The sequence below is a fragment of the Aplidium turbinatum genome, chromosome 2 (assembly GCF_918807975.1).
Source record: "Aplidium turbinatum chromosome 2, kaAplTurb1.1, whole genome shotgun sequence".
Classification (NCBI taxonomy): domain Eukaryota; kingdom Metazoa; phylum Chordata; class Ascidiacea; order Aplousobranchia; family Polyclinidae; genus Aplidium; species Aplidium turbinatum.
The window spans coordinates 48,270,854-48,415,032 of record NC_137473.1 but is presented as its reverse complement, the minus strand read 5'-3'; the positions used below and the strand labels follow the sequence as shown (position 1 = coordinate 48,415,032).

The following is a 144,179-nucleotide window of genomic DNA, read 5'->3' as shown; positions in this document are numbered from 1 at the left end:
AAAAAGTCCTTCCATGAGAAACACCCCTTCGATGACCACTGTGCGTGAACAAGCTGACCCACATTTCATCACCAGCCAATTACTTCAAAGTGTTATATGATGAAGCTATTGTGGAGCAGTCCTATTTGTATTTGGTCCAGTTAGACCCTTCCAAACGTCTCGGAAAAACAGCTAAGAAGTTTGCATATATATTTACAAAAAAAGGGGATTATGCAAAATGTCTAGCTGGACAAGCTGCCTATACTTTTGTTAGAAGTGGGAAGAACACTTTTGCATAGACAAAACGAAACACTGTTTTGGAATTCCACAAAAAATGAACAATTTTGTGCTGTTTGAGTGAAAATAAACTAGTTGCTTGTTACTGTTTATTGTGTGCTTTTGTTGCTAGAGCGCCTGACGTTACAGATCTGCTACGTTTTAAAATTCTGTAGGTAGTGCGAATGTGCCTGACGTAACAGATTTGCTACGTTTGAAAAAAATTTAAAGTACTCGAAAAAAAAAATTTTTAAAATACAACATGTTTTGACTGGACTAAAATATTTTCAAAAAATAGAAAAAAATTTTTTTTTTTCACTAAACGATAAATCTGTCCATATAGGGTTAACACTAACAGTTACTTTTGTCCCACTAAAATGTCTTTCCTAGCTAAGTCACTGTGTGGTGGACGCTTTAATTGCAACAAAGCGCTTAAGTTTTATGCGTTTCGCTGCTTTTATTCAATCTTAAACTTACGTCTGCATTTTGGAACTTCTTTGGACCATTGTGGAATTCCTCCGGGAAGGGCCGGCATACATTCCATCTCAGAATTTTCAAATGGAATGAGCATATATCCCACATTACACGAGAAAGTACATTGAGTGCCAACTTTGTTATCTATTTTGCTTTCACAGCTTTCAAGAAAGTCAGTTTCGTTATATTCCAAGTCGTTGCAAATATTCACTAAATAAATACACATTTTAATAAATAATATCACATTTTAACAACATTTTGTAGACTAAAAGACAATTTGAAGTGCAAAGCTTTAACAATACTTTTTTTTTGCAAACATTAGCACAGCAGCCTACATTAAACTAAAGAGTAGCCTAGATTTGTCACAAAATTTATTATAATTTTAGGTACAATGCCATCAATGAAAAGGTCTAATAAAAAAACTAACTTATATTTGCTTGTCCGGAGAGGCATATTCACATTTATTTCTTGAGCTTTAAGAGTAGCCTATTTGTCAAATTAAGATTTTCCTCCGGATATAACTTTAAATTGACCCATTGATGCACGATTGTGACAAGTGACACATAGTATAATCTGATCATAGCACTTTTACTGATCGCTGGTCAATCAACATAAATAGATAGTATATGTACCATTAGCAACCAATTTGGCAACTGGTTTGTTACCAAGGTTGACTCCATGTACAGAGTATTTGGATTGTGACATTGCGATCGATATGTTTAGTTTGCAACTAAAACTGTCGACAGACCCGACATTGTTTCAGGAACCGAAGTATGAAAGATCTTACAATAAAATTGCCTATCACTGAGAATATTCTCTAAGTGAAATAGCAAAACTATTCATTTATTCTGTTCCCTGCTATTCGGTTGCCAATTAATACAGCGCAGATGACCTGTTACAAAGCTTTCATTTAATAATTTTGATGGTTCTATAGGCTTGTCTTGTGAGAAGTCTACAACCTACTGTTTAAATTGTCATCGTGTGAGCTTGAGATTTATCAAAAGTACCTTAGGGCTTAGATCTACAGAACAGTTCATCTAAGTTTACACTGCAAATATATAGAGCCATTATATACTGTAATATCATTCGTCGTTATTTTACGAAGGGTGTTCATTTTGGACTGCTATACACCATCGATTTTTTTGTAATTATAAGCTACTCAGTACTCATCTCTCAGAAAAACCTCAGTTTCTATCAGAAAAACATCTAAAATTAAGCAAAGACTATAGGAAAACATCTTTTCCCACCCGCTCGACCATGCAGGAGTGATATACCACCCTAAATTAGCGTTTCTCCATCTATGGACCGTTGTGGAAATGCAGAAAATAATTAATCGATTCATATTACATAGGCATGCAGGCAAGCCTTCATGATCTGAATGCACACTATTTATTAGATAACTGATGATAATATTACGTTATTTACCTATTGTTATTTATTTACCAAAAAAGATGTTTTTTTCACATCGTTTCAACGTTTGGCTCAGCTGAAATGACGTCATAAAAGTTAACTTGTGCCGGCTCTAACTTCTCGGACCTAAGGAATTTGTCTTGTTTTTTATTTTTGAGCCTATTTTTTACACAATGTAAATAGCCATTATCATGCTTCAAAGCAGACGTTTTGCCAACATAATTGTTAACGCACTTTTTAAAAAATTCTCTTTTATTTGAAAGTTATTGTAATTTCACAATTTGCAGTAACATTGTGGCTATAAATTTTTGTCGTTTTATTAAAACTCTTTTATATGAGCTATTGTAGTAACAGACTTAAGTTTTCATTGGTTTTGTAACCTATTAGCATAAATCGGGAAATATTTGATATTTTAATATCTTTCCATACTCAACTTAACAAACTCAAAGCAATTGATGTTACAAGATAATTCTACTGCGAAGGGTTCTGTACCTTATTTGAGCATAATACTGTTTTTGTTATGTCTTCTATTTGCTTTACCGAGAACCGTAGTTAAGGTCAATGACTCACAAACAATGAGGCATTTATATGTTTAGCCAGTAGCCTACGAGACTGACATTAAATTTGTGAAAACGGATTATTGGACATATTTTTGCGGTCGAAATTCACCCCAGGCAAATTTGTAATAACACGTAAAATTAACCTTGTATGCCAATGTGCTTCTGTAAGATTTATGAAACTGTTTGCTTTAAAACGGACATGGTATTTTTGGATAAGTTTGCGCTTATTTTAATTGCTACGAGTTAACAATAATTTACTTCGTATTTTCAGGAGTTTACATGGAATATGCTGAAGTCTAAAAATACCGAGTTGATAATTGCCTATTCATCGTGCTTTTATATCTCTACCAAAACTAACTTCACCCAGTTGCAAGGAATGACAAATCAAAGTTAGTTTATCCGTTGTGAAAATCATTCCTAACACTTTTGAAATCAATACACTTTTGTAGCAAGAGCGTTTAAACTTCACTGCAACCAATAAGAGTTCAAGCCAATAAAGCGACTATTGATAGGAATAGCTATCACACAATATATTATTTTTGTCTGCTCGATTGGAGTCCCTAAATTCAATAAAATAATATAGCCTTCATCTCTAGATGCACTCTTTAATTTGTTAAATCTTTTTCAAGCTTTTAAACATAAATTGCATCTAAATAACATTATACTTTACCTTCACATATTGGGGGGACACCACTCCACTGCGGTTTTTCAAATCCAGAGATAAAGATACAGACCAAATGCTTAAATTCAATCATGAATGAAGGAATGGCAGTTCCATTTATACAGTCATAAGTGCAATTAGATCCAAGATTATTGCCGTCCGTACAGCTGACTGTTTGATTTTTTCTGGGATTTGCAACACTTGAGCACTTTGGCACTGAAAATAATATTTCAAAATTTTGTAAATAATAGATTTGTTTTTGCAAAAATCTTAATAAAAAATCTTCAACTTTTTTTGTTGTTATATCACTTTTAAAGTTGCATTTCACTGTGATTTAACAAATGTTGCTAAATAGAAGAATGTGCAGTGATTTCCTTGCACACATAGAAATGTACGGTTTTAAGTTTTCATCTATCATGGTTAATATTACTGTAGGCTGCAGAATCTTACAAAACTAGCTCAGCTACTCACGATCACGAAGTTGGCCTGGAGCTTCTATTGAAGGCATTTCCACCCATCTCATTAACCCTTTTTTGTTTATTGCACATTTCCGCCGGAAATGCGGAAACCTTTTCGGATAGTCGGAGCGAAATGTACAAATCGATCCCAGTTTGTTATCGTCACTGCATTCCATCTTTCCGAACCCTCGGACGTGTATTATTCTTTTGCATTTGCTTTCTAAAATGTCCCAAATACAAGAAAACAAACTTTAAAATGTTCCTTGAATTTTTTTTTACGAAGTATAGAAATAGGAGCAGCAGGCTAAAGCTTTAACACAGGTATCACTTGTGATACGTATGTGGGACTGTGGGTATGTATGTGGGTATGTGTATGTATATGTGGGTACGTCCAACACGATATGTTGTCTTGTTCTTGATTGATGCGGTAAGAAAATAAAATTTTACGCTATTTGCATTGACAATAGGCTATGACCTACTTTTTTGCTAAAAATTAAAATAACACAAAAGTAAAAAGGTTGATCGAGAATCATTCCTACTTCTGTTTCCAGGAATTCTTTTGCTGTGTGTTGAAGGCAATGCTGTTTCGAAATTATTCCAACAGTTGTTGACGTTTGTGTTACATCGATTTGTGTGACAGCAGCAGTAACAGGTAGCGCTTTCTTCACCAGGAGAGCATGTTCCTCGGTTCTACAAAAGAACGTGATTAATTAGGGAGCGCCCTTTCTTAATAATGACAATACAGTATCTACACTATAAAGTGCATCATAATACCTAAAACGAGTAGACTATAAGTCATCATCATCATCATTTTCAGCCTGTGGTAGCCCACTACAGAGCCAAAGCATTCAACTTTTTTTGCCAATCCAGTCGAGTAAGCACAAAAAATAAAGTAGAAGCACAAATAAGGCAGCAGCACAAATAATAAAGTAGACCTTTGCCGTCATAAGGTACGTAGTTGTGTTCTGTGTATTTCCATGTAACCCGGTCAGCATACGCTGCTCTCAAACCATAAGACAACGTCTGCACTGTTTCGTAATTTTACTGTTAGCAATCGTTGCATCAAGAAATCGCTATTTTCCATAAATATTTGAACGATAAGTTTTCTAACAGCGTCTGTTTTGACAGGATACGTTGAACTTTAAACTTTAGGTCAATTTAAGTTTTGTCTGTAGTGTTTTAGTGGAAAGATTTTGAATTCAATAAATATTCTCAATTTATGCCATTGACTTCAAGCACTTTTCAGATTGTCACATACTATAGGTTACTTCCAGTGGTTAAAGATTTGAATTTAGTAGAAGGGAAGCCCAGAGCGCCAAGCTTCTAAAATTACATCGCAATTCTTTTTGAAGCATTGACATGAAAGAACTCACTAATAGAGATGCAAACCTGAAGAAAGTTGTTCACACAAGCTCTCCTTTGCTTGCACTTTGTGGTCATTTTCATCCCTGTTTGCCAGCTTTTGTGAAAACGGATTTCTGTTTCGCAAGATCTCTGCACAAGTTATGTTTTGTTCATAGAAAATTTTATGATCACAACAAAACCGACCTTAGCCTTTTACTTGATATATAAATTCAACCATAAACAGATAAAACCAAGCAACCACACGGCATTTAACATAATATATTAAACTGAACATAAATTATAAACTACGAACGTTTTCGGCCATACACATGTTAGCCCTTTTCAAGTAACGAAGTAGTTTATAGTTTATGTTCAGTTTAATATATTATGTTAAATGCCGTGTGGTTGCTTGGTTTTATCTGTTTATGGTTGAAGAAAGTCGCCTCTTTATCAATATTGTAATATAAATTCAAATCTTTTCATACTTACAATTCACTTAAAAGATTTTGTCACGGGCTATGGCAATACGACTTAGAAATACAAAATATTAGAAAATAAAAGCTAAATGAACCACGTTCTCCACCCTCCATACAATGTGGTGTTTGCCCACGTCTATTCCACCTCAGACTGAGCCTCAAAAGACACATCCAACATCACCTCCCAACTGGATAACAAAACCGATGATCGGACCGAGGATCGATAATCCATCTGGAGCCGGGATGCCGAATTAATATTTCAATTCATAGCCTACAACCTGAACAAAGTACACAGCAATCTTATCTGGTTATTTCACAATGTAGATATTAACGACCTGTTTTAGCCTGATGCTGCGAGTGTGCTGTGGTAATAGCAAATTGCACTAGCTTTCTGAACACAGTTTCCTAGTCACGTGCTATGACGACCTTGATTAGATTGAATTGACATGATTCGTCATAGCACTTGACTAGGGAACTGTGTTCCGAAAGCTGGTGCAATTCGCTATTACCATAACGAACTCGCAGCATCAGGCAAGAACAGGTCGTTAAAATCTACATTGTGAAATATGCAACGATCATGCTGCTAAAAGCGAAACTCAATCAATTGCATTACCTGGTTATACATACACCGCGTCACGCGACCGTATTTAATGCAGTCGTCTTTAGATGGCATGTTGTCACATTCGTAGCACAATACCCCTAAACAAATGACTGTTTTGTATTTAGTGATTAATTCACTTGATGTTATGACGACTTCTGAAAAACCCTCAGCAGAAGCGACAAAACAATTCCAATTTAACTTGCGCAATCTTGTTAATGATATCGCCTGCGCTAGAGAAATTATCATCAACTTGTTGACATTATCAAGAAAATGAAATATCTTCTAACAAGTAACTGTTGACATTATTATCTTTTTCAGCGATTGAGCTGAAATCTTTTGGAACAGATTTATGCACGTACAGATACAATGAAGCTTTAATAAGCTACTTACTTACCTTGAACTTTATAGATATGAATGCAAATGAGCATGACTGAAGAAATTAGTGCAGAATACATATCGTATTAGCATTTTACGTGTAATACAACAAGTCAAATAACAACTCGTTTTCAACACCTACATAAATTTGCTTTCAAGAAGATTCTATAAAACACTAAAACATTTCATAGACGGTAGCAATTGCAATCAGTATGATATGACCGCAATGCGACCTTATAGGCCTTCTGATTGCTGAAATTAAAAACGACTGAAATATTAACAAAATTTAACTTTTTTAAACTTCACTCCTGGTAACGTTTAAGGTACATTCTTCATTCAATTTATAAGTTTCTTATTGTTAACGTAATATTTTCTCATTCCTGGTAACGTTTAAGGTACATTCTTCATTCAATTTATAAGTTTCTTATTGTTAACGTAATATTTTCATCAATTGTAGTACTATATAAGTTAAAACTAGTAGCCTATATATACATTGCATACGTGATGTAGGATATTAGACTTGGTCAAGATTATACTTGTCTAATTCTCAAATAGGCCTAGGCTAGCAAATTAACCGCTTCTATAGGAGATGGCTACTTGGTAGCTTATTAGCGGGTACGGTTAGTGGTTAGTAGTTGCTTAGAGTTAAAAATATTTTTATGTGGCCTGGCAATGGTGGACCAAGTCTATTTAATTGTAATGCTGTTACACTTTTGAATATGCCGTTTTCCTTTCCCCATTTATTCAGCTTTCCGCTGAGCTTGTTTTGTGTCGTTGTCCTGAATTGAATCTTGTGATGTTCTTTTATCACAAACCCTGACTTGTCAATCATAGCCATTCAGTCTCCTCTGTTTACCAAAGTCTTCAAGTTTTCAATCCTGTCAAAGTCTCAGTTTCGACTGCTCATATGTTGGTATATTTTGTAAGAAGTGCCCCCACAATAGCCTGTCGAGTGGAGTGTTTCTTGCTTTTGTACGTCAAGATTCGTTGTAAACGTGGATGGCGCAGTTTAAATGTAATATCAAACGCCTCAAATTAATTAAATCGAATAGTTTTGTTTTTGAGATGGTTAACCAAAATCTTCTTGGAAGGACTAACGAAGAATTATAGTACTTTTCAACCTACTGTACAACCATTAATGAAATTATCAGATTCTGTGTAATAATGAACACTCCCAGAACAAAAATCTCTAGAAATACAGTTAGCAACAGCAAATAGACAATAGCTTGGCAAAAAGGTTATGGTTTAACCAGACAAAATTTGCATATCCGACTATGCAAAATGAATTTGACATAGAAATAAAGATTACCTAAATTTGACGCTGGGCTATAAACGCGATGTTAGCCTATTGTGATGAGCTAAATCAATACAAAAATGTGATCGGTAAAGTTAGATTCATGCCATAGTCGTAAATATCTTTGTTTGAATGATGTAAAAGAGTTGAGACATCTTTCAGACGGTTAAATGCAAATCCACGCCACGGTGTGTAAACAAAGGTTTTGTGTAGAATCAAGTAAAAATTGTTGAATTTTTACTTTAAAACTAAAAGTAACTTGTGAAAAGTAGAACTTGGTGATGAACTTTACTGACAAAAAAATAGTGCAAGTTGAATTTAAAATTAAACGTTTACCGCGTAATATTAAAGCTCTTCTAACCATTCGAGAATAAATCTTCTTAACGTTAATCATCCACGTCGCCGTTGTTTGGAAGGATTGACCGTGATTGAATTAAGCTTCGGGCTTAAGAGCTGACAGTTCACCGGTCAAATTGTGATAAATGGGCGATAAAGTTTTACCAAAGTATTGCAACAACCATTGGTAGTTAGCGCGATCGGTATGTTGTACTAGTCAAAGATAGCTTACATTTTCTTAAATAGTATAATTTTGATATTTATTACACAACAGTGACGTCATTATTGTGCATAAGTATCAAAACTATATTTAAAACAAAATTTAAGCTATCTTTGACTAATACAGCATTCCGATCACGCTGCATACCAATGGTTTTAGTTTTACCTATGGTATACCAAACAGTGACGTCATTCTTAGCATTAATGAAAGCCTCAAAAGAAAACTACAACGACCTGCTCGTCAGTAGCGGCGCCACGGGGGGGACTGGGGTGGACATGTCCACCCCACTTCTATTTATGGTCAATTTTGTAATTCGTCGAGATCCGATGAGAAAACTTGGGGGGTGTATGCAGGGGGTTAGGGGGGCCTAGTGACTGCGTCATAAATTAATTTCAACTTCTTACTTATGAATTACTGTTGCAGCATTGACATACGAAGAAATAAAGAATCTTCATGGTTATCGCTCTATTGTATTGATTGACTGTAGTCTAATTTTACCATTTTGAGGTGATGGCTTTTATCACAGCTGAGACACAAGCTTTGTAAGACCTAATAGTCAAAGGTTTTGATGGGGCCACCAACATGTCAGGCAAGGATGAAGGTGCACAGCAACACCTAATTGCAGCGGGTGCCAAACCGTCGGTATATTTTCATTGTTTTGCACACCGACTAAATCTTGCGCTTGGGCACAGTGTTGAAAACGTAGCGACAGTCAAAACAGTTGGTAACATCTACAACTTTATGGACTGTTCTCCCAAGATACATTTTTTTGTATAAAGAGCATTTTAAAAAGGATGGAATCACGTCTGGAAAAATTCCATTGCGCTCGTTATCTGATAGGCTACTAGATGGTCTCATTGGTCTGCACGTTCAGATGATCTGGATGTTGTTATTAATGTAGCCTATATTCAGCACTGCTGTCAATGTTCCAACAAATGTCAAACGAATGTAATGGTGTATCTACTGGATGTTTGTTCCGCATCAAGCAAACTGAATTTGTTACTGCTAGTCTAATTCTTCATAAATGCTTTTCGTTAAGTAAACAGGCTTCAGATTATTTAAAAAGTGAAGAAATGGATTTCACCACTGGGGTTGCTGAATCAACGACTTGACAAGAGCATTTGACTCACTGCGTTCAGAGGAAGATTTTACCAAATTGGTTTCCAACACACCGTTGTTTGCGGATAGAAATCAAATTACCAGTGAAACCACTACGCCGGCTAAGCGATGCCGCTACCCACCAAGCCATTTCTGAGATGGTCAGATATTATTGATAGGTTACAACAGTCTTCCGTGGAGTGAATCTGAATCCATTACAGAATAGTTAAGACGAGATTTTTCTTTATCCTTTGACAGAACGCTGAATGAACTTAAAAAGCGTTAGGCTATTCGGATCAAACATGTGAATTAATGTCAAATGCAGCTGCATTTTATTACACGCACATGTCTCCATCAAATTTGCCTTAAGTTGAATATTTAGTCAAATTCTATAATTTCCATGAAAATCAGGTTGGGCAGCAATAGGATCTTCTTTTTTGGGGTCAGCTAATTGTCACAACTGGAAACTAGAAATTGAAAAGCACCAAAGTGGACCGTGTGATTGTGTCTGCCTTCACTTTTGAAATTGTTTGGACAAAACGATCTTAAATCATTTGTACAGCGATTTGTTTCAAATTATTGCTACTGTTGCTACTTTGCCCATGACTGTGGCATCTTGTGAACGTATCCACAGCAAAATAAGACAATAAACTATTATCTGCGACCTGCCATCATTGCAAAGACTTGAACATCTGGTGCAGATCAGCAGAAGCGAGACATTGCCGACAACACTGGTCCTCAAAAATGGTGAAAGCTTTTCAACTGACCTGCGAGCGCAAAATAAAACTTTAGTGCAGTGATTCTTAACCAGTAATGTACGCGCATACAAAAAATATTGACGCCGTCAGCGTTAACGCAAACGTTTGAAAAACCATGCGCCGTATGCGTCAACGTAACTTGTAAAAAAAGTTGGCGGCGTCAGCGCATACATTAACGTAAACTAATTTTGTTTGCTAAGTGCCAAACATTCACACGGTATAAACCACTCGAAACAAAGAAGTTTTATTTTGAATTTCCACGAAGAAACGCAAGCATCTGAAAGTGTTCATCAGACATTTTGCTGTGTTTTGGTTCCAATATGTCTTTGCCCATTGAAAACGTTCTTTCAACTGCAGCGCTGGAAGGTATTGGCGTGTTGTAGCGAAAAAAAAACATTAAAAAGTAGCCTATGCGTTGACGCTATGCGCTAAAAAACCGCGAAAACTTTACGGCGTAGCCTCAAGCACAAACTATCCAAAAAAATGTGGCCGCGAGCGTTAGCGTAAACAAAAAGTCTACGCCGCATACTTGCGGTGTAGAATTTGCGGCGTATACGTAGGCTACATCTCTGTTCTTAACCTATGGCAATGGGTATTATTAGGTACCGGTAATAGCCAGGTTTTTTAAAATTCTGTTTAAGGGGCCACCCAATAAATTTTTATGAGGCCGCCTATCATTGCAGCAGCTCCATGACATAAAATAACGACAAGCTTGCTAACACAAAGATCGTAGTTGGCAATTCTATGGACCGCAGAGGAAATGTATGGGAGCGTTTGGCCCCATTCTATTCTTTTGTTCATATTACCTCGAAATATTTTTGTCCACCCCACTCATTTTTGGCTGGCGCCGCCCCTGCTGCTCGTCCAGAAAATAAGCATTTTTTACGTACAATCGATGCTTAAAATTACAGTTTGGATAAATAATGATAGGGAAAGCAAAATTTCTATTTAGCCAACAACTTCGTTTTCTCTAACTTTCTTCTAAATAACTAAGTGACTGCAGTTCAGATTGATATTGTTTACAGAAAACAGCAAAAACACTGGAAAAAACATCTACTTTTAAAAACAACAAAAGTGGAAAAGAAAGTTGTAAACATTTCTTTACTATTCTTTTTTGTTGTTGAACCAACAAAGCATTTTGATTATCACTGGTCAACAGCAAATTTTAATCGAGCTCGTGATTGATTGATTCTAGAAGCATTTTGTGCGCTGATTTCAAAAATGTCTTTATTTTTTTCCTAGCACATCAGGTTTTCTAGATATTCCAATTTTAAAATTTTGAAGACATGCCACATTTACAGGCAAGTAAAGCAGTTTTTTTATTCGCAAATTAAGTGTGACGTCATAATAAAACAATGATAAGCCGTACAAGTGATGAGCTGGAGCCGTACAATTTTGTAGAAGTTGTACAAGAAGGCAGGCCACAGTTATTTTCCCAGGAGCGTCTCAATGATTTGATTAGAGACCTTGGCCTTTCAAAGCAAATGTCAGAAATCCTTGCATCAAGATTAAAAGAGCGAAATCTGGTTGAGGAAGGTGTTGCAGTGAGCCATTACAGAAAACGAAACAAAGACCTCGCTGCTTTGTTTAAAGTTGATGGCCCCCTGTGCTTTTGTCATGATATTGAAGAACTTTTTCACAAATTGGAAGAAGTTCACAATCCTCATGAGTGGCGATATTTCATCGATTCTTCGAAAAGAAGCCTGAAAGCTGTTCTTTTACATAACGGAAATGAAAAGCCATCCATTCCCACAACACACTCGGTGCACCTAAAGGAATCTTATGAAAACATCGAAATTCTTCTCAATGCTATTACAGGGATTATGAGTGGAGTATTTGTGGAGATCTGAAAATGATTGGAATCTTAATGGGGATGCAAAGGGGATTTACAAAGTACTGTTGTTTCTTGTGTCTGTGGGATAGTCGCGCTACTACTGAGCACTACCAGAAAAAGGATTGGCCAACAAAAAGCTCCTACAATCCTGGAAGAGAAAGTGTCCAAAATGTCCCGCTAGTTAATCCTGACAAAATTCTTTTGCCGCCGTTACATATCAAACTCGGCTTGATGAAGAATTTTGTGAAAGCAATGGGCAAATCAAATTCAAACGGTTTTCTGTACCTCTGTAAGAAATTTCCAAAACTAAGTCATGCAAAGCTTAAAGAAGGAATATTTGTTGGTCCACAGATTCGAGAAGTTATAAAAGATACTGACTTTGAAAAATCACTCACTTCATCAAAATGTCGAGCATGGCAATCCTTTAAATGGTTATGCTCTAACTCTTTGGGAAATTTCAAGGCTGCTTCCTTCAGAAAAGGTGTTGAAAGGTTGCTCTCAACTTACAATGACATGGGCTGCCGCATGTCCTCAAGATTTATTTTCTTCATTCCCACCTGGACTTTTCCCTGAGAACCTTGGTGCAGTGAGTGATGAACAAGGTGAAAGGTTTCCCCAAGATATCCAAAGCATGGAAGCACGCTATCAAGGGTTCTGGAACGAAAGGATGATTACTGCTGGATGCTGCATCGCGATGATCCAACATGTACAGTTGTACACCTAAACGAAAATCATATGCCCAGCGATTTTAATGCAGCAATGTCTAAGTGTCATTGCAACATTCTAAACACTATCTTTGGTATCATGCTGAGCTTTTTTTTGTGTTTTTGTTTGTTGGTTATTTGATGTATGCAAGGTGTTGTAGCTGATCTTGTGTAGCTTGTTTGAAGCGCACATTCAGCGTCAACCATGACTGTTTGAAATATAATACAGGGAGCTTAAAAACCTGACACTTCAGTATTGTGCTAGCTCAAGTATTTAGTACCTCAGACAAGGTTTAAGAGGCATTTTTTGCACTCTAGTGTCTATGCAACTAAATAGTGTTGAATCTGTGAAAGCAATGCACAAATCTGAAACACTCTGCTCTCTGAAGCTAATCTAAATTTGAAAATTGTAGCGACAAAATCGGTATTTGAACGCAATATTGACGTTTCTGGTCAAAATTTTTCAGATCAATAACTTTAAAACCTGATGTGCTAGAGCAAAACTAGCGCCAGATTTGAAATCAGCAGCAAATTGTGGTCTAAGAAAAGTTACTCCCATTCTCGATTAAAAAATTTTTTCAAATTTTGTTAACCTGTGTTATCTTCATCCAGTCTTTCAACTTCACAAAAATCAGTTTAAATCGTTAATAACTATAATCCTGAATTGAATGTGGTAAGCTGAATCAATGACTTAGTTAGAAAAGTGATGAAGTAGATGCTGACGCCTCTTAATGCTCTATTCGGTTTCTCGATATTATTTAAAATAAAGAGTTACAGAAGGATCCTTCATTCAGGTTGCAACCGAAAGATTGAACATAACAAGAAAATACAATCAGCCAGGTTCGAAAACATGTATAATTTAATGATATTGCTTTCACCACCGTAAAGAAGGATTTTTCAGTTCTTATAGTTGAAGCTGCCGTGCCAAATCCTTTATCAATAAATTAGACTATATCTGATCATGGCGTCTAAACAGATTCTATCCGCAGCTGGGAGTTTTCATTTTTAATGCTTCACTCTTCGTTTGAACACGTTTCTTACAAATTTAAGAAGACAGCGATGTACTATTTTCCAATTCATCCTCACATGGTTTAAAAGTAAAAACGGTTTTGAAAATACAACTTCAATATTTGCAGAGCCTCAAGTAATTACAATCCGAACAAGCAGGGGGAAACATTTAGTTAGCTGAGGTAGGACGAAACTGCGTGCAATCGAAATTTTTAGAATTATTCTTAGCAATCAACTGCTGACTTTACTTTGGCTACTTTACTATTGGAACAGAATCGTTGAAACAATGTTGATTGGCTTTGTAATAACAACCTCATCTTTTTAAAGTAAATGCCATTGCAAATTAAACCTGAATAATGTCGTATCACTACATTTGTCTTTTTTTCTGTAAGCTACCTTTTCTTACGGACTGCTACTAATATTCTTACGCTTTTTGAGTGGCGTTAACCACCACTGTAACAAGATTACAACTCCGATGACCTTGCTGGCTTGTGACCTAAGTTGACTTGACGGTCTACAATCACTACAATTTCTGCAAAACGAATTTAACCTTTTCCGTCGTTATCCATGGCTAGCATAGATACAATACAACTTCTGTTTTTTTGTCGGGAGAAAACAGATTCAAAATTTCATAGTTCAAAGCAGAACTGAAATTAAAGTTGCTTGATCTTAGGCTGCTACTTGTATTAAAATATAAAGCAGGCTCATAACAAAGCTACGCAGCGTGTAAATGGCAATTAAAAGGGCATTGAGTTCATTCTAATGTTTTTTCAAAAACCTACTTTTTTGTTGTATTTTCAAGTTGGGTTTTGGTGATTTTGAAAGTCGGATAAATACAGTCACGAAGAATATGTGAACGGCTAAACCCTTTAACCCGACAATCAGTGACGTACGCTAGATTTTCTCAAGAAGAGGGAGACATTCGAAATTCTTTTTGAATTAAAACAAAAACAAATTAAAAAAATGCTCGTTTGCTAGTAGGCTACAACAACCAGTAAGTCATATTGTATAGGATTAGCCCATAGCCGTACGAGCCAGGGGGGCAGTGGGGGCAGCCGCCCCCCTTGTTGTTTCAATACGTTGCGAATTCGGGCAAAATCTTGCAAACATAAGGGCAAAAATTGCTATATGAAAAACTACAAAATTGCATGAATTAAGAAAAACTATAAACTAATATCTTTTACCCATCAAATTAAGTAGGCTACAGCCTCTTATTTGCACAAGAAATGTGCCAGAAAATTTTCATTTGGCACACCTATATTGTATTGCATGGTGATCAAACTGAAGTACGAAATGCATTTAACCAACTGCATCATGCCAATTTGGGCAGCCACCAAAATATGTCTCTAATACTTTTCTGAAACTGCCCAAATCAAAACACAAAATTTGCTGTAAGTTATAGCTAATTTTATTAATTTTCACAAATGCATTGTGTTGATTTGGGCAGCTGAAAACATGAAATTATCTGATGAAACTGATTAGTCTGTTTATGCAACTGCCCAAATTAGCGTGAGGCAGTTTCCACAAAATGAACAAATTCATTAATATTTCCCATTTACATAAATGTATCGTTTAGATTTGGGCAACAAAAAAATATGAAATTATCTGATCATAGTCTATTTATAAAACTGCCCCAATTGGCATGATGCAGTTGCCTCGGCATCAAAGTTGATAATCATCTTGATTTGGGCAACTACAAAATATGAATTTATATAAATCTGATGAATACTTTTATAAAACAATTCGGGTGGAGAGGTTACAGTACTTTTTCAACCACAAACGAACATAGCTAAACAACACCACAACATTTAACAAAAAAATGTTATACCTGTTAAATGTAATGTTAATATTGTGGTATTGCTTAGCTTTGTTTGGTTACTTTTATAAAACTACCCAAATTAAAATGATGCAGTTGCGCCCCAAAATAAAATAAAAAATATTTAGTTTGTTTATGCAACTGTGTCATATTAATTTCATCAACATTTAAAATGCTACTGCTGAAATATATAATCTCAAACCAATCATAATATATTCATTTATTTCAAAGCTTTTTAAACTCAAAACCTGCCATGCAAGCTGGCAAAATATTTGCTTTGCAAGATCTTGTGTGAAACATGGCAGCTCCAGTTTTTTTCACTTGACTTCTGTTCTGTGGTGACAGATCCAGTTGTTTGCATTAACATGACCTGCTTTTTCTGGTTGCAAAAAAATGTTGGCAAGCTGCATGCATAGAAAGTGTTTCTTGTGATGATGTAGAAAGCATATTATTATAGTTTTTAGCTCAAGCATTCAACAGTTACTGCTGAACGACGGCATGCATTGGTTATGTGCACCGTACTATAGTTTACTGCAGATGTATAGCCCTTGGTTCTGATGTCAGCAGTTAGCAAGCGCCTGCAATACTGCAGAAATTTGACTATGAGAGCAATGCCAGATGTGTATTGTGTATGCCTATCTTAATTTTGATATTACCTCATTGGCATAGATATTATACAATGAAGAATTAATTAAAGCACTTGAATGCATACTCAATGAGGTGTTTTAACATATATAAGTTATTTTTAAGACAAGCAATGGATTCTAGAAAAAGATCGTACAGATAATGCTTTTTATACAGAATATTTAAGTGGGGTTGTTTTTTTATTTGTGGTGTGTAAAACAATATTTGTTACTCCTACCTACCATGCCAAAGTGCAAAAGCATACAGCAATGCACAAGCAAGGTATCGTCAAAGAAGAATTCAGCTGTTCTATCTTGATTACATTCGTAAGAAATTCTAGCTAGCTGGTGATCTTTTACGTTAGTTTTTCGCTGTTATGATGCACCGCATACATTAGCCTATATTTGGGAAATTTCTATAAAAGCGTGCAGATTTGGGCAAATTTACGTTCTGCCCCTCCAAAATGGTTTGGTCTCGTACGGCTATGGATTAGCCTACCATACTCAGCTTACATCGACAATAATTTTTTAGTTTGCAGCTACTAATTTAGATAGATTTTGTTTTAAAAACAAAAAAATGTGATATTACCCTCTTGACGTTGCATATAATGGTGTACGCAGACGACGTAGTTAACTTACTCTTACTCATACTCTGCTCTCCCAAACGAGCAACCCCGTCGACTGAAATCAAGACACCCATTCGTGCCGGCCGCTCAACTTCTTATCAACGAAGCTGATGTACAAGACATCTCTGCGGCTGCTTGGGTGGACCATAAATGGAGTTCTGAATGGAAGTCAACCGCCACCAGACTCTATTCGTTTATCCCCGACGCCGACACACGCCCCATCGGTCTAACACTACCAAGACAGGCATGGGTGCGCTTCAACCGTCTCCGTACGGGCGTCGGGCTTTTTCGCTCAACCATGCACCAATGGAGAATGGCCTTTTCCTCCTCCTGTGAATGTGGTGCCGAGGAACAGACCGCAGACCACATCATCAATGACTGCTCCACCTTCAAACCACCTAACGGAGTGGAAGGTCTGCGTGTCATGGATGATGAAACCAAAGACTGGCTGCTCTCTAGTAGCCTTCCAGTGTAGTACGGGAACACCGTGAATCTGGAGTGGTAAAAGGATAGACCCTCGGCCCCAGACGCTCACACGACGACGACGAACCCAATAAACCACGCGTATTGAAGGTACGTTCACAGTGGCGTACGCAGGATTTTCGTACTGGGAGAGAGATGCTTCGATATAACTTGACATTTTTTTTTATCAAGAGTAGTCTTATGCTAGGCTACTTATAGTCTGACCCAGTGGCGTAGCCAAGGGGGAGGGGGTTGGGGGTTACAACCCCCCCCTTTGGCACGCGTGTGACGTCACGGTATTGAGAATGAAGCTTTCAGTGTCTTTATGCTTGAGAATGATGCTTTCAGTCTAAAAAAAAATTGCCTAATTTCAAACAAAACTGCATTAAAAGAGCGAGTTTTGCCAATACCAAACATTCAAACATCTCAGCCAGGAATTAGCAACAAGAAAACATAGAGACTTAACTTTATTTCCGAAAAATGCCGACGAAAACATGATCTTATCCTTTTGCTATGCCACCGGACAGCACCATTTTACAGGAATATTCATACCCACATTTTTGTTGAAAATGCTCTCAGAATGCACCAAATTTAAAGTAATTTTTCAAAATTTTCTAGGGGAGGCCACCCACACCTCCCGCCGCTGGGTCGTCAAAACCCCCCCTTTTAAAATTCCTGGCTACGCTACTGGTCTGACCAAAGTTTAAGGTAGCCGAGGCTATCTGTTGGGGAAATATAAAATCTCACGGTCTTTACGTATGTCACTGTACTTTTGGATTTAATTACTAGATATGTGAATATAAAAAGCATAATATTAGGCTTAAACGAATAAGTAAAAACTGTAATAGTTTGATTAACAGGCAATGTCTTTAGGTTAAAGCATAAATCGAATCGAATGCAATTTATTACGGTACCGTACCATAAACAAAAATTATTGTACTCTGAATATAATAGTAAGGAAAAAGAAGGCCTACCCGACAAAGCCGTGAGAGCAGCATCACGCCCTCACTCCCTCCGAAATTCATTAATGGGCCTCTACTTTTCAGTAAAAGGGCCTAAACTGTTTTTCAAATCATAGGTTGTGTTTCATCAGCGACACAAAAGTGTGGCCTGACTATGGTGTTCCGGAGACCAAACACTGGTCAAGTTCATCCGATATGTCCGTTCGACGATCGGCCGGGAAGCGAAACACTCCGGACCCACTGTCGTACACTGCAGGTAGTTAGCTTATGGTGAACGTCCGTTGCGCATCATAGCAGATGCGAGCTTTGAGGAGTTAGATGCTGAACTCGTAAATTTCGCCAATGTTCCTGATAGCGTTTATTTGTTTCATTTGTGGTTGTGTTTCATTTATCTTTATAAAAGCGAAGGAATTGAACAGCCGTCTTTTCAAGGATCTGTGCAAGAAGATGGTAGAAAGACACGAAGCATTACTGTACCACACAGATCGCCTTACCGATTACTGTACCACAAGTACGATGGCTGTCTCATGGCAAAGTGATAACCCGTTTCAAAGTGATAACCCAAAGTGATAACCGTTTTCAAATCAAACCTGGTTAACCCAGCTAATATTGATTAATATTATTCCTGCATTATTAGATCACAATGATGATCGCTCCATCATCGCCATCTCAAAGATTCTGCGGGAAGGTAACGACTTGGAAGTGACCGTTACAGCAGTCATTTTGATGGAGGAGAGGATGACATCCATGCATTGATGACATTGTGAATTCGAAGCAAAAATATCAGACTGACTCAACAATCTGTTGAGAATCCATCTTCGACTATATACATAACAATGCAAAGGGCTATGAAGTTCAATTAAAATTTTAAAGAATAACTTACCAATGAAAAAGGCCGTCTCTAAAACATGTAATTGCATCACTCTTGAAATACAAAAACTAAAAACGAGGAAAAGAATGACGCAGTGTTTCTATTATTGCCGGATTATTTCTACTATTTTTGCTTGTGAGCTCTATCTAGCAAAAGTAGTTCAAATTACATGGACGCAACTTCATGGAAGAATATTCAAATGTGGCAAAGACATTTCAGTAAGGCGATGCGACACACAAAACCTTTTTTCAAATGATATTGATAGGTTGATTTAACCTGTATAAGCTTACCATTTTTTAAATCTCTGTTATGTTGGCATGTATTGTTTTAGCTGGGATGGTCAGAAATATAAACAAACCGAACGAAAAGTAACCTACTGTATTAATCCCAAAATGCAGAAACTAATATAAATTCAAAACGCAATGAATGTATCACAGTTATACTTTCCCCATCTTCGATACTAAAATTGAATGATTTGATTAGAAGCATTTAACCAACCCCAATAACATGTAGGCTTCAGTTTTAATCAGAGTGTGTTTATTTGCAGTCGACATAATCGAGAAGGCGACGTCGTCAACACAGAGAGGAAAAAATGAGTGACGTCTGTTTTACATCGTTTCTTACTCAGAACATTTGTGCAGAAACATGTCACCTTTTACACTACAACTACGTGTGTTATATGCTAGTCACTCTAGTTCAAAGAAAAGAGTAGACACTAGCTTTATTTATTTTTTATTGCAGTATTTTCGTATGGGTGCGTTCATGCCAATAATAGGCTAAGCAATTAAGCATCGCAGGCTCGTACACAGAAACGTATATCTCTAGGATTGTATTTTCGGAAAATAAATAAGAGTTTGTTTTATTTCTTATTTATCAGAAGAAAATTCTAATTTCAAGAAAAGTTTTTTGGCATCATCAGCCTATGCCTGGTTAATGGTTATGCACAGTAAGCTGCAAGCTTACAAGTGAATAGTTTGATAATGTTCGACGTTATTTTCTTCTAATCGTAATGCAGTTCATGGCCTACAAGCTCCAATGGTAAAATGTGATTTGCATCTATGTAAGCTATATACTATGGGGCCATTCTGTTGATGTTCGGGAGATTCATACTTTTTAAAGGAATTTAGTTTTGCAGCTTTTCCTGCCTGGACACAGTGGGGTGGCTTGAGGTGGGTGCTGGAGGGATAAGGTATATTTTCTCCAATGTATTATTGGGGGACGGGTTATTGATTGTTTTGAAAATTCGTAGTTTCGATAAAACACCATACTTAATGGCTTACGGCTCACACTTATCATCAGAGGCGGTGAAAAGTGTCATTGTCTCCGGGGGATGACACTCTAGCTACGCCCCTGGCTAAAGGGAGTCAAGCGTGGAGAGTAGGACATAACAGCGATTGATACAACACAATCATCATCAATATGTTCCTTCCTCGTATTGAGGGTTAGATACAATACGATATATAACACTTTTTATTATTACTGTGTGATGACGTTCTGGTTAAGTATCCTTGCTACATTTTTATACCCAATTTTACGACATTTTTTATTCAAGCGAACGCCTTTTGTTGCGCTACAATTCTGTAAGTTCATTTCAGCTTTTTTTTTTTTTTTCTGACCATAACGAAAAACAATATATGCCAAACATAGCAGAGGTCTAGAAAACTGTAGAAGCGACAAAACGCGAACGTTATAACGTGCTTAGAGATGTAAGTCGTTTTTTTGTGCTCGTTATTTTTTTTTAAAACGAGTTTTTTTGAACAAAAAAAAAACGAAAAAATAAACCATCAATTTTTTGCACCAACGATCTGTTTAGAATTCCAATGTTGGAACAAAATTTGTACTTTTACTTCTCAGGAATATTTGTTCTGAAATAATCAAGACATCAATAAGTTACTAAGGTAAAACTTTGTCACTAAACTTTTAATCTTCTTTTGACTTCACCAATGATCCAAAAGGATGCGTATAGTGTGGTAAAATAATCAAAAAACGCATAGCGTATCTTACTAAAAGTGGCAAATTAAAAATTATTTTAAGTTAAAATTGAAAGAACTTAAATTTGTCAAGTTAGTGTGATAATGTCTACTTTTTTTATCGATAAGTCTATCTGTATCAGTCGACTAGAATTGTAAATTCACCTGTTACACTTTAAAGAACATCATAATACTGATCATAATAGGCTATATGCAATGAACGAAATGACAGCCAAAAGAAATAAACAAACTAAAAAAAATAAGAAAACCAACAAAAGAGGTTGACTGTTAACATGGTCAACACTGGGACCGAACATTGCTCATCCTCATTATCGGTAGCACTTGAAATTGGGTGCTTCATTGGTACCATTTGCTGAGCATGCAACTACACTTCACGAACAATTGGAAATAGTATAAAAAAAAAAATAAGTAAAACGGAAACAACAAAAAAAACGTAAAAAAAGGCTAAAAAAACGACGAGTAAAAAAACGTTTTTGACCATCCCAAAGGTGCTTGACACCAAAACAGTACAATCAGTTTAAAACATGGCACGTTTGCAACTCCTGCAAAGAGGTAGGCTATTTAACATGGAACGTGTCACATGCTTGGAAATATCAAGCCAGCTCTTACAAAACTTTGTATGCCAACAATCAAACTCTTTTGAAAAATTACTGGAAGTCATGTTTGTTTGTAAGTAGATTCAACGTCTACAAACTGTCTTGATTTCCCTTCTTGCTGACCTTGAATTAATGAAAAATGGTTGAATACGGCGAGCTAATGGATGATGGCAACACCCAAGTTGGCAAAATTGGTTCTTATTGCATTGATTTAACGCTATGAAATAATGAATCAATAAAAAACGCTTTTACTAGGACAACTCGTCTATTCAAATAGCCCACGCAGTAAACAACGCAAATGGTGTGAATGTTTCAAGAAACACACAGGATTGAATTGTCGTAATTTAGGCTACTGTAACCGGAAAATTACAAACTTTTGCTTCATCATCATTACAGATTTTTTACAGCTAATTTAGAATTTAGATAGGCTACGTCGTACATACGTAACCAAATGGTGCATATACGATAAAAAATGTTCAAGGAAAAGACACGTTATCGTACAGTAAAGCAATAGGCCTAAACTTCTATGGTTTGTATATTGCACCAAACATTTTATAGCTTTTCTTTTGGCTTGTCTGGCAACATAATAAGAAATAGAGGAAAGTACGATTGTTGCTTACTGTATCTAAATTGTTCTGAATTAATGAAATTTAATACATTTTATTTACCTTTAATTTAATATTAGTTAAAAAAGCGCGAAACCCCTAGAAATTTTAAACGATGCACTAGTGACGAGAGCGTGGAAGCGCACAGTTTGGGAACTACTGCTTAGGGGACGGGAAGGTAATTTGATACATTTTTAACAGTTTTGCCTGTTAACTGAAAATTACATGACACATCTATTGATTTTAGTCTGAAATGAAAGTCTGACTCCTTACACACTATTTAAAAACATTTTCACGTTTCTATTTTAGTTAGGCTATATTTTTTTAAATTGAAGTGTTAAAAACGTCACTCAAATATCAATATCATATCAATTTACCTTCCGTGGAAGGTAATTTGATACAGTAAACTAATACAGACATCCCTTTTGACAGCAAAACAATAAATAAGAATTTAATCTGTGTTGGCGTGCTTGGGTGCAAAGACGACTGTTGGGGCCCATGTGTGCGGCAAAGCTTCTGCTGCAGGATGAACATGGGAAGGATGATTGGCAGGAGTTCTTATTCAAGATTCGGGCCTTACGCAGTTCTCGTTTTTGTTTTACTGCAGATAGCGTGTTGGACTACGAAAGCCTATATAATAGCTGTTAAAAAAGAACAACTTATTTAAATCAACTAGATCAATGACAACATTTATTACAGTCACAGAATGTGTCAATTTATACCTTCTGCTCATTATATCAATTTACCTTATTCCAAAAAATATATAAAATTCTGATTTTTGTATGCTTGGATGCATATTGCAAAAAAAACGTAACATGCTCTTGAAGCCTGACCAACAAAGTGTTAAATGAGTTTGATTGCATCTTTCTGGAACTTTTCTTTAATTTTCCAGACGAAAATAATCATGAGCTAAAAACTTTACAAAAACACTAGGAAAAGGCACCTTTCCAATTTTAAAATGCACGAGTTAACTTCATGGTGTCATTTTTGTAGGCATGGAATTCACAAACCATCCACTTGATGGCATTTTCGACTGTTATTTTTGTACATTTCTGAAAGAGAGGTGTATCAAATTACCTTCCGTGTCAAATTACCTTCTCTTCTCCTAGTGATTAAAGAAAAGTGTCGAAAGCAAGGTCTTTTAATTACTGTAAATACCAAATGTGCTATTATCTAAAACCTTGGCAAGAAAAAGGGAAGGCCTTCGGCTTCGCTCAGCAGCGGGCTGAAAATAATGACGATGATTGGAAGATGATTGAGCCTTGATAAGGCAATATGGACACATGAGTTCAGATTTTTTTATTTCTGACTATCACAAAAAAAGCAATATAATATGCTAAAGATAAAAAGGTCTAGAAAAAAGTAGAAGTGACAAAACGCGAAAGTTAAAATTTAAATTTTGGTAAAATTGGTACGCTCGCTACACCTTACAGAAGAAGTCGAAACACTTCACAAAAAGAACCTCTTTTGATCATTGGTGTTTCTGTGGTTGATGTTATTTAAACACTAACGGATTTCTTTGGCAGCATACAGTACTTTTTCCTCCCTAGCTGCATTGGCTACGTCACAAGTTATGCGGAAATACGTTTGTACAAAATTGTATTTCTTTCACAGGACTTCCTATTTAATTAGTGTTTACTTTGTCATGTTACAGTAAGTTATGTTGTGGAACATTATATAAGTAGTCATCTTTTTTCGTTTCAAAGAAATCTTTTGTTAACTTCTAAACATAACATAACTGCTAAACTCATGCAGTGCAATTATCACTCAAGCTAGAGAGATTTATAGAAGCACAGCTGGTAAGCACCCTGTAACGGTTGTATAGGTAACCACACCAAGCTAAATTAATTTAATGCATGCATAACTCTTGAGTATGCACGAAAACGTTGAAGACGGGTAAAATCACGCCATTTGTATCAGACAAAACTCATCGAATAAATCAGTTCTTTTTAACATTGATTCAACGTCTGCAGACGTTAAAAAGGCTGGCTGGGAACTGGTTCTCTGAGTGAAATCAAAGCAACTCAAAAATCATTTCACATCAAATGATCAAAAAGTCTGCAATGGAACGAACCGTTACAGAAATATTTTCGAACAAGTTGACTATTTGTGATGGTGTCATCAGTTGTATCAAGAATAACAGTTTTACACAGATATAACTTTTCTGTTTAGTGGTTGTAAGCTACTTGATATCTATTGTGTTTTTATACATTTACCAAAAATACCATTTCATTATAACTTACTTAAAGTTTTCGAGTGATATTGACACGCGATGAATGCCACACGAAAGTTGTTTCTACTGCTTGGCGTGTGTATACTGGTTCCTTCTGTTTTGTCAGGAAGATGGAGCAGTTCAGGTAAGTAAACTAGGTTAGACAACGAAGCCGAGATTGAATCGTAAAGCCCGCTTAGATTAAATATACAATCATATCGGTGTTCACTCCAATAAAAACTAAATCTACGTGGGTACAACAAATATTTATTCAATTGATTCATTTGATTTAACTTTTAAACTAACTTTAATATTTGAGATTTACAAAGATTTTGTTAAGCCTATACTTCAACAAACAAGTAAGATTTTTTCACACGTGATAGGCCATGTTCGACTTTGAATGACATTGTAGCCTACTCTATTTTGATATTTTTAGGAAAGCGTGGCGGTCGTCGTGGAGGTAATAACCAACTTTGTGAGTGGTGTTTTAGCGATACAAAGTGCTTTCGTGGAGCCGAGACCGAAAATGTGACCGAAACGTGCACCAACTGCATCTCTAACCAATGCAAAAGTCAGTATTTTCTATTGCGTATATATTTACATTTAATTTTGTTAAAATCAAAACCAGTTCAACAAACTTCCTCATTTCTGTGTTTCAACTTGCGCTCCATACATTTATAAATAAGCATATACATTATTCAGTTTCTAAACCTAAGGCTGTAAAAAAAAATAGAGGCAAATCAAGAAAAATAATTTAGTATGTTGTCCAGTCTTCAAGTCATACAATATGCCAAGAAACCAATTTTTATTCTTAAATTGTTATTTTCTTTAGTTGTGACTTGTGACTAACGATCACAACATATGAATCTTATTTATCAAGCCTACAAAATCTGCATAAAACAAACATTTGTTGTCGTATACAAGCTATGCCTTGTTGTTGAAAACTCAAACTTAGTGGACGACGGGTAGACAAAGAAGCCTTCGTGTCTCAAGTGTCTTGATTGAGACAAGAGGATCTCATTGGTAACGATCTGAAATTATGCTCTCAATTGTCCTTCATGTCACTAAACTTCTTGCTTAAGCCACAGCAGCTTCATGCTCTTGACGGATGTGGAATTAGTGTCCTTTACTTGCCTCGACCGCTGTATCAAGCAATCGGCTGCAAACATCATTTGTTTAAATTTATAAAGATATTTCAATTAGGGATGGAAACTATATTTTTTTATTCAGAGAATTGAATCGTAGTTATAATTAGTAGTTTTGTTTTTTGCTTTCATAAAGCTATACAGTGTTTTTCTATTCGTGGGCTGTTCATAGCCTACATGACAAACAAATGATGCAAGCCGGATGCCACTTTAATGATTGTGATGTTTAGTAAACAATTCATTTTCTTGTTAAACTCAAGTAGGGAGATCGATGACCAGTGGGACGCTTTACCAGTGGGACATTACCGTTTTCCTGTATCATGGTGAATGTAAATGACTTAAATTTTGTCGTGGAAGCGAGATACTGGTCGATGTCGTTCGACGTAGTTTGATGGCGAAAATTTATGTAGTTCAAGCATAACAGCAAAAAGAGATTATTTCACTTGGTAAAGTAAACAGGAGTGGTCGGATTTGTTTCGTGTTTTTGATTTAACAACGACTTAGTAGAAAGTAGTTTTTAAGTTGGGTGAATCCTTATTGCTTGCACTTCCATCCAAAAAACTGCAAAGATAATTTTTTTTAAGTTTTAGACTAACAGAGGCAAAAATATTTCAAAATGGAATTCAGGCACCAGTGAGACATGTGTTCAAGCACCTTTGAGACAGTATAAACGTATACAAATACCACAAATATAATAATACAGTATGATGCTGTTGACAAATCTTTTCTTTCAAAAAAGTCATCAAGCATTTAAACAACTCCTTATTGTATTCTATTTTGTTTTCAATAGTGTTTGTTTTGTAAGTTTGAGAGTTTTGTTGAGGCCATCCAATAAAACTATTTATTTCAACGATCAACATTCGTTTGATGTACATATATTGATTTCCGTTTGATGATGTATTCGTTTGATGATTCGTTTGTATTCGTTTTGATCATTCGTTTGATGTAAATTGTAAAGTGTCGCAACAATACATTACAACACACAAACGCAAGCAGGAAAGCAATGTAAAATTTGATTTTTATTTGCAACTAGTTTCTTGTTGCACTAAATGCATTTTTAAACTGTCCCACTGCTCCCTTAAGTTAGGTACCAATGGGACATTTTAGTGCGGCATTTAAAACTTAAAAATTAACATCAAAATATCAAAATTTTTTAAATGTTTTGAAGATATGAGCAAAAGGTGAAACTTTATGAAAAATGTGGTTTGGTACACATTGTTTGTATATTATTTGAGTTATTAAAGAAAAAGCTATTTTTGTCTCACTGGTCCCTGATCTCCCCTACTTTTCTTCTTGTTTAATAACTTCTTGTTTACAGATTTTACAGATAATGGAAACTGGTGGGCTGCTGATGATACAGATAAGTGGCTGGATTGCTTTTCTGATGCTTGGCAGAGCACTGAATGCAGCAATGCTGGGTGCCCTGCATGGCAATACGACAGTCGCCTGAACGAATGCAAAACGTGCATCAAGAATTGCAAAAGTTTGTATACAATATTACTCATTGGTGGTGTTTTGCACATGTAGGCTATTGTCCATCATTGCTGTAGCATTTTTGTCCAAGGTTTAGTGTTAGGTTCTTCAGAGCAGTTGTTCGAAACCAAGCCTTTTTTGATTAATTTCTTTCAAAGAATCATGAAGTCCAGAAACCATTAAACGTCTGATAATGAACATGAGTGCATGGAAATCTTGGAAACCTGTCAAAGTCAACTATTTGTTCTGGAAAGGACAATTTGTTTCTCAACGCAGCACTAGTACCATGGAAACGAATGATCTTTTGTGTGAAGTGTAGGCTAGCTCTACATTAAGTCGTTTCACAGAGAATTTAATGTAAACTTTTACTCCAGAAAAAATAGTTTCAAGCGAAGGAATAATGAAGCTCGTAATGGCGCTCAAAAGGCAAAGAAAGAAACTTTATGACGAAATAGTTTGTTTCAAAAATATACTTATTGAAATATGTAACCCATTTTTAAAATGGTGATAAATCAATGTTTTCTGAGTGGTCTATAACATGCAACGTGCAATTTCTAGGAGTTGGAAGATCTGCTGCACAGAAAACTTGTAGCCCTAGTCTCTACAAGGATGTATGCAGCACTTGTCATGGGGAAACAGGTTGTTTCAATGCAACTGAACTTGCTGCAATAGTCAGCAAGTTTTGCTTTGACTTTGTTGGCATTTCCTGCGCTGAACAAGGTAAATTATTTTACTTACACAAGCACTACACTACTCTACTTTTGGTCTATTCTAACTGTAGGCTACTATAGTATTGTGCTCGGCTTTAGGCGTAAACCAGAGTATTGAACTTGGACTGCGAAATTTAGAGTTTTTATTCTTCTATTTAGAAAACTGAGCAGAACTGCCGCATCCATTTTTTTGTTTTGTTGATTAATTGATTCATAAAAAATGATGCGTTTCTTTTCAGGCTTTGATAACACATGCGTCCTGGATGCAATTCAAGAACCTTGCTCAAAATGCGATCTTTCTTCTGATGCAATTGACAGACTGAACAACTGTGGCTCGTGTTTGGATGGTTGTAGCGGTAAGTTTGAATGCATTCTGGTCGTAATGAATTTTTTACCTGTTGTTAAATATCGTAAAATTTGTATGTAAACTATTCCAGCAAACTTCTTTGAACTTTTGCTCCAATGAAGAAGTTGAAAGGAAGAAGAATAAAAATCGGGAAACAAAAGACCTACTTAAAAGTTTGAAATTAACAAATAAAAGTTTACAGAAATGATAGTTTAATAATAACCTGCAGGTAATGGGCAGTTATAGGCTATAGGCCTAATTAAACTTTTAAATATACGTCATTTATCTTTACATTGTAGAAGAACATACCTGCAGACAGCAATGCCAGAGCGGTTACCCAACTACCCTGAGCTGCCAATACTGCAACACGTTTTGCGGTAAGTCTGGTGTGCCTAGAATGAGTTGCATATCGAATATAATTATTTAAACAAATGAACAAAAGTGGTTTGCCCAGAACAAGGAACAGGGGAGCCACGGTATCTGAACTTCTCGGAATCGGGGTTTCAATTAGTTTCACCAGGTCCGCAAAGATCCAATAGTAGCTTTATTGTGTATCTTTTAAAACAGTAATTTTATTTTCTAAAAGAAAAAAATTGAACTACCCTCTGTTCTCAAAGACAGCTAAATAAGCCACATAACTTTTGGAATTTAGCTCAAGTTTTAAGAACGTGGTGCTTGAAAGAAGAAATGATTTTTTAAAACTTAATTTGTCTAGAAGAACTTATTTTGATTATTACACTTAATGATTTTGTTAGTTTACTTCTTCACATTGCAATGTAAATAAAGGTCAATCTGCAACCTGCAAAGTTGAGAAGGGGTGCACCGACATTTGCGAAACCTGCAGTACTTGCCAAGACAATTGTGATACCTCAGCGGGTAAGTCTTGTGAGAAAAGTGAAAGCCTCCACAATGCGGAAGAGACTTTGGCTAAGCGTCAGACTATGAAATAGAAGCAGGGATGAAGATAAACAATTAGGCTACATAAAGTTGTTAAACTTCATGTAATGCCAATTTGACAGCCTTATTTTCTTTCGATTTTTTTATCACGATCAAAACTTTTGAATTTCATAGGATTATAGACTATACAATGGCCTACGCCTTAGACCCAGGGGCGCCGCAACGGTTTTTGACTGGAGGGGGGGACAGGATTATGCAAAACAGTTTTGTTGCTGAAAGGCATTTTTTTTTTAAGTATTGAAATATAGCAATAATGCTCATCCATTAGCTCATCATCGAGTAATGATACAAGCGTCCGGTATATAAAGAACAATGGCACGGAAGGGCATCATGCTATGTTATATGACGTAGGCTAACCTACTGTGATACAGAATTTTGTGCCGTGAATATTATTTTGATCCAGAAATGAAAGATTATAATTAGGCTGAAAGCGAGTAGATGAAATTGTTATATCGCATTGCAAAATGTGCAGTAGGTTACATGACTTTAAAAGTGCACCATTGCCTCCCCTGCCCCCCATCCACAGAAAAATTGAGGGCAGGGGGGAATCTGCCCCCCCCCCCCGGTTCCGGCGCCCCTGCCTAGGCCTATAAAGAACATATTTTTTCAAATAGTTTTTGTCACTTTTGAGTTCTGACATAACCATGAAAAAACAAATCAATAGCTTTTTTTCCATAAAAGTCTGTTTTAGGTTAGTTTTTCCCACTTTTGATTTCTGGCATAACCATGTATTTATATAAAGCCCTTTGCAAACGGGAACAATACTCGATCATATTTGAAAGTTGAGCTTTTTATGAGTCGTGGCTACTGTCATTATTTTCAATCTGCAGTCCTACGGACCTCATAAGAGACCATGATAAGATTTAAGGTCATTGTGAACGCAATTAGCCCACTTCAGAAAAAAGTACTAAAATTTAACTACAAAAAGTTAAAGACTTTCGATTGGCAAAGGCCATGGCAATTTTGTAACAATTATTTCACTCAAAGCCACTTTTAAAAGTTTAATTATGATAAAGTTTCTCCAAGCTTGATAAATGTTGGAAAAAAACAATAAAAGGGAAAATGTTTATTTTCTATTCTTTCTTCAGTATTTCCATAGGCCACTTTGCATCTCTGTGTGATAGAAAGGTGCTGAGTACGATTCGAAAAATTGGTCACATTAAAAGTACAATAGTATTTCCAGTATTAATAAATGACCTTTTGGCTGTTTATCCAGTGAACATCCAGCCTTAAAATACTTTACTTTGCTGAAATAAAGTATCCATTAATCGTCTGTATAGTAGACTGCACAGTTAGCCAGACCATCCTCGGACAACCGATATATATGTTGTGGAGCTTATTATTTTCAAAAGATTTTGGCTTCCCCGACAACAACTGTGACTGCATCGAAAACCCGCGTCTACCACAATTCCGTCTGTATTTCTTGATGCAAAAATCTTTTTGGCAACAAACGGCACGTCGTGGAGGCAATCGAGGACGTTGGGGTAACCAAGGAAGTGGGGGCAACCAAGGACGCGGAAGACAAGGGAAATAACAGCTAACAGGACCACAACAACGATATAGGCCTAGTCAGTGATTCTTAACATTGCGCCCAGGCTGATCACAATTAAAATATAAACGCATTTAGGTTACATTAGAAATAGGCTGTCGGGTAGCAAAAGATTGAAACTACAAGTCTTTTAACAGAGGGCATTTTTGTTTTGTTTGTACATTTCGTCTACGTCGTGTTCACAATATTTCGGCAATTAACGGCTGTGGTAGAAAGTTGAAAGCTGTTTGGGAATTTTGGGCCAGGTCAGTAGCCTACTGCACTAATCATATGGTGTCGACTACCACTATTTAGAGTTGGTTAGCATAATGTGTTAGGCTACTGGTGCCTTTCAGAAACTTTAATGAATCATTAGCCTGAAGTCGATTGACTGTGTGAAATTTGAAAAAATTAAGTTTCACAAGGTAAAACTAAAAAAACAACAATTTAAAAAAAAAATCAAAGCCTTTCTTTGTGAAAACCTTGACTACACAAAAATTTGGCATTCAGCCGGAGCACCGCAGTTAAAAATCACTGATTAAAAGATTTTACTATGACAAAAATCGAAACGTGTGCTTTTGGAAGTAGACTCACATGTGCGTGGTGTTTGAATTATTTTGTAACAGCACAAATGTATAAAAATCAGTAACAATACTGGATTCAACATTTCTTCCTCTGACATAAAAGCAATCGACGAAGCATATCAAGCGTTTTCAGCTTCCATGAATTCCTCATGGTCACTTTTATTGTAGTTTATAGGCTGCTACTACAGTACATTTCCGGATAACGGTCCCGATGAACCAAAAAATATCCAGTTTATTTCTTCGTGCGGTCCTACTTATTTGTTTTTTGTCAGAATGAAATGATGTTAAATTTTGTGTTGTTTATTACTTTTTATATCTTTGTGATAGGCTACAACAAAGCGACGTCTCTACCAAAGCTTTGTTTTACACTTTAGCTCTTGTGTTTCTTTTTATTTATTTATTTCTATAGCACAAAGGCAGTGAGCCTAAATGTTAGAAGATAGGTGCAGTTGTATAGCAGTGTGCATTCTATACCAAGATGTGCCCTCGTTAGCATATCATTGGGCTTTGAGACTCATGTGGTAGCTCAATGTAAAAGCTCACTGCACATGCAACGGCACCAAGTCTAACTTGATGACAGCACAACGGTTAGCTGAAATGGCTTCAATGAGCTTGAATTGTGGCATATCTTTTTTAACTTGAATTTATTATAAACAAAAAAACGAATCAGATAAAAATAGATTTCATTAAACTTAGAGTACTAAAATGTGGTAGGCTAATTGTCTTTCTTGGTAGTGTTTCTTTCGTAAGCTTCTAGCCTTTTTTCAGTTGTTTGATTGGCTTAGTTATGCAATCTTCCCCATATGAATTGCTTTGGCTTATGCATGGACTTCTAAATAGTAGAACCTGGACTGGACACGCAGTGGACAACATGAGGCCAAACAGTTGGTACAACAGTTGGCCAACAGCCAAGTAACTAACCCTGTTGGCCCACTGTTGGCCAACTGTTGTACCAACTGTTTGGCCTCATGTTGTCCACTGCGTGTCCAGTCCAGGTTCTACTATTTAGAAGTCCATGGCTTATGCATATACCGTACTTACCGATTAATTAATTCAAGTAACCAATTGTGGTTGTTTAAAGTTTTTTCTTGCAATCAAAAGTGCTTGCTAATTCAAACAAACAAAAAAAGAGGAATAGGAAATACCTAAGCTATAGGTCCAGCAAGTGAATTTTGCTGTTGCAAAATTAATTTTCCAATTTACAGACAGCAGTCTTCTGTAACACCCCTTTAGTTGGAAAAATGTTGGACCAGCGGTCTTATTATTTCCGTTTATTTGCTCTTTCGCCAATGTTAGCATACCGAAATGTCAAGAGCATACTGTATTGTGGCACTTACTTTGAACATCAACTTGACTGTTAGCTAAATGATGTAGGCCTAGCTAAGTAGCCTATTAAATGAAAGCATTTTTCGGTGCTCTGCAGGTGGTCTCTTAGCCTACATCACTGTCGTTGCCTACCTCACGGCAGTAGCCAATTGTTGGTGATTATTTGTGGGTTGGCTATAAGATGCAGTTAGCCAGGCCACGTTCATAAAATTGTACATTAGAAGCAGTGCTGTGTCAAGGGGGGGGCCAAGGGGGGCCCGGCCCCCGGGCCCACCATCTCAAGGGGCCCACAAGTAATAGACTTTTGCGCGTCAGTGTCATGTTTTTTAGCTGCTAAAGTTTACTGCGTGTACTTCCATTGAGAAGATAATTTAGGTCCGATACCAATGAGATGCCGGGCCTGGGCCCTTGTACCAAAATATCTCAAAAATCACCATATTATCTTGAATCAAAGTTAAAATAGGCTGCGACAACATTAGTAAAATCATTTGTATTTGAAACAAAACAGGTTGGTTGCAATTGAATACTTGAAATCAAGAAGGGCCCAATTCCCACAAAGGTGTGTTTAAAATAAATGTGTTGTAGTTATTTTGTGATGGAATTTCAGGGGCCCACAGGTAATAGACTTTTGCGTTTCAGTAACAATGTGTTTTTTAGTTGTTAAAGTTTACTGCGTGTAGTCTACTTGTCCATTAAGAAGATAATTTAGGCCCGGTACCAATGAGATGCTGGGCCCTTATACCAAAACATCTCTAAAAACACCACATTATTTTAAAGAAAAGTTAAAATATGACAACATTAGTAAAATTACCGTATTTTACGGACCATAAGGCGCACCGGACTATAAGGCGCACTGTCAATAAATTGCTTTGATTAGTTTTTTGTTCATACATAAGGCGCACCGGACTATAAGGCGCACCGGACCATAAGGCGCACCGGACCATATATAATAGTATATCGGTACTGGTTTTGAGTGTAGGCAATAAAGCACTACCGCACTTGATCCATACATAAGGCGCATCGGACCATAAGGCGCACGATCAATTTATGAGGAAAAAAAAGAATTTAAAGTGCGCCTTATGGTCCGTAAAATACGGTACCTGTATTTGAAATAAAACAGGTTGGTTGCAATTGAATACTTGAAGTCAAGACGGGCCCAATTCCCACAAAGGTGTGTTTAAGATAAATGTGTTTTAATTATTTTGGTTGTTTATTTTTTCGTATTTTGTGGTAGAACTTTGGAATTGGCAACTGTTGAACTGAAACCACTTTATACACTGGTAGGATCACCATACTTTGTAAGCTACTGTTAAACCACAAAGTAGACAGCTCATTTTAAATTGATTGTCATAAATGGGAAAATTATGTAAGACATTTGCATAACTTTATTGCAATGCCTTGTCTAAATTTTGCAAAAGCATAGATTGAAACCTTTTTTTAGCATACCGGGTAAGGTGAAAGCTTTCATGTTTTGTAGGTTAGCTTCTCTTTAGCATAAACTTTAAGAGTGAGGTACGATTGATTTTGAAGTCTGCCAATAACTAAACAAGACACATTAAATACTTTTTGTAATACTGGACTAGCTGAAAGTTTGGTTGGTCTATTGATATCCCTTCTAACAATAAAGTATTTTTCTACATTTACTGTATATATAACTTGCAAGGTAAAAGTCTTTTTTGAAGTGTCATAAGCTGCATTAAGGCTGTTGCACTTTTAGCTTAACGTTTTGGTTTTACAGGGTGTTTTGTTTTCTTAAGCTTAACTTCAAAGTGAATGTTACTGGTTTACAACTGGTAGTCTAGTTCTAGAATGGTGTAACATTGCTATGTACCAAGATTTCATTCAGCATTTCATAAAGAAGATGTCTTGTTTGAATTAGCGACATTCTTGCTTTGAACATTTCAGATTTATAAACAAAACTCTCAAAGAGGAATTCTTTGAAATGGCTGACCATGGAGGTTTGTCAGAACCAAGCAAACTTTGCTTTGCCATTATTGCCATTAAAGTACAGTCGTTTACTATGATTACCAATGGTGCAGACGTGCTGCAAAAGTTTTGCAGATGTTCCAACAAGGGAATGTTTTTCTCAAAGCTCTTTGCATAGTTTTTTTTTCAAAAGTTATGTTGAGCCAAATGTTAAACCTTGAATGTACCAGAAACCATGAAGCATTTAATGCGATCTTTACCCATGTCTTTAATTGCTGTGGTAAGAACCAGATAGTGACCAGCAGGCCACAAGCTGAAGAACAACCACCAAAAGTAAGGCAAACAATTCGAAAACTGACCTCAAAGGTCAGCAAGTAATAAGCGGACAGCGGACATTGAGTAGTGTAATAATCAATTCACCTGCCTTTAGATGTAGGCCATAAAAATGTTTGTCTTATTTGTAGCCTATTCCATTTCTGCAGTCATATTTTGTTTACTGCTAAAAAATTGTAAACAGTAAACAAAATAGCATTTCTCATAGATTAATTAGCATTTCATTTTTAGCATTTACAATCCCGTAATTATAAATATCCCTGACTTTACAGAGGTAGCTATCGGCAAGTGTAACCAGCATACATTTAGATACCAGTATAATAAGTATTTTATGACAGTTGCCAGGATTTTGTTTGTGATTTCAAATCGTTGCTGCTTTATATTTCATTTCCTTCATTCCAAGCAAAGATGAAGGTATAACTTGATAGACCTGTGTTTGCTATAAATTATATTTCTGCTGTGTTCTGTACACTGCTGGGTTGATGGTTGTTTATGAAGTTATAAAAGTTTAACTAGGTATATAGTAGTTATTGTGCAGTAAGCATTACAACATTTCATTAAGCACCAGTAACCTATGAAGGCTTTCTGAGTACCTACTGCAAAGTTGTCAGTGAGTAACGAAGCTGTTAGACCTTACCTAGAAACCTCTTAACTAGTGTTGCACTGTAAATATTGCTCCGTTTTGTTAAAGTTCATAGTAATTTTCTTATGTATGCTGTGATTCCTGTGAAGTAGTTGCAACATGTGATAAAGTTATTAAACTTCATCTACATAAGTCAGCATTCATGCCCATGCACCATTCCAATAACAGCTGTTTTTAGCATGACCAATGGTGTTTGCATATGAAAAAAATAATTACGTGTAGTAAAGTTAATTCAACAGTTAGATTACAGCAACTGCTGCTCATAATAATTGTGCTTCTTAAATTCAACAACCACAATGTTCCAAAAATAAAGCAAATAAAAAAAAAAAATGTTTTAGTGAAATATAGCATGATTAACAGCAGGTTTCTAATAATAGTGTATCTTGTGTGAGTAGGCCTAGTTAATAAACCATTTACGCCATTCTGTGCTGTTATAAATTACCACCGTTCTGTTGTGAATTGAAAGTATATCACTAGATTGGTAACTACTGTTTTTATCATACTAAAGTTCCTGATTATGCACATTTGAGTTTTGAGTACACTTGAGTTTTCATGTTAGCATTTTGAATGGGTACTTGGGTAGCTTTTTGAAAGTATTGTAATGGTGAGTGGTTTAATCAATCAATAACTGGTTTATGTTTTTTCACAAAATATTACACCAAATGCACTGGTATATTACATAAAAGTGAGAGAGGAAGGAAGCGAAAGACCTTATGAGGTCACCAAGTCAGCCTCCACCCCAGTGATCCTATAAGGCAAAACATAATTACCACTTGGTGAAAGTGTTAAGATGTTGTTTGTTAAAGCATTTGTGAATTCACTTTATTTTTTGCACTTCTAAACTGTTTTGCTATGTTATGGCTATACATTTAAAAATAATAGGTTAGTGAAATTTCAGATGCCAATTGTAATTTTTGGAAAAAATTGCTTTCAAATGTAACTAACCAATTTAAAATTCTCATAATTTTGTCAATTCTTGTCCGATACCGGTATAAAAAATTGTATGAACTCAATGTGATAAGCATGTCAAATTTTTATGCTAACTTCTACTGTGTGATATATAGTGATATAAGATCTGGGTTGAATGACCCCTACGCTTCATGACCATTGCCAGTATGTTTAGAAATCGTTAACACTTTTGGCTTTCATTGCAAGCAAAGGTGTAGCTATGACTTGATGGACCTGCGTTTGCTCTTATTTACATTTGTATTGTTTTCTCAACTGGTGAGAAAGTCTAGTGAAGTGAACCACCTTTCCATATCAGTGCAGTTAACATACACACTATATTATCATAAGTCTGCTTGCCGATAAGGGGCCCAAAATTATTTTGGCCCCGGGGCCCACCAAGGGCTTAACACAGCACTGATTAGAAGTACAGGTAGTGCAAAACAATTTAGTAGACTTAAACTGGTGACATTCTTTGAATTGACAGTTCTTAAGCATTTTTTGTTTTGATAGCCTACGTCTAATTTACATACGTGTTACTGTTTGAGCATAAATATAACAAAATAAAAGTTTTCTTTCGAAAGTGTGGTCATTGGTCATAGCTAAATTTTGATGAAGTGAGGTTAGCAGTGATGTACGCGCATACAAAAAATATTGACGTCGTTAGCGTAAACGCAAACGTTCGAAAATCCATATGCCGTATGCGTCAACGTAACTTGTAAAAAAACTTGGCGGCGTCAGCGCATACTTTAGCGTAAACTCATTTTGTTGCTAGGTTTACTTCAGATAAGCTTTGTTTCTCTTTGCTACTTGTCGATTTGTTGTCATCAGTCGAATCCAGGGCTCACCACGTGGAGGTTGACAACTTGAGCCCCAAACAACCTTATGACCTTACGACCCTCCAAGTGAAATCATCGGTATTCGACAACTGGACCCAACTACCGTATCATGGCTGCACGATGAGGCATTGCCAATCTAAGCTACTACAAGTCAAACGAGAGAAGAAGAAGTTTGCTAGGTGCCAAACATTCACACGGTATAAACCACTCGAAACAAACAAGTTTTATTTTGAATTTCCACGAAGAAACACAAGCATCTGAAAGTGTTCATCTGACTTTTCGCTGCGTTTTGGTTTCAATATGTCTTTGCCCATTGAAAATACGCCGCAAGTCTACGGCGTAGAATTTGCGGCGTATACGTACATCTCTGGAGGTTAGAAATGCATTAAAAACAAGTTATAAAAAAATTTAAAAAAAGTAAAATCGTCTACTCTACTCTACGTCTACACTCTACAGCGTAAAGAAGTCCTTGAATTTTGCATGTGGTACAACCAGAAGTGGGCATCCACTACAGTAGGCTACTTTAAAAGTAACGCGCTACTCGGGCTAACATAGCGCGCTCTACCAGCTATTCAGACTAAAGTAACGCGCACTACTCGCTACCTCTCCTTGGGCTGAAAGTAGCGCGCGCTACCGCTACTTTTGTCAACTTAAACTGACACAGGAAGCACTTTCTGAAGTCAAAATTACCGCTACCTTAATTCCTTTACACTGCCATTTCAACGTTGTTATGGAAAACGCGTTGGAGGTGAAATTTAGCATACGGTAGGCCTACTCAATTCAATTTATTTTTCATTGTTGGAGCCAACATGTAAAAAACGATAAAGTAAACACACGAATTTGGCACCAACAAAAGAAAAAGATGACAGAACCGAAACGTTTAAAATATGCTTTGATAAAACACTGTTAAGAAAACACTATCTTAAAAATGCACTGCCACCAAGCCTACACAAGAAAGAGAAAAAAGAAAGCTTTTACTTCGTCGGTTGTAAAAATATGCCTTAGCCTATAGGCCTACAATCAACACTTGCAAGTGTAACAAAAAGAGCAAATTAAATTTTACAACAAACAAAACAAATTCAAAATGTGGCAAGTTTCCTGAACAAAAGTTTCGATCTGGTGGACAAAAACCGATTCCACAACATAAATTATTATCAGTCATAACTTTTATTGAAATACTGTTGTGAGTGTTAGCTTAGCCTTAGCCAAATGTTTTGAAGTTTAGAGTTAGACTGTAGAAAAAAAAATATTAATTTGTTTTCAAGTTTCTATGGCTATCAAATCAAATTTCTAAGGGATTGAATCTGGACTGTTTACTGTAGGCTACCATAGCCTAGTGTTAAAACTCTGTTTTTGTGAGATGGTAGGCTACTCACAGCCACAGGATGGGACACGATCGAGAAGCCACTTGTCATCCATTCCAATAGCTCAGTTGTCCGTTTTGTCGTCCGCCCCGATAGCTCAGTTGGTTAGTGCGTGACTTCTGGAACGAAGAAACTTCAAAATCAAGCGGCGCTGGTTCGACTCTCCGGGTGTGCGCTTGAGCAAGGCATTTCAAGGACTGCTCTCCATTCAACGGCACTTAATGGATGGAATAATTCTCCGGCAACAAGACTTCAACAATCGAAAACTTCACTCTGTCAATCTCGGTGACCGGGCCTGCGTCAGTGATTCAAGAGCCTTTTTACAAGTATGCGAAACTGCCAGGATTAAGCTCTTCACGAAGCTTTCCCAGTCCGAGGAAAAAGATTTAATTAATCAATCAATCAATCATATGACTGAAAGTACCGTAATTATTTATCACCACTGTCATGTAAGCCCAACTGAGTTTGCACTGTGAATGTGACGCGCTATATAAATGTTATTATTATTATTATCTTTTAAAAACATGAGCATTTTAAAATGCGAGTTGCTGAGTCCTGGTCACTTTGGCTTCAGCATGTCTTTTCCAGCCGAGCAAAATCCCTCCACCGCAACACTGCAAGGAATGGGGTGTTGTATAAATAAAGAGACGTTATAAATCGGTAGTAGGAAAGCTCAAGAACTTGCTTTTGTAGGAAGAAATGACCTCCACGATTTACTTTTTTCCGTAGGTTACCGACGTTTCATGCAATAGCACCAATAGGCTACACCAAAAAAATTCATCCTCGCAAGAGTCGTGACTGGTGTTTGGTGTCACTTTTGTCGGTATCAAACGTGGCTTGATGCTTCCGCATTCCGCAATAGTCGAATGGTTTCCGCTTTGCCTTTTTTACGCATTGTTTCCATAAAAAATCTCCAAAAGCGAGACATTTTTTTCACCTTGAATCGGAAAGTAGCGAGTAGTGGGAGTGCAACTGAAAGAAATGTAGCGCCTTTCCGCTACCGCTACGTTGAAAAAAGTAGCGCCGCTACAGCAGGCGCTACTCTAACAAAAATGTAGCGGCGCTACCGCTGCTGAAAAAGTAGCGGCGTTACAAAAGTAGTGCGCTACTGCAGTGCCGGTCAGAGTATTTCGGGCTCTGTGCGGAATATGCTTTGCGGGCCCCAATGACAATAATCCAATTCAGTAGGGTAGCTAGGTATTGTGAAAGGGGAGGGGGGTGGTTTGACGGTCAGCGGGCGAAGCTTGACGCAGTGATCGCCGAAAGCGACACCCAGCGGTGGAGGTCTGGGGGGCCACCCCCAGAAAATTTTGCAACATTACTTTGAATTTGGGGCATTCTGAGAGCATGTTCAACAAAAATTTGGTTATGCATGTTACTGTAAAATGGTGCTGTCCGGTAGCATAGCAAAAAGACAAGATCATGTTTTTTTTGGCATTTTTCGAAAATAAAGTTATGTATCTATGTTGAGTCTGGATGCAACCTACTTCGTACCCTGAAAAATTCGTACCCCAATTTCGTGCCCTGAAATCGGAGTAACAAAATCAAGTTCCGACCTATTTCGTCCCTTAAAAAGATCGAGAAAAAATTTGAAATGTTTGCGGCAACTCCGATCAACGACTTCGGCTCTGTTGCTTTTTTTCTCGATATTTTCAGGGTACGAAATGTTCAGGGAACGAAATAGGTTGCACCCGTTGAGTCTCATGTTTTCTTGTTGCTAATTCCTTTGTTGAATTCACTTGTTAAATTTTTCATCAGAAATGACAAAATTACTGCATTTTCTGAGTAAATTGCGGCCCCCTTAATTTGCGGGCCCTGTGCGATCACATGGTTTGCACACTCCAAAGACCGGCACTGTCTACTGTTCACCTCTGGGTTCTACAAAGTAAACTCTCCATCACACTTTTTTGAGTTTTTTCAGGTATAATTTTCTTTACCTTCAAATGGTTAAAGTTCGCAGTAATCGGTAGACCTAACTCCGCCGAAGGCAGCTTTATTGGCCACCACATGACCCTACTGCATATGTCGCTCAAGGAGAAACAAAACGATCAATTGAAGAAACTGCTGTGACTTTCAACATTGTACAATGAAAAAAGCAACTTCCCGACCAATCAGCTGCTTCCTGTCTGTTGTTGAATATATATATATATGTTTGTACCGTATACTATTTTTCGCAACAGACAAAATAAAAGGTTTCTCTCTCTCTCTCTCTCTCAATAAAAAAATAGTAATATTAAAATATCCGCATTGCCTAAGTGGCGCTAGGCAGCAAAACCATGCCTGATTGTTGCTACGAATCACACGCCAAGCGAGCTGATATTGAAAGCGAAGCTGCAGTACGCGTTTAGTTTTTAGCGCTTGGCGTACAGAAGAATTAAAGCGCAGTGCAAGACAGTATCTCACGATAAAAACATTTCATTGTTTTTAAAAGTGTTAGATCAACCTATACATATATTTTTAGGCTCAAAAGTAAGGGAGATAGCCTCCTGGTAGGCCTACCATAGATAGCTTATGCTGAGCATTTCATAAAGGCCTAATATTTATATTGTAGTCTTGGAACTGGTTCCAGGTTGAAATCAGGATTATAAATAATCAAAATACTAATCACTACAAGTCTTGCTTATATGGTAGACTGTCTTGGCATCAAGTTCCCTTTACGCTAAGGAAATGATTCTGACAATCTCAGCAAAAAAGAAGGAAGACTTATGATATAGAAGCATTGCAATATGTGGCCTATTGTTACAGTAGTCCCCGCTTATTAAGCCCACTTCGGGACAGGACAGTTTTGGGCTTATTAAGCGGGTGGGAAATTTCTATTACTCCTATACACTATGGTCGACTGAACTCTCACAAAAAGTTATCTTGCTTATCAAGTTATCTTGCTATCAAGTTATTAAGTTAGTTATCAATATCTTGCTATGAGCTAAACGCACCAAGACGTGTTCCCCTTACGACCATCAGCACTCTTGATAACGCACCATGGCCGATCTTCATAGCAACTGTCCATACAAATCTTCAATATATCAGCTAAAGTTATGTAGGCTAATAAAGTTATAGCCTATATATGTTTATTTGTTTTGTAACATTTTTTATTTTTTTATTTTCCCTTTATATCTTAAATTTTTCTGAAGGTGTTGGGACCGTGCCAAATTTTTTTCAACTCAATAACTTACTTCGATCACAAGCACGTTTTAACGTTCGCGTTTTGTCGCTTCTACCTTTTTCTTGACCTTTGCTATGTTGACGTGTATTGTTTTGATATGATGGTCAGAAATAAAAAAACAACTGAACTGAACTGAAGTTGCTGAATCTGTTAACATCTGCTCACAACGGTCAATTTTTTCCTGCTATATGCCATTCATTTTTGCAAAGCATTTTTTGTGAGTTGTGTCAGCAACGAGCCATGTTTCGAGCAACTCAAAGATCATAAAATATTGAAAACTGAGTTGGCAGCGTAATAAAGCATGAAATTGTCAAAATAAAGACAAAAATTAGTAGGCTAAATTGTGATGCCTTTTTACACTATTTCCAGCAAATGTAATAGAAAACTGGGCTTATTAAGTGGAATTTTGCACTTAATAAGCGGGTTTTTTTACTATAGAAATAAATAAGACTACGAGAACTTCTGGACCGCACCAAATTGGTCTTAATAAGCGGATAAGCTTATTAATCCAGGGTTTAATAAGCAGATGCTACTGCATTATTTATTTGCATCAGACAAGAATGTTCATATTCAAATCACAAAAAAAAGGAAGTACAAAAATAAAGGGCATGGCTACACTAATTTACAAACACCTGCAGCTCAAAAGTATTTGAAATGAATTTACATTATGCAAACATTTTTGTTGTATAACATTGATGTTTCATATAGACTTAGCTTGGCTGTACAGTAAAATTGAATTCACAGTAGACTACTCTAGCAGAGCAATCAGTCGTTTAGGAAAAGGGATCCTTTAAGGCAGGGATAATAATAATAATAATAATGTATTCTGGTCCAGTACACATGGTATTACAGAGAAAAACATTAACATAGCTCGCAGATAACAATTGATAAGAAAACATAAATAAATAAAAATAAGAAAATTTTGAAGAGAAAACAAAAATCACAAGGAACAAAAAAGATAAGACACAATCATAAATAGTTTTCGACACGTCGCTTAAATGTCGCAATAGACATACTATTGACTACAGCATATGGTAAATTATTCCAAGTATCGACTACTCTATTGGCAAAGGAAAATTTACGGCAGTTCAGTTGAGCAAACTGTTTATGCAATTTAAAATTATGGCCTCTGGTTGAATTAGAGTTAAAAAGGAAATATTTGGAACATGGTGATACCGAAACATTGTGTACTAATTTAAAAACTTCTGTCAAATCAAAAATTAATCTCCATTTTTCCAACGAGAGAAGGTCTAGTTCAAACAGTCTTTGTTCATAGGTTAGGTTTTTCAGTCCATGAATGCATTTTGTTGCTCGTTGTTGCACCCTCTCTAGCAAATCAATGTCCCGAACAGAATGGGGATTCCAAGCCGCCACTGCAAATTCCAAGTGGGGCCTGATCAACTGTTTATATAATCTTAAAAAGACATGCTTGTCCCTGCTGACCAGTGTTCGTTTTAAAACACCCAGGACCATCTCCGCCTTTTTAACTGCATACGAGACATGGGTGGATGTTTTAAGATCAGTCGTTATCATAACACCCAAGTCTTTTTCACTCTTTTTAGGGGCAATTGGCCTGTCACCTAGAACATACTGATGCTCTAAGTTGCCATGACCAAAGTGCAGAGTGGAGCACTTGTCAACATTAAACTGTAGTTGCCAGGATTCAGACCAGTCCATTAACAATTTCAAGTCCGTTTGTAGCAGGGATGAGGCAAGATCGGGATCATCCCTGCTCAATTCTGTGTAGATTTTCATGTCATCCGCGTATTTCAACAAGGTGCTGTGGCTAATGTAGTCATCAGCGTCATTGACATAGGCAATAAACAGCAGAGGCCCAAGGCAACTTCCCTGAGGCACACCGGATATCATGGGTTTCGGATCACTTTTCTCTCCATCCACCACAACGACTTCACTCCTACCAGAAAGGAAGGAACGTATCCACGAATAAACATTGCCTTTTATACCCAAAGCCGACAGTTTCCTCATTAGTCTTTCGTGTGGAACCGTGTGGATACTTTAATTTGGCCTTGTTTTCATGCATAAGATCACTTTTAGGTTGTACCATCAACTCAGTTTTGTTCAGACATAATACAATAATGAAGTAAAAGCCCTAACAATTTTTTTATTGTAAAGAAATCTGAGGTACCTAACCTAATATTCTGCTAATAAAGGTCTTTCTTTTCTGTAGGTCAAAATATGTCTTTTGTTATTGCTTGTATTCAATATATTAATGTATTCAATATTCAAATTCAAAATATATAGGTATACTGATTGATGATACCATCAGTGATGACGCGGATATTAAAAGACAAGTGTAATCTCTTTATGTCGCTGCCAATCAGCTTAGGTCCAAGTCTGGAAATTGCTTTACCGAAGTTATAAATGTAATGTACGGTACCAATCATATTGTATGCCAATGTATGGTTCTCAGCTATGGTGTAACTAGAAAACTTCTACTTTAAATCGCATACGAGCTGCTTACAACGACTCGTACAGAACTATTCACAATTTGTCGAGATGCGACAGTGCTAGAGTGTATCAGGTACAGAAAAACGTGTTAACATTTGATGCTCTATTAAGAAAAAATTGCTATGCATTTCTAGAACATTGCAAAAGATTAATTAATCCACTTTTGCGTAATGTTATGTCTTCTGATTACTATTTCAACTCTACATTTTATTTTCACTACAACAGTATTTTGTACGTTGTTTGATGTAGCCTGTTTGGTGTTGTGTTAGTCCGATATTTTGTGTGATGACTGTTAAAAATTTGAATTTTATGGACTTTGTGTCTGATTGCAAATAAATAATAATAATATTCAGTAATTTTTGCTTGTTATTTGAAGAAAATCTTTCATAATGATATGGTCAACATTAATAAAATTATCCAATGTTTTGAGTTCAAAGTATTTTTGTTTTCACACTGTTTATTAATTTAGAATCAATTTCTTAAAAATGTGCTAGCTAACATTTGCAGTTCTAATAGTGCAATGTCTACTGTTGTATTTATATATGGATGCTGCATTTACTATATATTTCTGACATATGTTGCTTTTGTGTCTGCTCAACGGACTATTGTTGAAGAACATCATTCAGTTGGTTATTTTAATGGATCATCTTTCCTTCTTAATACTTCGTCTTCATTTCCAATAAATCAAACATCGTTTTATTTCAAAACATGCAAAGAAAATGGAACTATTGTGCATCAGGTACCTAATATTGTATAAAACTTTTAGTACATATATGCCGTTTGTCTGGCTATTGCAAATTTATATATTACCAGTAGCTTATGCTTCTATAGCTGCTTGATAAATGCCTATCTTTGCAAACAAAACAACGACAAGGTCGAAAATATTGGTTCAATGCTTGTAAACGTGATAATGCACTTTACAGATAATTCTCCGTTTAGCTTCCCCTGATGGTGTAGTAATTTTCATGCTACAACACTTCAATTGCAAGTTGAAGTCCCACTCTGTCAATCTCGATAACCAGGCTTGCGCCTTGCATCAGTGGTTTAATGCATTTTTGTGTGGCCTATGTGAAACAAGAAAGATCAAACTTCCAAAGATGCTTTCTCAGTTTGTGGATGAAGATTTCCATAACCAATGACTAAAAATCTACTTTTTCACTAGTTAACTATGTGTGTGTCGTCAATTATCTTAAGATTATAGTCTTACTTTTGTTGTGGCTTATGTAACAAACATATGTCAATATTTTGATCTATTGAGTACGAGTAAGCTATAGTCAGACACTGCATATTAGTTGCAGTAGGCATATAATCTTTTTTTGATGGTTTCTATATTATGAAAGTCATTGTGTGTTCTTTCAAAACCTTGTGAAACTACTACACAGTGCAAAGTATTAAAAGCTTTAAAAGAGACAATGTCTGTTCAGGTTTTGGAAAATATGGGCCAAGTTATGTTTGGACTAAAAGAAGGGCTGTTCATTGCAAACTTTTTCTTTCCCCATGAACAGCGCAATGTTTCAATATTTTCAAGGGACCGATTGGATAATAATAGATGGGTGCATGTCAAGTTAAATGTAAGTTTTCACTTCATCAAAAAGATAAGCAGTTTTATGTAGGCTTTCTTGTCATTCATTGCAATAATAATTTAGTAGTAAAACACTTGTGATTTTTAGATGGAGGTTATATTTTTCCTTTTTTTAGTTTGAACACTTTATTGATATGTTTTATCAAAGTTTTTAAAATACAAAATATTCCAACTACAGTATTTAGAATGGGTAGTTTCGATAATATGTATAAATATTTATTTAATCGAAATCATATATGGATATTATTAGCGAATAACTTCTAGTATGAAGTAGTTTAATAATAATAATTAAGCCAACTGCCAGTGTACTTTGTGAATGATAAGAATGTGTCATAAAACTGAAAATAAAATTGGCATGGTAGTTTATAACTTTACTATAATGTAACCTATTTTGTTAGAGTTCTCCTTTCCAACTTACATTGCATGTGGATGAGGAGAGCACGATTATTGCCAACGTAAGTGCCCACCCGGAATTGGAGAATTGGAATTTGTTCAATTCATCCGATTTAATTATTGGCAGTTTGCAAGGTAAGAAGTAGGTTTCTCAACTTTTTGTGCGGTTTCAACAAAATAACTTTTATGCAATCTTCATAGTAGCCTACAAGAAATTTTTGATTGCCAAAACCGGAACTATTATATCAATATGCTTGAATTATTTAAAGTCCATGGTTAATATTTCACAATTCTTTACGAAATGCTATTCCATATATGTATTATTGCAAACATAGCTATAAAAAATAAAATGCTTTAGCCTACTTAGAAGTATGAAACCAGAAAATGGAGATACTAGTCAGGAATAGATAAAAGAAGGTTAGAAATCCTTCAAAATATTGCCTATTTTCAGAACTTTCTTCTTTTTGACATATTTTTACATTTTGAAGATGATAAAAACGGATTTGTTGGCTGTATGACGATGGAATCCAATATTTTATATGATTTAACCAACCATGATGCCAATATACAGTGGAATATATGTCCTCTTGATAACAAGACATGCGGTATAACCCACAATATTTATCTTTGCTTTGTGTATTAAACGTTGTATTGTGCTAGGCCATGGATAGGTTAATGTGTGTGTTGCAGCAAACTTCTTGAGATTGATTACAGCTCTATTGTTATTTTTAATTTAGCAACTCCATGGTTAGACTAGAATCAAACGAGAATGCACACGTTTATTAGCATGTGAAAAACATAAAATTGTAGGCTATCTATTTAACATTTTGTGGCATTTTTATATTTTTCATACTGATTTGCTAGTTTAATTAGCATAAGCGGGAAATATAACCTATTATAAATTTGACTGTGACAAGCAAATCTGCATGATAGGGCCGTAAGTTACATCTGTGTCTTCTCTTTCCATTTTGCTTCAATGGAGCCTAATATTTCTTCCGAAACATCAGGGTAGGTTAATTGTCTACAACGATTCCTCTATTTCTTTTTATCGTTAGCACCTTCAATTTTAAGTTCCTTTTTGTCAGATCTTTCTTTACGGTATTTTTTCATGTTTTCTATGGTCTTCCTTTTCTCATTTTTTCCATCACTACCTTATTCCAAACTCGCTTGGCTAGAATATGCTCGCAAAACTGTAGAATTTAATGGAAGAAAAATGTAATCAAATTAAACAACAACTAGGCTTACTGAGAAGTTTGGTTTTGCAAATGCTAAGTATTATCAAGTTGCATTGTACCTTTTCAAAGACAACGTGTGCTACAATTCAAACAAAACATGCCACCATGGAAGCTGTATTGATATAAGTCGGACCAATCAAACTGTATGCGAATGCTCTTTTGGATACTATGGAAAAGGCTGCAATTTCTTTGGTACGAACCCTTGCACTAGTTCACCCTGTCTCAATGGAGGTGCATGCGAGAGCGACAATCCATCAAACTTTACATGCTATTGCGTACCAGGTGATTAAACTATAGCACTACTGTCTTACCGGTGTGTTAGCGCTTTTGTTCTTAAAGGAGACTTTTAAGGCTATGCGAAATAAAATAGTTTATGAAAAATGGTAGACCTTGCACCGTGTTCTTCGAATAATTAGCCTACTGGTTACTCAGGTTCAGCCTACGATTGTTAAAATCAAAACTACATCGAACTTTGTTTAACTTCACCAGTCATTTATATTTAATTTCTAAATGTTTTTTTTTTCAACTTTATTAACTTTTTCCTTTTCAGGATTCGATGGAAATAGGTGCGAGCATAAAATAAACCGATGTTTGTCTCAGCCATGCTTGAATAATGGAACCTGCACGAATTTGGCGGAAGGATTATTTGAGTATGTGCAAATAAAATATAAACAGCAACCGTTATTTGTCGAATTAAGCTTTTAAGTGAGCTTGTTTAACCTTCGGATAATTTTTAAATCGATTAATCACCGTCTAGGTGCGCGTGCAATGGTACAGGTTACACGGGAAAGCTATGTAGCGAAGACATAGACGAATGTGTGGATTACTCCTGTCCTGAGCAAGCCACTTGTCTTAACAGGTTTGTGAAACTCTTGTGTTTTTGACCACAAAGTATTTTGTGTTGATGTGCATATGGTGTATTGTGAGCCGAATAGTAAAAATGCCTTCAATCACACCAAATTGACAAAATTCTCCCTTGAATTTGAAATCCGTTTCACTCTCATTTCTGCCGTAACCAGACAAAAGCTTCCAACTTTCGAACTTCGAGAAGTGAAGTCAAAGTGATAAAGTGATAACGAAAAACTTTCTTTTGGTGTTTATCATCTTTTTAAGACAGTATCGTATGTTTTTTCTTTGAATACAGACCCGGAGATTTTCAATGTGTATGTCCTGTCGGATTCCAAGGAGACTTTTGTAACATTTCCATTGATTACTGCTCGCTTCAACCGTGCCAAAATGGTGGCACTTGTCATAATCACCAAGTTGATGATTACATTTGTTTTTGCATGCTTGGTTTCACTGGTATGTTTCTGGTGTCTCAGAGCTTAACTTATTGTCTGTTGCATTTAAACTGCATAGGTTAATCTTCTTAATCAAAACGACTTTTTCATGGACCTGTGTAGAACCTGCAGGTCAATGCAGTTCGCAAAAGTTGATATGTCTTAATTTTTTTTATTCAATTATGTTCTCATCATGTTTTCGTAGCTGCGTTCAGTAACGTATGGCTTTTGTACACCAGGAAAGCACTGTGAGGAAGAAATTGACAGCTGCATTGACAATGAATGTGATCCTCGTTCTGAGGAATGCGTGAGTGAACCTGGAAGGCATTTCTGTGTCTGTAAAAAGGGATTTAGTGGTAGGTATAACCAAGTGTACCTTCTCTGTTACAATATGCAGCGTAATATAATATCTAGCTTAAGTTGTAACTTAAGTTGAAAAAATATTAAAGAACGTTAAGTTAGCGTCTTTTAGATGTTAAAGTCGTTTGAAACTACGAGTGTTTTCACAGAAAAACAATTCTTTGCTGTAAATTGTTTTACTGAAAGGTTTAAAGCCGAAATATATGCACTTCACAGTAACTCAGCAAAACAAAGCAAAAGTTTCAACTATTTTCTGATCAGAAGTGTTTTTTCATCTGGCCTCTTCTATCACACAAGCGCACTTGAAAGCGACATCTCTGTTTGGGAATGGACAGTTTTTGTCTTTTTGATTTTGAAGTGCTTCATCTGAGATTCCCTTGTCACTTATACTGATCTACTGTATATGACAAAGCATAGCTGAACCAGTTAGGAGACAACTAATGGTATTTGATGTTGACTTGACGTACTCAGTAGGCTACACAAAATGGAAGGTTGTGTCGAACTAACACATGATCGATCTATAGAGGTTGTACTGAATTGTGGCAATATATTTTGTTATGTTCAAGTGACTCAAGAAAATGAAGATCTGGACACGTTCTCCTCTAAACCATGCTTTTATTGTTCCATGAGGTCAACTTTATCATTTATGCTTTCCGGCCAATAAGAATGTTTGAATCGAAACGCATGTCTTTGATAGCTCAAATTATTCTTTTTTCTGTTGCTATTTTCCAACTCTAAAATTTATTTTTTTGATTTGATACTGAGGCCAAAAAGGTTGAGAGTAAGAAAGGCTCATCTGGTGACCAAGACTATTGGTCAATAACCAGGTCTGAAATATTTCGTTTGGAAAAGTATATCACGCAGCGGACTTTATTGCCGAGTCAATTTATTTTAGGTGCAAATTGCAAAGAAATTGACGAATGTCTGAGTCAACCTTGCTACAATAATGCGACATGTATTGATGGGATAAATAACTTCTCGTGTTCGTGCCTACCCGGCTATCAAGGTTAGTTTCTATCCTTACAACTTATAAGACAAATTGCCTGTTTTCTCAGCAATTTTTGATAGTTAAGGCTTATTAAAATCTGCAGAAGTTGAATCAATGTAAAAAAACACTGATTTGCTGACTGGGATTTAGGCTACATATTTCAAGAAAGTAGCTGGTGTAATTTGTCCGTTTAGTGGCAATGTGGAGTCATTTATTACACTAGAGGCAACATACCCATCCAACAAAATTCATATTTTTATATTGATTCAGCTTGTAGAGATTTCGAATAATTATGATATTGCTTGTCTATACTGCGCTCTGTCCATCGCAGATATGCGTTACTTTTAGCCCATTGCAAAGCAGTGTACTATCCAGGGTTGTTAAAAAGGATAGTTTGCGTTCAATGAGATCCTACCGTGCCCCCAAATCAAGACACTTCTAAGGACACACCATACCCAAAGATTCGTGGTGGTTTCCTCAAGTTTCAAGACCTCTTGGAAAGTTACGACCCTTGGGTACAGCTCACTTGTAGGAACATGGCTCATGTTGTTTATGTGGAGTTTTTCCCTATAAAAATCTGCAGTGTCAATTGAAATATTGTACAAATAATTTTGGCTTGGAGATTTGTAACAATGTATGACGCGTGCAACATGTTGCATATTTACTTTGTACGCATCATACACTCTCTTCAATAGCTTCACTGGCTAGTGGCTATTTTGTGTCAGGTTGAGGTACTTGATAATTTGGCGTTCTTAATTATTGGTGTAGTGATGCAATATGCCCATGACGATAAACCATTGCATATCTCTGGTTGATGCCTTTTGTAATCAGTGTTCACTGTTCAAGTTTATATTGAAACTTGGACTTTGTCGATTGAGAACTTCCAGTTTTGAACTTGTTTTCTTTGTGCTGCGGTTAAGTACAAAATCAAAGCTGAAAATTCATCAGATTCTAAACGTTGTTTAAGTTTTTCTAAACGTTGTTTAAGATTTGACCTTTTAGAATTCTCAAAAACAAAAGTGACGCAAAAGCAATGATGTTGAATGAAATTGTTTTCCAAGTTCATGATTAAAAATTGTCCCTAACTGTTGTCTAAGTAGATACAATTTTTTAACTTTTTCATGACCGCACGCTGTCAGCATTTTAAATAATTATGAAGTAACCAGTACTGCCACGTTTATCACAAAAAGGCACATTGCAGAATCAACCTGTGTAAAACGTGAAACTACAAGCTTGTAAAATTACAAAATGCTAAACTACACCGCTATTCCATCAAGCGACTGCTTTTTTACGACTTTAGCTAGCGCCATACTTAATTTACCTAAACTATTTCCTCTGCCATGCCAGATTTAAATCAAAGTCATTCTTTATTAAAGTCAGTGGAGCTGACCGACAAAACATCAGACATTTATTTATAAAGCTGGTGATTCCTTTCAACATCTGGTGGCAACGGTTATATGTGAATTGTTCGTAAACAGTTGTTCGTAAAGCAATTGTTCGTAAACAGTTGTTCGTAAAAGCAATTCATCGTAAAGCAATTCTTCGTAAAGCAATTCTTCGTATAGGTGAATTGTTCGTAAACAGGTGATAGGTCAATTGTTCGTGAACAATTTTTCGCAACAGCAAGGTTAGTCTTGCAATTTCCGATGAAGGTGCATAATGCAAATTTTTCTGAATAACCAAGTTAAGACGACATAAACAAATAAGCGCAATGAAAAAGTGCATTTTTTGTTATTTATTGGAATACAACAATTGTCTGTGTTTAGCAATTCTTTGCTTACACTACCAATACTACTTTATGTAACTTCGTCCAAATTGTCCACGAGCCAAGTTTAGTATGGAGTATTGTGTGCAACTCCACGCAAGTAATCACAAATTTCATCATCTTGAAAGTCTTGACGCTAGGTTCGGACGACTCTAGTTAGTCTTTCTGCACTGTCCTTGTACTTCTTTGGAGGGGGTCCTGCCTGGCCATGACATACTGTTCAATGCGAACCTCATTTAGGTTTTGCTCTCGCTTGATTGCAGATATGAACTTCCAAATATCTGGATGATTTGCAGATACCTGGAACATGAACCCTCTGTGCCATCCTTCAATGCTATTATTAGTTTTGGGAAGGCCACTGAGAACGCTATCATAGCAGTTCCATATTTGAATTGCAAACATTGGAGGACGGCGCCCTTGACGACGATCTGGGCGCCCAACTCAAGTGTCTTCAAAGTAGTCAATTACTGGCTGAGCAATATCTGGTAATACATTCCCATCGTCTTTCTCCAAATGCACTGGCACAAATGGAAGAAACAGCCACGATGAGTTGAAAGTAGGTACTCTCTGCTTACTGGATTGACCATGGCCATCTCAAAGTCAGTCATGATTGTCTCGAACAGCAACAGCAGGTAACAACTCCATGAATGTATGTCCCTCTCCTTTTGTCCCCCAGCAGGGCATACACCAGAGGCACTGAAGTGTTTTCCTTCAGTCCGTGTATTGTGTAAAGCTGTTCAAACAGTGAAGGCACTGTCTTGAAGGTGCCGTCAGCATACCAGTGCTTTGAACGGGCAAGGAGCTGCAGATTTCTTTCAGTGGCACAATTATGTGTTTAAGCACAATTAGCACATCTCTAGCATATAGGCTACCTTAATTGATTGTTCGTAAACGATTGTAAGTGTTTTTTTTTTAAAAAAGCTGTAGCCTAACTTTTATGAACATTTGTTTACGAACAATTAGTATTACGGTCAATTGCATGCCCGAAGAATTGCTTTACGAAGAATTGCTTTACGAAGAATTGCTTTTACGAACAACTGCTTACGAACAATTGTTTTACGAAAAACTGTTTACGAAGAAAACGTCAGTCACCGGTGGCAACCTAGACTATTGTCATCAGTAGAACAACAAAACGATTAAAATTACTTCTTTTTATTTTCATTTAGGCAATAAATTTGTTGCGCCACATTGTTATCTGGTGTGGATATTGCTAAAGTAAACCTAATCTTACAACTTTTTCATGACTAATTTTTTATGAAAAGCCCCTTGTCTTGATTGGCTTGTTGTGGTGGTTGTTGAGGGACTCTTTCTGCACATCAACAACAGGTTTAAACTGTGTTTGGTCATTGATTTAATTAAGGTGATGGCTGGCTAGGTTAATGGTCGATATTGATTTACCGCCAAGGGTCGTTGGTTTCAGACAGACAGTATTTTGCTTGTTAGTTTCCCAGAGAAGTCAAGTCACCATTTATCTTCATCGTGAAGATCATGTTTTCTGTCGGATGTTTTGTCAGCAAAGTACGTAAAGGGTTCATTTTTAAGCAGATTGATTTGCGCCATCTAAGCATTTTAATTTGATTTTGGTGAGATTGTGTTTCTTAAAGCAATAAAGTTTTAATTAAATATTGTTTTGGTTCATTTGCTGCTCAAGGTACACGTCACGTTGAAAATTAGGCTACATGTATGTTTACAACTCTCGTGAGAAACGCCACACAAAAAGCAGTATTGAAATTCATGCAAACCTTTCGTAAACTACTTACGAAAGCTTACAGCAAAAGTTACAGAGTTTAAAGCTAACAGGGACAAAGGCAAAGATAGGTCGTTTGGCGTTTAAGAATTTTGTAATTAAGACTTAAGTCGAATTTTGGTACAGATAACTTTAAAAAGACTTTGACTTTATAACTTGAAAACAGTTTTACAGGCTCGCTAATGTTATTACTCAGTTTTGAATTTCGACATGTTAGCTTTACCGTAAACCGCGCTATTTTTTTAGATCTGCTTTTACTCTTGATTTGCCGAACTTCTTCGTCTTGCACTTAGCCCCCTGCGAAAAGAAAGTTATTTTTGCATTCGAAGTAAACAGCTGAAGCTTGATATCGTCTAAGCTACGGCATCAAATAATAGTTGTCTCACACTGCAGTGTTTGAAATTCAGAAGTTTTATTTTAACGCTTTTGCTCATAGCTTCCTGTTCATAACAAGATATATCAAATGAAACGTGTTGTGGGCTACAACTAATAACTGCTTAGATTGTTTGTACTCCGTGTTTATTTGACTTCAGCATATTTGTTAGCTTGGCCTTCAATTTCTACACAATTGGCATTTTCAAACGCTTAATTTTCCGAAAGGCTGCTATTGAACTCAAACTAGTTAGTGGCTTATGCTGGCGAGGAAATAGTAAAAGCAAATTTTAAAAACGTTGTACAAATTTTGCATTTGCACTCTAGGACAGCTAAGCCAGAGACTGTTTGCAGTAAAAGTTGAAAACTGTTATTATTAATTCATAAGAATGTTCAAAAACGATTAAGCGATCAGACTGAGTTATTTTCAAACAGCAATGGTGTGCTAAACTTGTGGATAAGACTAGTGCGGTTTTGTAAGGCTCTTGGCATTGTCACCAAAGTGACAAAACGTCGTTTTTATGCTGCTAATAGCATAACCATGCAGCAAGCAGCCATAGTAAAACAGAAAACCCATCAAAGGAAAATGGAGGATAGTGTTCTCATGCTTGTTGTAGAAATTATTTACATGATGGTTTAGCAGTTCAAATTGCTGGTTGGATTGAAGTTTTTCAGAGTGGTGATCCATTTTTGCCGTAGAAACAGAAATAATTATTGTAACTAACAGAAATAATTAACTATTGTACTTTGTTTGTGCACAAACCAAATGCTAGTCTATATTCAGAAACTTCATTTAGTCATTTTATAACGATATTTATCGTGTTCCGTATTGAATGAACACAACGTCTAGGATAAGCATTAATCAATTTAAAAATGACAGATTTTGCTGTTTGAGAACACCCGCTTTAGTCTTCGATGTTTTTTTCACAAGTAACTGATTCTTGAAGGAATTTCAGGGTCAAGGCAATGTATCACTAACTAAACGTTTTTACAGTTGTTTCACCAACTTTAGATGGAGAAGTTCAAACTGCTAATACTTTAACTTTTTGCGTTAAAAAAAGTTTAAAGCACCTACTTGTCAGCAGGTTGCAAACGAAAATTTTCAAAATACGTGAAATTTACGTCAGTTTACGTATGACGTAGTTGTATAGCTCCGCGCAAAGAAGCTTTCAACTACAACCATGCAACCAATTGACCATGCAGTGACTGTCGATTGGTGTGTTTGATTGGTTCACATCAAAGAGCATTCTAATATCTGGTGACATTGGATTTACTTGGACATGCAATTATGCTAGTCAGCGGCTTCAGTTCAGTGCTGAAAATAAAAATCGATTCATAATGACTTCACAGTGAGTAGGATTATTTCCGGTCTGAATTGAGGTGAAAATGAGTAAATTTCTTGCGGCCAGAAAAAATTGTCTGACTTTGTTTAGCACATACTTTTTACTTGCTGTTTTAAAAAGAGATTGAATTTTTTTGATTTTTACTTAAAAAGATTTTGGCTGGCGAACTTTAGTTTCAGTTGTCATGAAATGTGGTAAGACAAGTGACCACTACAGTACAGTAGCATAGTAGCCTACAGGTACACGTAATACACAGTACGAAGGTCAGGCTATTTTGAGTCCCACAGACTCCAGCCAAGGCATTATATCACAAACTTCAAATGATATCTGGATGTTTGAATGACATAACCCAATCATCAGTGTCCTGTGTTGACAATTTGACATATTTATCAGTGGCAAAACCAAGTCACCCGGAACAGTTTTCTTGATTGATCACCCGCTGATAAAAATTCTCAACTGCCAGTTGAATTGCTGTGAGCCATATGGTTGATCTTTAGTTTCAAGCGATTTTTCCATTTTTATCAGCATGTAGAACGTTGTTTTAACGTTATTACAGTTCATTGATCTGCGCTTGAGCTTTTTATTTTGGACCAAGCAAGTGGACTGGAAGAAATAAGCAGTAAATAGTTGAAAGAGGTTGATTGACAGTTATGAGTTGTGGCGAGTCCAACTTCAGTGCAATATATCTTCGTGTCAATACCAGAGCAGTTTTTATAGTTTCTGCTTTTAGTAATTCCCCAGTGCAAGTGCATATGTTTTAATAAACCATAATCTCTACTTTTAAGCGACAAATAGCCATGATAGAAATAGAATGAGCAGTGTAGGTAAATACTTCACGACCTGTTTCATTGCAGATAGATACCACATGTTTATTTATATTCAAACCGCTTGACCAGTAGCCTATTTCAGAGACATTTTTTCACGGTAACACAAATGTTTCTGACATTTTACAGAATGAGATTGATATTACCAATGCATTTATTTGTCTCCCAATAAGGAATATGAAAGCAGTGGAAGACTAGCTAAACGCATGTCATAGAGTTTATAACGAAAAACATACATGGCTGCTGCGATGCTGAAGACTTAAATGCAGTTTAATACATAGGCGTAGCCAGGGGGGGGGGCGAACGGGGCCATGGCCCCCCCCCAAATTTTCAAAGTTTGGATTCCGAAGTTGAACCCTTTGTTGAAAATATAATATAATTTGTATAAATTTATATTGTTTTCCAAGACATCTGGCTATTAACACCCCCCAGGACTTGTTTTAGACACACAAAAAGACACCAATAAATTTTGCAAATCGTAAATCGCGCAAAGTTTACGCGATTTACGCTTCTTTTAACTAATTTGTGTAGCTGAGTTTTTTGTGTTCTCTAATTTTAGCCGCAGTTTTTGCCCGTTTGTGTGTAGATAAGAGCTACCTTTAATAAGTTAATAGCTGTTTATCTGCTAATAAGTTTCATACAAATATTACCCTGAAAGTGTTTCCAGAAAGCGTTATAATCCATTATTTAAGTGTAATTTTGCAAAAATTTTCCGGGGGAGCATGCCCCCGGACCCCCCTAGAATACGCGTGCCTTCGGCACGCTCTAACTCCCACCAGCTTTATTGCTTCCCTTGCTTAACCCACCAGGATGCGCCACTGCACATCAGGTGGCGATGTCTTAAATCAAACATTTTGTCGTCCTCTTCAATTCATCAAATATTTGGCCCCCCCAAAATTTTTTTTGGCTACGCCACTGGACTTGAATAGTTTAGTTTACTAGTTCTACGGTATTTTGAAGAATGATAAATGCTATACTACTCAGACAGTAAATGTCCTCTTTTAGGTTGATTCAACGTCATCAGACGTCCTTTTCAGATGAAAGAGCTTATTTGCTAACTAGGCAGTGATATTAGAGTCACAGTGGTTTCAGTTTTCGTCTTGGTACTGGGCAGCGCAGCAACGCTTGATCAGTGAAATGAATAGTAAATTCAATAATTGCGAAATAACTTCGCTTGGACGTATTGAATGTTATGCAGAACAACAAAAAAGCGCAAAATTTTGAAAACACAAGAAAGATGAAGTATTTTGTTCAACAACTATACACTTAATTAACCATCTGCTTGTGATTGTTCACGTCCTTCACATTTTCCCATCTATAATGGCGCGAGAACTTTCCACTGCACAAACTTTTAAACTACGGTAGCTAGAATTTTGAGGCATTCAATTACTTCTTGAAAAGCAAGCCCAGGCAGCAAATTTGCATACGTTGAATTAATGTAAAACACGGTTGATTTGCTGTCTGGGATTAACTACGAACAATAGCCAATGGGCAAAAGTGGCCATTTTTACATCTTTTAACGTTGCACCGGTTAATGAAGCAGAGACATACGAAAAATAATCCTTAGATATAATGAAGTAGATTAGAATGAAGCAGTTTTTAATGTAAATTTTTTAGCTTTAAAGCCAGCAAAAGCGATTCCTGATGGTATCGTCTAAACGTGAAAGTATTTTCTTGGGATTGCAATTTTCGCTAATGTCAAGGTAGCTATAAAATTAAGATTTTTTTGAATTAGAATTGCACGTTTTTCTACCGATGAAGTTGTTTTAAAGTGACTAACAAGTTACCTTCACGTTATCTAAAGCTGACCCAAAGCAATGAGTTTAAACTTAGTTACTCAAGTAAAAGCTATTTATTACGTCATTTTATTCTTTTTTTCACTTACGTTCTAGTACAGGGGTGGGGAACCTTTTTAGTATTGCGGGCCACATAAAATGAGAAATAACACAGGCGGGCCACTAATAATTTCGAAATTTTATTTACAGATAAAAAATGCCAATCTTTCTGGAAATTCTGCCTTCACCACCAATCTTTCTTTTCTTTCCAGAAGCCATTACACAATGTAAATTTTTGTTAATTTGAGAAGTAGGCTATTCTGTAAAACAGTTTTCACGAATGGCATAGCTGACCGATTAACAATAACTGGTCACATTGTGACGTACACATTGTTGTTACAAATGGCCTTCTATGATGGATTAACTAGTCATAGAAGGCCATTCGCAATATACCGAGAATGCAGAGCCTAATCTTTTTTGAGCCGTTGTTTCCCACCCCTGTTCTAGTAGCTTAAATTCTGAATCTTCCTTCCACAAATTTAAGCAGAGAGATTTATTATATTAGTAACTATAGCTAAGTATTATTTATTTATCAGAAAATACTGTAAGTATGACACAAGTTAGAAACAGAATGAACAGACATGATGTGAAAATTCTCTTCGACCGCTGCTCATTTGTCATCCTGGAATATTCTGGATTATGAAACTATGGAATGTTCAATGATAAGAACCAACTAAATGGCAACACAAGGGCACAAGGAAAAAATGAACAGAATTTGTTCTTTCGCCATTTGTGTGAAAACTTTTAGCTTGTTTCAGGGTTGTTCAAAACCTTTTTTTAATAAAACCAACCGCCCGGGTTTTCTTGGGCTTAAAAATGAGTTTTATCACGTAAAATTCACCAAACAAACATTTTTTGTAGGATTTGTTTCATCGGTTTAATAGTAAGTTTAGTACAGTATTATTCGTGCAATATATATTTGTGTAAAAAGTTATGCTGCTGAGCAGGCAATTGCTGGTTACTAGAAACTAGACCTGCTAAATGTAGCGAAAATTCGATGCAGTGTACTACCAAAGATAGCTGTATAACCAATCTCAAGGCTTATAGGTTAGCCGACAGTTTTCATGTACTATCTTTTGAAATAATCTTGTACTTCTAAGGCCAGCCCAACGAGACATAGATAGAGTATGGGAGAAACGGGTTGCGATCTCTGAAGTCTGCAACTAATCTTTTTGTTGTGGATGCGTTGATGCACTGTGATCGAAGTGTAATGTTTTAACGATTTTAATCTCCATGACGTAATTACGGCATTTTTGTTTACACTGATTGCACGTGCGCAGATAGCCTATCACATGAGCCACCTATATTGCTGACTGTTATCTACGTTTTGCGCTTGATTGAGCTGATGAAATCATCTTTTTAACAGATTATGCTTCACACCAGCTTAAACCAGTAGGCTAGCTAAGTTTTTTTTTTTTGTAAAGCAGAGGTCTCAAACTCAAATTGTTCTGATGACCAGAGGAATACCGCATTTCATATTGTTTCGTTGAGACCCTTGGTGTAAACTGTAAAGCAATCTCTTCCATTCAAATTGTGGTACACAGTAACCTTTCGTAACACAACCAACTAAATTGAGTGTTTCGAAACACAACCAAATAAACTGTTGTGAAGACTCAAAGTTAAAATCATGTAATTTAAATCTCTTTTCAGGCAGATAACTTTCAACTTCATCGATAGCAGCCCACAACTAGAAATTTCAATTTTTTTTACATTGATCTTACGTGACTTCAATGTAAAAAGGAGAACTTTTAGTAACTGGATTTAGAATTAAAAATTAATGATTGTTTGTTTTGAATTTTGTTTTTAATTTACAAGTACCTGTCTATCACAGATCAAAAAGGAGTGATTTATTTTTAATATGGTTCGAGATTTTTGTAAATTTCAATTAAGTTTTTGTGTGTTCCTGATACTTTTAGACGGTAAGTTCCATTGTTTTAACCTTTACTCCATAATCTGAAATTTGTATAAGTATTCTGACTCATTTTTTATTTTCACTTCATTTGACAGGCATCTGGTGCCAAACTGACATCGATGAATGTGAAGATAATCCTTGCAAGAACGGCGCGGTTTGCAATGACTTTGTAAACGGTTACCAATGTTTGTGTACCCTGGGTTGGACTGGGACAAACTGCTCGGAGGTGCGTCACAAAAATGCAGTATACGTTTTAAGTTTATACAAACGTACGTTATCATTGTGATACCAAACTATGTTTTTATGAAAAGAAAAATTGTGATCAGAAAGTGACATTTTTTGTGAGACAATATTATGGTCATAGTTTTAAACACTCCAAAGCTTATAACCAGGATATATTGAAACATCATGGTAAATTTTAACTTAGCACTGATTTAACAATGCATAATTGCCTACGTTAAAACTTCATAAAAGTCTTATCTAAAATATTTCTGGAATTGGAAAAAACAATCTTCTTCCAGTTTTACGTCCCACTTTCCGGATGTTGGAGTAGAATGGGGTCTGGCAAGGCACATCCTCTGTCTCCACCCATCACGATCTTAGGGGCTGTGATAAAGTGGAGACTTTCGAAATTGAGTTATGCGCTTTTGTAAACTTTTGGCTGCTGTGCAAACAGTTGTCCATGCTGTTTAGGAAGTAGCCATATAATTTCGAGGTTTTGCCACTTGTTCACTTTCATCAATATGTCGGTATATCGCTTATTATAATTAGTGTGTTTTCCTCAAGACACTACCAAGTTTTGCATTGCAATTTGTGTCCATCTTTTTTGTAGCATTCAGGTTATAAGCTGCATCAGTTGTGATTTATTTTCTCACAGAAATTCGATCCTTGTGAGGCGGGACCTTGCGCCAATGGCGGGTCGTGCTCCTTGCTATTACACACAAGTAAGTGCTGGGTGTAACAAAATTCATCTATTTTTGCAATTTTATTGCGTCATTTGACATCAGACTAATGCGGATTTACTTACCAAAAAGTCGAGATCATTATTGCGTCCTTTTTATTAGTGTTTTTTAGTTACATGCTGGAAGCATTTACGAACATTTAACGCCATTTATACACGCCCTACCGTAAAAATAGACTTTCAACGCCTTCATGGACGTTGGCCACCAGTCGATTTTACTACAATTTTAAAACTACGTGTTTTCACATTGAAGTAAATTTACAACACTTTTGACATTTCTGGTTTTAAGATTACCTTATAACGAAATAAATCCGTAATTCGCTTTTGTATTCTTTGTCATTTTTCGTATTGTTTGATTGATTGATTGTGGAAATCTTTATCTTCATACTGAGAAAACTTCTTTAAGAGTTTAATCCTGGCAGTTTGCATGCATGTAGACTGTAGAGGCTTTGAATGAACCACTGACACAGGCCGGTCACCGAGATTGATAGAGTGTAGTTTTCGTTGTTATCTGAAATATTCCATCTTCTGGATGCCTCAGACTACGACATACTTTTCGTTCTAGTTTCACCAGGCTATAAGTGTGATTGCGCTGTTGGCTTCAGCGGGCTTGAATGCGAAGACAACATCGATGACTGTCGTGGAGTGACATGCGCTTTCAACCAAGTTTGTGTGGACGGCATCAACACCTCTTCTTGTAACTGCCTACCTGGTTAGTTGCAATAGAGTTTTGCAATTTTATGATAGAACAATTCGTTACAGTTATAGTGCAAAGTCAAATTTATCTTACGATTTTTCATTTTATATATATTGCAGATTTAATTCCTGATGAGGACACACGTACGTGTCGAAAACGTTTGAGCCATTAGGCCTATGTAATATATTTGTTTTGTATAATTCATTATTACGCTAAGGTTACTTTGATTTGCTTGTCTATAGTTCAAAAATGCAAACTCTTTACCAAAGCTTTAGAACAATTTGTGATGAATTTTCAATGATGAATCAATTGTTTGAAAAAGTAAGTTTTCCGAGGACTGACAACATTTTTTTTTGCTTTTTGTTGTCTGTCGATGATTTAGAAACATTAATTTACTTAGCTTACAACGTACTAAAGTAGAGTGGAAAGTGATAAAAGCATCCACTTTGATTCGGTGTCGAACCAGGATCTTATGATGAAAAGCCAAGGAATTTACTTAGCAAGGAAAAGTTGACATTTTTACATCGTTTCTACGTGTTGGGATGTTGAAACGATGAGAAAAATGCAGGTTTGTTAGATGGAAATCCACTTGGTCAATTGGCAATTGAAGACCTGAGTTGAAGAACTACTAAAGTCCAAAATGTGAATTTTGAGATAAAGCAAGTTAAAGGTCTTTCAGCGTCATTTAATCTATTATTTTTATGCGAACATCAGCGTGTGTTATAGCAAAATTAAGTCGTTTTTTAAATCAAATTTTGTGCGGGGACAGACATCGACCATCGCGCAACATATTTTTGATGATAACTCAAGTTCCAACAATATGTGACTTAAAGTAGTTCTACAACTTAGATCGTAAATTTTTGTTGATCACGGAACGTTGGGAAGATTTAGAAAAGGTTTTTCAAGAATGTTCTTCTACACTTGCAGGCTATGAGCGCGATAAGAGTGGCAACTGCACAATTGACATAGACGAGTGTGAATCTTCTCCTTGCCAGCACGAAGGAACATGTCGGGATTATCTCAATAGTTTTGACTGCGAATGCGCATTTGGTGGGTTCTAACTTTTAAGTATCTTGCAAAAATTAAGGCTTCGTTTTGGTTGTATTGTATCTGCTGTCCCCTGGACAGTTATGTAGGCACACGTTATATCGACGTAAAAAGGAGTGGCTTTGCTGGCAGAGAAAGACTACAAAGCAGAAGTTGCGAAAAGTTTCAAAAACCACTAAGTCACAAATGGGAAAATTAACCCTTGCGTGGAGATATTGTTTATTAAAATGACCTTACGGACTGTTAAAAAATAGCTCAGTAAGCTTTGTCCAACTGCTTCGGTTCTATAGCCTAATACTATTCTTAGTTCAATAAGGTTTCGTTGTTTATCAAACCATTTTATTGCTTTACAGGTTACACGGGAGATTTATGTGAAAATGAAATGGATTTTTGTGAATTTGGCTATTGCCAGCATAACTCCATATGCGTTTCGTCGTTTGGGTTTGTATTTGTTGATTTATATTTTAAATTGGGCAAATTTTATTGACCTAATACTCTCCTAAAATTGTGTAGAAAGAAGCGTTCTTTCTGTCTGTCAGCACTAGGCTGATTACTCACTAGAATAGCAGGCAATTGCGATTCTCTAGGAGTCTAACCAGAGCGGTGTAGTCTCCACGCTAACCATTAAGACTATCCAGTCAACTAAATGTTTCTCGGCAGGCGATTATAGCAAAAATTGACTACGATAGGTACGTGTCTTGCCCACTAGGCTAGGCTCACCAGTATCGCTTTTAGACGCAATCAAATTTTTGACTGAAAATTTTAATATGCCTTGAGTTTTCGTATTGAAATGAACACTGAATCGAACACAAAAACATGAATTGTAAAATTTAATCAAACGAGCGTCAGGGATGATGCCATGAGTTGTGCTCAAAGTGCTTTGTGTGTTTAGTTTAGAAAAACTATCAAAGTAAAAAAAATAACAAAAAAACATTTAACCATAAAAAATCAACTTTTTATTGACCTGTTAAATAAAGAATTTGAAACCAACTTCTTGTATCCAGAACTTGTGCTAAAAGAACACCCAAAAAGTTGCCCAAGCTGACTAACAAAAAGTTGAAATCATTAATAAACAACTTGCCCTAGTTATAAGTTATTTATAGCATTATTATTGAAGAGCATGATTGTTTTAGCACAAACCTGTTCTCTTGGGTAAGTTTTCTTTTTGCTGCGGATTGTAAAATATAGCTGCACTGAAAGTAATATAGTACACGCCAGTGAAGTAAGGGATCTCTAGCTTCCACAAGCTTTCAAGACGTGTTTTTAGTACACAGTGGAGCCATGCTGTGTTGTTCAACAGACTAGTTTATAACTTTGGCAATTTACTCTCAATTCTTATTTCATAATAACAACGATTGTTTACATGGTGTCAAAAGCAATATCTTCTCAGCTGAAAAGAAGGAAAAAATGTCGAGGGTTTACTTGCGAAATATCCTTTTCCAGTGAGTTTTATGTTGTGTTTTAGGTCGTACACTTGTTATTGCGGAAGCGGCTACATCGGGGTACACTGTGAAGCTACGTTTGATTCTTGCATAAGTGACCCTTGCATCAATGGGAACTGTAGTTCGTCCGACGGAATTTACACCTGTGATTGCTTTCCTGGTTATGAAGGCGAAAACTGTGGAAAGGACATTAACGAATGCCTGTCCAATCCTTGTTTGTGAGTAATTCATTTGATTATGTTGATCGTATCGAATACAATCGTGAGTTGAAAAAAGATTTATCTTGTTTTCAAGAGAATAGTTTTTAAAACATTACTTATACTCATAGTAAGTGCTCTGCTACACCAATATTAATTTATAAAATATTGCTTTAGAAATGAAGGACAATGCAACGATCTGATTGGCCAGTTCACCTGCACGTGTGCAGATGGTTGGACAGGGGTTGTGTGTGACATCGACATTGATGAGTGCCTGAGCGAACCTTGCCAGAATGGAGCAAATTGTACAAACGAGGTGAAAATAATTTAAAGTTCAAGCAAAGTAAATTTATGTAAAACGTTTTTAGAAATGTGTTAATCTGTTCTTCACGGCTTAACATGAATATCAATAAATTAAAGTGAGTGAAACTTTGCTAACTTAGACAACCTGGATAAATTGATGTAAAGGTATGTAAAAGGCTCTGAAGAAATCTGTCTTCTATGGAAAAGGTCCACATGTCTTCTATGGAAAAGGTCTATTTCAGTATGTCAAAGAAACTAAAACTTTAAGCAGAGTTGAAAGTTTTGTAGAAGATCACTAAACTATCAAACCAGATGAGAACAAACCGATGATAAGTTTGACACTTCTAGCGCACGCGAGATGATCTTCACATGTTTTATCTGATGGGGTTAACGTTTACGTTATGAATTTTATTGCATAAGTCCTAAATAACAGTGCTTGTGTCAAATATGTTTTAGATAGCACGATACGCTTGCAATTGTTTACCTGGCTATGCTGGGAAACAATGTCAATTTGACATCAACGAATGTGAAAGTTCTCCTTGCCAACACAGAGGCTCCTGCATTAACGGTGGGTAGACATTGTAATGAATTACATTGGTGCAATTATTGCCAAACTATTTGCCTTCAGCTGCTTTACTGTTACTGTAGAATAAGCTGAATTAGCTGAAGATGCTATTACTGAAGATGCTATTACTGTAGCGAAATCGATTCGAAATCGATTCTTAATAAATTACACTAAGAGGTTAGATTGTGCAAATGCCAGCGTTTGATGAATGCAAAATAGCAGTACTGTAGCAACCAGCAACAATGTGTGCACTGAAGCAGATGTAGTAAAACGATATGTACAATTGAGTGCTCGTTGTACGTGAATAAACTGAGATAATGAAGCAGAACACATCAGCTTAGCTACACCATAGAAACTAAACAAAACATTTTGTTGAATGGCCATGTTATATCTGAAATATAAGATCTACCATGAGGGTTGTGCTGGCGAATGCAACAAATTGACAAGTTTTTGGCGAAATTTTTTTCGTTCTTTTTTATCAGTCTTTGTCCGAAATTAACTCTGGAGATTGACATGAAGATTGAATTTTTTGCTTTCGCTTGAAATCAACCCAACGCTTCACAACCAAGCGTAGATTTGACTGTGGCCTAGAATCAAATCTAAAGACTGTATATTTCCTTGTTTTGGTTGACAAGCTTTATTTGAACTTACAAAAACGATAATAAGCAAAAAGAACTAAATTTACCCTGTTTTCTAGAAATCGCTTCCTTCAAATGCATGTGTAAGGGCACCGGGTATAAAGGGCAACGATGCGAGGTTGAAATTGATGAATGCTTGGAACTTGATCCTTGCCAAAACGGTGGAGAATGCATTGACAAAGTCAACGACTATGAATGCAGGTGCCAAAACGGATACAATGGGAAACGCTGTGAAGTAAATGCTATGTTTAAGATTTGCAAATATTGTAAAATGTTATAAATGTAACAACAATTATGACCTATTGTCTATTCTATGTGTTTGAAATGTTGCCAAGTCATGACATCAACTCTTTTTTGTATCGATATAACGTTTTTGGACGTTGAATCAATACAAAAATGCACTGAGTTGCTTGATGAGCAGTTATATGACAATTTTGACGATTGATATAGAGATATTAGTAGGGAATAAGAGATGTTTAATAGGACTACAATATTTTAGCTTTCGCAGCGTAGCAGTTGAAATGACTAACAAGAATAATATTTAAAACTTGTTTCACAGAACGTGCTACTAGCCAGCAGTAGCAAGGTAACAAACACGTCATGCGTTGTTGTGTTATCATAAATTTTTGTTGTAATTACGCATGATGGTTATTCAGTGATAAAAATTGATTTTTTCCACCAGCCCACCACTTTGTTAGTTCATTTGACTTCCTCCGGTCATTCAATTTGCAATTTTGCAATGTGCATGTTCGTTTTTTTTCGTTGTGTTGCATGCTTTTTACGTTAACAGTTATTTCAATTCGACTGCGTGATATTCAGAGCTTCCTTTTATAATTTATTATATCATTGATGATGTTTTGCGTCACTGCAATGTGTGCAGCTTTTGAACTAGCGTAGAAAACTACGCATATTCACTTTAAACTTGGATTGATGTCTGCTCAGTTAACATGAAAATAATTCTGTTTGTTATTCAGTATTAGTTGTTGTTGAAGATAATAATAGCCTTTCCGTCAACTTGGAAAGTTTGTAGACTTAATTTTAATTTATTGTCACGCTTAAAAGTGATAAACGTTTCGTCACTTACATTCTGGTTTGCTTTGTATTTTTCAGTTTGCTAGTTTTATCGATTACATGGCACACATTTTCAGGTTGACGTCAATGAGTGCCTATCAGAACCATGCCTCAATAGCGCTACCTGCCTGCAACGATCAAATCAATCTCTTTACCCTCAATACTTTGATACTGAGTTTTCGTTTGAAAATGCGTCCGGTTTTGCATGCGATTGTTTACCAGGTATGGCAATTTGCTTTTATTATTCAGTAGTTCTTCGCGTTGGTGTATTTTTTAAATTTCTTCACAACAATCTCCCAAAAGCCTGTGTGGACTTTAAAGCCTTGTATAGATTTAATAGCCTAACTTTGTTAGTATTTGTCATAAATTAGGGGACATTTTGTTTTGATATTGAGATTTTTCTAATTATCTGACGTCGTTATCTAGAGAAAGGCTCCTCCTACTCTGCCACTACACCTCTTCACCATCCTTTGACATGCATTGATGACAAAATGACGATATGAAACAGGATTAATTATTTGGCTGGGTTGCCATCTTTTTTGTTTTTCATAGGTTACGAAGGAAGCCTTTGTGGCCGAGAAATTAACGAATGCAACATCTGGCAACCCTGCCATAACAACGCGACATGCGTCGATCTAATCGACAATTACAGCTGTTTTTGCACACCTGAGTATGGGGGCCGCAACTGTTCAGTAGCCCTTGTCGGGTGTGATGAAGGACATCGATGTGACAACAACGCGACCTGCAGGCCATACTTGGTGGATGAAGAGAGAGGTAGAATTTCAGTATATCCTCCGATGTATAGTAGTGTTGGGGTTTAGTGAAATGTTTTAAAACAATTACCATGAATTACAATACTTGTATCCTCTTATTCAAAGTTTTGAATTGCTCACAGCCCAGAACAATACGGATACCGCCAGTGCAGTAGAAAAATAGAATTAGCTTACTTCTTTTTTATACGTTTCCATGTCGGGCTACACAAGATGGTGCAATAAAAGTCACATCATCGCTTCCAATCCTGCGACATGTTTTACAGGAGCAAACCGTTTACATGTTCTAAAACTTATTCTACCAAACTATATTTCTTTCTTTTTTTCATCGACTTGTATTGATCAAACTAGTTTGATTTTTTATGAAAATCTTTGTTCTCGGCCTGAGAAGTCTATATGGAAACTAAATCCTGATAGATTCTTGTTAATGTGGAGGCCTTGAACCACTTATGCGAGCCTCATTCGTGACTAGCAATAATAAACCGTGTTTTTTTCAACAGAATTGCACAGTTACACTTGCGAGTGCTCGCCCGGTTTCACAGGGCAACTCTGCAGCTTTGGAACTACAGGGTTCTTCAACGGTAGTTCCCTGGCTGGCTTCTCAACAACTACCACCTTGAATAACACTGTCATTTCATTCTATTTTCGGACGACAGTCCCTGATGGTTTCCTTGCTTCTATAAGCTGGGAAGTCAATTCTAGTTTCTTAGAGGTATTCATGCTTAAAAGTTATATCACATTTATTTGATGTAAAAACGGAAAACCATGTTTCAAAGTTAAATCATAAGACTGATATAAGGTACGGATTTTCTATGTGTCATAAAACCACCTAGATTGATAGTGCTGGAATGTTTTTTTTTACAATTACTTTGATGATACAAGGGTGGTCCAATACAATTTTTGCACTCAAAAGAAGGATTAATGTTGGTACGCTTTTGTACATCTTTATTCACAAAATTAGTTTTAAACTAACGTGATACACGTTTTCCCGAAAATTTCGAATGCAATAGTTTATTTTTTTACAACAATTATCCTTCAGATTTATCTTCAAAGTGGAATCGGTCATTTAGCATTTGGAGAAGTTGCTATGTCTGATAGCACAGCATTGAACGATGGTTTGTGGCATTTTGTGCGAATAGCAATTGGTGAGAAAAATATGACTGTTGGATTTGACAGTGCTACTCAACAAGCAACACTTTCTGCCAATGCTTCAAGTACAACTGGTATGTGAATCCGTAGACATCGTTTGTTTTCTGTGATAAGATAGATGATGTGTAGAATTGTAGTTTTGTGTATTCCTGTGTAGCTGTAACTGGAGTGGTTGTGGACTTTGTTTACGTTTTTCGCGTAGTCAGCTGATCCAGACAATGTTTTGTGCTTTTGTAGGTTATCGTTCGTCCACGTTGTGCTACTACTTAATGATTTTCCGACTAACCTTCAAATCTTGACCGCGGTACTTTATACAAGTGAAACCTAAAAGAAAAAATCGTGCACCTAGAGTGGATCTCCTAATCCCATGTTTTGAATCTTTTAAAATTTAAGCCCACCCAACGCATCCCATTGAATTCGCTAGATTTGTTTTTAATTGATCTCGATTCTAGAAGACCAAGTTAATGTAAAATTTGAAAAGACCAAATTTAAGTCAGGTTTTCAAACCCAAAACTAAGACTGCAATGGTAAAAGCAGCTTTATTTTGATTTTAACCTTTACATTTTATGCAGCTTTTATTCCCCCGTACGTGAACTTAGGGTCATTCAATCAATCCACTCGGTCCGCGTACGTCGGTTGTCTGCGTGACTTCACTGTTGGAGGACGCACATTTGTTATAGGAAACGCAACTGAATTGAATAACGTTGTGGAAGGCTGTGTGAAGAATCCAGTGTGTTCACCTTACTCTTGCAGCAAAAGGGGATCGTGTATAGATTTGTGGACAAAGTATAGGTAAAAGTTTCCTTCTTTTTGAAGGAACAATGATATTTTCGTGGTTTCATTGCAATCTATTCCGCTTCGAAATGCCCAGCGATGTTTAATTTATGTTAAATTGCACTAATTTGCACCAAAGTCACTGAAAAATAATTGTTGTCCCTTTGTGAAGCTTTCTAACACTTCTTTTTATATTGAATGTTAGATGCCACTGTGACCGTCCGTATTTTGGAAATGATTGTGAGGGCGAGATTGAACCTTCTACATTTGGGTTTCAAAACTTGCAAAGTTACGCTCTATTTGAGGTAAAATTTATTTTTTGGGGAAATGCACAAAACTGCTGCACATCTATCAGTGTTTATCTAACGCACAGATTTATCTTGTTCTTCATTGCATCAACATATGTTGTTAGTGGCCATACGTATTTAACGCATAGATGTATCGCAGTCTTGGTAGCCTATATAATATCTACTGCATATATCTAAGTAACGTTTTTCATCTCAGTCGTGTCAAAGCAGAAACGTTCTAAATGAAATTTATTTACATTTTGTCAAAACAAAACGGAATTAAATTCAAAGCGTTTCGAAACACAATTGTCAGCAAGACAAAGGTATTTTACTTTCCAACAAAGTTTCGAAATGTTTTCTTGTAAATATGCCCGGCCTAAAGTAGCTGCACTTCATAGCTAAATTGCTTTCCGCGTCTTTGCCCAAGCAATATGACGTCACTGACGCAATATGACGCCCAAGCATGTGACGTCAATTTAACACCTCAGTAATCTAACTATTGGTAGCCACTTTAACAAGTCGAAATTCTGCCACTGAAATTGACTAGAATGAAACCGCCAACCAATCATAAGCTGCGGTTTAAGTGACGTAAAAAATGGCGAAAAGAAGATCATACAAAGCAAATTAAGTGATGGATTTTTTGTCAGCTGGTTGGCTTAGGGGTTAGGGTTAGGGCTAGAAAGTAGTCATTTCATTGACGCGTGTTCGATTCTCATCTCTGCTATTGCTCTTTTTCTTTAATTTCCAAATAAAGTTCAAAACAAGCATTAACTCTCTGGATGAGTGCTATAAGGGTCACAATTGGACGGTAGCCTCTTATAACACGTTCTGATTGGTTGGCGGTTGCATTGTAGTCAATTTCAGTGGCAGAATTTCGACTTGTTAAAGTGGCTACCCTAACTATTGGTTGTTTTGCCAGCTTCCTAATATTCTGGGAAATGAATTTACTTTCTCGGTGTTTGTCCTCACCCGGCAGCCGCACGGTTTGTTAATGCATGCCGGGCCTCTGCAAGCATCAGACTCTAACAATGGTTCGCGCATTAGAGTCGAGTTACTTAACGGTGAGTTTCTGGTCCGTGTGAACGAGTTTTCTGTTTCACAAGACTTGAAGCTAAACGACGGCAATTACCATCTTATCGATGTGGCTATAAAAGGAGATCGATTGAATGTTTCTCTTGACAATTTCAGGTAAATTTGGTTTATTTTGTAATACCATCCGAAGGTTAAGTCTATCTTTAAAGTATGTGATAATGATATTGTTACACGTGAGTATGTGATAATGGGTGTCTTTGAATTTGGCTTATTTTTTATTCTGTTAAATTGATTACAAAATTTCAATAATGACATCACTACACGAGGTTTGCCTGTTGCTAATCACGTAATTACACACGCACAACGTTCTCAAAAACAAACTTATATCAATCTATTGAAGCTCTCCTAACTATACCATAATCAGATGACCGACAACAAGATAATGGAAAAGCATTGTTGTTCAAACAAGAGAACAAATTTGAACGTTTTCGGCACAGCATGGAGCCATCGTCATGCAAATTAATCAACTAAATTTGAAGAAAACAAAAACAACTGCAAATAACATTCAACAGCTATGAGCGATATTTACATAAAACTATTACAAGCTGAGTAAACTAATACAAAGAAACGAATGTAACAGTTAACACTTATTATAATCTGATATGAAAGGTTTCCCCTCCAGCGAACAACTGTTCAGGCTATTTAAACCTGGACTGCTGATATTTGTTGTGTATTAAATTTTTTATAGAACGAGCAAGAATATCACTTATTGTTACCGCTTGAAAAAGGAATTTGCTCGTAATTGCCTTGTGCTTTGTCTACAGTTATCCTGAAGAAATTCTTCCTGTTCCAATTTTTTCAACGTCAAAGAACGTTTATCTTGGAGGGTTGCCAAACGAAAAACGTGAATACAATTGACTGATATGTCATACTTTTCGTATAGAGGTTTTTGCTGAGTCTTTATGTTTTTTTAATTAAAAAAAAAGCTTCAAAGCTTGTTCTGAAGGCGAAAAAGTGGTAAACAATTTAATGGCACATTTATATAACTGAGCTTAAACTTTTGAGTTTATAGTTGCTGAAAAAGTGTTCACACAAAGTGATTCTAACAAAGCTCACGCATGTCTGTAGCGATCGTGTAATAACATCTTCACTACATCTGCAAACAAAGAGAATTTTCTTATTTGCCACGTGACCTTAAGTTGTTTATACTGTCACAGGCAAGCGGCGCAGGAGACAGGCTGTTCCCGAGGTGTCTTACTACAAAGGTGTCTTTCAAGATCCTCAAGGAGGGGGTGTTAGGTTTATCCTTTTTACTGATCCGTCGTCGGGTAGGTTTATACATTTGTCAGGAACTGTGAGCTTATCAGTGCGAAAAGAAAGTAGTCTACCTCCAAATAGTGCACGTTCGAAATTTTTTTATTTAAAGTACTTTCTCTCTCTCTCTCACTCTCTTCATTTTGCTTCTGTTCAAAGAAGCCTGGTGTAATCATCAGTATCCTACATAAGCATGGTCTAGTCATCAGTGTAGTAGCCTATATCCATATCAACAACTTCAAAGGTACATGTTTAAACATTTTTAGATGTTTCTATTGGTAGGTGAAATACATCACTGTGAAACATCAATTCAACGCACCAAAGCTGTTTTACATGGCGTTGGCATCACATAGCAAGAAAATAAGTTTTGCAGCGGGTTACTGTGACATTTCAGTTATTTTGCAGATGAAATCCCTGGTATCACAGATATCGCGTCCGCAAACATACGACAAGGTGAAGTCTCTGACCCTGTTTGCGGCTTAGCAAATGACAGTGAAATATCGAATCCTTGTAAAAACAACGGGACCTGTTTTTCCTACTTTAATTATTATGAATGCAAATGCAATCTGCAGTGGAGCGGAGGAAATTGTGACATTCCTATTTTCTGCAAGTTAGTGTTGTTTTATCAATTCATAGCCTAGGTACATTATTTTAAAGTAGGAACATCTCCCCAAAATGTAACCATTGGCTTCAGTTCATCCTTTTCTGGTAGCAAATTTAAATTTCTACATATTTGACTACTCTTTTTTGCATGCCTGATACCGATGCATTGCTACGAATTGAGTCTTATCGATGTGTATGGTGTCCTGGCTTTAAAGTGACAAAACCGTGCACGCGGCCCCATGTAAGCGCCACACAGGTTTTTCAATTTCATCATCAACCGTGCAAACGTTTCACTGATTGTTTGAACATTTCAGGCAGTTGGCTTGTCCCATTGGATTATCTTGCATTGACGGACCTGGTGGATTTGAATGTGTTGGGCCAGCAACTTTCAACGAAACGGCCCCTTTTCTGAACTACACCTATGAAGATACAAACTTAACTTCAGAAACATTGAGCTTCAAAATAAGAACAAGGTGCTTGTTGTTTGTTTGTTTGTTGTATTCAGGCTTACACCCGGTGGTTGAAGAATGAAGATTTAGATTAAGTAGACGGGAAGGCAAGGAAGCCAATCTTTGTCTCCACCTTCAGGCATGCTTTTAAGTGTCCTGCCAAAGACACAGCCGCATGCTTTTGGGCGGTGCCGAACCCGTGCCCTTTCGATTACATTTCCAGGGCTCTCACCACTCGGCTATGCAGCCGACAAGGTGCTTATGACGGTGTTTTAGTTGTTACCGCTTTGACAAGTTTCTTTCTATAATAGAGTTCGGTAGAGCATACCCTTTGTTTTACCACAAACATATTGGGTGTCTTTTTATAAACTTGTAGTAGGCTAAGCTTGTGAAGAGAAAGTAGGCTATGATGAACAGTTTAATTTTTACGCTTTGCGCTGTCACGCAACCAGATATCACTTCTCAAACAATGCAGTACTCTTAGTCTTTAGGGCCTCCTTGCTTATTTTTTTCTCCTGTCAGCTGCGCCAGGGATAAGACATGCCGTACAATTGATATGTTTAAAACTTTTAACATTGTGTAAATGTGTAATCTAAACACTTATTCAATTACTTTGAAAATTAATATATGTTATAGAAATGCTTTCAAAAGATTGCCAATGGTCTAGCTAGAGCCAATCTCTGAAAATATGCTCTACTCTGTTACTACATCATGGCAATAAGGTTTTGATTGCTGCAACATCGTTTTGCTTTCATTTGTGGAAAACCGATGCCCTTGAAAAAGTGACCTTTGCATTGTTTGAATAGTTGTAAATGAATCAGTTGGTTTTATGATCTCAAATCTTGCTCTAAGTTGCCAATAGTGTTTATCGATAGTTTGATACAAAAAGCTAAATAGCGCTGTGTCATCATCTGTGACAAAATACAATATAGCATTTGGTCTAATCTAGCCATGGTACAATATAATTTCATATTCAACTCTGTCAACTACACATCTTGATACGATTTTTCTTTGTGTTCAATCTAGATCGGTTGGTGTCACTGTTTTAAGTCTTCAATCTGAAACCGGTTTGATCCAATTTCGTCTCGATTTAACCGGTAGAATCGAGTTTACGCACAATCCTACAATACCTGAAGGTGACATCCACAATCCAAAGCTTATTACCAATGGCGAATGGCACAACATCGTTTTCACTCAAGCCGGCAGGTATAGATCACTAGATCAGGTTATGACATTTGATAGTGTTTATAAACCCGAAGCAGTTTCCTTTTTTGAAAGATTTGCAATCATATTTTTGAAATATTGAACATCTTTATAGGGCGTATACGCTATATGCATAACCGAAAACGTTTGCTACTTTGTTTTTATACTGTTAAATGTTGTGTTATTGCTCAGTTATGTCTGTTTATTGAACATCTGGTTACAGACTCTTAAAATTTGCTTTACCACTGCGGTTTAGCGTTCCGGTTTAGGAAATTGGTAAAGCAGAGTTAAATCAATTAAAATTATAATTGAATGTAATAAATTACACATTTTCGTGTAATTGCAAGTAAGATTGATACTTTTGTTTCTCGGCAGCCGATTTGTAGCAAGAATTGACAGCGATAGACACGTGTTTCGCTTATTGGTTTCGCCCATGTTGTGATATAGGCCTAATTGTATTTGTGATTGTAATTTTGAAAATTTTGACCAAATTACAATTCCATTTGGTAAGTTGCAAGCACAATGTAGTGTTTATATGCGTGCCGCTTGTTAGCATTCAAGATGGACTTCTACAAACGGGACACTAGCATAGTGGGTAGAGTGCTGTTGCGGGATGCACTGGGTAGGCTACAGACACTGCAGGCATGGACGACGCTATAATAGCATCTAGATTGGAAGCCAAACTCTAGGCCTCATCTTACATGGCAAACAGGATTGCCATATTGGCGGTTTTAATGCCAAATTTTAGAAACGACGTTTTTTTAATACATTTTCAGATTGAAATAAAGCACGGTCGCAACACATTAAGCTATGGTAGTAATCATGCTGTTAACTAAATCAGCCCAGAATGCAATATTATGAAAAGCATCATTAAGATTCGGAATAAGTTGCTTTTTCAAACATGATGTTTTGTATATAGGCTACTGTGCATTGATAAAACGGAATTTTTTTAAACTATTTAGCCTCCAATGCTGAAAAACATTAAAAAACGTCAAAAATATATCAAAAGCCAAGTCAATCCGGCCTGCCAAACGCCTTAAAAAACCCTCAAATTTAAAAAAAATTGGCGTTAAAACCGCCAATATGGCAATCCTGTTTGCTGCCAAGATGAGGTCTAGCGTTTGGCTTCCAGTCCAGATGCTATTATAGCGACGTCCACGCTTCATACAATTCAACATCTTGGATGAAATCAAAATCCAAACAACAACCAAGCAACTCTTGGACATAAATATTAAAACATTTAATTCTGTAAATGTAATTTGTTATTAATTACGCGCTTGAAAGTAATTATAATAATTGCAATTTCAAAATTTCATTGCAATGTAATTATAATTGAAAATCTTGATGATGTAATTGTAATGTAATGGAACCAAAATTATGTAATTGATCTAACTCAAAATTGTGCGTTACCTTTTTGACTGGCTATCATGCTAAGAAAATTTTAAAGAGCCCACTTGCAATTTGGGGTTTAAAAAACTTCTTATTACCGAAAGTCAAAATACAGAAAAGAGAAATATGTGAACAGCTTTTCGAAATACATGGTATGTGTGACATGGGTAACACGCTTGAATGAACAGAATAATATTTAATTTTTAGAAAGGTCAACATTGCAGTGGATGACATGAAGTCCGAAAGAACCATAACGTCGCCTCAATTATTTCTATCAAGTGTCTTAAACGGGACAGGACGCTCCGTTTACGTCGGAGAACCCACTGTTGGACTATTTAAAGGTCGGATTGAAATAAAATACTACAATCTTATAAATATTCGATGGATGTTTTGTTTAAAAGCACAATAATATTAATATCACCGGAAAAGGTTTTTTTCTACAGAAACATGATAAGTCGCTTGCTGAAGAGTGATACTACAATGATATTGATGATATTGACTGCGACACCTGCAGATAACGAATTAGTGTAAAGTCAAAAATATCAATAGCATGATTAGATTGATTAGCCTACCACTATCTAAATGTAAAACATGTTTGTACTCTTATAGTTATTTTATTTCAATTAGTGCTGTTCAAACAGAGTGATAGGGTTAAAAAATAAAACCTATTTCATTTTAGTTGCTGGAAGTTCCTATTTACCACACATCTTCATAATGATATCTTTTTATTTTACTATGAATTAGACAAGTTATAAAACTAAGCATATAAATGCGTTGATTTGAAATCTGTATGATGGCAATGTTGCACAATTTGACACTTAGAGCTTATTGATGTACTAATTGTACTTGGTCTACAATACTGATGAGAGTGGCCTGGTCGGGTTCATTTTGTTGGTCACTTTTCTATTAGAAATTATATCTACCCGATTTACTATCCTCTGGATAAAAGTGAAATTTTTCAACCACTTTTTAGCCGGGTGTCGAACCAGGTTTGTATGGTCAAAGGCCCCGAGCCTTTCCATTAGGCCACTTCAACGCTAAGTGATGTCAACAATTTTGTTTTGCTGTTTGTGTCAAGAATATAAAGTACTCTAATAGCTTCAATAAATGCTTCAAAGCTTCAATACGCGATGTATCAACATCGCAATAAGCCGGCTTAGGTCGACAAAACCACGCCAAAGTCATTATAGTTATATAAATAAGAGAGGCGCCTTTCTGAACCAAACGCAAAACGTTGAAATGGTTTTATTTGGTTTCAGGTTGTATCGATGACGTTCGAATTGGGGGTTATCTTCTGCCGTTTTACAACCAATCAGAACTCACTGACCACCCACTGGCAGCCGAATTTCTTCACTTTGCGTTATCTCCAACTTCTGCTCTTCCCTTTATCGGTTGCCATAGTGACGACGTGTGTCATGAAGACTTGAATCGGTGTGAAAATAACGCCAGTTGCGTTGATGAGTTCAACTTGGCAAGCTGTTCCTGCCTACCAGGCAAGTGTGCATTAATCATCACGTCGGACGCCTGTAGTTAGGATCGCATCATTTCAAAAAATGCGTCGCTATGCAATTGCTTGTCATTGGAATCGAAAACATGCCATTTGCGTCAATACTTTTCTTTTTACAGAGATTTCTTTCAAACTTCTTGATCAAATCGTCTGTCTTGTTATAGGGTTCACAGGCGCAGTGTGCGATATCAACGTCGATGATTGTCTGAACATAACGTGTTCGAACGCAGGCCAATGCATTGATGGAATTGATAAGTTTACTTGCAATTGTACGTTGGGGTATGAAGGAAACGAGTAAGTGATCTTTATGTTATGAATTTAAAGGGTTGAAATCCGTTTCATCATTTTTAATGCCTTCAAAATCAGCTACCTCCACAGATGGGGCCGAACCTAAATTGGATGATGATCATATTGAGAATTATGCAGCTACTGAAAGTATTATCCAGCTATATAATGTCATCGATATAAAAGATGGTGTCTAACTGTCTATGCAGCAACTAAGAGTGTAGCCTAAGCTTAACGTGAATTAAATCAGTTTAGCAGTGTTGAAATTGTAGACAGTTTATTTCAATAAAAGTCTTTTGACAATCTTTTGAAAGTCAAACAGATTGTAAAGTTTTTAATTTGTTACTGATTTATCTTTTTGCATTATTTGTGCATCTGTATTGTTCTTTTTTCCAGCCAGCAACCTAACCATTTTTATATTAATTTAATGTCTGTGGACTTTAAATCAATGTAAAAAATGACTGATTTGCTGCCTGAGGTGAGTTTTGATGTTATTACCCATCATGTCACGTTCAAGCAAGGCTCCTTGCTTGTTACTTACTGACAAAGCTTCTTTGAAAACTTTATCCTGGCAGTTTCGCATACTTATAGACTACGTGAACCACTGACGCAGGCCCGGTCACCGAGATATGCGAAGTTTCCGCTTCTAAAACCATTGTTTTTGTGTCTATTATTTTGTCTACTGGGTGTTGCTGAAAAGAGAGCTGTCCTTGAAGTGCTTTGCTCACACTCTGAGAGTAAAATCATCAGTTTTGGTTGTTTCTTCTTCTTTTGTGCACAAATGTCGGCGCGTAACCAACTACTAAGTCATTGGACAGATCACTGTAGTTTCATTCTATTGTAATTATGTTTCATACCTGTGGTATTATGACATCTTGCGTATTTGTTGCAATGAGCTTTTGGTGGCAGTTTACAAACAACGTATTTCGTGTTGACGAGAATTTCAATGTTTCATTCAGATGTGAAACTCAAATTGACGAATGTCAGTCTATGCCTTGTTTGAACAACGGAACTTGTCGGGATCTGATTGGTTCTTTTGAGTGCGACTGCGGCGAGACTAATTTTACTGGCAGTCGTTGCGAACTTGATGCCAGGCAAGCTTGTGGGCGTAGTAAAAACTCAAACTCACCTTGTATTAATGGAGGTATATGCCGAAACACGACTGAAGACCTAAAGGTGAAATTTGATAGCTTTTTTCGTTGAACCATGAACAGATAAAACCTAGCAACGACAGGGTGTTTAACATATGAAACAGTAGAATTTTCGTTGAATTAGAGTAGAACACAGCACGTTTCAGGTCTTGTAATTGTTTTTCTTTACGTCATTTTGCCTCTGCGATACCGGTACTGTGGTACATAATACACATACAGGCAATCTGCTGAGTGCCAACTACAGCGTTCAATTTCCAATAAAAGGTCATTGGACACGTATTGGAGAAAACAAAACAGAAAAACCCATGGGCTTGTTGATTCGAAAGCGCTAGTCTGTTGACATAGGATAATTTTTTTTCTTACAAACTCATAATTTTTAAGATGCAGTCATATTTACCTCGTTCAGCTGGAAGATCTCCACTGATATTGATTTAAGGTGTGCAAACGTTAAATCGATGTAAAAAGAACGAACTCTGCGATCTGAGAAGTATTTTGAACTCTAATCTTATCGATACAATTTCAAACTTTGTGATACTTTGTAGGTAACGTTTGCCTGCCAATGCTTCCCACCGTATTATGGCGTCACCTGTCAAAGTCAGAAGAATTTCTGTGAAAACACGACTTGCCTAAATAATGGGATATGCTCGGTTAATTATGTGAGTTAAAAGAATTTTCGGTGGAATCTTATCACTGATCGGTTAAATCTGGCCCTGAGTCTAGTACAAGTTATTTAAAGCATGAATAAACAACAAATTATAGACTTTTATATGAGTTGATATTACTGTATCAACATACTATATTGTGTCACTGACTCACTGTCCTTTCTAATCTTTACAGGCTTAACCATTATGTTACCATGGTCTTTCCAGGAAATGATGTCTGTTGATGTAAAGTACAAAGTAACTTTTCATCAAGGCTGGATGTTTTTCTATACGCTTTTTTATTTCAGTTTCTGTATACCATGCTAGCTATATGCTCGGGTAGTCTAAGATAATACGTTTGCGTCTGCTCAAAGCATGCTGTGCAGTTGTTTTAAGTACAAGTTTCATCCAGAAAAGGTATATTAATGGAGCATACATTTTGTCTGAAAATGTGTTTGGTTTTAGACAACGCTCTCCCCTTACTGTGAATGTCCATCAGGATATTATGGCAAAATGTGTGAAAACGAGATAGTTCGTTGTGCGGATGGCACTTGCCAACACAGCGCTATCTGTCGCAATACCACCTACGGATACATGTGCAACTGTACATATGGTAAGGGATTAGTCTCTAATCCTTTTAACGGTAAAAACACGATGGTACTATAACATTAAAACGTAGAATAGTATTTTATGGTTGATTTGAGAAATTTACCTGTTCCACTATCTGAGTACCCTATTGTTATTTACGTAATGCTTTGTTCACAACTGCTCAGAGTTGAACCACTATCGCTTGACCTTGGCATGCATCACTTGTAAATTGGTTGTTCATCAATGAATTTAATGTGATAAATAAATTATTTTTACTGAAATCTCTTAATACGTCAAATCTCATAACCATAACCAATGAACTTCAACGTTATTTTCAGGTCATTTTGGAATGCATTGTGAGAATATGAATCTCTGCTTACATGAAGAAGAATCATATTGTTTTAACAATGGAACTTGTGCGGTGAATAAGGAAGCGGTGACATATGAATGTTTGTGCTCAGAAGACCACGTTGGTATGTTTTGCTGCTAAGGATTGTTTCAAATTCAGGATTTCTGCTTTCAAACTTTGTTTGGAAAACTTTACTTTGACTTTTGCGTTTCTGGCTAAAGATACAGCTGTTAGATTAAAAACATAAACTTGAAAGTATAGTGTTTGTGGGTACGCCGGATAGTTTTAACTGTTTTTACAATTTAAACTTCTACATAAAGTATTGATATTTTTACTACATCCTCGTTTTAGGGCACCGCTGTCAGTATTTGAACCCGTGTCTCAACTTCACCTGCCACAATAACGCTACTTGCCAGTCAGTGTTGCAACAACCGGACTCCATTGACGTCACATTCAGCGGGGAAGAACCCCCGGGGTCGGATAAACCTGAGGCCGTGTGCAAATGCACCCCCGAATACACGGGAATTAATTGTGAAACTGTAAGTGTTGGCATTGCATCAGCCTACAATTTGCAATCGCTAAATTCTTGAAGAAAATGCGAGGCTGTTTTTTTAATCGTGTTTTCAACCGATTGGTCATCATCATCAATTTGTGTGAACAGATTCATTGTCATTTTAAAACCTTTTCATTGCTGGGCCAAAACCTTCCAACGTGCTCGGTTATGCTTACGAATGGTCAAGATAGAGTTATATCTTTTTAAACTAATTTTAAGTGAAACTTATTTTTCAAAATGTTGAGTTCTTTCTTTTTTACCGGATGAAAAGACAGAAACAAAAGTAGAAAAGTAAACAATGCTCATGATGCTTGTCACTATTCACTGTTAACTAATTACCTGATTTATATAGCAAATCCAATTCCATACTCCAATGTGGAATATCTTGGGCCCCGTTTTGGGCGCCATTGTCTTAATTGCGTTGATATGCGTGGCTGTAGCCCTTGGTACCATGGTTAAGAGAGCAAGATCGGACAGGGGTACTTATAGTCCGCAAGGAACTGAAACGGCAGAAGACACGAAAATCGCCCCCTTACCCCCAATAGCCCCTCCTGAGCGATTGATATAATGGTTTGTCACGCATGAGTCTTGTCGGTATATTCTGTTTGTTTCCAAAATGCATTCATAGCATTTTGGCTTTAAGTTATATTTGCATGGTTGCTGTATGTTACACCAGATATGCTGCATTGTTACTAGGCTAAAAAAAAACTTGACTTCAGTTTTTGTTTTAGCGGCCGGACTTGCAAGGTGTAATTTCAATTTTTTGCATGGTCCGAGTTTGTAAGCTGGAGTCTGTTGGACAGAGAAACATGAGCTGTCGTAGTTGCGCTTTTGGTGTGCAAAATAATAATATTATCAAAGGCCCCCAATCCACACAGAAAGCAGCAAATAGCTTGAGCTTTTGTTTACTACACATTAATAAATATAACATTATAACACCCTTGGTTGCATCTATTTGGTTCTCTTGATAATTTTTTCTTGCATGTGTTTGTGGTTTGTCTGCAATAATTATGGCATGCCTGTTGATGTTTTACTACCTCGGGTCTTGATCCTATAAAATGATATTCTTTTGTTATTATCGCTCCACAAGTGCTAAACTTTTAGCTATTGTACCCTACTTTTGTAATGTAATTACGATACGGCGACATTTTTACCCACAGGCTTATCTCCCTCACTGCTTTACGTAAGAGCAAATACAATCGGACCATTGTTTGCATTCTGTAGTATGACCTGCCTTGAGATGTCTAGCAAACAAATCAGCCTCTTTGCAAATTTAAATCAATTTTAAGTTTTAACTTGACCAGCTAAACAGCTGCAGGCCTGGAACTGTTGGTATGCTGCAGCGTTTCGAACTAGTGACTTGGCATGGCTGTGTTTCTTGGTGCATGTACGACGCTGCCTATTTAAACATTCAGTATAGGAATTATAAAGGGAACTACTGTTCTTGCATGTTTCTGTGTTGTAATTAATTATTATTATTCATTGCTGATACTTTGCTGAGCAGAATAAACGCATGATTTTGAAAAGAAGGGATAACTTCGCATACGTAAGATGAAGATAGTGGTTGTGCTAAGTATTTTTGATGATATACGTTTTGTACACTTTTGCTATGTTATAGCAAGTATTGCTTTCTCTTTTATAGTCAAAAGTAAAAACGAACGAAACCACTCACTCAGTGTCGCCAATAGAAACATGCCTTATGCCTTCAAAGTGGATTGCTAAATCTGCATACTGAAAGTTGGCTATGCTTTTAATTACATATTCACATGCTTCAAAAAATGTGTTGCTCCGTTGAAAACGGCTGCAGGCCAAACTTAACAAAACCTGTCCTTTATCGTCTACAAACGTTAAATCAATGTAAAAAAAGCGGATTTTGTTAACTGGAAGTCGTGAAAATAAATTTACAAAACACAAAACGAGTTCTTTTAATTTCTTTAGAAAGTAAAAGCCAAGTTTTCTGCGTTACTTCTTGGCTCCATGTTCGGTGGAATATTCGCTTTCATTTTGCTGGTCATCGTCGCCGGATATTTCTTTGCTGTCCTGTTAGAGCAACGGTCGACATCGGGAACTTACTCACCAAGAAAGCGGGAAGCGGTCGCCTCATCTCCCGCGGCGCCTGGCTTCGTAGCCATGGAAATGTGGGCTGATGTTAAGCCACCACCTAGATGCGAGAGACTTATATGACAATGTTATATCTATGCTGTTTATTCGTTTATAGTTTTCTATCTAGTTATTCATACTTTTTGACGCTACTTCAACAAATTTTAACTTATTTTTGTGCTGTGTTACTTTTCATTTTACTATAAAAAGACCGATGCTTTTCAACCGGTCTTCGATGGGAAACTTCAAGTGTTTTACAAAAAAGTGTCGACTAATACGTGATTGTCATCGCGTTGTGGCTTTATTGCTTAACAATAACACCAAAGAAATCTGCAGCTTATATTTTGGTTTATGTGCAATAATTCTGTAAAAGTTGGCCTTTGCCCACTTCAAAGCGACAGGAAAATTGATCCAAACGCCACATTGGAAAAAAACACGTAATCTATAATATTATTCGGTTAATTGTTTTCAAAAACAAAAATCTAATTTTTTTACCTTAATTGGAGTCCGCGAGATATTTTAATTCAAAACTGTTACAGTGTTACGTGGCAAAAAAGAACATAAAAAAAGTATTGCTATGTTGTAGCCTATTATGTTTTCATTGTCGTTCACTTGGAAAACTTTGCTATTAATTTTGCAAAAATATGAAGTCATCGCAATTATTGCACAAAGTTTTAAACACCTCGTCTAAACTGTCTCTTTCGAGTTACTATAGAACGCACTGCTACTCTGACAGCTAACGCACTGGCATAGTTTTTGCATGTTTCACTGGATGCTAGCTAGCTTATAAGATTGTATTAGAAAATTGGTGGAAAAAAGTAGGAACAAACACGACCACATGTGTTTGTGAACAAGAGCAATGTAATGCTATTTATCTAAGTGTTTTTTCATCTTACCAGAAAATGAAACCTTTTACCTCAGCAGTGTTGTTCTACATTTAACACAGATCATGGCGCTAGCAAATATATTAATTAATTAGTGTAATGTTGTAAGATTGTCATGTTTTGGCAATGATAAAAACATTTTGATATTTCTATACATTGTAATCTGGCAACTCTGGTATCATTAACTTAACTTGCCAGAGATTTTCGGATTTTAGAATTAAAAATCCACTTTCAGATTTCAACTTAAACTCTAAATCCAGATTGTGATCCAATTTATCTCGTACATCTTCATGTAAACAATAATTCTACCTGACATTGTGCATTCCTGCGTCCCAATGAATAGTAGCCTAATAATTAATTTTACTTTGCGCCCACTGCTAAACACATATACAACCAACCGACGACTGGGAGCAGCGAAGGGACATAGTCATCGAGTCAGCATGTTTCTAAGTGTGTGTTGCTCCCTAGGTGCTTGTAGGTTTTTGCATTCCGGCAATGAAGCATAAGATTACTTTTGTTGCGCTTTTTATTCTGTGATTGTCTTCCGTTTGACCCTAGCTTGTGTCGCTTTAATGGTAGATCCAGGAAGAGGTAATTGGGGCGATCGTCCCCCCTTAAAATACAGAAACTTGTTTATGGTCTATTTCATTTGCAAGGTCGGATTAATGTAAACTTACACATCATTGCGCTTTTTGTTGAATCCCACCCTCACTAAAGTTACTTGCTGAATCTGCACCTGTGTCGCTTCATTTTCATATTATTATCATGTAGTTATTTTGTCAATTCGCTCTGATAATGCATTTTATCTGTTATCGCTGTTTCATTAATAAATTACAACTAAACATTTAGCTTATCTGTATCAGCTTAGCGTTTATATGCCTGATATCCGTTTAGTCATATGAAGTCATTAAATCAGCTAAAAGTTGTCAGAATGTCGCTTTGTCGTTTCTACTTTTTTCTATGCCTCCGCTATGTTTGGTATAAATTGTTTTTCGTTGTGATGGAGATAGTCAGAAATAAACACAAACTGAACTGAGAATGACATATTGCCTTGCCGTTTGCTTTATCCCCATGTCGAACCAATAAACCGCCATGCCGTACCAGTTGACAGCAAATTAAGTATTTTTCTCCAAGTGTCAAGTAATTTAGCGATGTTAACAATAATTGCCATTTCAAAGGCGGTAAACTCTGAAACACTGATTCTCAACCTTTTTGTCTTGGCGGACCCCTTTTAGTGCTCTCGAAGCGGTAGCAGACCCCCCAAAATTTTTTTTGAAATTTTAGTATAGGCCTATCGCGTCTAGTAACGAAAACAAATGTTTTATAAGTTCCGTAGCGACACACGTAGAAGTGCAAATAGACTGCTGCTGACTAATGCTTGCATCTCTAAACTGAGCCTGATGAAAACATTTATCTCTTTTATATGAATTTTTTGTAGTTAGAAAACCAAACCTTTGTGCGACGCCATTTGAAATTTCAAACGACGCACAGTTTGAGAATCACTGTAATGCACAAATAAAGCAGCAATAGTATTAAAATGTCATAATTTATCAACTATGTTGGAAATTAGGAAACTTTCACGGACCCCCTGAAAGCGCTTCGCGGACCCCCGGTTGAAAACCACTGCTCTAGATTCTAGAACAGTGGTTCTTAAGCTTTACTAACCTGGCGAACCCTTACGCTAATCTGCAAACTTTCGTTGAACCCCAAATTTTTGCTGAGTCACAAAAACAAAATCTACCACATTTAAAAGTAGGCTCATCATTACTGCATCATTGAGACTTCTGTTGTTGTTTTTCCAAGACCAATAGTGAGATTCGAAGCTTTGTCTCGGAAACAGCAATTCTCATGTCATTTTCGCATGCAAGCCGGTTTCGTTTTTTTGCTTAAACATCCACCAGAATAGAAAACGCATGCTCGCATAAATAAGTGGTTACGACTGGCATGAGAACTTCAAGGGCAACTTTTGTAATAAGAGGATAACTCCATGTGTTGGTACCATTGCACCAAAACGTGTTGAAGTTTCTTTTTTGCACGTCGCTTTCTTGAAGCACGATAATGTCATCCAAGTATGCTGCTTATATCTGCTGTTGTAGTATCATAAGCAAATGATTGATGTATCCATGCTGGATATTGCGTTTGTTAAGGAAAGTAGTTTTGACACGAATTTTCAACTTCTGCAAATGCTCAGTAAATACTGGCTTAGGCCTCTGAATTTCGCCATTAATTGCTGTATCGGAACTACTTACTACCTCGTCCAAAGGTGGAAAGTTAGCGAAGTTGTTATTTTCCAATCGCTGCCAGCACAACTGCAATTTCCTCTGAAAAGCACTCATTTGCTCTTCCGCTTCTATTACATTGTTACCACCTCCTTGCATTTGGTAATTCAGCTTATATGAAGGCACCAAAGATGTCAGCCAAATAAGCCAAAGTAGGCTAAGGATAAAACTTGCAGCACACGGCCTGCCATTCAGTAGGCCGTGTGTCAATGTTTCAGAGGACGTTCGCTCCGAACCCCTGAAACAGCTTCGTCGAACCCTAGGGGTTCGATCGAACCCTGGTTAAGAACCACTGTTCTAGAACATGCCCATAAAATCAAAAAAGAAGTTTTCCGTTTCGAAACGCACACTTTTTATCTTACAGCTAATGCTTCTCTTCCTTATTAATTGTGTAATGGTTTACCTTTTCGACACCTACACTTTGTTCTTTACAGCTCATGCTTCTCCTTCTCTTGTCAATTCTATGGTCATAGGCATACGAAGCCGAGCAACGTGATCAAGTTTAACATCTTCAAGTTTATTACATTTACATAAACATAAAACTACGCAACAAATTAAGTACCGAACGTTTTCGACATCACAAGATGTCCTCTTCAGGAATAACATTGTTATTCCTGAATTGTATATATGTTATTCCTGAAGAGGACATCTTGCGATGTCGAAAACGTTCGATACTTAATTTGTTGCGTAGTTTTATGTTTATGTAAATGTAATAAACTTGAAGATGTTAAACTTGATCACGTTGCTCGGCTTCGTATGCCTATGGTTCAACAAGACAAACTCTCTACCGAAGCTCTATGGTCATGTTCTAGAATTTATCAATTTGTGGACATCAGTATGAATTTCACTCTACTCAAAGAATTGCTTGGTGTTGCTGATTCAAAACAAGTAGTGAAATAAATAAACAAAAAATCAGCAGCTTTTTAGACCACTTTTCAAGTTATGTTAATGCGCAAAAAAGCAAAACTATTGTTCAATAAATAATTGATCTGTTTCTTTTCACATAAAACAAGTAACTTCATTTGAGCTACTCAGAAGACAAAGCTTCAGGTCTAGTCTCTAGTGATTATGCTAGTTTTGTAAAACTAGCTGTCCCGTAATAGCACCTGTTTGGTGCCGCAGTGCTTACTGCCATAAACATCGCCATGCGCACAGTGACCGGATGCCTGCGTCCCACACCATTGGACAATCTCCCCATTCTCGCTGGCATCCAACCCGCTGAGCTTCGTCGCGAAGAAGCCACTCTGTCCCTCGGTCGACGGGCACTGGAGCCTAACCACCTTCTCCACCACAAGATCTCTGCCCTCCCAAACGAGCACCCCCGTCGACTGAAATCAAAACACCCATTCGTGCCAATCGCTCAACTTCTTATCAACGAAGCTGATGTGTAAGACATCTCTGCGGCTGCTTGGGTGGACCATAAATGGAGTTCTGAATGGAAGTCAACCGCCACCAGACTCTATTTGTTCATCCCCGACGCCGACACACGCCCCATCGGTCTAACACTACCAAGACAGGCATGGGTGAGCCTCAACCGTCTCCGTACGGGCGTCGGGCTTTTCGCTCAACCATGCACCGATGGGGAATGGCCTCTTCCTCCTCCTGTGAATGTGGTGCCGAGGAACAGACCGCAGACCACATCATCAATGACTGCTCCATCTTCAAGCCACCTAACGGAGTGGAAGGTCTGCGTGTCATGGATGATGAAACCAAAGACTGGCTGCTCTCTAGCAGCCTTCCAGTGTAGTCCGGGAACATGGTGAATCTGGGGTGGTAAAAGGATAGACCCTCGGTCCCAGACGCTCACACGACGACGACGACGATTCATGGTAGAACGTAAACACGACTTTATCATTTTGAGCTTTGAGAAACTCCTCTCACAGCTCGCAATTGAAACACCAATTGTAAGATAAAGTTTCAGACACAAGCATAAATATGGTGTCGAATCAAGTAGGTGTGATTTAGCTAACCAAACCACTGTAAAACATCAAACGCTGTTGCATTACGATCAAACGCGGTTTCACTGCTTCGCACTATATCTTTAAATATCTTTTAAATATCTTCTATCCTTAAATTTTTTAAGGTGTGCTAGCTGTCTCTTTGTAAATCATTTTCTTGTTTTACTTTTTATTTATTTTTGCATTGTTTCATTTCTCGTGCTGTGTGCACTGTGCAGCCTCATTTCGCCTCCCCCTTGCAGCCTGCCGCCCCTGGCACAGAGCCAGAACCGCCAAGTGGCTGCTACGCCACTGGCAGCAAGTTGTTACTAAAGTGCCCCTTTCACTGGATGACACTTGTAAGACCTGCTTCGTACCTTTCTCAGAAACCAGATTGTCCTTTGAATGGGCAATGCTTGCAGAAGGCCGTTATGATAATGGCTCAAAGGTTCTAAATTACATTAGTTGTTGTGAACAGGGGCGCTGGAACGATTTTTGACTGGGGGGGCAAGATTACGAAAAAAGGGCACTTTTGTTTACTAAAAGGCCAATTTTTTTTTCAAGTTTTAAGATAAGACATAGCGATAATGCTAATCTATCAGCTCACTATGTATTGAGTAATGATAGCCTACAAGTGTCCGGTATACAAAGAAGGGCATCATGCTATTTTATAATGATGTAACCTACTGTCAAGCCTTAAAGCAGCCTGCGGCCATGGCCGCTAAGTAGTGCTTGAATGAACCGCCAGTGCTACCTCCTCAATCGGCCAAGTTTGGCCGCCGGTCTCTCCTAGCCAATTATTTAATTTCGCAATACAATGATCGTGGATTAACTGTCGAAAACATGCAGTATCAAAGAGTGGCGCAAAGTTAGATCAGCGCGTCATAATCGCCACTGTTGCATTGTGTGGGGAATATTTGTTATTGATGGAATATCCATCTGCGATCGCCAGCGCTGTACGTCTTGTTTGTAATTCCCGACGTTTATTTCAACAAAGTCTTAATCCGAATTGCTAATTTACATCGGCTGGCAATATTGTCGTTTTTATGTCGATTCGATGTTGTTGGACATTGAACCGTTGTTAAAAAGGAGAACAAAGTTAGTTGACATCAATGGGAAAACATTTTTTGATCATATTTTGCAAAAATTATGCTTCTTTTAGTAATGTCTTTTAGTAATGTACATCATTGAAATAGCTAAAACCTCAATTGCTAAGGCAACAGGATCAGATGTCAGTAGATTTAACAGAAAAAATATTTCGCACTTGCTAGTGCATCGTCAGTTCTGATAAAGGGCAGTTAAAGCCTACAAGTAATGTTTTAATCATTGAAATACTTATTTTATTACCTTGCCGTCATCGTCAACACATGTCGAACGTTGTTTTTCGTTGCTAAAAAGAATTCTAGGGGAGTAGCGAACTTTTATAAAATCAGCCACATTGGAGACACTCGTGCGAGTGTCGTTTGAACAGTACTGGATTACAATCCCGATAAAGCAGTTATTGCATGGTGCAGCGATTCTATTGTAGGACGTCGCCCAGGCCCAGATTTCAACAACGCTAAGTGATCATTTTAGCATTGTTGCAAGTTTAATTCTATTTACTTGTGCTATCGTTATTTTTATTTTGTATTTTGGGCTCCAAGCACGCAGATTTGGCCGCCGAGAAGGAGCTCCCGTTAGGCCACGATGGCTGTCGAAAAAAAAAACGAGTTTTAAGGCCTGTACTGTGTTGCAAAAATTTTGTGCCGTAAATATTATTTTGAGGCAAAAATGAAAGATTATAATTAGGCTAAAAGCGAATAGCAGAAATTGTTATATTGCAAAATGTGCAGTAGCTTACATGACTTTAAAAGGGCACCATTGCCCCCCCTGCCCCTCCATCTGCCGAAAATTTGAGGGCAGGGGGGGCATTCGCCCCCCCTGCCCCCCCCCCGCTTCCGGCGCCCCTGGTTGTGAAACGACTTTCAAAAAACGTTTCTCAAATCACAAAAGCCCATTTATGGATAGGTCTAAATGAAATAGCACAGAACTATCTAAGGCGGCTTGTGACCTTAAGGACAATAGTGTTGATCCTAACTTAAAATATAATGGTCCATCCACAGCTTAGCTCGGCCTTACAGTGGAGGTGGTGCAATAATTGTTGTCTCTGTCTTGCTGAAAAACTGACCAATGACCATTCTAAAGGCCGACTGTAACCACCTTTTAAATAAACGTTCTGAACCGGTGGGTAAATGTCGTCATCGCAACAAGTTTAAACCCAAATACTTCAAAATAAACTAAATTAAAAAAAAAATTATTTGATTGCTACAGGTTACCTTATCTTTATTGCATTTTGCTGCTTTGTGACGTCACAGGTGTTGGTTTCAATCTGCTTGGTTGCCATTTGGACGTCTTAATTGAGGCTTTTGTGGTAATGGATGGAGGTTTGTAACTCTGATGGGGTTTTTTTTAAGTTTAAATTAAGGTTATAACATTTAATATCTTTTCAGGTAGGCTATACTAATTTATTACTTTTGCATATTTTTCAGAACCTTCTGATGATCCCCTTTTAGGGTGAAACAGGCTGCAGAGGTTTTAGAGAGTAGCCTAATAACTATATTTGAAATATTATTAAACAATAAATACTATTAATACTACAAAAAGTGCTCAATGCCAAGCAAAAAGCCAAGCAGAGCGAAATAAATCAAATACAGTTATTAGTCTCCAAACCCTTGACAGCCTGTTTCACCTAAAAAGAGGATCATCAGAAGTTCCCTATTTAAATAGAATCAAATATTTATATTACTTTAAATTTCATTATTATTATCATAAATTTAAATATTTAAAAATATATTCAAATATTATTATAAATACACTTGGCATTATAATATTTGAATATATTTAAAACTGTTTCACACAAGCTTGCTTGTATCCCTACGTTCTCAGTTTCATAGGTAGGACAGTTTGTCCTTCACTAAATATTCTGTAACTAAGTTTATTTTGAATAAATTGAAATTTACTTGAACTAGCCAGAAACACGTTTTGATCAACTACATTGAGAGCCAACTGCAACTTAGCAATGAAGCCACTGTCATGCTTGAATGGTTTTAAAAGTTAAAAAAAAGGGAGTTCGACTATTCCATACGTCCATGTGTTCCAAACTTCCAATGCACCCCAGCCTCTCCCTATTACAGCACGGTAAGCGTATTTGTAATCTGTAGGTTGTTGCAGTGGATGAGGTTTTTTAACCAATCAGAAGGCAAGATTTAAAAAGCTGATTGCAGTGATGTGACTTACACACTACACGAGCACGTTAAAAAGTAATTAAGTAGACGTTTCACCGTCTGTGGAGTGGCCTAGCGGTTTGAGGGATAGGAAAGTACTGTATTCATTTCGATGATGTGGGTTCGATTTCCACCCCTGCAAATAACCTACTATTTTTTTCTTCTGTAGCCTAAATACTAAATAAAGTATAAAGCAAGAATCAACTCTCTGGGTGAGTGTCAGAAGGGTCACAATGACTGCCAACAGCTGGTTCATAGGGAAAATTGTCCTGCATTAAAGTGTCTACCGGTCAAAACACCCCATCTGCTGCAGCGACCTGCATATGGCAAATACGCGTGCGGCAATGTGTTTGCAGTTGCAAAATTGTATGAGCTTGCTAAGTCGTTAGATCCTTTTTTGCTGTGAAGGCAACTGGTGTGGAATCACAATAGAAAGCAGCACAAGAATAGCCTACATTCAAATTTTATTCAAGAGCACACTTCAATGTACGTCACTGCTCGTCCAGCTCGAAAAAATATTTTTCCCTTTCGCAAAGTGTGTCGGTGAGGCAGTCGTTTCAACACGTTTTGCTTTTAGGCAGTGCACTTTAAACGATAATGTTTTCTGTAAGAACTAGCACAAATGTTTGCAGTGTGTCAAATTTATAAATGTTAGGCTACTGAAAGTTCGGCTCTCAATGTTGTGAAGGCATGCGTTTTCAAGAGAGCACAAACAATTGGATAAGGTCGCAAAAGCGGCGGTGAACAGTCAAGCAGATGTGAATAAAAGATATGGACTTTTGCAAACTGTCGTATCGCCTCAGAAGGAAAGGGATATTTGGACTTGCCATTATATTATTCTGTAGTTTTGCTGTGATTCAAATCTTTCCCGTTCCTAAACGTAGGTGAGATATTCTTTAAGTTTTTGCATTGTTTCAATGTTTGTTGGCAATAAAGCTCAAAGTTTATGTGTAATCTTCTTGCAGTAGTGGTGTTGGGTAATTCTTAGGCTACAACGAATACGAATTATATTTGTTTTTTCCAAGTACGAAACGATTTAGTTGTTACGGCTTGAAACCAGTTACAAACTGGCAGCTAGCTGCAGCCTACTTTACGATTTTACAAATAGCACATCAAAAGGGAAAAAATGCAAGAAGAAACTAGGAAAAAATACAAACAAAGCATATTTTATTTCAACGCAAAAAATAATTTCAAACATATCGCGTATGAATTCATTGAAATTGAATTTTTATTGTTACAGCTGTCTTCATGAAGTAGGCTATTTCAATGTGGTGTAGTAGTTTTTAATTGTTAAAAAATAAATTGGAACATCCTTGAAACGTAGCCTATATCTAATCGTCTTTTTAACAAAGTTTAAATTTTGTTGTGTAGACTTTCTACTCGAACCGAACCATATAAACTCGTTGAAGGTGAGTTAGCGGTGTCTAAAAGAACCACGGGACCGAGAAAGGTGGACAAGGAACAAATTTTGCAATTTCAGCCAGATGCCGACGTTGTTCTCCCTACCAGTCATATAGTTCAGTTGTCAGGATTACAACGCTTACCAGACAAGTTCCTGGCAAACTTGAAAAGACCTCGTGTGCAAATGAACTACCGTTTGCAACCAGGAAGAATCGTTGGAAAATATGGACTTCTGGTAAGGATTATTCAAACAGTTCCACATTGTTTCACTGTTTATAATTCGAAAGTCTTATTAATATGCAAAGTGGCTTTCCCGGATTGCATTCATTGATCTATTTAAAATAAATTATTTTGCATTTTAGTTGGTTTCTTTATAAATTGGCCTTTTCGCTTAGATTGCTATTTACAGCAACATGAATTTGCCCTTAAATCTGTCCCAATGGTCACATTTTTCATGCAAATGCCGCATTTTAACCCAAAATATAGGCAATGTGGGGTTCCAAATTTTGCATTTGGAATGCCAGGAGGAGGAGATTCACTTCCTTGTTCTGGTACTTTTTTGCAGACTAGGTTAGCTTTTGAAAACTCACTGTAGTTTAATGGACAACATTGATAGTGTTAGTACAAGTTTAAAGTTCTACCTATCAGGTGGACCAACTGAATCTATATCCATACCTATTATATGGCTATAAATTTAGATGAAACATTAAGAGGCGAAGGTTTGTATTGTTTATTGAACTGAAAACAATGTAGAAAACACAGAATAATTCCACGATAAAGGAATATCTAAATTTAGCTGTCAATTGTTTTCCACCACCCTATCACCGCACCTTGTTCTAAATGAATAGAAAGTTGTTTAAATTTAAGTACGTATGCTTTTCCGTTGTTTTGTCTAGAAAAATGTCAAGAGTTCATTGTCCTCTTTCCGAGCTTGTACATTACAAGTGATATAAAGCTTGTCTAAGAAGGCACTTCAAGACTATTACCCGCCTTTGAGCGATTTGATTTAGTTTGGACCATGGTTTGACGAGTTGTTTTTTGTGAATTTTGTTGGTTTAATGGTCACCCTGCGCAACACAGTTCTATTAATAGCTTTATCAGTGTTCAATACACGTCTTCATGCGATACCTCTCGTATTGCTGATGCCCTTCGCTTCAATCCCAGTCGCAGACGTGAATCAATGTAAAAAACGGTTGATTTTCTGTCTGGAAATCGCATGTTCAACCCCAAACAGCAAAATCCGTCATCCGGCATTGATTCAACGCTTGCAGATGGTAGATTATGAAAATGACGGATTTTGCTGACCGGGATTAATGCAGAAAAACGCTTGAATGTCCACTTGTTTACGTTGCTTCAACATCGTCAACAACATTGGTTCTACGTCATTAACAGATTTACTGGCTGGCATTGCGATTGATGTTAAATCGACCATGATCACGTGAGAGTGGTTATATTGTAAAAAAAAATACAAATCCTTGAAATTGCACACGGAGAATCAATGTAAAAACGATGGATTTTGTTGTCGGGGAAACTTGTGGTTCCTGAAAGGGGTTTCTAAAGGAAAGACGATGTTTCTGCCACTTAAATGTGCATTGCCAACACAGTGCAGACTCACCAAAAAAATTGAACAAGATAATAGTAACGTTTTATGTTGTGTTCTCCTAACAAAGTCAAATTTGACAGGATTATAATTTATCTACCAAGACTAAATTACATAAAAAACGTCGGACTTTTATTTTTTGGAACAACACTATGTGGGAAAATACTGTGGTTGCCTACTTTCCAAACCCAAGAGGATAGTTGCAAGTATAAGGTGGCTATATCTTTCTTGGGCCTTTGTGTGGTGTAGTTCCGTATGGTTAAGTAGAACGTGTTGTGTGATCAGATTTGGATCGATATTTTATTCAAGGAATGATATTTTGATCTCATTCATAGTAAACCTGTGTACTGGTATTTATCTGCATGCTATGAAATCGGTTATATGTTTGGTAGATTTTTGAATCCCGTGACGTTGCTTCCACATTGCCATGCTGCCTACAAGCAAACCCACTCACATCAATCAGCCCTAAAAATTTAAAAATTGTATACTGTAAATTCGTTTTCAGGCAATTCGGGAGTTTCAGGGAAACACCTGGTTGGGCACATTGATGAAAGGGGCGGTGGTATTTTTTGTCCAATCAGCAACAAATCATTTGCGACGAAGAATGCTTGTGCGGGAGACTTGGGCCTCCATTCGTGATATTGAAGCCTGGAAGTAAGCGACTGGTTCGTTTTGTCGCTGGTGTTCTGATTAGTCTTTAACGTAATAACCGAACACTTTTGTCGTAAACTGCTACCGTTTACTATACGCGATCTGTCGTAGCTACTTGCAATCAATACTACAAGCGGTTGCATGCAACAACGTGAAAAATCTATGCACTTATCTACATCATCATCATCATTTTGTTCCTTCCTCGTATGGAAGGATCTTATCTACGCAAATACATAAATTAAACGTAAATTTACTACACAACAATATTATTTTCTGTGATAGTGTCAATTTATTTAAATATAATGGAGCTAAACTTCGAAGAACAATAACTTTGCGGAAGTCTATCTCGTTTTATCAAAACTTGTGGCCAGTGTAGTGTGCAAGTTTGTTTGCTTTCACATGGCAAAAAATCACCGAGACCTATAGCCTACAAAACTACAAGCCATGCCTACGTGCAAGCTTCAAAATTGACTGGAGGCCGATCTGTAACTATATATAGCTGTCGCTGGTAGCCTATGTTTTTAGTCGGAGTAGAATTTGATAAATATTGTCTTTGTATGTAGTTTGTGATTTTCGGATACTTTTATACCGATATAACGTACAAATTAATGTTTTTTTAAAATACCGAGTGAGTTAATTTATTTTTGAATCTTCCACAGTGAGAGTAAACGAAAATAAAAACATCAAGAATAGGCTAGAAGTTTCCTTTGTCAATCGGTCCATTAAAATTAGTTGTCTACCTTCTACAAATCTATAACATCACTACGCTACGCGACTGAAGATTTTTATTTTCCCTTTACATCTTAAATTTTTCTGAAGGTGTTGCGACCGTGCCAAATTTTTTTCAACTCAATAACTTACTTCGGTCACAAGCACGTTTAAACGTTCGCGTTTTGTCGCTTCTACCTTTTTCTCGACCTTTGCTATGTTGACGTGTATTGTTTTTGATATGATGGTCAGAAATAAAAACAACTGAACTGAAGATGATTCAAGTTGCTTTGTCGTCTCGTTTTATCAAATCCTGTTTCTGTCGCAGGATTGAGGTTGTTTTTGTAATGGGTTTGTCGTATGACGTTGAGACACAAACCCAGCTTTCACGTGAAAACAGAAAGTTTGGAGATATCTTGCAATATCAAGGCGCAGACAAGTTTCGGTAAGCCTTTTTTGTCGAAATGAAGAATATTATAGTGTTAATCTAAGTACCGGTAGCAGTTGTAGGCCCACGTTTTTTACCCAGATCCTTTGTAAACTTATATCATTGAACGTGTGTAAAACAGTGCTTTTAGCAAAGCATTTTGCCTGTTTATTGGCTTATTGGTAGCGTTTCCTTCTTGGCAATCGGAAACCTGTTTAGGTTTTTTGCAAAGAAACGAAATATAATAAACCAAAATAACGGCAAATATGCTCATACCAATAGTGTGGACTTTCCACAGTGTAACATTGTTGTTGATAATGTAGCCTTATGTCTTGCCATTTTAGATATTCAACAGTGAAGATGTTAGCTGGTATTCAATGGGCGACCAGAAACTTACCTCAGGACTTTTTCTATGCTTTCGCTTCGGATGACACGTTGGTGAATGTGGTGGCAATTCGTGACTTCCTTTCAACGAACAACCCACATGGTGACCCTCCTGGTCACCATGTGATCACAGCGATTGATGGGAGTACGGTGACTTCATGTCAGCAGCAGAAAATAAATTGCTTTGAGACTTTCCAAAAGCAAGAAGTTACGGAAAGAAACCTCAATTTGGAAAGGTTTGTTTCATGCTAGTTGTGGGATCCGTAAGATTCTAGCGCCAAGGACGTTTTGTTGTTGTGATTGTGGTTTCAGATGTAAGGTCTTAATATTCGATATCAATTTTAGATATTTGCTAATTCTACAATTGGAGTTTTTGTTACACAATGCAGTGCATAAGTGCTGCATCACTAACCCCGAAAAAAGTTTGCTACGGCAGAATAGAAATTTAAATAGACATGAATTTAGCATAAAAATGGCTACTCCGCTGCGCAACTCTACGGATAGACCTACTCTGAAACTGTCTGCCTTGTAAAGCGTTGAGAACAGCGCATACATGTAGGCCTAATAGACATGCAGTAGCGTTGACCGGGGTACTTTTGAACCCGGGCCCGAGATCATTTTAGGAACCTGTAATAATTTCTAGGGGCCTGGAAACATGAAGAAACCACAGCGCCTTCTTAGGATAAGCTACTGTGCGTTTTTCTTAGTCTTAAACATGGGGCCCAAAGATCTCATTGGTACAGGACCCAAAATATCCTTTTAACGGCTCTGTAGGCAAGAGCTTATAAAAACGCGCATTATTATTAGCCTATTGTACTTCAGCTTAGCGGGTCTTTTGTTTGCAGGTCTGTTGAGGCAGAGGATTATGATGCTCAATTTTGGCCTCCGTACTGCACTGAAGGTTTGTACATTCTACCTGTGTCTTTCGCCACGGAGCTTTACGAACAATCGAGACGCACGAATCTCACTTTGCCTCACGAGCTACACGATGTTTTAATAACTGGCATTTTGCGTCGGAAACTGAACAGAGGTGATAAAAACATAAACTCGGCCACGAAGCAACTGAGATCTACCACCCTGCTCCGACTCGAGATATTGCCCAGATCCAGTTCTAGAAAGTTGGCTCATTATGAGCTGCAGGCCGAAACGCAAATTCGTTCTATGTGGAAAAGGTGGTATGAGCTGATCCGCTATAGATTTCACATTTTTACCAAAGTAAACAATGCTAAGCTAACGTAAGATCAGTATCTTTGCGTTTAGTTGTGTAACATATTTGCAGGGAATCTGTTACCATGTCGATAAATTAATCCGCTGCAATAATTCACTGTAAAGTGAACCCATGCAAATAGCCTACTCCAAAAAGATTGAGAAGCTCATAGTTGTAAGACGCATGTATAAAGGCTGTGAACATCAATATGGTCTAAGTTAAGTGTCGAGTGGTGAAAAAGCTATCTTGCTGATCAACGCATTCAGTGGTGTCGCAATTGGTTTGTTTAACACGGTGAAGTTTTTAGATTCGGGAGTAAAAAGTATAATTTTCAAACTTGGGTTTTTTTCTTTTCGGACAAGTACAACACGTGCTTAACGGCTCCCAGCAGTGGTGTATTTACAAGCTTTGTTTCGGTGGGCAGAAAGTTATTTGCAAAAGCAGGCTGAACACTATTTAAATGACCAGAAAAGACTGTTTTTCACACTGTTGATTCACATTCTAACCTAATTGGAAAGTAGAAGGATTACACAAACTGTCGATTTTCGCCTGCAACCTTTCTTACGCATGTAAGTTTTCTATTTTAACTTAAAACTTGCGATGAAACCATTTACCAACACGTAGCGTTGATTTCGGTTCACACTATTAGCATATTTACAGTTTTCTGCTTCGGATTATATTAAAGAGAAATACAGTGCTAATGCTCAAGACTGCATAACGCATTGAAATCGTTCGTTTTTATATTACCATTAACAAAATCATGCAAACGGTCTGTAAAAAGGGTAGCTATACAGTTATTTTAAGACGAATGGTGTGGTAAGTTTGATTTTGCGCAAAACCAAGCTTCGAACTATCTTCTCCAAAAATTTAATCCGTTTTTGAAAGTAAATGTATAAAAAATGTCTACTTTGTCAAAGTCAAAAACCTTCGAAAAAAAAGATTCCAACTTGAAGCAAATTCAACAATCCGCATTGCAGCAAGTAGCCTATATGAACATTAAGCCGTGTTAGCCATGTAACGTTTTTGAAGTCGGGCCTATTGCTTTGCAACTAAAATATTGCGATAAGTTAACTGATAAAAGTATCTTAACACAGCGCAATCAAAAGCCTGCCGGTTGGCATCAAAAGCTCAATTAGTTTCAAAAGCATGGACATTGAAATGTTCACATTGTGATTGAATGGACAACAGTTGATTCATTTGCAAGATGTTGCCCGTGGCTGTTGTAGGCTACACAATGTAATTTTCCTATTGTGGTACAGTTGCGGCCGTCCCCGGTTGCGGCACTTAAAAGTTAAGCACAAAGTTTGTCCCGAGCACACATTTGGTCTGAACATAGCTAGAATAGAATAATCAATTATTTGGCCCATCATATATTTTGAAACTATCGTGCCAAAATATGTGATGTGAATCACACCTGCAGATACAACTTGAACTAACTTTACCAGTACTTGCAATGCAATGCTAATTGTGACAGTTATGATTGTATCTTTCAAACACACAGTACTTGTACTACAGTAGCATTTGTTTTGGAAACCAACGTAACTGGTGGTTTATGTTGCTAAAATTGTTTTGGTGTACTTTTTGTGTTCTTTTTAATTACCGGTCCCACTAATGAATGGTTTATGATCCACCTTATCACCGACCGGGATTTGTGCATTAGGCCTACGAACTTTGAAATAACTTTTCAAATGCGCTTGTTATGAACTTATGAGTGTTTGTTTGCCACCGCATGATAATACGCATTTCTCCTACTCATTATCTGCAATAAATATTCAGCATGAGCCTGTCAAGAGTTGTGCGGTGAGATTAAAATGGATAACATTGCGGATGACCATTTTGAGTCTAAGATGACATGGCTAGTTTGACAAAGCGGGGTCTTTCCTGCTCTCTGTCGGTGCCATAGTTGATACAGCCCTCGATGTACACGGGGGTTCCAATTGATACGGTGTTACTGTTCAATATGGCTGAAAATTGTGCAGAACTGTAAATGTTTGAGCTCCTCTTGGTCGTTTCCCGGGTTTTCACCACTTTGTTGTGGTGCAAACTTGAGCTACAACAACTCGATCACATCCGTAAATCAGCCAAGTACCTTTTTACATTGATTCAACGTGTTCATACGTCGAATCAACCTAAAAAAGAACTGATTGCATATACAACACTGCACGACCAGTCAAAGCAAGTGCAACAAATCCTTAATTTTTCACTAAATGCATCACATTTTCTGGCTCCATTTAGAATCGTAGATCGTTTCGCATCATCTTTGCTTTATTTGAGCAAGAAATCAAACGAAGAAAGTTAACTAAAAGTTTGCACGATTTGATAATTTAAATGTTTCAGATTTGCAGATCAAGTTTGCATATTTAGCCGCAACGTAGTACCAAAAGTGTTCTCATAACACAGAGCAATCACGATGTATCGTGTTGTTCGAATATATCTCCAATGAATTCCCTTGACATTCTTGTGGAAGTTTTGCAATACCTACCAATCAGCGTTGGTATTGTAGGAGGACAATTAAGGGTATTCTGCTTTTGCAGCAAATATTGCTATCGCTGTGAACAACGTACCGGTTGTCCTGTGTGGGCTATTTGAGACGATCATCGGAGTCAAACATTGACTCGCTTGATCAGGTGTCTACTGTTGAGAATTTTAGCCACACCTTCACACAAAAATAACATTAAAGGCAAATTGATGAAATCTCGAGGCTTCTAAAGGTAAAAGAGTGCAGTCAAACACGCAATAAACAGCCAAAGAAACGGCGAAGACACTTTAACAAAGACGGCGATGATCAGGGCAAAATTTACGAAAACACACAAAACATACATTTGTTCAAAATTGAGGTAGCACGGCCGTTTGTCATGTTGACAGAAATCGTATTCAACAATTTTTCATATTTACCAGTAATGGAAAACCTGCTGCCAAAGCTGTCTGACTTTGAAAACGATCAGTGATATTTATTGAACTTCCATTAACATTAGCAATAGTTCTGATACACAGGACATCTCTACGGCTAATTGGGCAGACCATAAATGGAATTCTCAAAGGAAGTCAGGTACCATCAGATTCTATTTGTTCATCCCCGACGCCGACACACGCCCCACCGGCTTGACACTGCAAAGACGGGCGTGGGTGTGCCTCAACTGTCTTCGCACGGGCGTCGGACTTTTCCGCTCAACCACGTACCAATGGGGAATGGCCTCTTCCTCTTCCTATGAATATGGTGCCGAGGAACAGAATACATCATCAATGACTGCACCATCTTCAAGCCACTTAACGGAGTGGAAGGTTTGCGCGTCTTGGATGAAACCAAAAACTGGCTGCTCTCTAGCAGCCTTCCAGTGTAGTCCGGGAACATCGTGAATCCGGGGTGGGTGGTAAAAGGATAGACCCTCGGCGCCCAAAGGCTCACACGACAAAGAAGAAGCAATAGTTTAACTTAATGACTTCGTCCTTTTTACATCATTTCAACATGCACTGCCGTTGAAAAGTGTTGTTGATTTTGATGGAAATTTTTATGGAGCTGGCATTTGTGGAGCCGAAAATTTTTGTGGAGCTGGCCGATTGCAAAGTGTGTACGAGGTTTAGACAGAACTCCGCCATGTTTCAAACAACCAGAAAATCATCGTGAATAAACTTTCACTTTTACACCCTGCCAACGTCCTCAGATGTCGAAGGGATGTACTGTGGCATCTTTCGAGACTGAAGTATCAAAGAAGACGGCTTTACATGTAAAAATGACGGATTTTGCTCTCTGGAAAAATTGGCAGCAAACGTGGCAACAAATCAAGATAATGATTTTCTACTTGAGCACAACAATCATCAAAATAAATAGCTGTGCATAATAAACCTTTGTACTTGTAGCACCATTTAAGCTCCTTGTATTGATATATTGTGACTGTTGCAAACTACGTTAAAAAAATTGTCGGGCGAAAGGAAGAAGATGCGATGGATATAATGAAGTGGAAACTAGAAGTGAAGGCAATCGCTGCAAGGAAAGCATCGGCCACCCCCACGAGTGGGGGACAAAACCGAACTTGGATGATAATGATACTGACTTGGGAAACAAAATTACTATAAAATTATTCATCATCTTCATTGTCCTTTAACTGTCTCTTCAATCTTCTTTCACGTCTCTCGCACTTGGGACATTGTGTCACTTGGTTGAAACATCCCTTTAAGAAAGCTGGATTAGCAATTGTGAAATACACATGGGTCATATGCAAGAATGACTATTGTTCTATATATGCGCATAGTTTCACCGTTGGCGTTGCGGAATGCAAAGCGAGCTCCCGGAACCCTAAAAGTTCCGGGAACTCGCTTTGCATTCCGCAACAGTGAAACTATGCGTATATAACGAGCAGTGGCATTTTTTTTTATATGCGAAGAGTGTCAATTTAATTGTAAGTTTAGCTAACCCCAACCCTCTTAAAGCTAAGGGGCAGAGCTGATGGTGCCCAGTAGTTCTTCTTCACAACTAGTTAGAAAAATTGGTCCTTGACATAATAATTGGGTGAATGGAGACAATTTTTTATGCTAAGAACAGAAGCGACTGAAAATGTATAATAATTTGTCACCTTGTGATAAACACTTTGACACTTTACGCATTCTTTTACTTTCTTTGTTTCAAAAGGGAAGATAACCTGCAATATAGTAATAAAAAGACTTTTTACAACTATATCTATTTGAAACCTAATTTCTTTCAACGAATGTAAATAGAGAGATTAACAATACACAAAATGCTGGTATGCCGTATCTTTGTGATTGCATAACCACCATCGATAACTTGAACAAGCAGCGCTTTTTGTCCCATTGATAAGACATACTGCAGTTCATTTCATCCTAGCTGCCAAACCTCCAATTTCACAACTCGACTTGGTCAATTCGATTTCCTTAACTCCTTCCACGCGATTCTTAACTCAACATTTGAAGGGACTTCTTGACCCTGGCTCAGGATAATTTTAAGAGCCCGGAACGAAGAAATCACCTCGTATTCGTTGAATATAGTGCGTTTTTCAAAAGTGTCTATATTTGGGACTCAAGAATCTCACTGGTACCTGGCCAAAATTATTCTCTCAAAGACCCTGGTATGGACTTATGGTGTCAAAGCCGTGTAGCAGACAGCAAATCCTATCATATTCAGCTGCCCGTTCACTTTTACTTTCTGGATGAGACCGAGGCCTTTTACGATTTTGGAAATGCATTGAGTCGTGACATAGTTAACGTTTATCAAACCTTAACCGACAGCTGGTTTTCACCCACCTCATCTTTCCGGCAAATTTCGCAAACAAATCCTTTAACCGAGCACAGCTGGCAAGAACGAATGTGCTCTGCACCAAAGGTCACTGCTTTGTGCATCATGTCACCAAGGTCGCCACTGTGGGCCTTATGAAGGTCATGAGCAGAAATCAGGTGAGGCAGCTCTACCATGTAGTCGTGGCCTTTCAATCTATGAAAAGATACCAGTAGAAAGAGGTGGCACAAATTGAATGAATTTTCAAAGCGAAAATTAAAGCAAATTTTTAGGTTGTTGGCTGTGAAAATATTTTCTCGCACTCGCACTTACAAAATCATAATCTTGGCAGTTTGGCATACTTATTACTTATAGAGGTTATAGCCATGATCAATCGATTGATCCTTCGAATTTTCATCTTGGAAAAATCGGTACAAAGTCGTTTTTGACTGGGGAAAACTTACAAAAAGTTAACACAACTTTATGTTATTGGTTCAGTGCGTGGCCTGAATCAGTCCCTTACATGTCAGCAAAAACACGGCACGTCATGGCCTTCACACACTGTCCATTGCATTTTAAATATAACATGAAAATAAAACCTTGTTTAGCAAAAATATGATTGCAGGCAGAATTCGCGCACTGAATACAATTGCTACTGCTGAAAATTAATGAAAGCGTGACAATAAAAACCAGTGTAACAAGCACAAAGTCACAACACATGCTCCCATCCATTAAACAGGTGTTCGGAAGTCAAGTGTACAACAATTGTTGGTATCCAGGAAGTATTTCCTCTTCTATTTAATTAAACATAAAGCATTAGCACTTACTTTGAATTGAACAAGCCAGCTGGAATGATGCGACATGTACTGATGTACCGATGTATTGAGACGAGCTTTGCACGTAAGGAAAGAACCAGCTCCATCTCAAGCTGATGCTCGTGTGCCGAAGGGTTGATTCTATCCATCTCAATCCATGGCTCCTTCCAGATACGTTCAAGATACATTTTGGATCTTAAATATCATAGGAAAGTGGAGTTAATTTCACTTTTGGCTCGCTTTCTTAGCTAACGATGTTATGATATTACAAAGAAATATCCTGGAATCAAGAAATGTCCTGAAAAAGGTAGTAAAAGTATAATCACGCTATGGTAAGCGGAATTGAGAAAACATTTTTTGCTGAATCACATTTCTTTCGACGTTTTTCATTCGCTTTCGATCCAAACCATAGAGTAACAACGTTGAACCGACATAGTTTGACGAAAAGAAATGGGTCGTAATGACGGAGCATGACGAAAAAGATTACAACAAAAAGTTAATGCTAACTTTAAGCCAATTTAGATATTTTTATTATTCAAATATAGCAAACAAGGCGGTGTTGTAACTATCGAATAATGGTGATGGTTTGACAAAGAAATATCGTCAACATTAAAGGAGGTATAAAGATGGACACTCGGTATAAAAGCCTCGTAAGACGATGATTCAACATTTTATTGCTTCCTACATTTGTTTTTTTATTTGTATGCTTTCCCAGTACTAAAAAAATATTTAAGCATAAATTTTAAAAAATGTGTTAAACCCATTGACGCTACCAAGTTTTTTGTCTGTGGTACAACAAAGTGAACTCTCTACCAAAACTCTGATTAGATTAATTATCACATAATTGAAGTAAGATTTGGAGTCGCCGGTATTAACTCTGTTACTCATCGCGAAATAAATCAACAAGAAAAACGCCATCAAATTTCTTACTTTTTGGAAACCTTGTACTTTTTAAAGTCCCACTTTGAAATCATTCTTGCCGGTAGCAAATGTTCGTCGTTACGATGACATTCCGAGCAATGATACTTCCCAGTGAACAAGCAGAGCCTCTGGTCAACGGATGATGATTCTAAAACGAAAGGCAAGAAATGGTTTCATTATAACGTCACTACACGCTAAGAAAGGCTAAAAACGGTGACTTAAAATCTAAAAATATTTTCTCAGACCAGTATCCTTTTTTCTGTATCTTCAACATCGCCTGCTGATAGACTCACAACGTCTCTACTGACAACGTTTCAGAAAACATTTCGATTTTCGAAAGGTATACCGCCTTCATCTTGAATATTAATAAACCAAACTCTTTGCTACAATGTATTGTATGGCTACTACATAGCTGCGTTGAGGCTTTTGTCTTAAAAAGTTGAAAGCATATCTACGCCGGATACAGTAGCATAACATACACAGCACACACGGTATTCACCAATAGATGAAGAGCAGTCTGCGCATTTGTGATTCTGCGCATGCAACGACGTTTCAGTTGCTGCTCCAGCCATGTGTCTTTTCATCGGTTCTAGAAGATCATCGCTGTTTTTATGCGGGTCCGAAGAACCATCTGAAAACACGTACATTGAAGGCATGTGTTTGAGAACACAAGACATTCTATTCACATTGTTATGCACAAAATATAAAAAAATCAAGCAGAGTAGCATTACATACACAACTTTACAAAGAAAATATGTTAAACGAATTCTACAGAACAAACCTTAACTAGAACTTAGCTTAACCAATGATGTTAGTGACCACAATCTTCAACAACACAACAGTTTTTGTTGTTGTTTTGAAAGTATTCTGTAATAGGGACTGGGGCCTTATATTAGCACCGAACCTAGACTATTCTTTCAACGCCGTAGAAATACCAAAACCTTTTGCGATGATTCAAACATTGCCCTCTCACCCTTGTCCAAGTTATGTCCTTCCCATACTTCAAAGCCGTTTTCTGTCGATTTTAAATTGTCATCGAAATCGTTAGACCGCTGGCATCCTTCGACAGCTTTCTTTATGTCGCTCACCCAGGATGACAGCACGCTTTTGCTATCTGCTGCCAACTGGTGTTCAACTCCGTCTTGCATTTTCAAGCTAAAATGCAAGATGGAAATTGATAAAAAACTCCTTGAGGTGAACAGTTAAGCTTGCAATAGTTTTTATATCATAGTTTCGACCAGGGCTGTGGAATCGGCCAGAAATATACGACTCCGACTCCTCGGTTTATAACTCTTCGACTACAGCGTTGCCTGAATTTTTTAAATTATTATTATTTTTCTTTAAAAAAAAAATAATCTCACTGAAGCTGAAACGGTGAGTTTATAAAAACTGACAAAATCAAACACTTATATTTTCTAGTAAAGTTTTACATCGCAATACGGAAAACAAGTAACAATCTTCAAAAAAAGATGTTGCAAGCGAAAATTTTATTGTTTATCGTTTTGTATCAAGCCGGAGTTGGCCTTTTTTCAACAACTCCGGCTCCACAGCCCTGGTTACAGTATCTTATGCAATCAGCTAAAACTTGTTAGGTGTTAACCTTATCATATCAAAAATTCTACAGAAACGACTAAATATCAAGCTTCTGTTAAATCACTTTATAATAAATTATTCCCTTGAAGCGTTATCATTATCATTAAGTTCCTTCCTTTCGTCGAGGGCTGGAGGCAATGAAACGCCGGTTTCTCTGTTGTGAAGTTTTTCTATTGCAGTTTTGTAATCAAGTCCTCACCAGTTTTTGATATCATTAGTCTAAATCAGGGGTTCTTAAACTGGGGTCCATGGACCCCCAAGGGGTACGCGGACTAGTTTTAGGGGGTCCATGAAGGCCCAATGGAAATCTTAGTGTAGGCTGTAATTTCAAAAATGGAATAAATTTTTCAAAAGAAAAAAGATTAAGTTCAAACAACTATCGGAGCTGGTATACAAATTACAAGTCCTCCCCCCCTTGGTAACTCATGACAAAGAGGAATTAACCAAAACATGTGGATTGAAGTGTGTGAACAGTAAAGCAAAGGTAAAGTAGTTTCAACCTTTTTGATTGATCGAGTCCTGTCTTTGTCATGAGTTACCAGGGGGGACTTGTATACCAGCTCCCAACTATCCTATCAGCCCTATCAAACACGAAGCCACAATTTCATGTTCTTGTTGAAGACAAACAGCAGCATTCTTCACATTAATAAAATTTGATCAAAGATATTGAAAAACAATCTGCACTCGCTATTTCTTAAATTTAATAAAACATAAGATAAATTTTGTTACCAATTCATTTTAATTTTATTGCGTTATGTCCAATTCATGCTGATCAAAAAAAGTTTCTCGGATTAGGCCACAAAGGGGTCCACGCAAACCAAAATTGTTTTTAAGGGGTCCGCGTTAAAAAAAAGTTTAAGAATCCCTCTCTAAATCCTTGGTGGTCTGCCCCTATTTCGTCCTTGAAACTAGTGAAGGCTTAATGCTAACATATTGCCGATGACTCCCGAATATTCATTTGACAAAAAAATGTAATGCGAACGGCGCGTACCAAATCCCTTTGCTTTTAGCCATATCTTCTTCGTCAATGGTTTCCACGTCACAGAGAAATATAGAGCCCAATGTCTCTTGGCATTTTTGGTCTAAAATAAAATTAGTGCTTTATCAGCAAGTTAGAAACTCTCAACAACTCGAACCTACCGTCTTTTCACAAAGTCAGCACATACCGAAAGCCACATTCCTAGGCTAACTGCAGCTTGTATGGTATTTCGTTGTGTTTTAGTTAACAACAAAAGCAGTGACCATTTAATCGAAAAATGTGCAGGTAATCTCAAAATTCATTTTTTAACCGCCCCAGTATAACTGAAATATGTGTTGTCTTATTTTTCACTTTCAAGTGTTGCAAATTGTGAGTGCATCTGATATTTACAACACCAATATTAAACACGGTGTCTACCTTTTTTTGACACAGACTCACTTTTGTAGTAAGAAAGTATCCCATCATTCAAAGTAAACCACCTCGTGCGCCAGATACGCAATGCGTCTCCTTTCCTTTGGAGGAAGCCTTCTCTGCAACTGCAGTCAATACAATATTTGTTAATTTTTCCCAGCCGTGACGACAGCTTGGAGCACGTAGCATGGTTTGTTGGCTGTCCCAAGTAAAGTATGATCCGTAGTGACGCAATGCAATTAAATATATATATACCACTTCCTGTTCAACGATGGCATCAGTTGCGAAAACTTTTGCGATTGCAAAAGAATTGAAATGTAAGAAGTATTGAACAAAAAAGACATTGGTTGAACAAACAATTTTAAGAAAATATGAATTTTTGAAAATATCATAATTCAAACAATACAATAAACTATCGTAGATGTTGAATTCAAACGTTTTCGGTGAATTCAAAATGTATGTTAGTCATTCTTATTGGATTGTTTGAATACTCATACTGCCGCTCAATCCCATTAATGTGAAGTAATGAGAAATAGTTTTGTAGTACAAGAGACAGAAATTACTTCTTATCCAAAGTAATACTAAAAAAATGGCAGTAAAATTGTACAAAAAAAATTAGGTACTACCCTGAGCTTCTTGCCGAAGCAACCATCAGGGGCAAACATATTGAAATACAAAACAAAAAACGCAATGATAAAATTAAAGGATCCCAATGTAATACGTGATCTGCACGCTCACAATGTACATTGTACAGGGTTAGGGTGCGGTCGCAACAAAAGAGTTGCTAGAAGTTATAACAGCAAACAAAACTGAAGCTGAACAATCTAAACGCAAATATATAAGGTTAGTCGCAAATATATAACATATAAAATATGTAACGCAAATATATAAGGTTAGTCGCAAATATATAACACATATAATATAAAATATATAACGCAAATAAATCAAATATAGTAATAACTATATTTGATTTAATTCGCTCTGCTTTGCCTTTTTGCTTGGCATTGAGCACTTTTTGTAGTATTATAGTTTTCATTGTTATAACGCAAATATATAACAAATATATGAAGTAAAATTAATGCATCAGCAAATTCTACCAGAACATTTCATTCGATTTGAATAAGCTTAGGTGGTTTACCAGGTTAGATTTGTGACGGTATAGTGTCGACTTTGCTACAAGCTATTAAATCACTTTGCAAACAATAGTTGCAATACATGTTGACACAGGATGTCAGGGTACATATTGTATCAGCTTATGTCTACATCTTACAACAGCTGATTTATTTTGCGGTTACAGTTTACAATGCATTTATCATAGTAAACACAATCAAATTTATTGCTCAAACTCAAGAAGTTGGCACTGCAAGCAGCTATCATTCTTAATGTTTAAAACTCACAACTTTTAAAACTCGTCAGTTAAGGTGTTTTAAAGCGTTTCAAATTCGCGAGAGGTAAAATGTTTCCCGAAAACCTCTGACTAGGCAATTCGCGTGCATTGTGTTTGGCTACAAATATGAAGCGCCGCGCATACTACCAACCACCATACAATTATCATACATTTTACTTGCTTTTATGGCTTTTGTAGACGTGAATATCATCAAAATTTCGAGCAAGTATAAATTTCAGTTTCATCACTTACAGTTCAATAACGTATTTAGCATGGCTTTTTTAAGGTATCATGATTTTCTTTGCTGAAAGACAAACTACAGTGGGTGGCGGCCAAAAGCGCCGAATCAAAAGAACCCTCATGGTCAGCAAGTAAATCAAAAGTTCTACTTAGGACATCAAAAGGTATTTTGCTGAGACGTGAAAATAGTACAAGAATTCTACTTTAGTTATTGGTGAAGTCGCAAAAACATATACATTAGTATCAAAATGAAATGTTTTTTTTGTATCAAAAATAAAAATGCAGGGTTAAAAGTTACCATACTACTTCCTCGAAGGAATAATGTGAGTTAACCAGCAAGACTTCGTTGTGATCAAAGTCTATTGCCAATTAATCCAACACGAAAGTTGTCGAATTCAAAAAGAAAATTGGACCACGTAAAGCCATGGACCGCATTCATTCAATCATTCATAGCGACGATGAGACGTGCTGTGGCAGTGTTAAAAAATCACTGAAGCTTGACATGCGGTTTACCTACAGTAGCTTATTGAACAAGGCCTCACGCACTCGTTACATAACTAAAAATTTCTCTGACAAATCACGTAGAAAAAACAAAACCAACAGCCTTTACACCCATTGCTACAGTTGCATTTAAAATAGCTGTATCCCAATAAGCAATCAACGACAGACGCTGAATCAATGCAAAAAAAACTGATTTGCTGTCTGGGGCATTGAAGCAAGCTTGTTTTCAGAGCGCTAGCTGGATTCTTTTATGCGTAAAACCGCATGACTGTAACTTTGATAGAAACAATCATGAGGTTTCAATGTTAAGAAATACGAATTGTTATCGTGTTACGATGTTACTTTAAAATAAAAATACAACTTTGCGCGTCAACTCCAACCCAGAGTTTCTTGTCACTGAACACAGAGGAAAATAACGTTATTATGTAATATGTAAACTAACCATAAAAGTAATAAGAAAACATCCCGACTATGTCGGATTTACATCGTACTACGTCTTTTTTGCGTAAACATTAGAAAACACCGTAAAAATTGACAACATTCTTTGCCCGCTCGCACCAGCCAAGGAATGTTAGCGCTCCATCGATAGGTGATTGCGAGGCGAGTTTTACGGAAAGTCAACACGAGTAGTAAAGTAGCTCATAAGCCAGAGTTGTCCACCCAATCTTATTCAGGTTAATCAGCTTCCCAAGAGCTAGAAAAGTGATAATAGTTCCCACTAAAAAGCAAGTGCTTGCATTTCCATCAACCTGATTTTCAAGCTAGGAAACTTTATCTTTTTTACATTATGCATAGTTTTGGTATTTTTTCATTATGTAAAAAAAGGCCACGTTTGCTGGTTAGGTTGTCACATGGTCAAAATTACGTAAGGATCTGCATCGCATTTTCGGTTTTCGCTCAAGCATAAGGTGTTACTCACGGTGGCCTCGGTTATGTGCGTAATGAACATTCATAAATCACTGGGGTTACACCACCAAGTGAAAGCCAAATCGGCTGTTTGTGCACAATCGCACAAAGAATTTTGCTTCTTCCGCTAGCAAGGCAGTAATTCATTTATCCTTTTTGCTGATACGAAAGTGTTGTTTGTTGCAACAATTAAACAATATACCAACATCTAAGCATTAACAACAAAAGAAAGCAATTTATATCTGACCTGAATACCAAAATAATAGTCCAAAGGTTGGCTGGCATACTGACTCGGTCACTTAATTACTCATATCACGAGCGTTTGCAAACGCAGCAATGTTTTTGCAATCATAAACTACTACAAATTGAAACAATCAAACTGTCAATTATGTTTAAGAATAAGCATAAAAATCCGTTATATAACAACTAACGCTTTTTGAAACCAAGATGTTTCGTTTCGTATCGATGCAAAATGTTTCTTGTTCTGATCACATTTCAAAAGAAATCGATTTCGTATCGTTGAAAATTCAAAACGAAACGGTTTGTTCGTCATTCTTTGCGAATTTAATTCCTTTCACCTTCTCACAAAACTATTTGTCTTGATTTCGTTTAGGAATAAATTCTTTACCATGAATTTCGTTTCAGCAAAATCTAAAAAATAACTTCGTTTCGAACAACTCTAGATGCGAGTTTTTCTTTGCGTTTTGTAGTCTGCTTTGAGACTAAATTGATTTGCAGATGACAAAACCAAGATCACAGACATTGAACAAAGTCTCATCACCAAGGTCAAAAGAACACATCATGAAACCGGTATCAACGTACTACCACGCAGAGTAAACAATGTTAAAAAGTTGAATTTCAAGTGGAATTGTTTGTCAGAGAAAACATATTGTGCAATAGCTTTTAACTCTAATGCCATGCAAAAAAACGAATGCTATGTTAATCACACAACTAAATACTTGCTATTGGCTTGCGAACGTAAGGTGGTCGTTAATTACAAGCATCGGAGGGGATCAAAAGACAACAGCTTCACGCACTGAGAGTAGGGTTGTCAGCCTCTATCGCTAGGCCACCTCTCCTATTGTAATCTCTCTTACCCAATTTATGCGTATGGGTAAATGTGTATGGTAATTTTTAAACAACCAGCTGAGCCGAAAATCGAACCAAAAGTTACATGATTGAATAGCGAGAGTCTTATCTATACGATAATGAGCCTTAACTTTCAAAACTTACATTCTTTCATGTTTCACACTCTGAATGGCAGTGGTAGGTTGAATTGGAGACGAGGCGGGGTTGGACTGAGTTTGATCAGCTTCAGGAGCGTTAACCGAGTGCGTCGTAACATCTTGACTAGACGGTAGACTGTCGCGGCAATCTAAGTAGAACATCGGTAAAAAAACCACTTTGAACATTGATATCGATTACTTGAGCGCAGGCAATCCGGTTTAGATATTTTAAAAAAATATGCAGTCATGGCTTAATTATAACATAGTTGTACTGGTGTTGGGAAGGTTCGCTCAATCTTCAAGCAGAGACGGAAGCAACTAATCACGATTTGACGTAACGTCCAGTGCATCGCTTCAGGCTATGCAAGTACGTGCCATTGTAACGTTCTTTCAACAAAACCAATATATCAGTACGCGGACAACCTACCTAAAGAACTAAAAATAACTAGCAAACGTAAAAAAGTACCCAATCACATATATGTGCCTCTAAAATATTATGCTTTACAAAGCGAAGCTTTATTCTTTCAATTTGCTGAAATGGAAAATACAGCTGTGTGGCTACAATGAAGAGCTCATGGAAAGTCAATGCAACACACTGTTAAGAATAAAGCCTCAAAATGGAAAATAGCAATGAAATAAACTTTCGAAGACCGACAAATGAAAGTGCGTAAGCAAACATTTTTGAACAAACGAAATGCCGCAATTAACAAATAACTTAACATTTATATACACAAAGTAAATTGAATCACTATCAAAGCAACTTTAACAGCTTGATTCTGAAGATTCCACTGGGTAAGACAAGCTGTTAATGTTACTTTGATGATAGCGATTTAATTTACTTGAGTTTGCTTAGCTTGGTGCTTGGCAGTGAGTATTCTTTTTTTGGTGTTAATAGCATTTATGGTACAAGACAAACTCTCTACCAAAGCTTTATTACAAGCATTCATTGTGTCTAGTGCACAAGTGGGGCCTGGCTCCTTCATCAGAATGCGAGTGTGGTGCCACTGAACAGACCGCAGACCATGTCATCCACCACTGCATAACCCACCGGCCTTCACGCGGTGCGCATGGTCTGTGGGTCCTGGACGACGAGATTGCTGAGTGGCTGATGATTTCCTGCCCTCGAATCTAGCCTCGAAAGACCCGCTCATTATGATGATTGTGTCTATTATATTAGTATCTTACCTTCATGACCTTTGCTGTGAAGTAAGGGTAGAGCAACCACTTCAGCTGCCTCCTCGATGACATCTAGGGTAGCATTCCCATTAGATATAGGCGACGAAAGGAGATTATTTGAACTATTGATTTTGTCCGTTGGATGAGAAGTCAATTGGGCATCACAATGGCTGGTCTGATTGTCTGTGGCATCACATCTATGGAATGAATATCGATAAAAAAAAAAACATTAACTTTTGTTGCTGGTTGAGTTCGGTTTAAAAAAGTTTAAAATTAACTTAATTTTGATAATGTTTTATTTTTTTGATTACATTATTTGACGGTGTTTTTCTTCGTGTTTAAAACTCACTTTGTTTGAGTGGAAGCTTCTACGCTTAGTTTGAGATTGATTTCAAGTGGTTCGGAGTCAGCTTGTACCTAGATCCGTAACATAAGCGAAGTTACTTATTTAAACATGGGGTGTCAGATAGTAAGGAAAGGAATTTCGGTAGAGAAGTTACTTTTCTCAACCATACACAAGGAATGGCAATACACATTGCTTGAAATTAATGAAATCATAAAAGTTGAAACAATGACTTACACGTTACAAGAGTGATTATAGAGAGCTTTAAAGTAAAAAAGATTTGTAACAGTTTTTTACGCCATCAAATGTATACCACATTCATTTTGTTTGTTCATTTTTGTGATGATACGAATATTCTGTTCCATTGAAAATTGTAAAAAGCAATGTGTTATTACGACAATGAAAAGCGTTATTGGACAGAAAGTATGTTACTTGATGCGTTTTGTAACGAAAGTGACTTCAAAACTTTCGCCTTTATGTACTGTATAAATGGATGGTGATTAGACAGCTGAGTGGAGATTCTATCGAACTGTTGTCCACTGAATGTGAATAGCAACTTTAAAACTTGTGTAATTTGCATTTCCTGCAACGTTTGACAATGGTGTGTCAAAACTTCAAAGAATGTACAAAACTCGTTACGTCAAAATTTTACACAAACGATTTCGAAACAGAATTTGTTCGGTTAAAATGTGAATAAGTCTCGTTCTTCCTAAATAATTAGTAATTACCAATGTGCAGTACCGCTAACGCACAGCAATTTTTTGGATAAAAAAAAATTGGTGTAGTGTAGCAATTAAAGGTTAGAAACACGGTAGATTCTTTTCGGTGATGGTGTAGATTACTGTCGCTGAAATGTTCCCTATAAGATTAAAGCAGATTGACCCAGTTGCGTTTAAGTAAAACAAATATCCGTTTCACCATTGCAAAGTGTGAAATTATTTGTAGACAAGTTTTCTGGGCCAATAAACCACTCCTGTTTTGCAATAATCCAACGTTTGCAGACGTTGTAAAAAGTTCTAAGTGATTTGCTGGTGAGGTTGGATCACAATCTATGAACTTACAGCCACATGTTGCAACAGAGGAGAGGCGGTGTTACTGCTTCCGCTGCTGCTTGTTTTTGTGGAAGGATCGTTCCCCTCCGCTCTACTTGAAGCGCTCTCCAAGCTGAAGATGCTGCTCAATGAACCGGAACGACTGTCACTTCCACAGTTCGTTGAGTCGTCTGCCTAAAATGTGCGCAAACATGTCAACTGAGAGTTTTCTGTGCACGCAACTGCATTTGGAATCAAAAAGCTAGGATAAAATAACAATGCACTCTTGCGTCGTATCCAGGCTTACAGTGGTTGAAGGGTCTAGATTAAGTGAACAAGAAGGCAAGGCAGCCAGTCTTCATGTCCACCTTCAGGCATGCATTTAAGTGTCCTTCCAAAGACACAGCCGCATGCCCTTGAGCGGTGTCGAACCAGGGCTTTCACTATTCGGGTATGCGGCCGACTACAATGTACTCTGTTGCACAGAAACAGTCTGCCTTGCAAAAAAGCCTTGATAGCAACCCATATCAACAGTGCAGCTCTATATAAAAACACATAAAAGCAAATCAAAGGGGGTTTGTCTGTTGAAACAAAATACGGAACTCGGTCATTACTCATTGCATCATTTCTATGGAGTCCTGTCCTGCGACAATAGATTACTGAATGTAGCAACAAGCAGTAGTCGTTTCGTATGGCACTTTTACACGTGACGCTCGTTTTCCCTAAGCTAGTTCCTAAAAGTGTTTCCGCATTGATTAAAAGAGTTTAGCTTTTAAAATATAAAGCTATTACACAAAAAATTCTTCCGTCATTACACCAACGTAATGGGCAACGAGTCAATATCCTCTTTTGAAACTTTGATATGGTCCTACAAAGACGTACAAATTCAGCAACAAGATTCGACAACATTGAAATTGCGATAAACTTGCAGTTGCAGCTTCAATGTTAGAATGGACCATTGTATAAACACAAGGGAATTTCCGTTCTGAAATTTTTTAGCTCGAAAACCCTTCACAGGGGTTTCTGCGTGGTAGTTGTAATTGTATTTCGTTGAGACCACACACAAGTACTCTCGTGTGGCTGTAAGTGGAAGTCATTGTAACAGAAAGATTCTCTTGTTAACAACACGACATCAAGCAAATCCTGTACAGGAAGTGAAAGAAATGGTGTTTTACCGATGAGTGATGCAAATTTTTTGCCAATTTGGTGACATTCGTTTGTGGTCTGTATTACGCCTTTCACGTAATCCCGTGATACTGTTGTTTTATGTGGCAGGGAGATTATCTGCACATGATGAATGTACTTGTACACTGCAGCTGTGCTGCTAATGAGGATTCCGTCATTTTGTATGGTATCATCGTGCATGAACATGTGCATCGTGCTATCTCGGTCACCAACTGCAGTTACCGTGACAGCCCAACCTAGACAAGGACGCACTCTCTCAAGGACAGGTAGGTTTAATTCATGGCCATACCATGAATTAAACCTACCTGTCTTTGAAGGGGGTACAGGCAGTGCCGGATTAACCATTAGGCAAAGTAGGCACGTGCCTACAGGCCAGTCAAAAATCTAGGCCACTTTAAAATCGGTAGAAATTTAAAATAATTTTTTTCTAAACTAATAAGTATTTATCTTAACAGCTCTGTTTTTCCAGATGAAGTCAATCGCAAAAACGCGCAAAGTTGTTATTTAGTTAGGCATATGACCAAGTTTTTGCACGGTAGGCTACCCTGTGTTATAGTTGCAACAACGATCTTTGTGACAACGATTTGGCAACACTGATAACTCTAATTTTTTTTTTAGTTGGCAACCCTGACTTTCGGGCCACTTATAAAATGTGCCTACAGGCCAGCAGACCCTTAATCCGGCACTGGGTACAGGTAGGTTTACTACCTACCCCAGCAAGACTTTACAAAATATATAATCATTTCTGAGAGAAACCGTCAAGATGAGTCGCGAAAAAATACTTTGACTTCGTGCATATGGCAACAAAAATGGCAAAGTAAACACCAACAGTATCAAGAATCTTTCGTTGTGAAGAAGCGACAAATAATAATGCATCAAAGCATTACGATCAGTAGACAGTACCTGTTGAGATATTATTCCATAGTTAAGTTATCATAGTTTAGGTTAGCTATCAAAAACGCTCAGAGTATAAAAAAACCACTGATACGACGCTTGGAATCAAGCATTGGAGTAACAGAAGATAATACTTGAGCATCAAAATGAAAAACTAAGCGTGTTCCACGTTTCCGTTCTTTACTTCCTTCTGTTAAAGTTCATACGATAGGACAAGTAGATGATATGCCAACGCACAGCGTTACACCGGTTAAACTTTTCATTAAACAACCTGTGTGCTTCTCGGTTAGCATTTGTACGCATCAATATGCTCAAACATCGAATGCCTAATTCACACTAATTGAACCATGATCATGCTTTTCACGTCAACCAAGACAAAAGAAACTGGTCGGTGGCAGTTGCTCGGTGATTCACACTGATGTTATTGTTCTCCACCTACAACGTAGTTGTGAGTTACGATGGCTATGCTTCACTGAGCAGAGAAAAACTGAAGACTTGTCATGTTGGCTTTGCTCAGAAACAGCAGTGGTGCATACTCAGACGGCAAAATCCGTCATTTTTACATTGATTCAACGTCTGCAGACGTTGAATCAATGTAAAAATGACGGATTTTGTTGTATTGATACGTTTTACCTCAATCTAGAAATGATAGCGTGCAACTAACAAAAGAAGGCAAGAAACAACGGTGGGTTATTTTGCCGTTGAGAGTATAATTTTGGCCCGATACTAATGAGATCCTTGCGGCCCAAATTAAGACACGTCAAAGAAGAACGCACTACATTCAAACAGTATGTGGTAGCTTGCCCAAAAGTACCCCCTAGTCAACGTAACTAAAAATGCATCCTGTCTTCGTCAAAATCCATGTGTAACCAAACTGGGTATCCATTACTATACATGTCGTTACCAAGCAGGCATTGGAACGAATAAATAATTTATCAACAAGTCAATACGTGAACTGAAAAGTGTTTGCATTGAACATATTCCACGAACGTCACAATCACACTGTCGATTTACCGCAGATCAAGCAATTATCCGAATATAAATTTGTAGAAATGCAGAAACAAATGCCACGTTGGTCTAATTCAAGGCAAGGCCAAAACTTTAACCAATTTTTTTTTCAATTTCTGGCAAAAAGACGACCGTCAGTAGTTCTACCTCACAGCCTTGGTTCAAACCAACACATTGTTGAAAGTCATCTTCACCGTCCCCTTGAAAAAGCCTGCGATAAATTACGCAAACCACAATGACACATGGACAGTAGACACGTGCCAAGCACTTGAAAGCATACAAAATATTACAAGCATCGACAAAGCACAACGTTACAAGGGCGCTGTTCAAATAACAATGATGGTTTAGGTTGTAGGCATGACTTGTGGAGTGGACATGTTTAGCATGCGATAAAAGATACTTGTACAAACATGAAGGGAATCTTTTATTTAGCCTGCAAACATCAAGTTACACATTTCTCCACTATCAATCGCTTTGTACTAACATTTTTATGACTTTCAATACACCTAGATTATGCATATCTAGTTTTCCAAACAAATTATCTCGATGCAATGCAAGTTAATTGAATTCATTATCACCAGACACGTGCGATTCAAAATCCACTGATGCTGCAGCGAAAAAAAAAATATTACGACAATGTTCTAGAGATCGTCCATCGTACTGATTCTCACTGTACAAAGTTGCCGCTAAATTGAGACAATCTTTTCGCAGTTCCCTTCTGTTCAGGGAATATGCTGCTAAATTGAGACAATCTTTTCGCAGTTCCCTTCTGTTCAGGGAATATGCAAAACTCAAACTTCAGACCTGCGGATTTGACATGATTGTGCCTTTGAACAAATTAAAGTGATAAATAAAACTGGATGGATAGCGAAAGCGCACCTATCACTTCTTCGTGTGTGGCTGTGACAAAGAACGCAGCAGCAACTTTTTGTTCAAAACTTTATGCAAGCTGCAAGACCGCGGACAACAAGTGAATCACCAATGAGAGCTCATTCACAAAAATCATCTTCTGTTTCACTTAGACTAAGATGGAAAAGTTGCATTTTAAAGCATATGACAGAAAAAGCAGCGCTGCACAACGCCTTTCGGTTAGAGTTTCCTATGATGAAAAGCGATGGCGTTTGACTTTAAACTTCCAGAGTGAAAAAGCTCTGAGACACGTTAAACTTTACTTTAGAAACTGCGTGATAAGTTTTACCTGCTTTCTTTTTGCTCTGTTGCCGCCTTTACGTCGCTTGACATGCCTTGTATGCAACACTGCACCGTCAAATTCTTCCTGTTCATCTCGGGTTGAAAATGCTTGCCCCGCGCTCGGTAAAACCTCCACCAGGTTACTGTGGGGCGCTTCTACAACACAAACATGAGCGAAAGGTTGCGTGGTGGCTTCAACTCGAAAAGTGACTATCTGTTTACTTGAGGTTAAAATTTTCACTTAATTTATTTAAAACATTTTTCAACGACAATAGTAATCATTATTTATTTTGCGCCCATTACGACAACATACAGCAATTACACTAACACAACCAACAATGGGGCTGATTACATAATTGCAAAAGTGAAAAAAAGCTGTGGTCCATAAAGTCAACCAGCAATCGATAAGCCACAAGAGATTATACTATGCATGACTATTGACTATGTGATTATATAATTATAAGCAATATTAAGAAGACGCTGATAATACCCCAGGAAGTTGCTGCAAATACGATGACAAGCTTTCATCCAAGAAAAAAGGTAAACATAAACATTACAACACAACGTAAACAAACAGCTAGCTCATGAATAACGAATACAGGGTAACTTTTTATTAGTGGTGGTACGCTTTTGAGGGCTGACAATATCACCGACTTACCTTCCACGCTTTTCGCCAAAACTCGGATATAAGGAGAAATAGATCGTTGAGATCCAAAGCTGGAAATGAAAACATAGCTTTTTATACTGAAGGACTTTTAAGCGTCAAATAAAAAATATAAACGTCAACTAGTCATGTTTCCTGAACTACGTCGTGATTTGGCTATTTCGTGCTGCAAAGAGAAATTCTGTTTGCTTGGTAGTTTGCAGTATTTCAAGTAAACAGGACAATATGGTGGCCAGTTTCATCACATAAATTAGGGTAAGTGTTTACTACGCTTAGTGGCTTAATCGATTGCCTAAGTTGTTAATGAACAAAACAAAGCGCTCTTCATTTTCACGTTACCCTCTTTAGGTAAAAGCACTATAATTTTAATTTCTATACTATACTATACTATACTATAGACGTCATGACGCTCATCCGCTACGCGCTGTCACAGTGTCACATTGATGAAAGCCAAATTGATCAGCATATCACCTCGAAGCTGGCGAAATAGACATGTTACTGGACTGAAAGCTGCCGTGTCTGCTCGGAGGTAGTCGCAGGTATTCGCCGGTATGGCTGAACGAAGAAGAATGTCTCATGCCCTGAGCTGGCGAGCGCGAAACTTGAAGATAAGAAGAACTTCTAAACATTAATGAAAAATGCATCGTTAAAATATATTCATGGTACTGTAAACAGTTCTGTGAACAAAGAGGTTTCACAAAACGAAGAGTAACAAAATAATTTATTTCGTCTATTGTTTGAGTAATAAAAACGGCCCCATACTTAATACCAAGCCTCAAGAATGACAAGACAAGATTAAGTTTTCGGCACTCGCAGGCGTGAAGAGGCCAGTTTATTTTTCTCGATCATCTTTGCTTCAGAAATTACGCCTGCCCAATTTATTACAACCTAGTACCTAGGTGATTGGTGTTTTTTTTTCTCCACAATTAGAATAAGCCGAGTGTTGAACCAGGGTTTCATCCGTGGTGTCATTCAATGTAAATAGTACAAGTGCAAACTAATACGAAAATCATTACACCATAAAATCTAAAATTCATAACGGGAAGTACCAAAATACTAAATCGGTAATTGTGCCCTTCGTATCAAAGTCTCAATTGTAAAAAGATAAGCAAAATTAAAAGTTTAAAAAATGTTACAAAAATAAAAACACAATTTTATCTTCCTTTAAGCTATTCAAATAAACGTTTTAACGTGCCATAATCCAAATGCCGAAAATGATGGCAAAAAAATCTATATGCAAAAGAACAAACTACTGTCAGTGGGTAGAAATGACACGCACAAAAGAATCTTATCAAATGCATCAGGCTAAAATGCACAAATATAACACTAAAAAACAGCCTCCTATGGGGGAAACACGGTGTCTATCGCTGTCAATTTTTGCTACAATCGGTTGCCGAGAAACAATATCTCCTGTTGGGACGTTGCATTTCAGAATAAAATCGAAAACATTTTATTGATGGAAATGACAGGCAGCCACAAAAAAAAATGCTTAAAATTTGTTGGGACCTATTTTTCTTCAAATCCAAAAGCAACATGTTTCTACCTGCAGTAAAGGATAAGTTTATTAAAAATCGTAAGAAAAAAAGATAAAGCCAAACATGAACTTTTCATAGTATTCATCTGTTTAAACAACGGCCCACTTTCCCTTAGACCTAGCGGTATTTCCCTTTCCTATACAAAATTCCACAGTAAACTTTCCTGACATTGTGCCAGAACCAATCGTGTTACACTCACAACCCACCTTCTGATAGAACTGGATGCAGAAAGCCCAGCAAACTGCAAAGGAGTCCTGGTCCAATTGTTCAGAACAGAAGAATTACAAGTTAATTTAAACCGAAGATATTCCGCACCTTGTAGATATCTCAGAAAAAGATCACTCTACAAATAGTACATGGTACATTCATTAAACAAGTTTTTTGGGGTATCCGTCGAGTGGTTGAAGATTTAGATCAATTGGACGGGAAGGCAAGGAAGCTAAGCTTGGTGTTCACCTTCAGGCATGCTTTTAAGTGTCCTGACAGGCACAGCCGCATGCTGTTAAGCGGTGTCGAACCGGCGCTCTTTCGAGTGCCGCGCCAGTGCTCTCACCACTCGGGTATACGAAACCAAAAAAATCCCCAGGCATAAAAACTTGGTCAGTTTTTTCATATCACATTATTACTGATATTAGACAGACTTTATATCAATTCACACACTGCATACTAAACGTGTTTTAGCATAAATTTAAGCGATATTTTAAAAACAAAAAGTGTAACAAAATATTAACGTTAATCACTAGAATAAAAGAAATATATACAGGAATTCCACAGAAAATTATTAAACTTACTTGTTCATCATCACGAAATAAAGCATGAGCTTCATAGTATCGAGTTAAAATGGTTTTGTATTCCTTGTTTAAAAGAAATGATGACAAGTATGATGTGACAACAGATTCGTTTAAGATCCACCTCAACCATGCCCTGCTCTGCCCAACATGGCTGTCGATGCATTTCATCTTTTTTATCTAAAATTTAAGTTAATTAATTGTTTAGTTTAAGTTGACTAATTAAATAACATAGAATACAACATCCAATAAACTCAGTTTATAAGGAAACTCTTCTATTATCACAACTGATCAAAGGCAAACGAAATCAAAGAAGACAAGCAGAAACATCCATACGAAGGGGCAGGGCGATCTCTTACAAAGCATAGCCCGGAAGAACTGCGACAGTTGGCTGAAAATCGCCAATTAAGATTTTTATCGACGCTATTTTGCACACAACTGGTGTGAAATAAAGTATTATTAATATCATTAGTACTGCAAGCAAAAACATAAAACAATTAAGAAAATGTATCTTTGTCAAAAAGTGATCACAAAGATACAATACATCAGAACAATCAAAATTCTATCAAAAACTCACTTCAGCGATAGCATCACTGTGGCTAATCCTGCGTATAAGATTCCAAAAGTGGGGCCTTGGTGTATTTGTATGGGGTTTCTGTTTCTCATAATTACCTTTCTGCAAAAACAATAAAATGAGTCATAGGCCTACTGAAAATACTGTCTGATAAACTATCACCAAATAAACATTTCCCTTAATGTGCTGCTGTACTAATTTTAAACAGAGTATCACACCAAAAGTTTATAACAAACTACACAGTGAAAAACATTTTATGGTTGTCATGGATTCAGTAGCCAATATGGTATAAGCTTGTTGCTTAAAAAATTCATAAAAAAATACAGCAAACTTAACTATATATACTTTGAATGTGCATCTGCAACTTAAACAAATGAATTCATGAAAAAAGATAGATAGGTAGGCCTATATATACAGTTTTTGTATTTAAAAAAAATTAGACTAGTGTAGATAAAACGGTTACTTTAAGCCCATGGAGAAAAGCAGCTTCCAAAGCAGCAGTAAAAATCTGGGTTGGTTGATTGTCTGAGTTTGCAATCTGCAGACTGTTTGTCTCTGATATGCATTCTTCTTGCAAGAGCTTCACAGCTTGAGCTATTGTCTGGTTAAAATAAAGAAAATAATGCTATCATATATAAAACATTTCCATTGAAGATTTGTGAGTGCAATCATATTTCAAGCAAAAAAGTGTAAAGTGCTTTTCACTAGATATCAATACGATAAACACAATGAAAGTCACAGGTATAAAACAAAGTAAAAAATTTATTTTGATTTTCTCTGCATTTTTTGTATTTTAAATTCTCACAAAACGTTGAGATAGGCATACCATTTATATATGAAATTTATGCAACATCCACTCAGTCTTGTGATACAAAACAGTAAACTGCATCAAACTATGTGACCGACAATGCATTCTCTATATATACATCCTGTATCAATGACAATACCATTGCTGAGAATTTAAGAGGTAAATTTAATGAAGTATATAAAATACTTTTTACGATCAAAAAAAGTTACAAAGAAAGGCTGTACAAAATTGAAAGCACTATTTTTTTCTACAAAGAAAAGCAGCAATTTTCTTTATTTCAGTAACAGATCCAGAGTTGGAAAATTCCTTCCAAAAAAAATTTGACAGAAAAAAGTTTTCTTTTGTTTTCATTGCTCAATTACATCAAATTGAACTACAGAACTGTCATTGTTCATTAAAAAATTTCTGCCATCAGAAAAAAAGATGATTTAACTAAACTTCAATTTAACACAAACTTTTAAATCTAATTTGATGATCACAGTCGAACAAAAAGTGAGCACCTTAGACAAGATTCAATATTGAGTTGAAAAAAGCATAAAAGCAAACCAAAACAAGGTAAAATTTATCAAAATCATTGAGAGAGCCAAGTTACATTTTTGCTTTGTTGGAACTAATGTTAATGTTGTCATTCTCTATTAGAACTTTTGGTTTGACTGAAGTTTGGCACCCCAGATTTCTTTGTGTTTCATTATGGTAAAACAGATATCTAATCCCACTGCAAAAATATTGAGGTGATGCAGCTCAACCTATAGCCTACTTAGAAGTGAAAACATTTTGTGCGCAATACACTCTTAATACATACCTTTACAATGTCTTCTTTTACCAATTGCTGGTCAGAGAGTAACATATTTTCATGATGAGATTGTCTGACTTGGGTTGTCAAAGTTCAAAAAATGTAGGAGGCAAATTATTTATTAACTTTATGAAAACAAATGCACTGATGTTAACTTTTAGAAAACTATGTGTACAGACTATGAAAAGACAGTGAAGACAATTGTACCTTATAATGTGGCCGAAGCATAGCTTATGAAGCTACGTTTTAAAATGGTAATCTGTAAAAATCCACTGAAAAGAAAGTTACTCTAGGTAAATATCTTCCAAATAAATAGTTATAGAACCTTTCATCAAGGAAGATATTCATGAGAGGGATTTTATGCGAAGTGATATTTACCAACGTAGATTTTTTTCTGTGGAGATAATCTCTGGGTAATTATTTTCAAAGGGGATATTTATGTACATTCATTCAAACGTGTACTCAAGCATTTCATTTGTGATGATATACAGCTGTGTATATATAAAGGATACTGTATGTACTGAAGCATTTTTTACTGAATTTATCATGTTGACTAAGAGGTCTAGGCTACTACATGATTGTATGAATCTAAGAAATTCACTGAAATTTGTTTGCTCTTGGCTGTTTTATGAATAAAAAAATCCTGCTAATCAGGACAATAGTTGTTTGCAATAAAATAGTGTCATATAAAACAACAACATTAAGAATGTGTAAATAGATTTAACATGTTGTTGCAAAATGATAAATCATGAAACCGATTATATTTTAAGCTGAGTTCTGACATGCTGCACTACTCATAAGATTACTTTGCAGACCTTTGGATTCTAATGTTTTTGATCAGATTTCTGATCTAATCGACATAGACTGTCTGCACATTTTCTTGGAAAGTGAAGTATTAATGTGTACAATTACTATACACAACTTATGTTATGTTTATATGTAAATTATCTTTAAAAACAGAAAAAAACTTTGCAGTTGCACCATTATTTATATGTTCTTTGTTAATTAAATTACATCTTAGTAAACTCCATTTGAAATTTGGATTCTATCCTACCCAAAGTAATTTACCCTAAGAAGCCAAAAACAAAACCTTTTTCTAGACCTCTGCTGTGTTTCGCATATAGGCCTATTATTTTTCATTGTGATGATCAAAAATAAAAAGAAACTGAACATACATAGCTGTACTACAGTACAGCTGTATACTCTCATTTCAAAACTTACACCCGCTGCCCTCAAGAAGTGTCTTCATTCAGTTTAACAAAGACTTGGAGGTATAAACAGTAAACACAGACTTTTTTCTTTTTCTATCAGCTGTTTTGACTTTTTACGCTTGAGTAGGAAAAATTATTTTTTTATACAAGAGCCGAAATTAAGAATTATTTTTTGATTTTGGAAAGTAAAATTATGCTTGTGCAACAAAAAATGTTGAAATTTTTTGGTCACTTGAAACATGCCATACTTCAAATTGATTGTCCTGCTTTGGTATCATGCACGTTATAACGTCTGCGTTTTGTCGCTTCTACCTTTTTCTAGACTTTTGCTACGTTTGGCATAAACTGTATTGTTGTTCAGTTCAGTTGTTGTTCAGTTGTTTTTTTTTATTTCTGACCATCATATCAAAACAATACACATCAACATAGCAAAGGTCAAGAAAAAGGTAGAAGCGACAAAACGCGAACGTTAAAACGTGCTTGTGATCGAAGTAAGTTATTGAGTTGAAAAAAAAATTGGCACGGTCGCAACACCTTCAGAAAAATTTAAGATATAAAGGGAAAATAAAAAAATAAAAAATGTTACAAAACAAATAAACATATATAGGCTATAACTTTATTAGCCTACATAACTTTAGCTGATATATTGAAGATTTGTATGGACAGTTGCTATGAAGATCGGCCATGGTGCGTTATCAAGAGTGCTGATGGTCGTAAGGGGAACACGTCTTGATGCGTTTAGCTCATAGCAAAGAGCAAGGCAGGCAAAGAAAACCCCACAAAGAAATCCTACCACGGGCAAAGCCATTTCATGCGCAACGCACCAGGCCTTGCACGACTCACAAAATAGATAGGCTATAACTTGATGACATGAAACAATGACAAAAAACAAATAAAACAAACTAGCAAAAAACAACATCATCATCGTGCGGAAATTCAATTATACCCAGGGAAGTTATGTCTTAAAGATATCAAGCGTGCTTTGATAAAAGTTGCGTTGATAAAGCGATAATTTTAGACCCCTGTCAGCTAAACTCGCCGCTTCCACACCGATCCAACGTTGGCTAACGTTGAATTAATGCAAAAATGACAGTCATCGCCAGCTGGAATGTAGTATAAAATAAAACCAAACTGAACTGTTACACCTGTTTACTTTTTTAGGGAGAATATGGCATTTGCAGTTCATTCATGTAGGTCTACGGTAGCCTATATGTCGTTTGTTGTAGTTCGTGAGACGGCTTTTTATTTCAACCCAAACAGATCAATGACAAAAAGCAAAATGATTACATGAAGTTATTGAAGTAATTCTGTTTCGATATGATAATTCCATTTCGATAGAAAGGCTACAATTTCTTTGGGATATTATGCGGATTGCGGATGAATTCCTGGTTCTGCATCGGGGTGGTTCAAAGTTAGGTTCAAAGTTAAGTTACCTAAAGTTTCATAACTTTAGGTTTGGTGGCCGTGCTTAAATTTACTTTCATCGACGTATCCTTTAAATTTACATCGCATGCACGTTTTAAACTTCTTTGGTTTTGCCGCCGTTTCCTTTTGTTGGTTTTATTCCCGTAAACTGTTGATAACTTTATCATTGCTGTTGTTTTCCGACAAAGAAAAATAAAAAAATAAATTGAAAAAGTCTTCATAAATAGCCTATAGCAGGCCCGTAATTATACATTTTAGCTTGGGGGGGCTCAAAAGCTGTTGAGAAGTAAAAGGCTATCAACATAACATTTGTAATTGCAATGAGTCTAATTTGCGGTTTTTCGGGCAAAGGCACGGCAAATGTTATAAAGTCACAAGGTGCTAGATAGCAGTAATTTCGAATGATTGGGATAATTCCAGCCAAAACATGGGTAATTCCAGCCAAAATGATTGCAGAATAGAATAGATGCAATATTTTTAACACACAACTTTGTCAGGAATGACCCTCGTGACTTTGTCTGGTACAGGTCTCCACCAAACCAATTTATCCCCTTTGGGGTGTAATATTCGGCAGTAAACGTCAAAAAACACTAACAGCTATCCAAGCTGATACCAATAAATACCAATGTTGATGGATGATTTGTTTTTAAGAGATATTCATGGACAATATTTCCAAAACCAGCATCTCACTCCATTGTAATTGCTTTTACCTGAGATGCCTTGCCAAAAAAACTCACCCAAATTTAAAAATCATTATCGTGCAATCTGTCTGAAATAACCCTATAACTAGGTATTACTATCAGGGGCGCCGGAAGCGGGGGGGCAGGGGGGCGAATGCCCCCCTGCCCTCAAATTTTCTGCAAATGGAGGGGCAAGGGGGGCAATGGTGCCCTTTTAAAGTTATGTAAGCTACTGCACATTTTTCAATATAAAAATTTCTGTTATTCGCTTTTAGCTTATTTAAAATCTTTCATTTTTGCCTCAAAATAATATTTACGGCACAAAATTTTGCAACACAGTAGCCTACAGGCCTTAAAACTCGTTTTTTTTTTCGGCAGCCATCGTGGCCTACCGGGAGTTCCTTCTCGGCAGCCAAATCTGCGTGCTTGGAGGCCAAAATACAAAATAAAAATAACGAAAGCACAAGTAAATAGAATTAAACTTGCAATAATGCTAAAATGATCACTTAGCGTTGTTGAAGTCTGGGCCTGGGCGACGTCCTACAATAGAATCGTTGCACCACGCAATAACTGCTTTATCGGGATTGTAATCCAGTACTATTCAAACGACACTCGCACGAGTGTCTCCAATGTGGCTGATTTTATAGAAGTTCGCCACTCCCCTAGAATTCTTTTTAGCAACGAAAAACAACGTTTGACATGATTGTGTTGACGATGACTGCAAGGTAATAAAATAAGTATTTCAATGATTAAAACATTACTTGTAGGCTTAACCCTCTGTCTACCGAAAAAAAAATATGCAAGTTTTACCGTTGGGGTCCATTGGACCCCAAATTTTAAAGTATTTCTTTTGAGCAAAAAAAAATCAGCTCCGATGATGAAATTAAAGCTCAATAGGAAAGGACGTAACAGACTACAAAAATCATAACTTTAAAACACTGTAGAAAAACCAAAAATACTCGGAAATTTAAGAAACAAGTCATACAGTAGACCTTGCACAAAGCAAACTGATACGGAATTGGTCTAATTCTTGAGCAATGGCCACACTATTGAGAGATTTGGCTAAAAAATGCATATTAGGCCTACATATTAGTTCACAAGAATTATTGTGAGTTTATATATTATTGAGTATATATATTATATATTCATTGCAAATGAATTGAGAGTGTTTTTGGCAAACGTTGAGTTTGCAAGTAGAACAGAATAGTCTGCACTTTTGATGTTTGTGTATTTCGAAATAATAGCATCTAGCCTTCTTTGCTGTTACCGCCTGAACTTCAACAGCTGTTTCTTTTAATTTGTTGCGGGTTTAGATGTCTTGTTGATATTGAAGACGAAGCTGGTAATCCAGCAAACTCTTTTCGTAGTCGGATCTAAAAGTTTATTCTCTTTCATGCATGCATGCTTCAATGTTGTGCTGCTATTTTTGCCTTGTAATTGATGCCATATCACAAAAGCATCGATAGCAGTGACATCGATCGTATTGTAAAATAGAGCTATCAGCCATCTTCTCGTCATTCTTTTTGAAGTGTATTTCCTAACCATTCTGCCAATAGTGTCGACTACTCTTGTAGTGCTGTTATAATACAAGATTACTTCGAATGCAGAATGCAGGTCCGTTGGACCCCACGGTACAAGATGCTATTATTTTTTTCTAGGCTACCAAATTTTGTTTCAGATCAATAATTATTATATTGTCCTAAAGATCAAGCAAAGCTGTGAAAAGTCAAAGTATGTCAATATCGTATCTGCTATATGTCCTGAGAAATCGCAGAACAAAATTTGTTTTGGGGTCCATTGGACACCACGGTAGACAGAGGGTTAAACTGTGCTTAAACTACCCTTTATCAGAACTGACGATGCACTAGCAAGTGCGAAATATTTTTTATGTTACATCTACTGACATCTGATCTCTGTTGCCTTAGCAATTGAGGTTTTAGCTATTTCAATGTTGTACATTACTAAAAGACATTACTAAAAGAAGCATAATTTTTGCAAAATATGATCAAAAAATGTTTTCCCCATTGATGTCAACTAACTTAGTTCTCCATTTTAACAACGGTTCAATGTCCGACAACATCGAATCGACATAAAAACGACACTATTGCCAGCCGATGTAAATTAGCACTTCGGATTAACACTTTGTTAAAATAAACGTCGGGAATTACAAACAAGACTTACAGCGCTGGCGATCGCAGCTGGATATATTCCATCAATAACAAGTATTCCCCGAACAATGCAACAGTGGCGATTATGACGCGTTGACCTAATTTTGCATCACTCTTCAGTTAATCCACGATCATTCTATTGCGAAATTAAATAATTGGCTAGAAGAGACCGGCGGCCAAGCTTGGCCGATTGAGGAGGTAGCACCGGCGGTTTATTCAAGCACTACTTAGCGGCCATGGCCGCAGGCTGCTTTAAGGCTTGACAGTAGGTTACATCATTATAACATAACATGGCGCCCTTCTTTGTATACCGGATTATCATTATCGCTATATTTTATCTTAAAACTTGAAAAAAAAATTGGCCTTTTAGTAAACAAAAGTGCCCTTTTTTCGTAATCTTGCCCCCCCAGTCAAAAATCGTTCCGGCGCCCCTGATTACTATTACCCTACCAGTACATAATAACTACAAAATTACAAGCAAGATAATTGTACAAAGTGACATATGAGAATCAAAACAAATTAAATATAGAAAGTCTTGGGTCTGGGATTACTCATTTGGAAAACCAAATGTAGCTTGCCTGGCAGAGTTTGCATTGATGAAGTCCCTTGATATATTGTTTACATTCAAGCTAGAAACTAGCCTACCTCTTTGTGTACATGCAACAGCAATAAATTGTACAATCTGTCATGAGACATAGATGTTCTTAAACAAGTTTTTAAACGCTTCATTGCTGAAAATGAACGCTCGCTGCAAGCATTAGTTGATGGTGCTAACAGAATCATTTTCACCAGTTTTTTGACTTTCCCCAACAGATTTGAAGAGCTTGAAGTTTGGCTAGTTTTTAGAAATGCCAATATGTCCGACAGTTTAGTATGCTCAATATCTAAATTTAAAAGGGGAGGGCTACTCAAAATAATTGTTGTTGAGTGATTTTATAAAGGGAAGAATTGAAGTAAACGTTTTAGCTCAATCTACAATATGTATCTCTTACTTTAAGCTTGGCGGGGCATTGCCCCCCAAGCCCCCCCGGCAATTACGGGCTAGGCCTATAGGCTACCGTATGAGAAAACTGCTAAAACGAATATTGAAAAGAAGCTTTCTTAGTTAGAAAATAAAGATTCTCACAATCAATAAAGTTGTCGAAGTTGTAAAACAGCTTTGCGTTGGCCCTGTCGAAGCGGTAGGCTACACAGAATTCATTATAGCCTACAGTCAGGCCTGGATTAACCATTGTGCTAGGGTGTGCTAAAGCACAGGGGCCCCACAGACAGAGGGCCCCACTTTTCCTAAAAATGAAATAAATAAAATAAAATAACAAATTTTTCCTGAAAACAATTTTCAAGAAAAAAAATTAAGAAAAGTGGGGCTCCTCTGTCTAAAAAAAGTAACACATTTATCAATATATCTCCCCCTTCACGTGAAATAAAAATATGGTTCTTGTATTTTGTCTTGTCTTGTTGATGAACTTTTGAATTTCTACCTGTATCTTAAAAAGGCTTATGGAAATAAAGCAAGTTTCAGTCCTGAAAACATGTACCAGATAGGCAGATAATAAAGAATGACAAAGTTGAAGCTGCTTTCCCTAATGTAGAAACAATTCTTAGATTGTTTCTTTGTATGATGGTCTCTAACTGTTCTGGAGAAAGATCATTCTCTAAGCTGAAAGGAGTCAAAAACGTACTTCGGTTTACAATGACACAAGAGCGGTTGGCTAATCTGAGCCTTCTCAGCATAGAGTGTGATAAACTGCGACTTTTCAATTTTGATGCTATCCTTACAGACTTGGCAGCAAAGAAAGCCAGAAAAAAGTCGTTCGACTGAATTTCATGTTAGTCTTCTAAATCCTATTGGTAGTTAGTTGTGAATGAAAGAGCAGTTTAGAATAGAAATTCAGAATAACCTTTCATTGCAATTTGCAGTGTAGTGTGCAGCAGTGGCGCCGGCAGGGGGGGGCAGGCGGGGCAGCTGCCCCCCCAATGTTTTGGGCATCATCTTTTTTTATTTTATTTTTTTATTAATACATATTAATATTATTTTTTTAATATTTGGATCCCAACCTCAAGTAAGTCAACTCAAGTTGCAAGGGGGGGGGGGGGGGGGGGGGGGGGGAGGTAAAAGCTCTCTCTTTAAAAAAAAGTATGGAAAACCTTGATGACTAAATTGTACAGTAGATAAAAAGATTTTCTACAGAAGCAAAGATATAGACTTTTTAAAGTTTTAACTAACGTCACATTGATGTAGAAAAATAACAACCTGTTAAATTTTTGATACCTCACACTCCCATGACTTCTTCCGCGCGCATTTTAGCATTGGTTGCTTGCGGTGATTCTTTCACATAAACAAAACGTTTTGTTTCAGCAGTTTTGAGTTGTTCGATTCTTAAGTTGTAAAGGAGACTCAATTTCTCCAATATTTATCATTTATGTTTCTTCTTTAATCTCAGCAGAGTATAAAACTTGTAAAAGTTTTTCATCCATACGATGTCATAAATGAAATTATATCTCAAATCGGCGTAATGACGAGACATCATCTAAACATTTTACCGAATAATAAATTAACAAATTCGATCGTCAAAAGTGGTTTGGTGGTGGTAAATATTACATAATGAAAAAAATGTGATAAGGTTGGAAGACATTACGTTATGTATTTTCAATACAAATATGAAGTTTAAAATTTATTCTTTTGTTCATAGTCGTAATCCACCTTCAAAGCGGTACTACAAAGAACAATTTTCGATAAGGGGGGCATCAAGAATAAGTCGACATGACTTTTAACCCTTAGAAGGCTGGGCTCCTGGAGTCTTGCTCAGTTTGGGGGGGGGGGGGGGCTGTCAATTCTTCTTATGCTTTAGGAGTGATATCTCTGTTATTTTGGAACGGTTTCAAAATTTGGGATTCACTTTGTAAAATTATTCACGCTGAGCATATCCGCAAATTAAAACTATGTGAATTTTAGAACTGCTCATATAGCCTACGTTGAAATGTTGAGGTCACTTATGAGTGTAATTTGTAGCGTGAGTTTACACATTATTTTTTGGTAGAGTAGTGAAGAACGTGCATAGTAATGTTGTGATTAATTTTTTTTTACATTATTTTACACACAGCCAATGCCCTTTACGCTGTGAAACAGTTAGGATTAACGAGACATGGGCCAAATTAACTACTTTCATCCAGCTGATGGGAAAATGTTTCACAATAGAATATGAAATATTTCAGAGGATGTGCTGAGAAATGCCTTATATCTTTCAATTCATAACCTTTATTCGCTCAAAATTTCAGCTCAATAGAGGCGAATAAAAGTTAGGAATAGTCAAGAAATCTCGTAGTCGCAGCCTCAGTGGTTTTAGAGATACAATTGTTGATACAAAAAAGTTGAATTGACAGCCCCCCCCAACCTACAAAGGGTTCGCATTGAGTCAACAGATCTATGCCTTAAGGTTTACGTCAGCTCCGGAAATCAGTAAAATATAAAGTTGTCATCTTCAGTGCAACAAGACCATTGATTGATTGGTTTAGTGAGGATTCGTAGTCCCATTGCTTTCATTTTGAGTGATCATACTGATTTTCAATTTATTCCTACAAGACGTTACGTAATGAAAAAATATATAACTAAGGTCGGAAGACATTACGTCATGTCTTTTCAATTCAAAATGAAGTTTAAAATTTATTCTTTTGTTCATAGTCGTAATCCTCCTTCAAAGCGGTAATACAAAGAACAATTTTCGATAAGGGGGGCATCAAGAATATGTCGACATGACTTTTAAGGTTTACGTCAGCTCCGGAGATCAGTAAAATATAAGGTTCTCATTATCGTGATTGTAAGCCGCGGGAAATTTTTTCTCTAAAAAACAGATTCCCGGGAAGCCAAACATTTTTTTCAGCCCTGGTAGAAAACAAGAGAAATTAAATAATATACCACTGTCTTTTAGCCTATAATGTAATTTCTCGTCAAACTGTGCAAGGATACAAGCCATCTGCAACTGCTGAGATCGCTTGTTCGATATAGATTAACATCTAAACGGCTATTCGTTATACAAAACTTGAATATATCAGATGATATAGGCTAGCCTAAAGTAACTTCATTGTCTCAAAGCTTTTTGTTTGACACTCATCAAGATGTATGACCTCTATGACGTTACATTTTCTAAACTTTGGGTTGACTTCAGAGCATAAAAGTTAGTGACTTACCGGAATAAGATCGTTTTTTGAATCAACCAAGGAGAAAATTGATAAATAATAAAACTGTAATAATCTCGCAAAAAAAGCAATCAACCTATGTCTCTAAAACAAAGTTTGCCTAATTTTAAACGAAACTGCATTAAAAGAGCGAGTTTTGCCAATACCAAACATTCAAATATCTTAGTCTGGAATTAGCAACAAGAAAACATAGAGACTTAGCTTTATTTCCGAAAAATGCCGAAGAAAACATGATCTTATCCTTTTGCTATGCCACCGGACAGCACCATTTTACAGAAATATTCATACCCACAATTTTGTTGAAAATGCTCTCAGAATGCACCAAACTGAAAGTAATTTTTCAAAATTTTCTGGGGGAGGCCCCCCAGACCCCCCGCCGCTAAGTGTCGCCTTCGGGCTTCGCCCGCCGGCTGTCAACACCCCCCTTTCAAAATTTTTGACTATGCTACTGTCTTGCACTGTCAATATTTTGCCCCCCCAATGTTGAAGGTCTGGCGGCGCCACTGGTGTGCAGGAGGCCTACTAACAGTGGTCCCTTGCTACAATGTTTTTCCTTGCACGGTTTCGTTGATTTAATGTGTGTGATTTTGCATCCATTATAACCAGGGGTGCATTCCTAAAATTTTATTTGGGGGGGGCTCTAACACTTAGCTGTGTTGTTATAGACAAAGTATGTATAAGTAATCGGTGTAGGTTAGCCAACAATGTTTACCTTTTTTAAAAGGAAACACTGTTCAGTTTGTTTTTACTTCTGAACATCATGTGAAAAACAACCCATGCTAAAACATAGCTTGAAGTACAGAAAAAGGTAGAAGCAACAAAACGTGAAAACGTGGTTGAATCCGATATAAAATTATAAGTTTGAAATTTGGCTTGGTTGTTACACTGCAATCTCCTTTGCTTTTTTTTACTGCGTAGCCCTACACTTGAAACTCGATTTGCATAAGCTAATTCCAATCTCTTAACTCAATTGTAAACTTATTTGTATGAGCCAATCCTAACCCGCACAGCAAACAATGTCGGCTGATCGTTGACCAACGGTCGCGAACGTCGCGGTCGGCTTTTCGCCGCAAAACAACACTTTGCCAACTAACATTATTTCTTTAACTGGACAAAGAATCAGTAAAAAAGGGTACAACATGTTATAATTTGGTGATATAAACCACATAAAACATTTTTTTTACCAAATATATATTGTGTAAAACTTGGTTGTGGACACAATGCTAAGACAATGGTGGGCCAACGTCGCATTTATCGTCGTGGGCATTCAGTTGAAAACCAACCTCCAGCCACCGATTGTTTATTTTGATATTCCGGGTGAAATAATCTTACATAATGAAAAGTACCCATTACAATTCTGTGAATTGAAGCTTTTATAAATTTTTATTTCAACAAACGTCAATATCATAAATAGGTTGTTAACACAACGTTGAACCAACGCAGAACCAACGTCACGTACGTCACCGTGGGCATTCGGTTGTCAGCCAACCTTTTGAGAATAAATCTCAATTTTGGTGTTTCTGGCAAACGAATTAAGAGATATGGCAAGTATGTATTATAATTCTGTGAAATGAAGAATTTTTAAAGTTCATTTCAACAAAAATTTAATATGACTAATATAGTTGTTGACGCGACGTTGTGCCAATAGTGGACCCCACAGCGCGTTCGTCGCCGTGGGCATTCGGTTGTGAACCAACCTTTCTACAACAAATATCATTTTTCGTATTCACAACAAAATAATTCGAAGCATTGGCCAGTATATGTTACAATTTGATGAAATTAAAGTGAAAAAAGGTTTATTCTAACAAAAACGCTATATAAAAAATAGTTTGTTGACGTGACGTTGAGCCAATGGTGGGCCCCACAGCGCGTTCGTCGCCGTGGGCATTCGGTTGTGAACCAACTTTTTTACAACAAATATCATTTTTCGTATTCACAACAAAATAATTCGAAGCATTGGCCAGTATATGTTACAATTTGACGAAATTAAAGTGAACAAAGGTTTATTCAAACAAAAACGCTATATAAAAAATATTTTGTTGAAGCGACGTTGAGCCAATGGTGGGCCCCACAGCGCGTTCGTCGCCGTGGGCATTCGGTTGTGAACCAACCTTTCTACAACAAATATCATTTTTCGTATTCACAACAAAATAATTCGAAGTATTGGCCAGTATATGCTACAATTTGACGAAATTAAAGTGAACAAAGGTTTATTCTAACAAAAACGCTATATAAAAATAGTTTGTTGACGCGACGTTGAGCCAATGGTGGGCCCCACAGCGCGTTCTTCGCCGTGGGCATTCGGTTGTGAGCAAACCTTTTGCCAAAAAATCTTAATTTAATTTTATTTATTTATTTGCAATCAGACTCAAAGTCCATAGAATTCAAAATGCTTAGCCTACGCAATTGAATCAAATAGTTTTCAATCAGAGAAAACACAAGTCTCACGAAACAAAGTGTTACAATCACTCATACAAACAGCCTATATTAAAATGTTGCATGACCAAATGCTGCATAAATTTGATTAAAGAAATTCATCTTTTGATAAACGTTTTTACAGCTTTTCAATAGTTTATAAGTCAGTAAATCGGTTGGATATCGGAAATTTTTGGAAATGAAATATAAGCCGTCGCCAAAAATTCATATAAAAATAATATTTTGTTGAAAATACAACCAAGAAAACTCAAAATGCAAAAATTTTGTCTTGTTTGAGGATAAGGATTTTCATTAGCCTACATCTGCCGTATTTAACGTTTGACTAGAATTAACTACATCAAAATAAAATAATTTAATTTGGACCAAAAAAATGATTTCATCATGTTTTTACAATAACCGCAAATATCCCCCATAAAGTAGCCTACAAATGATCATATGAATGTTTGTGGTGGGCAAAAACTATTTCTCAACCATTCAGACTTTCGAGTGTTCAATACAAATTACTTCCTTTAGCCACAAAACTTGTTGTTCTCATCTCGTTTGCTTCGAATTTTCGAAGTATTTCGTTTCGACCTAAAAGTTTCTTTTGAAAAGCAAAGTCCAATTTTTTCACATTCATCCAATGTTTGAAGATGTTGAATCAATGTAAAATGCCTGATTTTGTTCGCCAGTGATTTAACCCAAATAGAATTGTGGTTTAATTAAATCCAAAGTTTGATTGAATTGAATTAAGTTTAACTACTAGATTCACCCGGACAACAGAGCAGAAATTGATTTTCATTGATTCAACGTTCACAGATGTTGATACAAAAGCATGCTTTGCTGGCTGGCAATAAACAGCTTTTTGTTAATTAAGTCATGCATTGGTGTTAATTAGGTCATCCTCTTCTTTTTTCATTTTTTTCCCATGCTGCCCTGCTTTCAAATTTATTCACAGTGAGTTGTGACGGCTTGAGGGCTTGTACGAATTACGAAGATAATATTGCGGTGCTTTGGTATGTCAGCAAGGTCCAACCAATGAAATTGCGAAAGATTTTAAGCCTACAAGCTCCAGCCTTGAATAATATCATTAGTCGCCTGGAAAAGCATTGGTGAGTGTATACTAGGTACTGCATATCGCTGTTTTTATTGTTGTTAGCATTTTTGATAAAGCATGAGATGGTTCAATTAGTTCAATGTAGTAGCCTACTATAATTAATTATAATGCAATACCGATACATAATTATTCATAAATTTAGATTTTAGGACACACCTGGGTGTGTACTGTGCAGTGCATTGATTTTTGTGTTAGTTTCGATAATACTAAATAGCTTATCTCCTGTTTTTTCAATGAAGTCAACGTTTTGTAGCAAGCTTGCGCGGTGCGTTTTTTGTAAGGATTCTGAAAGTAACGAAAAGGTTCCAGATGCTTGTTTAATAGATCAATGAAAAGTCAATTCAATACCATTACTTATTTTAAGTCAGTTTGTTTTAAATGGACACTGGTAAGCAAAGTGTTTCCTCCTACATTGATAAAAAAAGCTCACCCTCAATAATTTGTTTATTTTTATGTCGCCAGTTTTGTGGCTCAGACTACTGTCTTGTATCGCAATTTTGCAATTTTGGTACGATCTAATTGATTAAAAGCAATTAGTTTTAACATAAAATCTAAAAAAACACTAAATTATTTAGTCAAGTTTTTGTTAGGTCATTAAGGTCATTTTCACATTTTAAAGTAAATTGTTTTGAATATTCAGGTCGATGAAAACTTGCTCTATTTGTGAGGAATAGGCTGATGATGATGGATGATGGTGATGACGGATGATGATGAGGCTACATCAGATTTCGATAATCCTTTTTCACTCTAAGCACAAGCATGGTCAGCTTAAGCAATTACCCCTTTACCTTATGTTTCTTTTTCAACAAACTCACAGTTTTTAATGAATAATAACTACAGACAAAGCTTCTGTAGGTAATTTAATGCAAGGTTGCATGAAAAAGGTGTTTATTACAGTGACGAAAAATCATAATTTTGTATTTGTAATAGAAGTAATTCGCAAAATCTTTGAAGAAATGATTTCAAAGTTTATTTGTAGCAGGATAATTCTCATTTTTTTTTCCAGACTGTTGTAATCAATGTAATTCTGAGTTTATCCATGGGAGATACTTTCAGAGCTTTTTCAGTGTGATTAGTTCATTGCTTTATGGGAAAAAGTTGCTTGTTAGAGTTAGTTACGTGGCTTCAGCAACCAACCTTTTCCACTAGACATATTGGTTTGGACCAGCTATTGGCAATTTATCCCAATGACATTATTATTTTTAGATGGAGTACGAAGAACCCATAACTTGTCCACAGCAACAAATTGAAATATCCATGCCGCTATTTCAGACTGGCTGAAATACGCAAGAGATGAGGACTGAGAAGTTTGAGAAGAGGAAGACAGGAAATTTGATTTAATTTGCCTCATGCCCTTTTCTAGACCGCTGTTATATTTAGCATGTTCTTTGTTTTTTCTGTGATGGTTAGAAATAAAGACAAACTTAACTGCCATCTGTCCTACTTTTTGCTTGTATGAGTGCCTTTTCTAGCAATGTTGTACCGAGTGGAATGCTAGTATAGTAAGTGATAAGGTTTACTGCGAATTGAGGCCTCGATCCCACGTCTTCGTGGTCATCATTTTCAGCACAGATTAACTCGAAAAAAGTGAGTTAACAACACGCCACCATGTGGTCAAAGTTAAGAAACGTTTTCGGTTTGGTGAGGCCGTAATGTCTAACCCTTGTCAGAGCAAAACGTGAGCGTTTGGTCGTAGATTAGCAAATGATGGCCAACGTTAGGCCCACGAGTAACCAAATCGTTTTCGCCAGAGGGGATGATTGTAAATTGCGTCTTCCACGTCGACCCAACGAAAGCGTTTGGTCGTAGGTTGGCCAACAGTGCACTAACGTTGGTTCTACGATTAAACAACTCTTTTTTGCCACAGTGAGGATAGTTGTAGGCTAAATTGCGTCGTGGATCCCACGTCGAACCAACGAAAGCGTTTGGTCGTCAGGTTGGCCAACAGTGCACCAAAGTTGGGTCTACGATTAGCCAAGCATTTTTTTTGCCATAGTGAGGATAGTTGTAAATTGCGTCATGGATTCCACGTCGAACCGACGAAAGCGTTTGATCGTAGGTGGCAAATGGTCGGGAAAGGGTTGGCCAACAGTGCATCAACGTTGGGTCTACGATTAGCCAAGCCTTTTTTCGCCACAGTGAGGATAGTTGTAAATTGCGTCGTGGATTCCACGTCGAACCGACGAAAGCGTTTGGTCGTCAGGTTGGTCGCAGGTGGCAAATGGTCGGGAAAGGGTTGGCCAACAATGTGCCACCGGGAGATCGACGTTTAACCAACCGATTTTTGTGACTGACGATTCGCCCAAGGTGGCCCGCTGGCCAAATTTGTTATGCGCCAACGTCGGAAACCAACGGAGGGCCCACGGGACGTTTCCGATGGTCTAACGTTGGACCAACGATACGTTGTTGTGCGGGAAGCACACTTGCAAAAACATTGACTGCAATAGGAAAGTAAGGAAATGCAATTTTTGAAATGAACGCTTGTGGTTGCAGATTGCTATTAAGAACCAATAAGCTGCCAATGTGACAGTTACACTAAAATCTCATTTAGTTATTAACGAACAGTTTAAAAAACTCCAATTACAGCAAAAGCATATTCTAAGTTTGTGCAAACGAGATTACACAAAACAAACAGCTTGTCTGCCAGGTCTTTGGTTTGATGGGCTAAGTTATAAGCACCACGACAGCCGTGATCGTAGCGGTGTGATGATCAAGTTCATTTGTGAAAATCCACGTTCGGCTTCAGCAGAACTTATAGCAATCATGTTTAGTACTACGTTCTTGAGCAACTTTATCGTATCTGGTATATGACAAGGATTGTCAACATACAATCGAAAATCGGAAGCCATTTCGGAGGGATAAAGTTAATTCTTTTGAGGTCTGCTATTTTTTACAGTGAGTAGGCTACGCAAAAACATTCCTGGTAAAAATGCTATGGCCTAAATTTTAGGGCACATGGGTGGGAAAAGCTATTCAATGCAAAAGCCACATCACACGCGGACATCTAGAATGTCAAAAGAGCCACAAAATTTGTTATGTCATTCTTTATTGCCCTTTTTGCAAAAAGCTTGATTTACTACCATGTAGATTGCATGATAGAATAAGTTAACTATACGGGACCTAGTCAGGGAAAATGGCGATTACTATCAACTTATGTTCGTGTTTTTTTTGCAGTTCTGTTGTGAGAAAGCTGTTAAAGTATTACTTGTTCAGTCGAGAAGTTGTTGTTCAGCCAGAAAAGCTGAAAAATGAAAGCTTGAACGAGCCCCCCCCTGAGCTCCCCCTACATCAAGCCTTTTCGTATTTCGGGGGGCTGAGCCTCCCCCGAGCCCTACCAGGAATGCAACCCTGATTATAACGTAAACATTGTTGACTTAATTTGCACATGCTTATTTAATCATCGATCACGTGCTATTTCAAAATTATCTAACTTTCCTAAGCAAGGCTCGGTTTCCTCTGCAAGCGAAACCAGCTTACTTCCATTACGCTCCACGTAAGCTGATAAGGGCCCCCATAAAATTCATTAGCACAGGGGCCCCATTTGACCTTAATCCGGGCCTGCCTACAGTAGCCTAGTGCAAAGAAGTCTACTGACTCAAACGAGGTGTAGTGTAGGCCTAGGCTCCTTTTTGCCAATCAAAACAATCTACTGTAGCCTATAGCCAAAAGTCTTAAAGTAATCGTAAATGTCACCTGCGTAAAGTGAATGTCACCTGTAATATCCACCACCACTAATATCTAAAAATGTTATCAATGCATCTGTTTTTGATCCATGTGATGATAAGTTGAACAATGAACAGTTCAAATAATAGTGATGTTGGAAACACCGGCATTGTTTGTAATCACGACATGTTCGACATAAATACAGGCCCGTAACTAAGGGGGGGGCAGGGGGGGGGGGGCGAAGCCCCCCCTTCAAAAATGTTAGCCCCCCCCCCCCCCCCCCTGGGAAGAATGATATTAATTACCTCTTTTCGCTGACTTTTTAGTTTTATACCAGATGGGTTGTTTCATTGTAAACATTGTGTGATCAAAGAGAATAATGGTGTGGTGGAATGTTGTGTTAAACAGACAGACTCGAGATTCATTGCTTGTTAGATCCAGAGTAGGCTTACATACCTACAGTACTATACAGTGCAGTAGATAGAGAAATAGTGCAGTTTCTGGCAGAAAATGAACTGAATTTTCGAGGTACTTATGATAAAATTGTGCATGAAGAACGAGGCCTGCTCATAAACTTGTTTAATTACACCATGAAAAAGATTCCAAGTTATCACACCACAGATTGTCAAAGAAATGCTTAAAAACGAGTTCTGCGCTCTGTTGATGAAAAAAATACTCGGAATTTTGAAGTCAGCCGATACCTGCCCAGATGCGCGAAACAGACATAAATAAATGGTTAAAGTTGATAGACACTTCAATCAACATGATGCAGTTGCTGCGAATAGTGATGATGGATATGATGCGCTTCTACAGGAATGCAACAAATTGCATGATTAGATAACTAAAAAGTTGACCATGAAACTGGTGAAGCACTGCTACGATGTCAGCGTAATTTAAATAGCCTACACGCCTTACTGATTTTTTAGTGATGGAAGAGTTACTAGTTGCTGCAGAAATGGAGGAGGAAAGGGATCTGACAAAGTTACTTATGTATGCTATGATAGACAAAATAAGTTTGGAGATGAAGCTCAGATTTGCATACAATTCATGGTTTTACACATCTGTTCGTGCCCTTTCTAGAAGAAAATGAAAACTTCTTGGACCATGAATCGCTCATTCCACTATATATGCAATTGAAGATAGGTACGCCTATTCCATCAGAGGCGGAATTTCAAGTCTCAAAACAGTTCTTACATGACAAATTGACCATGTGGAAGTTGCAGAACACCAAGATTTCATTGTAGGCTACTGAAAGAACTATAGGCCTACAATCAACGAGTGGCATTCTCGAATGCATATAAGCTTGCCGCTATACGGTGGCATCACTAGGGTCCAGTGGTGCGGTTTGTGAAACAAGCTTCTTGGTATTATCTCGAATAGACAAGCCTACAAGCAGGTCTATGTTCCAGGCGCACTTGGTTCTGTTAGTGTTTGAAAAGGAAATGACTGAGAAAATAGACCTGGACGTTTTTGTTAATACATTCAGTGAAGTCCATACACGCCTTCTGCTAAGGTAGGACCTAACCTATCTGTGACGAGGATCGGCTACATTTCACTGATGAGGTGAAATACATTCTCACTATTATCATTAAAGGATTGATCTTGAAGAGATGATTGTTGATTCTGCACTAGAGGAAACGAGGTGCGATGTACACATTGTACAATTATTTACAAAAAGATGAGCGACAGGTGCAGCAGCTGCAACTCTATTTGATCATAACTTATTTAAACGCCTATTTTCTAGGCCTATGTAGGCCAGGCCCGTAATTATACATTTTAGCTTGGGGGGGGGGCTCAAAAGCTGTTGCGAAGTAAAAGGCTATGCACATAACATTTTTAGTTGCAATGAGTCTAATTTGCGTTTTTCGGGCAAAGGCACGGCATATGTTATAAAGTCACAAGGTGCTAGATAGCAGTAATTTCGAATGATTGGGATAATTCCAGCCAAAACATGGGTAATTCCAGCCAAAATGATTGCAGAATAGAATAGATGCAATATTTTTAGCACACAACTTTGTCAGGAATGACCCTCGTGACTTTGTCTGGTACAGGTCTCCACCAAACCAATTTATCCCCTTTGGGGTGTAATATTCGCCAGTAAACGTCAAAAAACACTAACAGCTATCCAATGTTGATGGATTGTTTTTAAGAGATATTTATGGACAATATTTCCAAAACCAGCCTCTTACTCCATTGTAATTGCTTTTACCTGAGATGCCTTGCCAAAAAAACTCACCTAAATTTAAAAATCATTATCGTGCAATCTGTCTGGAATAACCCTATAACACCGACACACGCCCCATCGGCCTGACACTACAGAGACAGGCATGAGTGCGCCTCAACTGTCTCCGTACGGGCGTCGGGCTTTTCCGCTCAACCATGCACCAATGGGGAATGGCTTCTTCCTCCTCCTGTGAATGTGGTGCCGAGGAACAGACCGCAGACCACATCATCAATGACTGTACCATCTTCAAGCCACCAAACGGAGTGGAAGGTCTGCGCGTCATGGGTGATGAAACTAAAGACTGGCTGCTCTCTAGCAGCTTTCCAGTGTAGTCCGGAAACATCGTAAATCTTGGGTGGTAAAAGGATAGACCCTCGACCCCAGAAGCTCAGACGACGACGACGACGAACCCTATAACTATTACCCTACCAGTAGCCTACATCACAACTACAAAATTACAAGCAAGATAATTGTACAAAGTGACATAGGCTATGAGAATCAAAACAAATTAAATATAGAAAGTCTTGGGTCTGGGATTACTCATTTGGAAAACCAAATGTAGCTTGCCTGGCAGAGTTTGCATTGATGAAGTCCCTTGATATATCGTTTACATTCAAGCTAGAGACTTCTTCTTTGTGTACATGCAACAGCAATAAATTGTACAATCTGTCATGAGACATAGATGTTCTTAAACAAGTTTTTAAACGCTTCATTGCTGAAAATGAACGCTCCCTGCAAGCATTAGTTGATGGTGCTAACAGAATCATTTTCACCAGTTTTTTGACTTTCCCCAACAGATTTGAATACAATATGTACCTCTTACTTTGTGCTTGGGGGGGCATTGCCCCCCCAAGCCCCCCCGGCAATTACGGGCCTGATGTAGGCTATAGTATTTTTGTGTGATTTATGCAGCGCACTAGAAGAAAATGTAAATAAACTATAACAAACTCGAAGTCCATCAAAGGCAATGGATTAACCAACAAAAGAATCAACTACAAAATCATAAATTTCATTGCGGTTTCTATGCCAATTTTTAACCATTTTATCACTAGTTGATGGT

The 144,179-nt window shown here is 37.0% G+C and overlaps 3 protein-coding genes and 1 long non-coding RNA gene across 6 annotated transcripts in view; 3 read left to right on the top strand and 1 right to left on the bottom strand.

The window, feature by feature from the left end:
* The window catches only part of LOC145765651 (uncharacterized), a 1,356-nt gene extending 1,004 nt beyond the window's left edge, over positions 1–352 (top strand). Inside the window, exon 3 of the long non-coding RNA XR_014288598.1 lies at positions 1–352. This exon is cut by the window's left edge and continues 76 nt beyond it. This is a non-coding gene — a long non-coding RNA (uncharacterized LOC145765651).
* A 45,441-nt stretch (positions 353–45,793) lies between these two features.
* On the top strand, positions 45,794–83,588 carry LOC145764357 (protein crumbs-like). Its single transcript, XM_082575973.1, has 39 exons — positions 45,794–45,952; positions 46,362–46,491; positions 47,661–47,873; positions 48,142–48,241; positions 48,349–48,450; positions 48,736–48,893; positions 49,111–49,227; positions 50,127–50,237; positions 60,113–60,243; positions 60,895–60,961; positions 61,544–61,690; positions 62,603–62,725; positions 63,076–63,163; positions 64,188–64,382; positions 64,539–64,677; positions 65,121–65,232; positions 65,927–66,102; positions 67,016–67,160; positions 67,491–67,712; positions 68,209–68,420; positions 68,748–68,931; positions 69,430–69,649; positions 69,837–69,936; positions 70,838–71,106; positions 71,775–71,854; positions 72,168–72,278; positions 72,670–72,874; positions 73,182–73,340; positions 74,343–74,522; positions 76,116–76,249; positions 77,168–77,401; positions 77,580–77,709; positions 78,660–78,876; positions 79,394–79,507; positions 79,958–80,105; positions 80,419–80,553; positions 80,781–80,968; positions 81,335–81,526; positions 82,921–83,588. The coding sequence occupies exons 1-39, from the start codon at positions 45,794–45,796 to the stop codon at positions 83,164–83,166; spliced, it is 6,093 nt and encodes a 2,030-aa protein (XP_082432099.1). The 3' UTR covers positions 83,167–83,588.
* Positions 83,589–90,880: 7,292 nt separating this feature from the next.
* LOC145788240 (beta-1,3-galactosyltransferase 5-like) lies at positions 90,881–99,607 on the top strand. Of its 3 annotated transcripts, XM_082600015.1 has the most exons (7): positions 90,881–91,359; positions 92,134–92,329; positions 92,817–93,081; positions 94,952–95,100; positions 96,134–96,250; positions 96,577–96,852; positions 97,462–99,607. In XM_082600015.1, exons 2-7 carry the CDS (start codon positions 92,217–92,219, stop codon positions 97,853–97,855), a joined length of 1,314 nt encoding a protein of 437 aa, XP_082456141.1. In that variant the 5' UTR covers positions 90,881–91,359; positions 92,134–92,216; the 3' UTR covers positions 97,856–99,607. The 3 variants fall into 3 exon arrangements, with proteins under 3 accessions (XP_082456141.1, XP_082456142.1, XP_082456140.1); XM_082600016.1 differs by lacking the exon at positions 90,881–91,359 and having other exon boundaries at positions 91,387–92,325; XM_082600014.1 differs by lacking the exon at positions 90,881–91,359 and having other exon boundaries at positions 91,388–92,329.
* Positions 99,608–99,983: 376 nt separating this feature from the next.
* On the bottom strand, positions 99,984–124,169 carry LOC145788239 (pleckstrin homology domain-containing family M member 1-like). The gene is made up of 21 exons (XM_082600013.1): positions 124,029–124,169; positions 122,882–123,019; positions 122,422–122,520; positions 121,848–122,024; positions 121,263–121,399; positions 119,993–120,142; positions 119,516–119,574; positions 118,865–119,013; positions 114,610–114,774; positions 113,555–113,622; positions 113,215–113,402; positions 112,037–112,178; positions 107,797–107,894; positions 107,371–107,461; positions 105,760–105,941; positions 105,286–105,417; positions 104,796–104,934; positions 103,878–104,060; positions 103,080–103,266; positions 102,395–102,460; positions 99,984–101,992 (listed from the first exon to the last, which is right to left on the bottom strand). Exons 1-21 carry the CDS (start codon positions 124,071–124,073, stop codon positions 101,900–101,902), a joined length of 2,688 nt encoding a protein of 895 aa, XP_082456139.1. The 5' UTR covers positions 124,074–124,169; the 3' UTR covers positions 99,984–101,899.
* Between the last annotated feature and the right edge of the window lie 20,010 nt (positions 124,170–144,179).

Bases quoted from the DNA above. Each gene is read 5' to 3' on its own strand.
- LOC145788240 (XM_082600015.1), top strand. From the start codon at position 92,217: ATGGACTTTTGCAAACTGTCGTATCGCCTCAGAAGGAAAGGGATATTT. The intron at 92,330-92,816 runs GTGAGATATTCT...TTTGTTGTGTAG, and splicing joins TTTCCCGTTCCTAAACGTAG to ACTTTCTACTCGAACCGAAC. The intron at 95,101-96,133 runs GTAAGCGACTGG...TTTCTGTCGCAG, and splicing joins CGTGATATTGAAGCCTGGAA to GATTGAGGTTGTTTTTGTAA.
- LOC145788239 (XM_082600013.1), bottom strand. From the start codon at position 124,073: ATGTTACTCTCTGACCAGCAATTGGTAAAAGAAGACATTGTAAAG. The intron at 104,061-104,795 runs GTAAGAAATTTG...ATGATATTTAAG, and splicing joins AAGTACAAGGTTTCCAAAAA to ATCCAAAATGTATCTTGAAC. The intron at 102,461-103,079 runs GTGGGTGAAAAC...ACTATATTGCAG, and splicing joins AAATTTGCCGGAAAGATGAG to GTTATCTTCCCTTTTGAAAC.
- LOC145764357 (XM_082575973.1), top strand. From the start codon at position 45,794: ATGTCTGTTCAGGTTTTGGAAAATATGGGCCAAGTTATGTTTGGACTA. The intron at 62,726-63,075 runs GTGGGTTCTAAC...ATTGCTTTACAG, and splicing joins TGACTGCGAATGCGCATTTG to GTTACACGGGAGATTTATGT. The intron at 69,650-69,836 runs GTAAAAGTTTCC...ATTGAATGTTAG, and splicing joins GATTTGTGGACAAAGTATAG to ATGCCACTGTGACCGTCCGT.